Here is a 144,179-nt window from a genome sequence, read left to right as displayed (position 1 = left end):
TCTACACAGATATGTCATAAACATGCGTTGAGAATCTCACCGACTAATTCTTTTTGTCTCGCAGGAAAACCCAACCTGATAGAGACCTGCCCGGCATTAATGCATGAGACAAGAAAACAAAGACGGGAAGATTTCATGTACTTTACAAACAACAGAAGAAGAAGTGAAGTAATGATAGGTGCCATGGGAAAGGGCAAACACTTTAACACTCCGTAGGGGACTGGCTGACTTTGGCCTGACCCAAACCTCTGAACGGTTTCAGTCAGTGGACAGCGATTCTTTGTGCAGCCTCTCGTGACAGCACCGTCCTCTCCTCAAGCTTCTAGCTGACCTGGTTGATACGTGACTGCAGACAGGAGATTAGCAGAAGTTGTTTTTGTTACTTTGTCTGCTTTTACAGGGTAATCCTCATGTCTGTGGTTTACAGGCTAAAGCCATTGTTGTTACTTTCTAACTTTACACTTGATTTATGAAAAAAAATCATAAAGACACAACAAAGGTTTGCCTTTCACATTTGAATGTTACACAGGCGTGAGGACCTAGTTCATTTTGGTTTTTGTTACTAACTTTTTATTATTACTGCACTGTGGCAGCTCTACTAACTTATGTCTATGACAAAATATCTTATTAATGTAACACCAAATATGACAACTTTACCATGTGGACTATTTAAAGGGCAATATATACTAAACCTACACATAACCAACCTTAATTTAAAGTATGCTAATTTGTGTTGGTATTTATTGGGTTTAAAAGCCGTACCGTGACTAAATGAGAAATGTTGTAAAAATGAAAAACATAATTGGACGTTTTAGCCAGTTTTGTTCTCAAGCACTTTTTTAGGAAAAGTTTTGAAGCTCTGCTAGTGTCACTGACCACTTAGGGGACCTTAAAATGAGATCCCTCTTTAAAGTACCTGTAATAATAGCCGACATGTATGATATGGTTGCTAGACACAAAACTGATTGATGTAACTCATTTTTGTATTTATGACCAAATTAATGATTACAGGACGCAAGCTGTTCAAACGACAATTTATTTGAAGTATCTTCGAATTTTTGAAGGCGATGCATGTTTGTTTTTATATTATGTTTTTCACTGTACATTCTTGTAAATACATGTTACTTCTTTCTCTTTGTGTTTTATAAAAAACTTTGACTTGGAAAGCAGCTGTATGTCTCTTTTACTCACCAAATGAATGTTTTTCCCTTTTTCCTGGTGTAATTATCTCATACAGTAAAACTATGAACACTGAGAAAACCTGTTTTTTCTTTATTGACTAAGCCTATCACAGTTACATATAACACCTGGCTACTATATTTAGGGAGTTTAAGAATATAATATGTTCCATTAAAAAAAAGCCCTGCATGGAAATGACTGCGTTTCCACAGCTCACTGAGCGCCATGTTCAAATTTAATGTAAATGTATAAAAAGAATGATGACATGTCTCCGCTTCCTCCCACTTTATAAAAATGAAGCCAAAAGCTTCTACAGTCACTGAACACAACATTTATTTAGCAGTTTTTAATTCCAGATCAACCAAGTATTGACTCCAGTTGTGCTGAATGGATTTCTGACTTAAATCCTTCAAGTAAGCAAGATGTACTATGTACTATAACTCACATGACTACAGCATTAAAAACCTTATTGTTCAGTCGTGGTATGCTGAGCTAATGTTGGTATTTTGATATCCAAGCAACTTTTTTGATACCAACTTTTTATCTTTCTCGAAATCCAGCTGTGTATAAACAGAGTTAAACTGTAGTCTCAGTTGCTTTCTTCATGTTTGGATGTTTAGGATGTGATAAACTCCAGTCACGTAAACATCTGTTGACTTCTGAAGAAAACATCAGGACTAGAAAACAAAGAAAAAAGTCTGTCTGCAGATGCACTGCTGTGTAATAGTGAGTGTGATCAGCATGAGTATGATGTGGCTGCTAATCTGAATTTCTTCTTTCATGTAATATAAAATGAGATTGACCACAGTTATGACTGATGGCAGTTTTTTCTGTACAATGTGAGAATGGCCCATCATGTCTAAAATTACACACCACCTGACAGGCAGGCCACAGTGCTTTGTTTTATATAGCGGTGAGCGGCTATGCTGTCTCTATTCCTGTTCACCTCATACACCTCAAACTGTCAGTACAGCTCTGCACTAACTCAGTGAAAGCTTCTGCTTCTGAAAGTGAAAAAGCACTGAAAACTCATACTTTTACAGAGGGACTATTGAGAGCGTCCTGAGCAGCTGCATCACTGTCTGGTCTGATGATAACTGCACTGTATCGGATCGCAACACACACAACAGATAGTGAGAACAGATGAGAACATCACTGGAGCCTCTCTTTCCTCCATCACAGACACTTATCGCACCAGCTACATCCGCAAAGCCACAGGCATTTTGGAGAAACCCTCACGGACACTATTCGCCCGGCTGCCTTCTGACAAGAGGTACCGGAGCATTCGGGCCCTCACTGTCAGACTGACAAACAGTTTCTTCCCCCAGGCTGTTAGACTCCTGAACACTCAGTGACTGGACTGACACACACACACACCCATACCCTCATACACGTCACTACCAAGCACTTATCTGCACAATTTCATACACACACAGACAGCACACCTTCATACACCAAGTTACTTTTTGCACAATGCTCACTCATTTCTATTGCAGTTGTGTCTGCACTGTCTTGGGTCTGTAACTTTCTGTTCTGTCTTTGTTTTGTTTTTGCATTTTTTGCACATTGCACTTTATGTAGTCCTGCGTTGATTGTGTGTTATATGTCATATGTCATTTTTTTAGCTCCTTTGTTTTACTTTATTTCATTTATATCTAAATAATTTAACTATTTTCTTTTGAGCATTTTTTTAAAGCTATCTTATTTATGTAACTTTTTTATAGATTGTGTTTTGGCTGATTGAGCACAATAATTTCTTACTTTCAGGAACAATTAACATATATTTTATCCTTTATATAGTAGAACTGTCCATCCATCCATCCATTTTCTTCCACTTATCCAGGGCCGGGTCGCGGGGGCAGCAGCCCAAGCAGAGAAGCCCAGACCTCCCTCTCCCCAGCCACCTCCTCCAGCTTGTCCGGTGGAACACCAAGACGTTTCCAGGCCAGCCGAGAGATATAATCTCTCCAGCGTGTCCTGGGTCTGCCCCAGGGCCTCCTCCCAGTGGGACATGCCCGGAAAACCTCACCCAGGAGGTGCCCAGGAGGCATCCTTGTCAGATGCCCGAACCACCTCAACTGGCTCCTTTCGATGTGGAGGAGCAGCTGCTCTACTCCCAGCCCCTTCCAAATGGCCGAACTTCTCACCCTATCTCTAAGGGAGAGGCCAGCCACCCTTCGGACGAAGCTCATTTCTGCCGCTTGTATTCGCGATCTCGTTCTTTCGGTCACTACCCACAGCTCGTGGCCATAGGTGAGGGTAGGGACGTAGATTCACCGGTAAATTGAGAGCTTCACTTTTACACTCAGCTCTCTCCTCACCACAACAGACCAGTACAGCGTCCGCATCACTGTGTCCGCTGCACCAATCCATCTGTCAATCTCCGGCTCCTTTCTCCCGTCACTCGGGAACAAGACCCTGAGATACTTAAACTCCTCCACTTTGGGGCAGGAACTCATCCCCGACCCGCAGTGGGTACTCCCCCCTTTTCCAGCTGAGGACCATAGCCTCAGATTTGGAGGTGCTGATTCTCATTCCCACCACTTCAGGGGTACTGCCCCTGATCTCCACGCAACATTGTAGAGGTGTGTCAACCAAGACAGCCCTACAACATCCAGAGCCTTCAGGAACTCGGGGCGGACCCCGTCCACCCCAGGGGCTCTGCCACCAAGGAGTTGTTTAACTGCCTCAGTGACCTCGCCCCCAGAGATTGGCGGGTTATCCCCTTCGTCCCCAGATTCTGCTTCCACCACAGAAGACGTGCCAGTGGGATTGAGGAGGTCCTCGAAGTATTCCTTCCACTGCCTGGCAATTTTCTCAGTCGAAGTCAGCAGCACTCCACCCACACTGTACACAGTGCAGGTAGAGCACCGCTTTCCCCTCCTGAGTCGCCTGACGGTTTGCCAGAATCTCTTTGGGGAAGTCCGAAAGTCTGCACTGTTAATAAGAAGTTTATCAGTCCCATAGATGCTGGCCTGTTGTTGTGTGTGTGTGTGCAGCGGACGTTGTTATCTATCTGGGTAGATCTGATATGTTTACAATGTGTGAGAGTGTGGTGAAGAAAATTGGTTTAGCAAATGTGTTTATTTGTTAAGTCCCCTGTTTTCCTTTCATCATCTCCCCAAGGCGGCTGCCAAACAAAAGAAAGAACTTCTGTCAATAGTAGAGGCCGAGATAAGACCCAAAAATACTCCAACAAACAACTTACGGTAATGCTACATGATGTTACGTGCCAGTTTGCAAACTCTGCATTTCTTTGACTAATTTCCTCCATTTAAATTTAACTAATGAGATTGTAACAATCTAAATGAGTTGACTTTTGACTAAAACCTCCCGAGTCGCCATCAGTAAACTCCACTGTATAAAAATACATTCTTTAAAACAGACACTTTTTTCCCTTCTCTGAGATGTTTTTTTGACAAACAACCACTGATATCTGCTGCTGGCAAAACAGTGTTATATAATGACAACCAAAATAAAAATTAAGTCAAAATAAACAGGACTCAATTCTGGTAAATTTCATAATTGTTCGGTTAGGATGGAATAAAAAATGTCTGCAGATGTTTATGTTATTTCTCTATCTACAGGTAAACTTTTTGTTTTTCATAAAATGGAAAACAAGTATAACCATGTCAGAACAATAATGTGGGTCAATATCATTTACACCACATGTAATGGAAAAAGAAAAGCACCATCCATTCGCTTCCGCTCATCCTTTTCAGGGTCGCGGGGGGCGCTGGAGCCTATCCCAGCTGTCATAGGGCGAGAGGCAGGGTACACCCTGGACAGGTCGCCAGTCTGTCGCAGGGCCAACACACAGGGACAGACAACCATTCACACTCACATTTACTCACACATTCACACCTAGAGGCAATTTGGATTATCCAATTAACCTATCCCCACAAGCTGCATGTCTTTGGGAGGAAGCCGGAGTACCCGGAGAGAACCCACGCAAACACGGGGAGAACATGCAAACTCCACACAGAAAGACCCTGGCCTGATGTTGGAATTGAACTCAGGACCTTCTTGCTGTGCGGCAACAGTGCTAATCACCGTGCCACCGTGCAGATAAACCTATCTAATTAATCACACAGTTCATTCTTTTCTTTTTAGTTAGCTAACATATATGCATGCTTGCCATGAAAAGTAACTTTACCTGAGGGACAATTTAAAATCAGCAACCAAACTGGGTCACATTAAGTTGTTCTGTCAGTGTTTTTTCAGCCTTACTCAGAAATTATTTACATGGAACAATTTTTATGTAACCACCTTAATAATATAATATTTATTTGTATATTGCTTACCCAGGCCTGTTCAGTTTAACCCCTCCCGACATCACTTCAACTCAGACAGCAGCCAGATGACTACACAGTCTGTTGTCAGGAAGAACTTTGGGGAGTACGTCTGCACGGCTACCAACAAGATTGCTGAGAGCAGTGCTACCATCATGCTTCAAGTCTTTGGTTGGTTTGATTGTGTTTCATTTCGAAAGCAGCTGTGCTTTAGTCAGATTTCAGACCAGAAAAACACCTTCTGTCTTTTTCTCTCTGTCAGAGTTCAACTTCAGGCCGCGTGCGAGTGGTGGATAATGTGTTGATGATTGATGAGGTGGTGCCCTCTGATGGTGGATTGTATTCCTGCATGGCCATCAGTTCTTCTGGAAATGCATCAAGAGATGTCGCCGTATACAGTAAGACGTTGTCTCTGTCATATACGGTTAAATGGAGAAAGTGCCTTTATACTTTATTTATAACACCAGTGCATGTTCTGTTTCTTTTAAATTAATTTGTGTTTTGCTGTTGCTTCTCACTGAAAACCACACCTGTGAGTTTTGTCCAGCAGTGGAAACAAAAACCAATCACTGACAAAAAGTCATCATTTACACTTTCAACTGCTCACAGGGGCGTAATTTCCAGGGGGTTAGGGGGGTTACAGTGTCACGCCAAATTGTCATACATCCAACTGCTCTAAGTAAAAAATTCAATCAATTCACATGCACATCAACAGGCTCCCATATCCCAACACTTCCAGTGAGACGGCAAACAACGCAAACAGAACAGACAAACAACAAAACAAAACAAAAAAAGAAATCCAAAAGAAAAGGCAAAGCAGCAGTGTAGCCCGGAGAAGCAGTGGCGCCCAAGCTATAAAAGTTATCAGCCACCCACTGAGGCCCACACTTCCGATCAAACAGCGTCGCTCAATTTGTTAACAAAGTAGCCCATATGAGGCTTCTGCAGCTATAACCTATAAACAGTGTTGGGGAGTAACGGCATGTACCACCGTTACGTATTTAAAATACAAAATATGAGTAACTGTCCCTGTACTAACGCTCGGAGCCGCGGACCTGTTTTATATACACGCGGAATAGTTTTCTATACGAGATCGCTGCAAAAAGTGCAGCCTTACCTAATGTCCACCCTACTGTTACTCATTTATTTTATATTAAAATTTAAGAATCTAGTTGGTATTGGTATGGCGAGTATCCTTCAGTAATAGTAATAAATCACACAGCAATAGTACTTTCATGTAGTTGTAAAAAGCATGAAAAAATATTAAGTAATCCAAAGTAATCAGAACACATTACTCTCACTGAGTAACGTAAAGGAATACGTTACAAAATACATTTTAGGGCATGTATTCTGTAATCTGTAGTGGAATACAGTTTAAAAGTAACCTTCCCAACACTGCCCATAAACACACTTATTTACCACCGAGTAAAATAATAAGTGACACAAAATAAACACATACCAGCAGCGATCGGAGGCTTCAGGAAGATAATCCGCAGGTGATAACATGAGTAACACCAATCAACAAAAGTACAGCCAATTCAGGCTGAGGAAGGCAGGATGGCAGCTACTATTTATAGCAGAGCCATCTAATATGATTGGTTAGTAGTTGGATTACAAACAAAAGTACTGCATACAGTATTCATTCTGCTACACAGAGAAGTAATGCTGAAGAGCATGTCCACTCTGGAAAGTATGCAACAGGTGGAGGTTCCCACACTCGCTTATGAGGTCGGTCAGTTCACAGAGATGAATATGAAAACTGTTTAATATGCTGTAGGCTACAAACAACAAAAGAAGAGAGAGGTCAAATATACTAAAACGGTCTGATTTGGGGGTGAACCAGAGCTCTGCATTTTTGCAGTGAGAGGACGGTGGTTCTGAATGTAGCCTCTTTGTCTTTGACAGCAATGTCCACTCCTCAGGCTTCTACCCGACAACAGGGTGACTACAGGGAGGAAATTCTGCTGAATGTTTTGTTGTTTATTCAATTTGTTCACTGCAGGGGAGTAAACGAGATGAATCAATGCTGCACAGTGAGACCAGCAATTTATTTCATATCAGCAAGTTTTCTAATTATATGTCTTGGTATAAGATACACTGCTGTAATATGCAGACTCTACTTCATCATGGTACAGCAAGCTTATGTTAGTCTTTTGAAATGTAAGCAGTGAACTTCCTCAGGAAATAACTGATGTCCAAGTCTCTTTTGTCCCAAATTTGTGTGTATAAACAGAGTAAACAGCAGTTCTGGTTCCTTTCTTCATGCTTAAACAGTGATAAAAATGATAAAGTCCAGTTCTGTAAACAGTTGCAGACTGCTGAGCAGAACGTCACAACCAGAAAACGACAAGTGAAACATGCATACCTTACTCTTCAGAGAAGCAAACCTGAGAAAATGTCTTTTTCACCACCTAGTGCTGATCTTTTTTTTTTTCTTCCAGTATATTGAATAAAATGCAAGGTTTTCCCCCACCCTAGTTCTATTTTTCTTAAATGAAGCTTATGGGAAGGTTCAATGTCTGCTCGCTCCCATATGCTGCCAAATAAATCTAAGCTTTATCCACTTTCCCACGCTGTCAAGCTGCTTGTGTCATCGCTGGGCTAGTCCAGTCATCTTCTCTCTGCCTTTTCCCGGCCAATCAACATTCGTGTCACGTACTTAAAATCTCACTGCGCATCTGTCTTTCTCCTTCGCAGACTCCTTTGTGGAGTGAAGGGCTATTGTAAAATTGCTAAAATCAATGTCAAATATAGATTCGATTCTTTCATTGCTTGCTCAAAATTTGCCCAAAACTTTTATTTGAGGCAATTTAATATTTCATTTTTCATGTTTTATTAAAAAGAAACTGGCAGGCACAAATTCACTATATGGGACTCAAACACAGAGTTTGTATACTTGATGTTTTGTGCTGATTAATAAAGTGTCTTGCATGCAAATGCTCCAAATTAAAGAGATGGTCCTCACCTGCATCCATCAGTTAGAGGAAGAGAGGGAATCAAGATTACCGCATCCATTACTGATGAACATTTTCACTGTAGCTCTCTTTTATAATGATCATATATGTATTTAAATGACTTCTGAATATATGTTTAGTTTTGACCAATACAATCTGTTGATTGTTTCTTCACTTTCTGTGTATAACTTCAGTTACCTAAAAGTATTAAGACAGTAATTTGGTTTAGATTTTCACAGGTCAGATTCGGGTTGCCTGCATTATACACTGGGCTGCCATGGCAAACTATATGCTGCAGTGACATTTTTCCTCCTTCAGTGATTGGTCGCCAACAGCTTTGAAAGTCAAAGCTGCAAAGCATTTATTAAAGATTAATTAAGATTATTTAAATCAAGCATTTTTTTTAACCTGGACAACAGTGTGTGGCTTGCTCTTTGTCCTGCAAAAGAATGCTAAAAATCCCAATTTGGGGCATTAAAAATGTAAAAAGAATCTTTAATGCAACATCTATAATCTCTCCTTAGCACCAAGACAGATACAGTCGACTGTTTTTTCTTTTTCTGATTTCCTCTCATAACAAGTTCAACACAGGACCTACAAAAAATGCTTAAAGGTGCAACAAATGTCAAATGTTGAACTATATTTGTTAATAATTAGGCATGTTCTATGCTTTCTATTGTTAGCTAGTTCATTTACATATCTTTGGACTCCAGTCACAACTCTATCTGTGAACACTTGGTCATTATTATAGTTCATGGTTAGACCAACGAAGAAAACTAAAAACAAAGAGAAAAAACTGAATCTGCACAGAACTCTTAAGCACTATAGTTAATATGTAATGAAAACTATCATCACAGAGAGAAGTGAACAAATAACGACAGAGGTGAAACTACTTCCCATGCGACAATGTTAAGGTGGATCATTAGATGGCAGTATTTCCCCACGATTTTAACTATTGCTCCAAGAGACATGACAAATATTCTTTTGGGCTTTTAAGTAAACATTTCAATCTGTAAAGTCTTTATATTCTTTTGGAGATGACATTTCCTGCACACATTTAATTTGTGTAGAATTAGAGCACAGTAACCAAGTCAAGATTGGAATTTGTACTTTTATTGTTTGATGAAATAATGTGGTCTTTTCCCCAGTAACCCTTGTTAAAGTCCTAAAAGACATAAATATTAAATCTATAGTTAGAAAAAACATCTACTTTATCAATCAATCAATGATTCAATCAATCAATGAATCAATCTTTATTGACAGACTTTTCGTCTATAAAAGGATCATACCCTTTTTTTTAAATTCATAACCACAACTCCATTACAGTATGGAGATTTGTTCTATTAGTATTGTTAGTATGTTAAAATTGCGTTTGTGCTCCATTTACACTCACACTTACGCTTCAATGTTTTTCTTTGACTAAATCACATCAAACACCCACATCCACTTTATCTTTTTTTAGCCGTTTTTACTTTTTTTTTTTAAAATAATGAATTATGATGAGGTACCCAGTTTACCCAACAGAAATAAATACTAATTTGATGACGCACTTGAGCAAGTCAAAGTCTCGATACCTCTCGGTAGCAGTGAAAGTGGCAGCTCTATGTGTTTCAGGTCTGCACGCTAGCCACGCCCCCTGCCTGATGCGTTCCTGCTGACTGAAAGCACATGACCAAGCGTGTTTACACCTGCAGTCTTTAGTCAGGCGCTAACGTCAACTGTGACACGGATACGCAAGCCTGTTTTTTAAACCAAGATAAGACTTGACCGTGGGGTGAGAGATTATTGTTTGGCAGACCCTCGGCTGGTAAGTTAGCCATATTAGAAAGGCCGCTGTTTTGCTTCAATAAGAAGGCTAGTAGCTCTTCCGTAGCAGCAGCTGCTGCTAGGTTAGCACACTAATGACTCTTGAGTAGGTTGCGACAGCAGCATCACCACCAAAGCAGGTAAAAGCTAAAGGTTTAACAGTTCACTCATGTATAAGTGGCTTCACTTCAGGCACTCTACTTAGCTTAGCCCACACGGTGTGTTTGCTTGCAATGTCATTGTTTTTTATGGTAGAATCAACGTAAAATTACAATAAATGACTAAACGAGCTAGCAACGATTCAGTTGTTGGTTATGTTAACCCTTTAGCACAGCGGGTGTGGCGGACTGATAAAAAGTTAAGTCCTATTGACCGGATAGTGGCAGTTTTTGGTTGAATACAGCCTTAAACTCATTAATAGGTGTTAGCGTGTCTCAGTGTGAACTCACAGAGGTCACAATCAACTGTCTGCTCTCAGGTAGCTTCCCGCAGGTTCCCTGTGTCTACATGAGTTGTTGTAATCAGAGGTTAAACTGAGATTTGGCAGGTGAAGGCACAAAGATTGGCTGCAGCAGGGCCAAATAATTACTGTGAGTTAGAAGTAAGTTACATAAAAATGTGTTCTGTGATGTCCAGTAGATGTTTCTTTGTCTGCAGATTGTGATCAGCTGAACTGCCATGCTACTCCGATATTCCCTGCTCTTTATGGATTTAACCACCTGAATTCAACAAGATATAAGCAGATGTTAAGACAGTAAAAGGTAGACTTCGGTGAATGAGTCTAATCAGCATCAACTTAATCACCTTAAATATAAACTCATGTAACCCATTAGCAGTACCCAAGATATATTCAGTTCAACTAATTCTCTGTAAACTTGTTAACAATACTGCAAACTAACCAGTGTAGCATGCAGTAAACTGCCTACTGCCATATTTTCATGTAAGCATTTGCAAAATATTAGGCAAAAACATAATTCAGCAACACATCATGCATAATCCAGTATCTGATTTAAAACTCAGAGACTGCTCAGCATGTGAAAATCCCATTCTTTAAAAATAAATAACTCATCTTTCTGGCGTCTTTCTCCATATGTCAGTGATGCATGTTAACATTTTTTTTCCTCTCCCTGGGAAAAAAAAAGCAACTGAGCATTTAGCTCACGGATGTATTTTGCAACACACTGCACGGATATAGTTTGTGCATTTGTTGATATTTGTTGAGCTGTTTTAAAGTTACTTTTTACAATACTTCCCCATTAAAAATCATTTCTTACCTCTTCTGTGGCACTAACTAGATGCAGACTACCGTGAAACCTTATTTAAATCAGCACCATTAATTGCATCACAGGGATGAAAAGGAAAAAGGGATGTGTTTAAGGTGTAAATGAACCATGGGATGTCATTGGTTTCTTATTATTGAGCAAGTGTCTCCATGCCATCACTGGAAGCAAGCACAACTCACTCAATAGTAAGATGCACTAACCTCTCTATCAGATGTAATTAATCATTAACTGAAGGCGGTGGGATGCTATTTCAGATTGTTCCAACCCACTTTAACCCCTGGTTGTCATGTTTTTGCATACATTACTGCACATATTTGATAAAGGAACATCCATACTGGCATGGTAGTATGAACATTTTAAATGATTTTGGTTGCTCCCAAGTCAAAACAGCAGTTTATTTCCAATGAAAAAATGGCAATATTAAGAACAGTATTAACTGTAAATACTGTATACTGTCTTCGGTAGCTCTAGCCCATCTGTATCCCAGGAGAAACAACCCCTCTTTGGCCTCTGGCTCCAGGAAGCCAGAGCTCCTTGCTGTCCAACATGGATGAGACGGATGTTGAACGTGAGTCTCTTCCCTTCCCTACTGAAGGCTAAGCCACATGTATTTGACATTGATCAATTCAGCTTTCTGAAATGTTGTCCATCCACTTATGTTTACTTTTTTTCTGCTCCGATATGCTTCTGAGGTTGTGTTTTCCTTTCAGAGGTGACCCTGGCTCTTCTTGATGCAGCCACCGATAAAGACTCAGAAGTCCAGGAACAAGTCAGGAAGTCTATTTTGACTCTGGGAAAACAGCAGCCAGACCGAGTGTTGGCCATGTGTCAGGACTACCTCCTGAAACACCCTAAGGTAACAACCCAGAATAGTGAGAGTCCTTAGGAAGACGAAAGTCAGCCATAATTACGTAACTAAGAAAACAACTGCAAAGTCGTTTAATGTTTAAAAGCAATATGGACTGTTAAATCTATTTTGAGCCTGTTTTTCTGCATTTTTTTCCCGCACACAGATGCAGAGACTTTTGATACCGTTGTAGCCACTGACTTCATTCAGTTCATTAGTTGGCTTTTTTAAATTTAGATGGTGTAAAATGTTCTTGGTGATATATTCTTTGCTCATCTAAAGGCAGTCCCTGACATTCAGCAGAAAACAGAGTCATGCTGTTATGTTTCAGATTAACTGCTCCTGTAGCATTTTAATTTCCTGTTTTACTCCATTGTGTTCCTGTTCTCCTTTATGTTAATGACCTTGTCAGTGAAGCTGATACTGTTTTCATCTTATTAATCCGTCGGTATCATCATGCTAAAATGTGCTTAGGGAGACATATACTATAACAGAAACTACCACAAAGGCTATTTTGGAAGCTCTGCCTTTCTATGGACAGATTTTGACAACAAGGTAACACAGCTTTGGGAGATGCAGTCATCAGATTTTACGCTTGTACTGACATCAAAATGAAGGCTGATTTCTGTGTGGTCGGAGAGCTTATTGGCATAGTGACTGATGTTATTCCATCGCAGACCAGCCTGTGGTCCTTTTTTTTTTTTTTTTTTTTTTCCATGCTTATATATCGCCTCTTCATATCTTCCTCTTCTTCATCTCATCTTTCTTCTGTAGCTGGTGGTGAGCCACAGAGTTGTGATTCTTCGGACTATTGAGCTGATTGTTAGCTGCAGGATAGAGGAGATCAGTCCTTCCAGGATAAAGAGTATTATCTCCCTGGCCTCAGATGAAATGACTCGATCAAAGGTAAATTATTTATGTTTGTGAAGGTTCTCAGTCGCCCAGGTCATCGTAGTCTAAGGAGCTTGGAAAGAAAAGCATCTGGACTTCTTTAAGTGGACCTTTCACCTCTCATCCGAGAAGCTTCTTCAGTTCTTCTTCTTTAGAGCTAAAGAAGCTGAGAGCTGTAACGTCTTCAAGAAACTTAAAGAAGTCCAGATGTTTTTCTTTCTAAGCTCCTTTGACAAAGGTAGAAACTTTCAATCATTGATTTTTGTGTTTTTTAAGAGTGTGGACATTACATGATTGAGTTTTGATTAAGATATCTTAAAAGCCTTAGTCATACAGTTTCGTGTGGCCCCTTTCTTACATCCTCTTCATTGTTGTTCTGCCATCATGGTTGATTCAGGAGGTCATCCCAGACTGGCAGCAGGCAGCCAGTAATATCTTGGTCGCGGTGGGTAATAAGCACATCAATGACATCATGGAGGAGATACTAAGCAAGTTCCAGCCAGGGGTCCTGCCTCACTTCTTTGTAGTTCAAACACTGGCCAACCTCTCTGATTCAAATGGTAAGGACATTTTTACTGGCGTACATGAAAGGAAAAATGTGCAGTCTGTCTTTAAGGAAGCCCACATGCAGGCCAGGTTAGGATTTTGGCTGAGAAGAAAGGAATTGAGCGGTTGCTGAGAAAAGCTGAACCTGTTAAACCTGTCCAGTAAGAGCACTTGCAGGTCAAAGATTTTGCACAACACCAGGATTTTTTTCTTTCTCTCTGTTTTTTAGGAGCACTCTGTGATTACGAATGATTAGGGCTCATTTTTTCCACTAAGTATGGAGTCATACTGGCAGCAGTAAGATATTTTTCAAAACTTCTGAGCTGATGTGTACTTTTCTAATGGATTAGTAAAACTTATTTAGAGCCCTGAACTTCAGTGTCTGTGCTCAGAGTAGCATGTCAGGTAGTTAAACAGAGTTTGTCAGTCTTTAAAGGGCCTTTAAAGTGCGGCTGACGTTACTAATCCTACATTTGAATTTGAGCATGTGTTTTACGGCATGAATGAAGTTGTTGTTGTTGTTTTTTCTCCCCAAACTCCATAAAATGAAATCTGGAATAACTTAAAAGAAAAATAATCAGAGTTGTCTGAACTACTCATGTCTGAGTGTCACTTATTGTGGTAACAGCCAAATAACTGATAGACAAATCCATTTGAATTATTGTATAAAAATTAGTCTCATAGTGCAAAAATAATGCCAATGTATGTCTCACTGCTGTTATAGAGGAAGAGGGAAATGTAAGCGTGCCATAAATGTGTAATCTGTTCTGTTCTCTAGTTTATGGCATGGTGCCGTTTCTGAATGCTATTCTGGGAACCATGTTACCCATGCTGAGCATGGCAAAACAGGACAACATAAAGTGGGTCTTCTCTTCTGGTAAGAACCACCTGACCTGTTTTCCAGTGGTTTCTTAGATTTTGACTGAACAAACCAAACAAAAAGTGCAGCTTCACGATGTTCACGTGTTTGCTTTGCCTGCTCTTTACAGTCACACGGCTTTTCTGTTTCCTGTTTTGTTGTTTTTTCTCTCCCTGCAGCTCTGTCTCATTTCAGCGACAGTATCTTGGAGTACCTGGCCAACTTAGACAAGGCTCCAGATCCTTCAGTTAGAAAAGACACGTTCTCCAGTGACATCTATGCTGCTTTTGAAATCCTCTTCAATAACTGGTTACAAAGCAGAGAGCCCAAGGTAGGTTGATCGTGCAAGATGATATGAAATGCAGTGGACTATACAACTGCAAAACCACCTACATTTTGCAAGAAGTCATGGGTTGAGGCATTGTTGAAGGAAGCTGAATCATTAAGGAAGCAGAAGTAAGCCATCCAAAGCTGCAATGACAAATAAAAAAATAAATGATAAAAGCTAAATTAATTTTCTCACAGAGAGAACACTTGGTGTAATTTACTCTCCTATCCTGGAGAGTCACTGTTTTATTGGGAAATTCCAAAAAAAATGTTTTTTGAGTTTTCTGGAAGGTGCAATCTGTTTTAGTCAACAAAAGAGTCACAAAACTCAACTAGAAGAGGGTGACATCTTTACTTTTTGTACTGACTCTATATTAATCTGTGTTACTGAGCCAAACAATTAAACCATTTGTTGCACAATTGGGAAGATACAACTGTTTATTAGAAGAGTATTTAGTTAAATTATCTCAGAAAGAGGCTTTTTCTGGGAACGAATATTTATTCAATCACAGGTTATTGATGTGAAGGTCATTCTTATTACACATAATATTTCCAAGTACTCACCTAATCTCTGTCATCTCTATCACCTCATATTCTGACTTTTCTTTGTATCTGTTTGGCTTCCAGTTGAGGCTGACAGTGGCTGAGGCGGTGGGATCAATGTGTCATCTGATGGCCAGCGATAAACTGGAGGAACAGATTCCCAGACTTGTTCCTGCCATCCTGTCCCTGTACAAGAAAAACAACGAGCACTATATCATTAGCAAGGTGGGCACAGTGTGATGCATCAGTGTAGGGATTGTTTATTATGGGTTTTTGTAGAAAGTATAATTTATGTAAGGAAATGGAGGACCATCACTCTCTGAGCATCTCTAAACTCTGTCCTGGCTTTAAGTAGAAGTGCATCTTAAACTGAGTCTGAGCCTTTGCGTGAGTGTACCTGTTTTGGTTTTCTAAACAGAGTCTGTGCCAAGTCCTAGATGCATCTGTCAACATGGGCAGCAGGGTGCTGGAGGCACAACTGGAAGCTCTGCTCTTTGCACTGCACCAACAGGTACACTTTAAGTGCATTTCTTTGCTTCTTTGCATGGTAATAAATTGGTATTATTGATTGTGTAGTGTATTGATGAGAAACAAATGGTTAGAAGAATTGTTTCTCAGTATTTCTGTTTGGTGCTGAACTACTTATGGTATTGAAAGCACAAATCTGTGAATGAATGGACTGGGTTAATTCTTGCGAATTGCTCACCTGTGCTGCTTTTCTTAGTTGATGAATCAAATGACCGTAACTGTTACTGAGGTCACACATTTTCACATCCTTGTGACTCAGCTGACACTTGGCCTGATGCCTGCGTGTTGCAAAATTTCACCTCAACTACGTAATGTGATGTGATGGCATAATGTTACAGCAGCAGTGTCTGTTACAGTTCCTTTTGTAATTTTTTTCCCCTCCATTTTATATATGCAATATTTAACGGTGCTTAAAAGCGCACGTTGCTGTTAAGAATGTGTTCCTACAACATTTTCAGTTCTTATTTTCAGCTGAGAAGTGTACCCGAAGTGGGAAAGTGGTGGCACATGAAGCTTTTCAAAAACAATAAACACATGTGACTTTGTGCTGTAAAAACAGACCATGTGTCATTAGCTCAGACTGTTAATTTTTTTATTATGGTTTTTAAAAATACACTGGTCCATGCAAAAATGAACTCTTGTTAATATTCTCCCATTCTTCAGCAGCAGGAGAACACCATCATCCCTATATATGATACAGCTGCAGGAGAGCGTTTATACAAATGTTTTATTGCCTTTAGCTGCTTGATTTGCACACTGACTTGTAGATTATGAGCAGAGTCCTTGTTATGTAAAATTATATCAGTCCCATTTTTAATATACAAATGCAGTGATTCGTATTAGGTAGATATACATTTCCTGGCTGTCACTGATCCAAACACACATCTGCACCCATGACACCCGAAGCCACAGAAACCAAATTAGAAAACTGTGTTTTATCCATGCTGAATAACACATACGCTGTTATTATCACAGCTGTTTTAATACAAGGGATAAAGGGAATGGTAAAAATATTATTTAGAATAATGCGACATGTAGCACAATTGTGTTATAGTGAGCCATTTTTAATGACATCTAAAATAATCTAATCTACCGTGACCATTATTTTCCTGATGTAACTAAAAGTCACCAGAATAGACACCATGATGCTCTTCCCTTGTTTCTACCAGGTGTCTGCCCCTGTTGACTACAGTAACCCTCCTACTGTCAAGAACCACAATGAGGTCCTGCGCTGCTTCAGTTTGATTGGTACTAATTTTACTTTAATTTTTCTTCTTATGTTGATGTTGAGTGCACAGTGACAGCTGAATGTTGTCCGGTCAAGCTTTTCTATCTGGTTTAGCTCTGGAGAGTCACAAGAGCAGTAATGAGATGTGCATTAGCGTGTTAGACCCAGTTTCCACCACAGGATAATTGCATTAACTGTGGCAGTTTGTGGACTGCTCTTATCCTCTGTCTTGCTTTGCTTGCCTTTTTTTGGCCTGATTATTACATCTGTGTCAATTTATGCATTTCACATTTTAATTTTTTTGTTGTTGTTTTTTAACTTCTAATTCTCTCCCTTTAGCGAACTCTTTCCCAGATCGCCTGGTTATGTTTGTTCTTCAGAGGTTGGAGAACAGTAATGAGAGAAGCAGGATGGGCTCCTTGGCTGTCCTCCGTCACCTCATCAACTCCTCCAGTAAGGAAATACAATAACAGCTCCAAGCATGACACACACTATTCCCTGATCACACACTTGCCTGTTTTACGGCACACAGACATTTCAAGACAAGTAAGAAGCAAATTGTTCATTTTACCTAAATCACGTGATAGTATTTATGTATCTATGTGTGCATATAAGTGTTGATTCATTTGATTATTTAAGACTTTGCCTTTATTAGTACCTGTGCATTACAGCTTCTACTATGGAGAGCAAGAAGCTGCTGATTCTGGCCAGCATCAGACAGCCGATGGCTGACCACAGCAACAAGGTAACACACGTGTGTGTGTACACACACACACACACACACACACACACACCTTTTTATTTTATTTTTTTTGACTATCATGCTGTTAGATGGATGAACATATTCTTCTTGTGTTTTACTCTTTTCCTTAAGCTTTTAGTTGTTTAGACAATGATGTCATTATTTCCCAGGTGAAGAAGCGTGTGGTCCAAGTGATCAGTGCCATGGCTCATCACGGCTACTTGGAGTTAGAGGGAGGAGAGTTACTGGTTCGATTCATAGTTCAACATTGTGCTTTACCTGACACGTATCAGGTACAACTCCTTTTGTGTTCATTTCCCCCTTTTTTTTCCTGATTTGTATGGAAGTTCTCTGTTAGCTGCATTTTCAGTGCTGTATGTGTGTGTTAGTATGGTGGCTTTTTGTTGTATATATGTACACCATGTACAAAATGGTAACAGTAAAAACAAATATCATTTTCTATTTTCTATGTGATTAAAATCTAAGGTGCAAACATGAATGATGACATGCAAACAAGCCCATTAATTCCCAGACATTCATAATCATTCACAATTCATAATTCACAAATGAGCTTTAATACTTTATCTTAAAGTCTATAAGATTAATGAACTATATGGAGCTGAAAATGACAGATTCTGCAGATGTGAAACATCAGTCCTCTCACAGATAACCTGAGGACTTTAGCACCCCAGATTAAGGAAGAACTGTACAGAAGGCCCAGCGAAGATGTTTTTAAGTAAAATATGTATTACTACCTGTGCCCTTTTCTGTGTGTCTTCAGCGGAGTCAGAGGCCCACAGATCCAGAGGAGGTAACTAACGAGTCACTCAGGTCAATGTGTGACAACACCCTTCATCTCCTCACTACCACTGTTGGACGACTAGCCGATGTATGTACCCTTTCTACAAAATATTGTGTAAATATATTAACATGTGTTGTTCAGGAAACGGTGTTAGCAGCAGGTGTTTCTTATGTCTTTATTTTATGCTGTGCATGTGTGAAACTTCCCTGACTAGTAGTGTAGGTCAGTTAAATTTGATTTGTACTACTAGTCAGTTAAAAGTGTTACGTTTAAGAACTTTGCTGTGATATTTAACATGTGTGTTTTCTTGTTTGAAGGTACTGTGGCCAAAGTTGCTGTATTATCTGACCCCTTCACAGTACAGCAATGCCACTACTCCTCTTTGTAAAAGTCTCATAGTGCTGGGCAACAAGAAGAAAAATAACCAAGAGCCCAGCTTCAAAATCGACTTTACACGGGAAGGTACATGGCTATAGACACTTCTTTATGTAACGTGTGGAAAGCAGTGTGCTGTAAGGGGTCTATGTTGAAATGTTGTGTGTGGAAGTGGAAAAAATAATATTATAAATAACTTTATAAGCATTGAAATTTGTTCTTATGTCTCTTGTTCTTGTTCTGAATGATCAGTTTAACCTAAACATGTCTCATCTCTGTCCTTTAGTCAATCTACCATCTCCACAAGCACTGATGATCAGACTGCTGGTAAGCAAATATAGAAGCATCGGCTAAACCTAATTCCCTTTTTGCATCTTCAGTATTCAAATAAAGGCTTGCCAAGCATCCCATCTAATAATTGGCTGGAGCAACATTTTTGTAATAAAATTTAAAAAAAGAAAATTAAACAAAAAGAAAAAAGGACTGCATGGATTTATTATGCTAATTTAATCCCCGTGTGTGTGTGTGTGTGTGTGTGTGTGTCTCTGTGTGTGTGTGTGTGTGTGTGTGTGTGTGTGTGTGTGTGTGATCTGCATACTGTGAGTGAAAGTTAAGTCTGTATGTGTGTTTTTTGTGTGCATGCGTTTGTTTCACTCTCTATGGCTTTTAATCCCAAATTCTTTGTAGTTGCATTTTTTTCTCTAGCTCCTCCTACCATGGAGCAATAACCAAGTTATACAGATTTACTGCAATTGTTTGTCTTTTATGTGATCTGTGATATAAATGATACGTATCTGTTTTTGTAGGTGAATGCAGCTTTTCCATTCAATAACAGAGATCATGGCGCTCCGTCCCTCTCTCTCCTCCAAATCCTCAGTATTAACATTCACCCCAATGCTGAAGCAGTCTGGGACAACGAAATAGCTCCACTGCTTACAGTACTAGAGGGTATGAAAATATGTGCACATACAGTAATCATTTTATGCATTTATTTGCAATATACTATATATGTGCTTTGCTGTAGTTACACAAACTGGCACTTTTGCCCTTCAGGGGTTCTCATGCTTGGTTTTGTTTTGTTTTTTTCTTGTAAAGATGATCGTCACCTTGAGTGTCATCCTCATGCACAGTATTTTTCACTATGCTGCTGCCAGAGCTTTCTGACTGGTTTTTGGTTTTAACAGAGTCCGCTGCAGAGAGTCTGGATAAGAAGGAGTGGGACAAGAGGTTACTGGAGGTGTGTGGGTTTATTTTTAATATTCCCTCTTCAAATGCATTAGTGATTTTCAGCTGACTAAAACAAAAATATCGTCCCACTTATTTGGGAAGAGAGTGAATGATGGTTGTCATCATTATTAGATTATTTATATAGTTAGACTGTTATGATCCCTGCTTCGTCAAAAAACATTTAAGTCAATTAATTTGATCAAAGTCATCCTAACGGTGCTAAAACTGTCCACAGCTCTTGTCTAAAACCCTGACAGCACTTGATGATGATAAGTGGGTATGTCAGTTGGCAGCTGAATCAACCAGATACCTCCCTACATATAACAACGCCTTAGAGGAGAAGGTAGGTTCCTTTTTAACAGTAAAGGTTTATTAAATCAGTTCAGAGCTGCTAAGACTTCAAAGCAAACTTAATTTAGAAGTGAAAAATATGGAGCAGGTAGAGGGTGGTAATAAATCTAAGAAAAACGTCAGAATTTCTGACAGGGAAATTGTCAATTTCCAAGAGAAGAAAACTGCAATATTCTAAGATTTCCATCACAAATATGAGACCACAGTTCACACAGCACACATTAGCACTAAAATGATGCCCATGGTACTCCTTGTGCATATTTTGGCAAGACTGTGCAATGAGAGCTGATGCCAAAAGTTCATCATCTCACCCAAATCACCATTTTCTTCTAAATGGGTCCATTTTTTTCATGCTAATATTATGAATCATATTTAAAATCACAAGTATTTCTTCATTCTTAAATCCAATTGCAAGGTATAATTTGATTTGGTCATCTGCTGCAGACATAATGAATGCTTAGCAGAACACATAAAATTTATATTTATTTATTTATATATATTTTTTGATTGCATACAGAAAGTTGAAAAGTTACACCTGACCAAGGGTGTAGCTTGAAAATAAACAAAACTTAACTAGTAAATTTTGTATAGTATAATTGATATCACAGATGTTCCTCTTATAGGAGAGAAAGATATGAAAATGCTGCTTAGATATTTATATAATGAGCCTTTTTTTCCCCTTTTTTTTAGAGCTTCCTGTATCGATGTATAGGAGTGACTCTCCAACACTGTTTCAATAAAGACCTGGTCAAAAAACAGCTGCATGAAGTTCTCCTCGCAGCTCGGCACAGTGATGCAGTCGAAAGAGAGGTACCTGGAACTGTCACCTGACAATATTCCTTCGTACAAAACTCATGTCACTTTCGATGTTGTTGCACAGGTTTATAGTCTGACTCTAAATTCCCATCATCTGCATCTCTCAGGGAGTGGCGATGGGCGTCGGTCTGTGTGCAAATAGCCACTTGGAGGGAACTCTGGCCAAGCTGGATGAGTTTGGAAAATCGGATGCCTTCAAGAAGTCACCGAGCATCTTTAACCTGCTGAAAGTACGATGGAAAATGTGCAAATAACAAGTTTCCTTATGTTTATTTCATGTAGAGCAGTGTTCATTTAGACGTCAAATTTTGATTTGTTCACAATCTTTTGACCAAAATCTCATTCTAAAAAAAAATCTAAATTCTTGTAGTTTTAGCTAAATATCAAAAGATATGAGACCAAATCTGACGTTGGCTACATTATAAAGTGTGAAAGAGTGTCAAGTTTTGTTGGTGACAGTTTCTCAACACTGTTTATTTTCCTTGACATGAAATATCAAATGTGTCCATATGTCTACTCTTCTCTTCCTCTCATATGTTAATTTAAGATCAGAGATTACTTCTGACTGGATCACTTCCATATTCCCACCCGTCTATACACCTGTCTCTTAGATAGTTCTTATTGGATCTTGTCTCTGCAGAATATTTTCAATATTTTTTTTTCGTTGACAAAAAATGGCAACACATCCCGTCCTCGTTTTTGTCCACGAGCATTATTTTTTATTTGCTTGTCAGCTTGTTTTTATTAGGAAAAAGTGTGACAAAAATTATTGGTTAACAAAATGAATACTGATTGTACAGTTTTTAAAAAAAAAAACAAAACAGCTGGTTATTCCTTTCTTGTCTAACCTCAGGAGCGTAATGATGTCGAGGTGGAGAAGGTGAAAAGCACATTAATCCTGTGCTACGGTCAGGTGGCTGCGAACGCCCCTCCAGAAAAGATTCTGAACCGCATTGATCAGGACATCCTCCGCTGCATCAGTAAACATTTCAACACCAAGGTATGGAAACGCAGAGAAACAGTCCTGTGATTTAGTAGTTTGCCATTGTTTGAGATGGTGTTGCTGGGTGTCACAGACTCCTGCATCACTTAGGTCAGCGGTCCCCAACCCCCGGGCCAGGGACCGGTCTGTGAGTCGTCTGGTCCAGGCCGCGAGAGTTGAGGCTCAGGTGTACATATTTGAAAGAAATATTTACGCATTACCATAGCGACCAGAGAGCATTAAGGGGCAGAGAGGAGGATGTTACTCTCAATGCTGTCGGCGCATTTCAGGAGGACGCTGCTAATAAAGTTACACAATTACACAGTGAATTTGCCTTTATTATTATATTGGTCGTATCATTTTATTTTGTTGTATTTATCCGCAACACCTTAAAGGCCAGTCTGTGAAAATATTGTCTGACATTAAACGGGTCTGTGGTGCTAAAAAGGTTGGGGACTGCTGACTTAGGTGATCAGACAGTTCATGAGAAGAAAGAAAAAACAGCAAACTGAGCTAAGATCCAGGTCTGATGCTACAGGCAGTGAACAAGGAAACTCTTAATTTTAACAGCTTATTGATGAACATTTTATTTGACTGAATCCTGCAGGAATCAGGGCTGTGTTTGTATGTGAGCTCATTCCTTATCACCTTTTCTTTATGCAGGTTCTGGGGATTAAAGTAGAGACAAAGGTATCGTCACAGGAATCCAGGAGCTTTGTCTTTAATCCTTGCTAGTTAACATTTCCTCTTTCTTCAGTTTGATCTCACCCTCCTTTCTTAATATATTTCTGCATAAAATCTGCATACTTTTGGTGATATTGTCACTAAAATCATACATGAAAGTCTTCAATTTGAGAGCGCTGTGCAGTAAAACAGCCTTTTCATTATGCTTCAACCCAGCTTCACTGCATACATGTGAAGTTTCACGGTGCAAGAGCACCAGACTTTACTGTCCTCTGAAGGCATTCATGTATGATCGATCACTAACATGTTTCCAGTGTGGTGGTGGAGTTTATGTTGGTTTTTAAAATGCAATTTAAAACTTTTTTACAATCACGTAATAGCAATGAGACTAAAATATATCCCAGCTAAATTTGGTTGTTGAACCATCGGAAACCATATTGAGCATCACTTCCTATTGCAATAAGGGACCGTGGTGTACTTCTGGGAAATGTAGCTTCAAAGTGATGCATCACTGAAAATATCTCACACACTCACTTCGGGAAAGCTTGAAAGATGTTTTTATCTTTTGTTGTCGGCTCTCAGCTACAAAGAGCAGATGATAAGAAACTAGCAGACCACCTTTCTTACATTAGTCCTTACTAAGTAATATTCAGGTTTACGACAATATTGTATTATGTGCGTGCTGTTAACATTTTGTCTTGTGATTATAATCATTTGGGGCAAAGAAACAGCTGTGTTTACGGCATTGTTCTAGTCAGGGTGACATTCATAAATAACGCCTTCAGGTCCGTCTCTCTCTGTTCTTCACGATAAGCTCTACTCTTTCTTTCTTTTTGCCTTATTTGCTTAAAGGTTGATTGCTGTTACATTACTCACTGGTGACTCGCACGCTGTGTGAACGCCTTTTATGTCTTACTGATCAGAGCTTGCAGATGTTGTGTTGTTCTACTGATCACCTCACATTTCTTTCCATCCATAGGCATGGAGGATCAATCTGCAATATACATGTTGGATTGATTTAATTAATTAGCTGATTTATTATTATATGTATTTTATTGTTTATTTTTACTAAGCTTTGTGTAGAGTTGTCTGCTAAAACAGGTTTGCAGAGCATCTTGTTCATTCTTGATAACGGAGACTGCCTCTTGACCCGAATCATTTTCTCTCTTTGTTTTTTTTTTTTGTTGTTTTTTTTATGTCTTTTGTCTTTATTTTGTGCACCGTCATCTCTGCATTTTCCCAATACAGGACCTGACTATGAAGCTCAGTTTGATCCAGAGTGTTGGCCTCATAGCCAGAGCCATCAGTGAGTGTGTGAAGAAACAGGGCTACATCTTCTCTCGCAAGCAGGAGCTCATTACTGTTATGCTGGTCAGTGGAAATTAAGGGCCAGCTTCTTGTTACACAGTAATTGCAGACAGTAAGAACAGCAGACATGTTCTTGTCTTTATTTTTTTCACTGGTCAGGACTTCATTAAGGCAGAGCAAGCTGATGCACTGAGGACTCCAGTACGCCAGCTTGTGATGAGCACGTGTGCCAACCTTATGTATCCTTCACTTCAGTGAAGAAACTGAACTTTGCAAAGTAATATGACACAAATTAAGTCCCTTAATAATAGAGACTAACAGCTACTGAATATATGTACAGAGCTCTTACTAATAAATGAGTGTTTGTAGTAGTTAATCTTACTGTTTGCACTGAATGAACTGTAAAACTTTGATTTGGGGTGACTTCCTTTTGCAGACTTAAATGATAACCACAGAACTCAAAGTCAACAGAAGACAAATACGAGGCAGCACTTTGCTGACGTGAAATGAATCATCAGTGACTGAAGCTCTGTCATCTCCCAGTGTTTTATCTTTGACCTTAATGCCTCAGTCCACTGGACCCTCCGATGAGCGAGAATGAGAACTTTGACTTGCTAAAGGTGTGTATCAACAGTGTGTTCTGTCTGCCAGCTGAGACGAACACTCCAGAGAAAACTAAAGAAGAGGAGCCGCTCGACCCCAAGCAGAGAAAGGTGAAGTGAGGTAGACTGAGATCTGCTGTAGTTTGTTTGTACCACCTCTGATCTTTATAGCAAACTTTGTCTGTCATTGTAGCCAAGTATTTTAAATGCTGTCATGCTGTCAGTCCAATATATTCTGGTGGATCTCTACAGGCGCTGTACAAAGACACGCTGGCTGCTCTGCAGGAGCTGCTGAAGAGCGTATTGGCTAAAGATCCAACACCCGACGGTTTACAGAATGTCTTTAAGGTGAAGCCTGCCGCTTCAGCAAATGCTCTTGTTTTCACTTGGCTATTCAATATGTTATTTATTTAATTTTTTAAAAAATGAGGTCATTTTGTCATAAGATTAAGGGGCTGATGAAAATCTTTACTACTAGTTTTGGTCGAGCAGTAGAAGAGTGGTGAATAAAATCAATACAGAATTGTATCACAGTGTTTTACATGGTGATAATAGATCGATACATGGAAACAAAATATCAATATTCTATTAAATAAATAATACTTATATTAGAAAAATAATTGAAATACTCTCTTACCATCATCCTGACATAATGTTGACTCAGTTTAATGCAAGTGAGAAACTGTCCAACACTGGACACACTTAGCTCGACTAAAGCTAGCTCCTACTTCAAAGCACGCGGATGGCTCAGTCACAGCAGCCTCCTCACACTCCAGCATTGACAGCAGGTTTTAGTGAAGGGTCTAAAGCAGGATCTGCTTAACAATCTCATTTAAAGCACAAAAAATAAAGGCAATAACTTTATCTTATAGAGTAAAACAAATACTGAAATAGTTTAACTTTGAAGACAAATCACCTTTATAAACCGAAAAATAAATTCCAAAATATGCTTTTGAATATATTCAGCATATGTTAAAAGTACAATAATATTATATTGTGAGTGAAGTATAGCGACAATATTGTATCATTAGGTATCTGGTGATTCTAGCACTAGTAAAAATCCAGCTATGAGAAGTATTTATGTCTGGTTTTAAGCGCATGATACAAATTGCTCTTTCTCTGCTTTTAATTTTAGTTTCTGTCAGTCCTGCTCACGACTCCAGTTCCACAAATAACTTTATAAAAATCTTTAAGTATTGTAGACTGCCATACAGTAATGATTGACTTTAACATGCCAGTATCATATCGTAGTGTACGTGTAAAGTTCTTGTAAAGGACAAAGTAAAGCACTATACAAATACAGGCCATTTACCATAGTGTATGTAACCTGCGTTTTCTGATGTGACTTCCTTGTGCAGCACATTGAATCATGGTTGAGTTCTGGACAGGACCACGAGAGGGAGCGAGCTATCACAGCCACAGCTCACATACTGGCTTACTACCTGGATAACCTGACTGTCAAGGTACACACACAAACATAGGGCAGATATATTGGTGACAAAATGTTTTTATAATTCAATGGATAATCGTGTAATTACCATTTAACAACTCAAAACTTTGTGTAGAACATGGTGTCTTTCCACAACCTTGGAGCTCTGCTGGGCCGCCTGTCTCCACGCTGTTCGGACCCTGTCCCTGCCGTGCGCGCTGCTGCCGTCGAGTGCATACACACACTCCTTTATATACAACTTCGATATGAAGGTACAGTCATGTAACGCTTTGACATTTTATACATTGTTTTAAGGAAGTACCATGTCATAAAGTGGGGAAAGGTAAGGAGGCAATGATGAGACCCTGTCTGTTGTTTTGTAATTAGTTTATAAAAGGAGCAGGGGTTGGATAATCTGGAGTTGAACTGTGAATAATTATTGTCATTGTAAAACTTATTTAAATATTTCTATCCCTGTTCCTAGGATTCTCTTTGGATTATAAGGATGAATCTGTGGACTCTCTGCTGTTGTTAAAGGATCGGCTGGAGAACCCTGACCACTCAGTTCTGTACAAGACCTGCTCAGACCTTACCAAGGTACGCGCAGGAGAGCTGCAAACTGCTTTATTGCTCGTGCTCAATACTTGTTTTCTTGCCAGTGTGGATTTTTATCTTTTAGTATGACACTCAACAATATGTTTGTGCAGTTATCTGTTGTAATGCGTATAGTCTGTCACACTCTGTCCACCATAATGTAGATGCACAGTGTGTGTGTAACTGCATCTTTCCCTGCATGAAATCAGGTGATGAGTAAGCGTCTGCCTCAGCAGCAGCTGACGACATTGGTGTTCATGCTGTTTGAAGGGCTCGTCGACAGCCAGACAAACTGCTGCCGAGCTTCAACTGTCATTCTGAATACTCTGCTCAAGAACAGAGGAGGCGGACTACAAGATATGGTAACACACGGACTGCCTTTAGTTGCATTTTCTTATGCCTGTACAGTCATTGCATATGATATAAAGTTGCAAAAGAGAAATCTCTGGAATCTCTGACATTTCCTTATAAATAAATGTATACAACATTTGCCTACTCACAAATTTGGGGGATAGCTTTCACAGAACCTTAAGAAGAGGCATTTGAGCGATCCGCCAAGCAGGGAAAAGCAACAACAAAGCAACAAGCACTTCTAAAGATCTGGATGTTATTCAGCCCGCGAAAAGAACTAATTGTCTACAAGTGAATAAAATTTAAGACTACTGCTACTCTCCTGGGAGTAGGCGTCCTTCAAACATCAAAAGGAATAACACTCAGTCTTGGGAGTTGAAGAAGACCAAAGGGCCGCAAAAAACAGCAAAACAGCACTGCAAATCTTTAAACCTTGTTAAAGTCTTTGTTCACGTATTCATAAAAAACACCGATGGGGAAAATTCCTAATGAAGGGGAAAGTTTTTTTGTTTGTTTTTTTTTTTAAAAAAGACCACTCAGATGTTTCAAACTACATAAAATAAAAAAAAAGAAATAAAAAAAAAAGAAAAAGGGAAACGCGCCCAAAAAAAGATTGGCTGCTTTGCAACCCAAGAACCAAGAAATCTTTGAATCAATGAGTGAGCAATAAATTCAGAACAGAATTAAACAGCAAAGTGGTTTACAAAAAAAAAGACAAAGAAAGGAGGAAATTCCACCTTTTTGAGCCTCTTAGCTCTGACCTGATTCACATGATCTGGTGTGACCTGTAGAGGCCTGTTAGGTCAAGACATCCCAGAAATGTTGATGAAATATTTCTGAGAATTAAGCAGGACATGGAAAGTATAGCTGTTACTGGTTTAGTTAGATTCTGTTTGTCTAAAATGATCTTGATGGTCGTACAGATGACATCAAATCAAAAGTCCTGCTAAATGTAACCAGCTTCACAGACATGGTTTTGCAACTGTAACAGTGAAGTGCTTTACCTGCTGCTGTCCTGCTGGATCACCAAACACAGCGATTGTTTGTTTCTGTGTTGTTTGGTGTGTATGTAGGTCCCAGAGATGCTGGAGGTGCTGCATGTGCGTCTGCAGAGCGTCACAGAGGACCAGGTAAAGACAAACATGAATGCACAATTCATATATCACACACTTACATTATTCAGATATTCAGCGTTATCAGCATTTACAATTTAAAGGATTTCTTATTATCCCCATGTTAAAATAACAAAGAGCAAATTAGAAGAATACCTTTGAGCCCTATTTTGCAATGATGAGCCGTTTACTTCACAACTCTCTTACTTTGTGTTCTTGCAGGTACTTAATGAACTCACTCGCTTTGCTAAGAAAAACTGTTTTATTGTATTATGTTCAGGTGAGAGTGGCAGTGGGACAAACAGTACTTATCCTGGCTTCTCAGCATCTACAGACTGTTATCAATACACTAGTCAACCAACCACTTCCTTATGACAAGTAAGTATAAAGAACCTTTAAATCCTCTTCCTCAGCATGACCACATGCCAGCTGTTTTTTGTCTTAATATAAGAAAGAATTGCTCATATTTTAGCTGTACCAGATGTTTTCTGGGACATGTGTGAACATGAAGCGTATTTGTTCGTGCAGCTGGATCAGTGAGATGTGGATGGCTTTGGGAGCAGACCCCATTGTAGCTAATCAGATCATGGAGATGGTGATGGAGAAACTTAGCATCATGGCACCCTACATAGACAAGAAGGAGTCATTGATGAGAGGAGGAACAACAAAGGTGGCTACTAATCAGCCACTGGCTGTAAGTTACAAAGTTACTCACTACATGTAAATTGAGATGCAATTGTTGTGCACAGGACACACGCATATCATGAAAGTCTGTTGTACAGACTTGTACATGGGTACAAAGAAATTGGCTTGTGTTTAGTTTCTGGTGCTGTTTTTAAACTTGGTAAATTTACTATAGATAATTGATGGGTGTGAATGTTGTGTGACTTTTGTCATTCAGATGACATGCGGTCTCAAGGAGCTGTTATTAAACGGTCAGAGTCAGGAGCCAGCGGTCAGTCTGTTCCCTCGGCTATTCTCCTGCCTCACTGTGCGACTGGGAGCGAGCGTCGGAGTCTCAGCACCAAAGGACAGCAACTCAAAACACACTGCCTCCATCCACGTCGCAGGGTACTCATCTTTTTTTATGTATAAAATAAATAAATAAAATCTCTGTCAAGTTGTTTCTGTCAGGTGTTTCTGTGGGTGAACTTTTGGATCCAATCCTTTCTTCTCTTCCAGGGTAGCAGCTGAAGCGCTGAGAATTTTGTTAGCACGAGCCCAGTTAGATGAGGTGATGAAAAAACTGGATGAGGATAACGCCTGGGATGCAGTGAAGGAAGCCAGTACACATGTTAAAGGAGTGACACTGCTAGCAAGGTACAGATATCTTCATGTTGCACACCAGTAAAGCTGTAAATCTCTTTTAAAACAGTACACTGGAAACACTATGCCCTTGTTTTGCATTTTATCCAAACCCTGTCTTATTAGGAGTTAAAATGTTAATTTAAATGTGCTCTAAATGTACTATGGTGTCTTTGTAAACAAGCGTTTGTTTGCCTTGTCCTTAGGGCGATGGCTAAGCATGCTGGTCCCAGATTGCCTGCAATCGTGGAGTGTCTGTGTCCATTACTGAACAATATCTATGAATGCCAGCGAATCACTGTCACTGCTTTCTTTTCTGAGGTGATAAACCCAGTGATTACATGCCTCCAATTCTTATCGTTATATCTAAATTGCAAATGACTAAATGAGTATCTTTAGCAGCTTCATTGGCCAGCAGCAGGAGAACAGCAATAAAATAATGTTTTTTATTTATTTTATGTCTTTTGTCACGGTCTTATCTTGTGACTCCAGCTGTTGAACCATCATGTGGTGACAGAGCTGATGTTAGTAGATGTGTTAATGAACAACATGATGGAGAGGATATCAGATCCATGCTGCACGGTCCGCATGTTGTCTGTGCGAGGGCTGGGGAACATAGCCGTGGGCTCACCTGAAAAGGTACGCACACTCACAGCACTCGCACTCAGCCACACCAACTGTTACGACACTCACTCACATGTAACTTTCATATCAGGTGAATAAATATGCCAAGGAGCTGCTGGCAGCCATGAGTTCAGGAATGGAGGAGAAGGATGATCCAGGTAAGTCAACAGCAGATTAAAAGTGAAAAAAGGCAACGCTAATAACCATTTGTATCTAATTCACTGCAGTGTTTCTTAAAGCGTACATGGTACAGTCATTAATCAGATCTCTCTCTTTTTTCTATATAAAACTGAAACAGGTAAACTGATCACACTTGAGGCCATGTCAGGCTTGTCTAAAGTTCTTGTCCACCTTGACAAGAAAAACGTTCACCTACTCGCGGTCTACATCTTCATGAAGATTAAACCTTTCTTGGAAAGTGTAAGTTTGGTCTTTATATATATGTCCTGTATCATGTTATTAATCAAATGTTAATCTAAATAAAGTAGCATTTTGTTGTATTTTATATCAATATTTCTTAAAAGTTCATTCACATCTGAGGTCAGTTAGATTCCTCAAGCTTTGTTCAGTCCTGTGAGAAGATGACTTTTTAAATATTCAGACGCAAGGAGGCTTTATGAGACACACCTGTATGTTTGTGGCTTTTCAGCAGGTGTGCCTACTAACAGGGCCCTTTTTGTAGGCACACCTGTGTACCTGCCTACACCTCTGTGCCTCATAAAGTGAAATTTCCCAATTCCAACCTACATGAGACGATGAAACAGGCAATACACTTTCTCTAGTTGTCTAGATAAAATGCTAAGTGCAGCTTCTGACTCTCAACCAGGAGAACGATGACATCCGCTGTACTTCCATCCATCTCATGGGTAACCTGTCCACGTTTGGCTCAGGAGAGCAAGTGTTCAAAGACCAGATCCACAATGTTCTGGTCAGCCTGCTGTTACACCTGGTTGATCCAAACCCGGAGGTGGTTAAGGTAAAGTTGGAAAGCACACACAAACTGTGACAGCAGCTCTTATTGCAGATACACTTTAGTACTAGAGGGTGAGCTGTTACATGCTGTCATGCAAAAGTGGATTTGTTTGTTTGTTTAGGCGTGTAAGTATGCGATGCGAGTGTGTGCTCCTGTAGTGGGATCAGAACAGATCACAGCCATGTTTCAGAACCACCTACATGAAGATAAGAGCTTGCACTACGGAGAATTCATCAACGACCTCACAAAATACCTGGTGAGCTGAGAGACCGTCTGAGTTAAGCTTATTTAAATGTGGGGAGATAAATTCAAACCGTTAGTTTTAGATTTTGTCAGCTTTCTGTCCTGATGTTTGCTTTTCTCACCGCAAAGTTACAATAAATCATAATATAGATGCTCGTTTGTGATGCTTATTGTGTGTTTTGTGGGTTGTAGATTCAGGACTTTCCTGGCATGCTGAACTTCTACCACATTTCAGTCATCCAATTCTTCAAGAGTAACTGGCCTGAGGTCAGAGCAGGAGCTGCCATGTTTATAGGTATCACTGCACTTTAAAAGATCACTCCATATTATAAACTGAAGTTCTAGCAATAAGCACGAAGTGTCAAATGAAAACCAGCCTCTGTGTCAGTTAGGTTACAGTATGATAGTTTACAGATGACATGTGATGATGATGATGTATCCATCATCAGGGTTCATGCTGGGAAATCTTCAAGAGGAGCATCACTCCCACCTCAACATGGGCACCATCACTAAAGGTAAAGTGAAAAAATCCCTTCATTTCCTCTCTGATCTCATTCTGTTTGTTTGCTGGTTTTAATATTTGTCTGCGTTCGTTTACAGGTTTGGTGATGCTGCTTCAAGATCCAGATCCTGTTGTGAGAGTGAAGGCTGCTGAAGCCATGGGACACTTCCACTGACACACACACATACAAATACTAGTAATTCCTTTACACATCAGTGGTCGATCAATATAGATAGTAATTTAATTGTTTTTTAAATATTCAGCACTCTGTGTTCCAGTGTGCAGTCATTCTCAAATTATCCAAATAAACTAACTGCAGACTTTCAATAAGACCAGAACAGGGACCAAAGAGGAAGAAGTGAGGAGTACGAAACCAAACGGTCACATGATCATGCCAATGAAAACTAAAAACACTGTCACACACACATGCAGATGCATTTAGCTCTAGTCTTAATTTAGCCCCTCTCACCTTTTACTCTGGTACTTGAAGGAAGAGTTGATTCTTAACGGTATTTTAGTGACCCAGGACTGTGCTGCTCTTTACAGATAGACCTCATCTGTAGCATCCTGTCAGTGTGACAGCGACAACGAGATACACTGTGTTCTCTCGATCAATATATTATACGTGAAGTTTCTAATGCGAACATGAAAATACATTTAAACTTGAGTAAAACTTTTTTAGAATAAATATAGTTTCTTTGAATACAGATATATATATATATATATATGAGCAAGTGAAAGTTGCACATTTGAAGTACATGACTAGTTCACGTGAGCGTGGTTGGTAGCTTGTGTGTGTGTGTGTGTGTGTGTGTGGGGGGGGTCATGGCAGCATTTTGTGACCATGTCAGTGAATGTGGAGTTTAGTTCCAGAAAGTCTCCGTTACAGGTAGTTGCAGTTTAGTGAGCTTGGTTTTGGTGTACTAAAGACCCCACCCTCCCCCTCACCTTTTGAATCTTTAGCCACTGCTGAGCTGTTTCCCTGCCCTCAGTGAAGACCCTGTGAAACGTGCTTAGATCGATTAGATTTGTGGTTCCACGTGGATGTCTTAAAGTGAAGCATAAAATAAAAATAAATGCACGAGAGCTGGAGCAGATCAGATTTGAAGGGTTGACAGTGTGTCTGGAGGATGTGAGTAATTAATCCATATCATTTAGCCACTAAATCAGCCACCAGTAACCAGCCAGTAGCTGTTAGTGTTTCTATAACCAGCAGGACTCAAGCTCAGTAATGGGAACTGGGTAAGAGTTTGCCTATTGACTAATGCCAGGCTCACTATCACTGTTTAATGATGCTGTTTATAAATCACTACCATCTCTACAGCTGTAACAGTCATGTCTTCAGCCGAGGCTTTTAAAACTGCTTTGATTGTCTTGTTTTATCAGCATATGGTTAATTTTGTTTTTTAATTTCACGTGAACTTCACATTAATCTCACGCGTACACGTTAATCGCCTGGAAAAAAAAATCTTTGCCAAACCTCCTGTGTTAACCCTCATAAACACACCAGCCAAAATCCTATCAATCCATAACGCTGAGGTGTCACATTATTTAGAAAACGAACTCTATTCCAATTAATAATTGTCAAAAAGACAATTGTAGCCAATAAAAGGTTACTAACCTAGTGTTGCTTTGTCAAACAGTCCAGTTAAACGTGATGAAACCAATGCCAAATATCTACAGCCTCATTATATTGTAGCAATGCCGTTAATGATTTTCCTTTATTCTAGCTTCGAAAGCACTTGATCCTTGTTTAGTTTTACAGTTGTTGCCTCTATTTGTGTGCTTTTAGGTACTGATGTGGGTGTGCGTGTAAATATGTGTGTGAGCAGTGTCTTATACGAGAATGACTTGAACACAGGACCTTAGTATTTATGTCTCCAATCAATGTGCTCAAAGACAAGTAGAAAATAATATGTTGTGCATCCACATTCAAATCCATTTTGGGGCAGAAACTTCCAGAAACTCTGATTAAGGTGATAGCGATGCATCGTTTGTTGTAAAGTTTACCTCTGATATTTCCGTTGCACTTTTAAGCCCTGCTGTGCGGTTCCTGTTTGGGGAACTGGCCGGCAAACCTCTGCTAATTTTCTTCCAAAGTTCAGCATCACAAGTCTTCTTTATTTTTCCCTGTTTACTTTTGCACTTGAACAATTGAGACACATTTGTCTCTTAATACTCACATTCACACTATAAATGTATTAATCGCATACATAAGCTGCTCCTGGATCTGTTTTTGCTAGCCCTACAAACAGGGACTCGTGGCCTCCTGCACTTTCTAACACTATGGCTCGGTTTAGGGTAGTTGGTATTGTTCTGTTGTTGTAAACTTTGTACAACTGATATTGATTGTTTCATGTCTTCCTGGTTTTTAACATGTTCTGAATGTCAGATGGTGATTATTTCAAATGTGTCTGCGTGTTGGAGCGTGAATGTGTGCATGTCTGTTTTCAATAGAGTGTGTGAGGACGATGGTAATCAGTGCATCTAAAACGAATAAATAAACAGACCCATTATAACATAACTAGTCATTTTGTTGTTGTTTTTAAAATACCTTTTTCAAAATGACTTATACTCTTACTACAGCAGATCAACTGAGTTCAGGACTTTGAACGAGACTGGATGGATAAATCTGAGCTAAGAGACCAGCAGATACCCACCTGTCTATATAAAGAGACATTTTCATCCTGTGTGCAGATAACACATGCCACCATTTTTTAATAAAGAGAAATTTTAGCTGAAATTCTTATTTCATATGTGTGACATAGGTGTACTCACCGTAATCATGCAGAAAACTTAGAATAGAAAGTGAAAAACTTCAGATGACTCCAGCAGAGAGCTACAATATTCTTGTGTATTCGATGAGCCTCCAACCAGGAAGCATGTTAAGTTTCATTCATACTGTCCTCAAGTGCAGCTCAATGACGATCTCTCTTTATCCAACAACAGATGAAACTGCGCTGAAAAATCAGTCAAGCAATGCCACCAAGTAGTATTTCACTCATTACATTAAATTCATTGAGTTGTCTGATCATTCAACATGTTTTCAATGTAAACAGAGGGTTACCAAATTATTACTTAAGGTAATATAACCATGTTGTGTTCTATTACATTGGTCCTTCTTGTGTTCTGCACACGAAAACATAGAGTGGTGACAGTTCTGTGACGGCACATCAAAGTCAGTCACTTGAATATGAATGAATGTTGTGAATGTTAGCACGTAATAGAGCAGGCAACATTATGAGCTGTATTTGTGTATAAAGGCAAAAATGAAAAGTATCTTTCATTACAAGTTTGTGAAAATTCAACTCCAAGCGTGTGTGAGTCTTCTTTTTCCTGCTGTTCCCACAGAAGCCCCACAATTCATCTCTCACACATCTTTGCACTTTTTAACAAATCAATGAGGTAATTACTGCACACAACAGTCTGTGGAGGTCATTAAGGTATCCAGTAATCGACTGTTCATATACTGCAATACCACTTTTTTTTTTTTATTTAAATGTGTGTCCGTAAGTCTGTAAATTAGTAATGTAATTACACTGCCTGGCCAAAAAAAGGTAACCACCTGGATTTAACTAAGCAAATAGGTACAAGCCCTCCTATTGGATAATTACTGCATAGGTGATTGTCTTTCAGCTGGCAACAAGTTGTTTAACCCCAACTGGTGCAATGAGTTGCTTCTCATTTCACAAACAACCATGTCGAAAGACTCATCTCGTGGTCGTGGAAAAGATGATAGTGTTTGGAAAGGGTCAAATCATTGGCATGCATCGATAAAAGAAAACATCTAAGGAGATGCAGAAACTACTAAAATTGGATTAAGAACTGTCCAACGCATTATTAAAAAGTGGAAGGGTTGTGGGTACCCAATCGTCTTCGAGGAAGAAACGTGGCCGGAAAAAATTGATTGTGATCGGATATCACTTAAACATTTGGTGAAATCTAATTTTAAAAAACAACAACAACCGTAGAACTCAGGGCTATGTTTAATAGTGAAAATAAGAACATTTCCACACACGCAATGCAAAAGGAACTCAACAGATTGGGACTGAATAGATGTGGAGCCCAAAAAAAAAACACTGATCAGTGAGGCAAACCGAAAAAAAAAGGCTTCAATTTGCTAGGGAGCATAAAGATTGGACTGTGGAGCAATGAAAGAAGGTCATGTGGTCTGATGAGTCCAGATTTACCTTGTTCCAGAGTGATGGGCGCAACAGGGTACGAAGAGAGGCAGATGAAGTGATGCACCCATCATGCCTACTGTACAAGTCTGTGGGGGCAGTGCTGTGATCTGGGGTTGGGGTCTGTGTGTGTTTCAGGTACTGCCCTCTCAAAGACTGAATGAACCAGCATTGCAGCCATGGGTCATTGTGAGCATCACAGGGAAGGTTGAAGCCGCCCACTGCAGCTGTAAGGCCGGAGTCGTGGAGACCTGCACCCACGTCGCTGCTCTTCTGTTTAATGTAGAAGCAACAGTGTTGATCTGTGGCACAAGGACTGTTACAGATGAACCTGCATACTGGGTTTTGCTGGGTAATGTGACCAAGATACAGCCAGAGGTTGGACATAAGATAGACTTCTCCTCTTCAGCTGCCCAAAAAAAGGCTCTTGATCAAAACAGAAAACAGACCATCCGTATTGAAAGGTAAAAGAAAAAACACTACCATCATCAGTACAAGATGTTGGTAAAAAAATGTATCCAACACTGAATGGAAATAAATCTTGTGACATTGCAGAAGCTTTTTGAAACAATGCCACAGCGAATGCCTGCTGTAATCAAAGCTAAGCCAGGTAGTGTATATTAGTAATTGTGAGACTTCTTCTTCAAAATGGTTCACTTATCTCATGGCCTCACTGGTCCAACTTCCAGTAGATTTGAATGAATCACAAGTAAGCCTGCAATCTGGGACAGAAGTACTCTATTGTGATAATATTTTAGTGTAAGGTCTTTAAGCTATGATGGGATTTTTCATTGTCATAACATCATAACCAATATTGGTAAGTTAATATCACAGTAAGTTGATAAATCTATGAATGATTATCTGTCTCTCTGCATTGGTCCTGTAACAGGCGACCTGTTCGGGGTGTCTCCTCTCGCTCTATGGCAGCTGGGGTCAGTTCCAGCCTCCCCGTCACTTTAAATTGGATAAACGGAAGAGAATTCCTTTCCACATGTTCATCAAAGAGCACCTATCAGTATATTTATATCACTTTTGCCAGTTTCGCACACAAAGACTTCAAGTACAAATTTAATTAGAAACAGAGCCAGAGTTTAATTTGTCTTTCTGTTTTCATATTTGTGAGGAAGATAATTTTTTATTTTGCCCCTCATCAGCATTTAGTTCATTTCACCAGGAGATTTGTTTTTATTATTTTAGGGCTTTTTATTTTATTCACAGTACTCATCCTAACTTCATTGCATTAGGACTAACAGATCATTAACATAATCCACTTTAATTAATCCCCAGGCATGAACACAAACACTTTTAAAGGCAAAATGAGCTCTTTGAGACTTAAGTCTGATTTAAATTATAACCTTTTCTAGCTACCAGCTCCTTTGTCCCAATGCTAATCCCGGGAAAGCTATTTTACTTATAGTGGGCACAAATGAAAATGTTTTGGCTTTCATTTGCTGAAATCCCACACTGGGTTGCACTAAAGGTTTGTAAAAAAAAGAGACATCCATTCTTTCTCTTCTGCAGTGATCAAATCTAACACTATATAGAGAACTGCCCCACCACCTGTGCCCTGAAACCATAAGATCATGAGACTGAAAAGAAAGCGTTTGCATTTCTTGCTGACGTTGGAGGAAAACAAAGCTTTATTTGGAGTTTCACTGAATCTGTAGAAACAAATGATTTAATACAGAGAGTTAACCTTTATATATAATAAAGGCCGTTAAAAAAAAGAAAAGAAAAGAAAACATTTCTAATCTGTAGATTTAATATCTGCAGCATCCTGATATTATTGTGTCTGCCACTGAAGTCCATTATGCAAAGTCAGGGAGACTCCCAGGTATCAAACAGACAACACTTTGTGCTTGTCAAAACCTGTTTTGCCCTTTTCACACTGCACACTGCAGCAGCCTGCCATGTTAGCCACTTTTCACCCAGTTCTCCCAGTTTCTAGCACGATCAAAGATTTTTGAATGATGTGTCACATTCAGTGTTGAGCATGGTGTGATATGAAACAACATGCTTTTTATTGTTGTGTCGTTTTTGTTTTTTTATTGTGTAATTTTTATGAAGATTAGTTTGCAGAGGACACCTTAAGGGCACATTAAAAGTCTACAGATACATTCATACAGTAACGCTCAGTAAAATTAAGCATTTTAACAGTACTTTAAAATACGAATGTCTAAATCCTAAGACACTGATTTTTCTCACTGGAAATATATTTAAAGGGTGTTATGTTTAACAGCTTTTTGTAAGTTTTGCTTTTTAACAGTTGAAGTTGTTGGACTTACAGTGCTAAACAAATTAATTAGATCTCCACCCAGTGTAAGTTTAATGTCACAGAAGCCCTAAATTAACAATACTGGTAACTGCCAAAATCATTTTTAATGTTTCTGTAATGGGTTAATCCAGCAGCATATTAATCGAAATGATGTTTTTAGTGCAGTTCTCAGAGCACTGGCTTAAATTTAGTCATATAAACATGATAAATGATCTTTTTTCGTTTTAAACAAGTTTTGACTCATTGCTAAAATATTTGTGATTTCTTAGTTAAGCTCTGTATATCCACTGAAACGGAAATGTGGCATTTCCCATTGTTATACCAGACCTACTGTTTCTTCACTGATCTGTTAACACCAAAAAGCTAACATTGCATTTGTCAAAGACAACTTAACTAACAATGAATTTATGCTAACAAGCATCTGCTGTGCAATGTCTAATAGCATTAGCAGATCGTGAGCTACTCATGTAACTTTAAGTAAGAAAGTACTGCCAAACAAATTAAAAACTCTATGCTGGTTAGAAAATTACAATGACCCCATATTTTTAGAAATCAAAACACATTTTTTCCATGAAACAACTTTTTTTGTGACTCATTTTTAGTGATTACCATCCAAACCACAGAGAGAGTGAGGGACTAAGAAAGCACTGCGGGATGGACAAGCATTGCTACCTTTGGTCTTAACAGCAACACAGATATACAATAATGTGCCGTAAGTTTTGGATTGAAGTTTGTGGTTCGTAGATTGAAGGATATGTGCTGAGATATACTTCTCACTAAGTCAGCTCTGGTGGGCTGAGAGTGCAGTGTGAAAAGGGCTCCAGGTTTTTTAAAATAAAAACTTTAACTGGTGATGTTGGAGGTTTTGGGCTCAGCGTTCGAAGAAACAAAGCCGTGCCTTCAGGACTAGTATTCGTACTCCTCTGCACTACGCCGTCCGAAGTCCATCCAGCCGAGATAATCTCTGTCCTTTATCCTGTGGTTGGGGGGGAGACCACTGGCTCTGCTGCTGAGGGAGGATCTGGTGTGGTAGGCAGAGCCTAGAGGAGACATGGTTGAAACAAACTAAGCAAAAGAAAACATTCACTGCATTTCATAAAACTTATGTTGTTATTCTTTTTTTTTTTTTAAACTACCCATACTGTATGATAATAATATACGGTCTATCTTCCAAATGGCACTGTTGATCTAACTCATGCTGACTCGCTGTGTTTCTATTTCTGTCCATGAGCTCAGCAGGTCTCGTAGTCACACAGCGTTTACTTGAAAGAAAAAAAACGATGCGCGGTGACAGAGGAAGCAGAGAGTGAGGTCAGGAGGTAGGCAGACGACTATGATAGAGGGCGCAGGCAGAAATGTTAGGGGAGTAGCAAGCGTGGAAAGATGAAGAGAGGAGGCCAGAGGGAGGTGGGAAATGCCAGATGGTGGGACTGAAACACAGCATGAATGAACGCAGGCTGCAGAAGGATGGATGTGAGGAAGAGGGAAATATGAGCATGTAATGAGATGACAAGTTAAGGGAAAAGGGAAAGACGGTCATTTCATTTTCTCTTCCCATCCTTTGTTCTCTTATTCTGTATCGGCAGTCATACGTCTGATCACACCTTTCCTAGAGATGAGTCTGGCCAGAAGCTGGTTCAGGCTGTCTGGAGTGTCTGCGTCCTCTTGGTGCTGGCTGTAGTTGATAAGATGCCCTGAGAGGGGCGCTGGAGCGGAGCGAGCCTGCCGTTTCAGGCTGGGAGAAGGGAGAGATCCGCTGCCTGAGAGAAGAGCCGTACTTTCAGCTGTCTGTGGAGAAAATGACACATTTATGAAATAACACATTTAAAAAGTAATAAAAACAAAAAAAAAATTTCAAATGAAAAAAAATATTTATCCTCCAGTGGAAAATTGAATCCAATTGTACCACGTGGAGGCAATTTAGACATTAAAGTTTGTAATCAGGGTCCTACTCCACTTCCCTTAATTGGCAATGTACGTGCTGTTTAGCTCTGCATAATGTGTGTGTGTGTGTGTGTGTGTGTGTGTGTGTGTGTGTGTGTGTGTGTGTGTGTGTGTGTGTGTGTGTGTGTGTCTTACAATTGATTGTGAAGGCAGACTCAGGGAACCACTGGACAAAGCAGCCAGGATAACACAAACACAGATGCCTACATTCATGGCTGGATGGAGAGACAGGGAGAGAATAACAGTTAAACAAACTCAATAGCACATTTCCAGTTAGTCTTTATTTGCTCTTTACTGCCTCTCATCTGCCCTCTTCTCTCTTTCTGTCTCACCTCAGCTTGCTAAGGGAAAACAAACCAATGCAGGCAATATTGGCTTTGCAAAAAGCAGCAATAAATCAATTTAAGGTCATTTAAACACATCGGGTGAGAAAGAGATGACTCTTTAATGGTTCTGCCTCGAACTACAGCAAACATTATTTCATGTTTCATAAATACTCTCCTGCTCTGCCTGTGACAGACACACAGACACATACATGTATATGTATGTGCTGTTTGGAGTTGCGGTCTCTATAGTCGAATGTTGATCTATGTGCTGTTTTTTGAACGGGGCTCACAGGACAGTCGGTGTCACACAGAATCAATACATGAAGTTTACTCACACTGAAAGCAGAGGCATGAAACCTTTTTAACCCCTCATGTAAATACATATAATATTATTAAACATAATAATAAATACATTTATAGATGTTTCTTATTAATTTGGTTAGAAGATCATTTTGATGATTTATTTATTTTATTTTGATCTTGAAGCCTGCCAAAGCAGCATATTATCTTTGATGAATGATGTTTTACTCCCGAAATTTATGTCCAAAGGAAAATGAGTTAAAGTGGATAATTAGATAAAAACCAACAGCAAAAGCTGCTCGGAGGCTTTCAGTCTCAGATAAATCAAAAACCCCACAGTGTTACAGCGCTCTGCTGCGTCTCTCTGTGTTAATATATTTACTAAGTCAAGGATGATCTTTTTACAGCCCATAAACACCAGAACATAGATGTGCAGGAGAGCATAACTTTGCCATGGTTTCTACCTTTGCAGAACAAATAAAAAAATAAGTGTTTTAGATTTTTCCTTTATTTTATGCACTGAGTCTTTGTTCTTAGTCTAGATCCTTTTGTACCGTTAACAGTCCAGAACGTCTTCTAGTCGTTGTTCACTGGTCAAATCATTACAGACGTGCAGGTGAAATCGCCCTCCTCTGCAGTTTTAAACCAACTGAAATGGAGAATTTCTTCTTGTGTGATTTTATCACCATAAGTCCAGTGAAACGTTTGGTTTGAATAATTTGTTTAAACGGACACAGCGGTGGTGTAAATAGCCATTCTGCTCATGCTAATATAATTCCTTTTAGCAGCTGGTCATTGTCTCTCAATCATTATGTAATAGGCTGGTAATGATGTGATAATGCAATGTATGTGACAGCTCTCCTCTCCTCTCCTCAGAAAACAAAATGAGAAAATAACACTTTTACCCATCACTACTTAGTTTATACACAGAGATGAAAAATAAAATAAAAATAGCTCCTATGAAATGTGATGAGGAATTTCTTTCCTACTTTCTTTTAACTCCAACTCTTGGAATGATAATTTTATCCACAACAAAGGTCAAATGATGCTCACAGAACCAGCAGCTTCTGTGAGCATTTAAACACAAACACAGAGTTTTCCTCCAGATAAAAGTTAGGGGCAAAATTAAATTTCTTATGTGGTCATTTGGACACTCAGACATAATTCTCTTTCAGCTCAGCTTTCAGCATGGATCTATTTTTACTCATCTGTTACTTTTTAAAGACTTTTAATCATAAATATTGTATAATCTTTTAATAATTCTGTTTGGCTCGTGTATGAATATAATTTTCTTTCATTAAAACCCACCACTCACTTAAATAAAGAGAAGAAAAGATCCACTGTAATAAACATTTCATTTGTGCTCTAAAAAGGCAAAAGAAGAAAACGACATATAGATGGATAACTATCTATATAAATACCAGTCCAGTCTTTACTTGTCTACAGTATTCTCATTTTCAGTGTATAAATAACTGAAAATGAGGGGACAGGACACCTCAAAGCATTAGTGAGTGTGTGTAACCATCCCCCTGTGACAGGAAAACAGAGAAATAAAATGAAGTTTTAAAATGAAACAAACTGCAGAGAATATTTTAAACCTTACCTGCAGCTGTTGAAGTAAACCAGGAGAGGCTGATTTGAAGATAGTGAGCTTTGCTCCACTGATGAGGCTGTGACTGAGTATGAGATTGAGAGAAGACCATACTTTATACTGACAGAGAGGAAGGGGGAGGAGCCTCGGCCTGTGGGAGGAGCCTGGTGCTGGTGCAGAAAGTGACAGCGCTGACGCCAGTGAAGACGCAAACATGCATGTAAACTTAGAAAGCATAATGAACGCACACACACACTTCCACATGTACCCACGCCAATCTACGAGAGAGAGGATTGGGACAAAGGTGGCAGCTTTAAATACACCTGTGACTGAAAATGAGGGGTTAGTATTTTGAATCCAGTAAAGAGACGCTTTGGGGATCTTTAACTGGTTTGCTGTAGATGATAACAAACTTGCAGGTCAGTGCCTTCGCCAGCTGCAGCGAGGCTCTAACAGCTTTAGCTGATCAAAAGCAGGGACACTGTTCATGTCTGACGGCCTGAAAATCATCCTGGGACTATCTTTTCTTTTTTTCCACTGATGATCTCTGATGAAATTATGACAGAATGAGTCTGAAGTGGAGAAGAATGAAACTCTGAGACTTCTAACGAAGCCTTTTGGTGTCATGCACATGGATCCACTGTAATCTCGTGGATGTGTCATGCAATCAAACAGACGTGAGTGTTAAAGATCAGAAACATACGGTACTTGCTTATATTATCTCCTGTCTGAGTGTGTACCTTCATCAGCGATGAATGTGTATGAGCTCTGTGTACAACAGCTTTTCTTTAAACAGTAAAAACATCCCCAGTGTCTTCTTCTTTAAATTGTTTAATTAAATAGAAGTGGGATCATTTTGTCAATCTATGAAGTACTTAATTAAAGAAAAAAATCCTAATCACAGCTTGTGGGTACAGCACTTATACACGAAACAGTGATGCACTGGCTATGAGTATGAATATGTAGGGTTTATACAACACATGTGGAAGTTTTGAAATAAAATTCTGCTTTTTAATGTTTGATTAAAAATAAATAAAGTAAAATAACATAAAAATTCAGTGTCTCTGAAGGCCAGAATGAAAGTAACAGCATGAGGATCCCTTTCATATATATTTTACAGATTCGAACGCTGGAATAATAACACCCTGAAGTGCAAACTGTGCTTTTAAAAGTTCATTAAAACCTAATGATCTGTTTTAGCTATCATCAAATTGTCTGAGTCAAAGGATTCATTTTACAACGTTGTTGTTTGCTGGAGCTGAAACATACAGGACTCAGGTACATTACACCTGTTGGGTAGATATAAATGGCTGTTTGCTTGCAGCATTTTTGTGAATCCTGTTAAATTCTTCAGTAGTTCAGGTACCGCTGAGTTTACAGAAAGGTATTAAAGTACTTTTGAAACATATTTTCACTCTCTGGCTCTTCCTTGAAAATCTAACTCCCCTGCGGATGTATCCTGGACCTTTAAACATATAAAGTTCTTTATTGCAGCTCCCTTTTGTTATGAAATGTTGCTTAATGTCAGTAAAGCCAGTGGACCTGCACAAATTAAAATAAACTAATATTTGCACAATACTGTGCACCAATCATTCACTTGCTGTATATGAACAATGGATTTTAGCCATTCTCTGTCATTCTCTGTTGCGCTGGTCTTCATTTCTCATTCAGTAAATGTGTCAGACTGTTCTTTTTCCATTTATTTTCCTATTCAGACTTTTTATTTTATTTTATGTGAGCTGTGACCTGGCACCGGGAGGATATTTAAAGTAATTTTTTTTTTTTACCCAGCAGCGCAGTCCCACCTCTGAAATGAGGAAAACGTATCTTTCAATTCAAACCTGCAAAAAAGAAATCAAAGATGTGTCAGAAAGTTGAGAGAGGATTGTGAGCTAGCTCCCTTTCACTCAAATTACACCAAGGTCTGACACTGTCAGATGTGGGAGGCTGCCAGTGGACAGTCTGAGTCTGTCCTGGGTGTGATTTAGCTCTTCATCACTATGTTAATGAGGCTGCCATATGTCTGTCTCATAACACTGCCATGAACTTTTTGATCAGGCACGCACCTGTAGGCTGATACTCGTGCCCCTCTGCCCTCTGTCAAAGACAAACACCGCACTCACTTTGTGTTTTAAATAAGAATTCATAGATTTTGAGGTATCAAGTGGGCAGATGTCAAGAGACAACTGGAAACTCACTAATCCACTACCCTCTCACAGGATTTCAATACAAAAGTCAGCCTGTAAGCCTCATCAGACAGGTTCTCTCTGTCATTGGGGAGGAAAAAAATGAATGTGAATTAAAAGCCAGAAAACAGAAAGAAAGTTTTTATGGCTTTTCTTCTCAAATATAGGAAAACAAACAGGGACTGCAAATTTTTAAGCTAACACTGACTTTTCAGACCATGTCAACATTTAGCAGCTGTGCAACACAAACCAGAATAACTGATTTCCACAAAGTAGAAGAAGATTATATATGTGTTTGTGATGTAATTAAAAATGACAGTCAACGGAAATAGTGAGGGTGAGGCCGAGGTCAGGAAGTGTTAAGAAAAAACATTAGGGCAACTCAAAATGCACCGTTTGACTGCAAAACATATTTCAGGAGCTCTAGCAGCCTTCTTGACAGCCACACTTCACCTGAGACCATTTCTGATGAGGCTTCAGTAGATGGATCAACAGAATGGCCAGATGCATCTCTGAGGTCCTGTGTCAATATTTGTTTTCTGCACAGCATGCCAGAATATAAAAGTCATAGGCCAACAGCACTTTGAGAATCACGTGTTAGTGCAAAAATGCTATTTTATGTATTTTTCTGCTACCTTTGGCTTTTATCGTAGATTCAGTCAAAGAAATAGGAAAAATCTAACAGTGGGAAATTAAGTGGTTCTTTGCTGAGTTTTCTGTTATGTGTGGACACAACGATGAATGTTAGGTGATCCCTTGAGTTAGGTGTGTCATGTGTCATGCTTGAGTGATTCATAGATCAGCGTCAAGTGATTCAAGCAACAATAAAAAAAAAAATCTATGAAAATGATGAGGTAAAATGAGAAACGACTGCTCACCCGCCCACCTCTTAATGTGAAAACTGCAAATGCTACAACTAACTTTAGACCAAACTGTGGAAGTGGGTTTGTGTAATGAAGTGTTGTATTACCTCTTGTGCATCAGTCACACACAAAGTTAGAAATCGGGGTATTTTTCTGCCCATGCAACACCAGGCCCAACCTAAAGGACCGCTCCGCCGCGACGGCTGAATCGCTTCACCAACTAAAGTTTGCCTGTTGGTTTGAAGTTTGAACTCTTTCAGTTGCTTGCATGTTGGTGCCTGTGCTGCTCTGTGTCAGTCTGAGTGAAGGCATTTGCTCTCTGCTAACTAGCTGCTACTTTGTATCTGCCATCTGCCTAAGCCATGTGCAAATTTTCCATTTCTTCTGGTTCCCACTCTGCATGCTCATTATGGTGATTTATGCTGTGGTAAAATATAACCAGGCTGAAATGAACCCCGAGGGGTTCTTGCCTGCTTTGGCTGAATGGATGAGTGCAAACTTTGGTTAAGGGGTTATATTATGTGTTGGGCTTTAGTGATGTAAACGTAACATTAGTTTTTCATTACTCCCATCGTCATGTTTATGTATTTTTGGATTAGTCAATCAAACATTTCTCATAGAAAAACCTGCAGCTTAGAAGTCGACAACATCAGTCAGGCATAGTTAGAGTCAGATTGACATATTATTCTTCATCTAATTTCCAACAAACAGCTCAGCTCCAGTTCTGTGGTTGATGCTGTCGTCACTCTCTCTGCCATTCTGAGCTTAAACACATGCATTCATGAGTCTGGCTCTATGAACCATTTGATAATAAGAGATTCTTTGCAGACTGTTTGAAATTCATACCTAGCATACCTGCTTCTGCATATTGGATGAGCTGTAATCTCATTGCAGTAGACAGACAGTGGATATTCTTCCCCGTGGTATTAAGTTCACAGGAAGGGGATGGCTACATAATGTCTTCATGGTTTTGGATTCTGCTTTGGTTATGATTGTATTTTTGTGGATCTCTGATGCCGTAAACTTGAGTTGATCCTGGACTTTAAATGCCAGCTCTTTATGGAACTTGGAGCATAATAATTACCACAGGAAAGACAAGAAAAAGCGATTATAACAGCATAAATATTGCAAAAAGCAGCATCCAATACCAGTTTTGGTACTGAACACAGATTTGTCCTGATGCCAAGTTCACTAAGAATCACTTACAACATGTTGCGTTAATCTTCAGTGATTATTCTGCCTTTTTAAAAAATAAAATACCCAAACAAGGTGTTCCACACAGGCCTGTGGCTCATAATGACATCACTTCTGGCATCAAAGGAAACATACATGCACACAGATTTTTAAGGAATGTATTCATATTTATTCTCTCTGTCTCTCCTCCTGCCAGCGGGTACTTGATTTAATTGCACTCTTGTGGTGTATGGGTCACAAACCTCTTCAGTAGATGGACCCTCCATTCTTTAATTAACTGGTGAGTTTTCTATTGTTGGACATGAAGGGAAGGTTGGGTGCAGAGATGAGCACAGAGGTGGGGAGTGAGAGGGGGCAAAAATGATGATGATTATTAAGCATTAACTACATACACTTAAAAACATGCTGATTGCTGATGGAAACAGTTAGATGCTTCTTTTTTTTTTTACTGGTAAAGGTTTTATTTGCAGCCATGTGAAGACAAAGGCAAAAATAATGAAATAAAAAACTGGGAGCTCGAGGAATGAGCAAGAATTTCATCTTCTTCAGCATCTGGATAGTTTCAGTGGCTTTTTTAAACCTCCAAAGTCTTCTTCAAATGTACAGAAGTTTCTCCTTTTCTAAGCTTTTAGCCAACTATGACCGAGGGTGTCATGATGAAGTATCTTTTATCTGAAGTTTAAACACATGTAATCCTGGAAGCCACTGGTATTGCAGCTGGGACAACATGAGCAAAAGCTTCCAGGCAGACCCAGCAAAATCATTTTTCACAGAAACAGGAAAGGAACAGGAAAAAACTTCAGAAAACTTTGGGACCATCAGGTGGGAACCCTGCAGCACACAACTGGAGATCGTTTGTCTGCTATTTCCTCACTACAGGAAACAATAAGTTTGATTTCAGGTGATAGAGCTGTCTGACTGGGACATGCAGGAGGTATAATTCGAGATACCGACTCGCTTGCTGTGGATTGTGGTACCAGAGCTGTTCTCTCATTGGTACAATCAGACCGATGGGGGCCATTCAAGTTAAAGGCCATTAAATGTGGAGGTGCAGACGTGCGCTCTGCACATTTATCTTAATCAGTTCTCACAAAGCTGAAATTCATGTGTGAAAATGTCTTTAGTCAGGATTTTTCTCAGTAGACATCCTTGAGGTTCTTCTACCCTTTGACAAGGACAACAGCGTTTGTACATGTATTATGAGAACTTCTTATTTCTGGTTAATGTAAAAAAACATGCAGTTACACCTTTCTCACTATAGGGTATTAAACAGAGTATTTTTCTTCTATTTCCTTGTTTTATAGTTTTCTTCTTTTAAAATCTTCTTTTATCTTATTCATCTTCTGATATCTTTTATAATCTGCTTCTTCTTCTGTCTTTTTCTTGTTGTCTCTTCTTCTTTTATTCCCAACCTCTATTTCTTCTTCTCCTTTCAATGTTCTCCCTCTCAGCCTGTTAACAAGCTCACATTTTCTCGTTAACCTGAAACATGAGGGAATTCTGAATGAATAGTAAAACCTGTATGGGCAGGCGTGATATAAAAACATGAACATGTTTTTTTGTTGTTGTTTTTTTATTTTATTTTTTTAAGGCAGAATTAATCTGCAGGAAAAAAGAAAGACATTTGCAGCTCCAAGATATGAGAAAGTGCAGTCCTGCCCTTCAGGCAAAGCCATAGTATTTTCCACCTACTGTAAGTTCTGTTCCCCAATACCAATGTTTTGCGACAGAACTGTGGGGGCATTGCGACAATAATGAACAGTAGTTGAGTTATTGTGCGCCTGTGCTGCTGTGTGATGTTATTTGTTCAAGACTGCTTTCTCAGAGGAAATAATCTTACTGAACTTTGCTGCTCTCTCTGATTTCCACATCGTGGCATCAAAGCTTTCTAGCAAACCTCTAAATCATATTTGTCATTTGCAGGATTGTCTTAATCTGGATAACATCTTGGAACATGGTGATTAAATTCTTTTTCCGATTTGGGGAATTATATGAAAAGCTGTAAGCTATTTGAATTCAAATGAACAATTTGTGAGTCCGGAGCTGCGAGGTCTTATTGAAGCATCTTAAAAATGAGTTTCTCAGGGGAAATAACGTGAGACTACATTCAGCTGCTTTTTTTTTCTCTAATAGGTCCTTTAATCAGTACTAATGCTCCTCTCTGGGCCATAAAAAACAGTGTGTGAGTGTGTAAGTGTGTGCATGTGTACTATCCTGCAGTATCAGTTACATGTGTCGCCCTGTCTGTGCCACTGTGTGTGTAACAGTAATGGTAGAAAGTTCTGCAGCAAGTTAAACAGGGGAAAACTGTGCCCTGTTGATGGCAGAAATATTCATTCGGAAATGTTATTAGATTTTTTTGGGATGTGGGAAATATGTTTAAGTGTTTGAAATTACAGTATTAGCAGACAGGAAGTGCAAAATGCTGTCCTGGGGTGGACTCATTTTGTCTTACATAACCAGCAATAAAACATTTTTAAAAGATGACTGTGTGCTAAACATCACAATCAGGGATTTAGGGAAATATTTCAACCAATGTCTTATCTTATGATGTCACTAAGTTTGAGCAAAATCCTCAAGGCATGAAGCCATTATGTAGCCACCTGCTGTTTGTGTTCTATTATGGGGTCCAGCCAAAACTGAGCTTTGTGGTTTGTTTGCTCTTCTCCAGAGCTCAAACTGGTTCAAGTCAGATTTGTTATCCAGTTAATTTCCTTGATCTGCCTTTATGGTAAAAGCAGGATAGTAACTTCCTTGTGGAAAAATAGGAATTAGGAAAAATTAGGAAAAATAAGTGGTTGTCTGGTGATTACATTACATTTTGTTCTATTCAGGAACCAACTGGTCAACCAGAGGCTGAGCATGCAGCACCCTCGACCTCTGGGCAAACACTTTTGTTCACAAGAAGATTGCACAGTCATCTGTTGGGAGACTACCTGTCTCCAAACAACTCACTGCAATCACTCTCTGACAGACTGCTGAAGGTTTTCAAAGAACTGCCTTCTAATTACAGTTTTTTCTGAATGCTTAAACCCTAACTGTGATTCCTGTAGCACAATACCTAAAACTATTCAGACTTATAGCAAAACCACTCACTGAGTTTGCAAAACTAAAAGCACAAAAACTGCTTTGCACTCAGTTTGCAATTTTGTAACACACACTTTGCAAAACTGTAGGCACAATTCACTGCACAACACTCAATTACCAAATTTCCAACACACTCCTAGCAAAAGTATACACATGTATGGCTATCATTAACACTAATTTGCCAACTGTCTGGCACACTTTCACATGTGAAAACTTTTTTAGATAATTAGTTCACTTTGCAATCAGCCTAAGCACTATAATACAGGTAAGCTGTGTGTGCGGAGTACAATGGAGGGAGCAGAAAGAGTGAGAAGTAGAGGAGGCCGAGGAAGAGGACGTGGAGGTGAAGAAGTAGGATGAAGAGGACGACAAGGACAAGGAGGAGCAAGAGGAAGACGAGGAGGGGGGAGAGGAAGGGTAGGAAGAGTAAGAAATAGAATTGCTGATGACATCAGAGCTACAATAGTGGACCATGTAATCAACCGTGGAATGACCCTGAGGGTAGCTGGCCAACGGGTCCAGCCTAACTCGAGCCGCTACACTGTAGCAAGTACCATAAGGACATCTTGAAATGAGAATCGGTTAGTACAGTCACTTCGCACAAAGATTTGTAGCACTGCCATATGCCAATGAGAAACACACCAATACCATTGATGTAAAAATACTGAAATTGTTACTTTACAGAATTGCTAGATGACCAGATGCTGGGGGCAGAGGAAGCATGTTCACTGCAGACCAAGTAACCCATATAGTCATTATGGCGATTGCAAATAATCCTATACTTGGAAATAAACACTTGTGTTTGTTTTGATGTGTTTGAATAAACACCAGTACTTGAAGTTTGGATCCCTCTATGCTTATGGATCTATGACAGAAGTATGAGCTCAAACTGACATAGCCTACCTTGTGCACAGAGAAAGCAAAAGCCAGATGTGTTTTGTATTCATACCATCAGTGTGCAGTTGGCGCATTGTGTGCTTAGTAGATGATGGCTTGTGTGTACTGTTTGATACGGAAACACCATTTTTACGAAGGTGTGAAGAGTTAATCTAGCTGTGTTTGCTTTTGCAAGAGAACTACAATGTTTTGATTATTGGGTGACAGGTTTTCTTATTTGTGTGAAGAGTTTTGCAAAATTAGCCAATAGTTACAAAAAATGTGCTTAAGCAATCAGAAAAAACTGTAATAAACAGACAGATAACATGACAACATGTTGCAGTCAGTCTGAGTCAGTCTGCACCAGTCTGGGGCGATCGTGGCTCAAGAGTTGGGCGTTCGCCTTGTAATCGGAAGGTTGCCAGTTTCGAGCCCCAGCTTGGACAGTCTCGGTTGTTGTGTCCTTGGGCAAGACACTTCACCCGTTGCCTACTGGTGGTGGTCAGAGGGCCCGGTGGCGCCAGTGTCCGGCAGCCTCGCCTCTGTCAGTGCGCCCCAGGGTGGCTGTGGCTACAATGTAGCTTGCCATCACCAGTGTGTGAATGTGTGGATGACTGGATATGTAAAGCGCTTTGGGGTCCTTAGGGACGAGTAAAAGCGCTATATAAATACAGGCCATTTACCATTTCACCAGTGAGTGCAACTTGTCTGCAATGTGTCTCCTTGCAATAGGAGTTGACTCAACTGGTTGCCAACTGATTCTTTTCTGGTTGTACTGCTATATAAAATCAAGATTACTGCATATTTGCCCAGTTTTGAAATGAATTTGCCATCCTCCAGCAACTACATTACTATGCGTGGAAGAATTTCTAACTTCCAGTTTGTAGTTGTACAACAATGTCACTGGGAAATTTCTGTGTTTGTAGATTTGTGATTTTTGACAGTTTATTACAGTTAATCCATATTGTCACAAACAGATTACATGTAATCGGCAGCTTGACCCCAGCCAATTACAAAATGATGAGCTGATTGCAAACTGATAGCAGATTGAGATGATTGCTGTCACGGCTGGGGCAGCAGTCGTGTAGTGGAGTTAAATGAGGACCCAAGATGCAAGAAACGGCTAGATGCAGGTGAGCGTTTTATTTACAAAGGTTGAAATATATACAGAAATGAGGGTGGCGAGGACTGCACAAAGACACGAACCTAAACTGGGACTGTTTTACAACACAAAACTCGAGGACCCGAACAGAGCACAGAGGACAGACACAGGTAGGGCTGATACAACACTCAAGCACTAAACACAAGAACCAAATCCTAAAAACTAAAACCAGAATAAACACAAAACACAAGGTGAAACCAAAAGGAAACACAAAACGCTGGGTCAAAATGACCCAGGATCATGACAATTGCCTTTTTATTGATGCACTAAAGTTTCACTGAATATGAGAACGGACACCGAGTGGTCGTAGAAATAGTTCCTATCTTCAAAACAACCATTTCAAAGGCAATGAGCTTGGAAATTTATTGCACATTTTGATTAAATGTGCTTGTATCACAGTCTCCAACCACTGTTTTCTCTAATGTGACTGTTCTTCTGGAGTTATTAAATGCCTCCACCCTCCAAGGACAGGAGAGGTGATAATGGTGCAGCCAGCCCAGCCACCTTTTCAGTCTTAGGAGGTCTACCACAAAGCTGCTCTGCATGTAATGGCAACTGTGAGAGAGAATATGATGGTGGTGTTGGGTGCTGGGATAGATTTAAAATCACTTAGAAGCCTCACTCTGTTTGTAATGTTTATTCTGAATCAGCAAGGTAGAGAGAAAGGATCTCATTCCTCTATTCCAAACACACCCTCCTCATCGCACCCTCTTCTCTTCTATTTTAGACAATTGTATTGCCAGCCTGAGGCGGTCTGTCACTGGCAGGAAATTGAGAGTTTAGCTGGCTGAATGGAGAAAATGTGTTGAGAGAATTGTGGCAAGCCGCACACACACAAACAGCTGCAAATACTGAGAGAAATGCGGCGTTAACAAGACTGATAAACTGCAGAATACGTCCACATTTACACTATGTGAGGCACCGATATGCTGTAATGTGGAATTTATTATATTGTATTCGTGCTCGCATGTTAAGCTATGCTTAATGTCTCCATGTGTGAGGGTGCGCTTGGGTGACGTCCCTTTTTGTCATCAGAGGGTGAACGCGAGGCTTTCCTGTTGACATCCGTGTTTCCCTTCAGATAACTGCGACAGCCCACACCAATAAAAACATGACAGACAATTTGAGCAATGACTGAAATGGGGCATCACACCTGTAGATGCCAACCAGTCATGCTTCAGTCCCCCTCACTGTTGCCACATCAGCTGCTCGGTCACTAGATTTAGATTAAAACATAAATAAATCCATGACTCTGATGTTTCTCGCTGGGCAGACGCAGCTCTTGCTCTGAGTCTGAGAGGAGCGGCTGTGCAGTATGTGGGTGGACGAGGTGAGGTGGGGTCAAAACGCATCCTATTGCTTCTCTCTGAGTGATCCACTGTTGTTAACTTTCTAACTTATGTGCATGTGTTGATGTAAGAGACCTGGAGCTTCACCAGCAGCTTTAGTGAAATGCAAAAGTAGCTACAATTTATTAGCTATGAGTTATCTCTGATATATGAAAAGAACAATACAGTGAATATGTAGCCGGCATTGGGCTGGTGGATTCCCACAGGCATATCTCCAAAACATGATGTTCACTGTCGTGGCTCATGTTTGTTAGTTGTGTTGCATCAGTTTTGAGCTGGCTAAATGGGCAAAGACAGTGTGATGAAGAGCTGAAAGACTTTAAAGCAGCAAAACACAGTCAGCCAAATTCATATTTTTGGAAACATCTGTGTTTCACACTCAGTGCATCCTTAAAACATAAAGCTACTGTACAAGGCTTATTCTATTCTGAACAGCTGAATATTTTTCTAGGATGTCCTATTTAAGAAGCTGAAAAACGTTCACGTTCCACACCCCAATTTGTTTCCCATTTTATTTTATAGCAATGAAAAAATGATCCATGCTAACATTGGCCTAAATAAATCTGTTTTTCCCTTCATATCTTTTGCCTGGTTGTGCTCAGCCCACCTGCTGTGAGCCCGCAGCCCTGCCCAACAGTTAGAGACACTGCTGTAAGGAAAATGAAACATTGTAAAAAATTGTATCTTACTCTTGATGCCATCATTCCCATAGAGGTTTCATTCCAAAGATGCTTTCTCTTTAGTGAAGATCATCCCAAACATTACTGAAATCTTTCTACTGGTTTTTCATTTGAAGTCAGTCTGCTATTTTCTTCTTTTTTCGACCTTTAGCTTGTTGTAGGATGAACCCTCGATCAGCCAAGGCATCGTTTAATATCACTTCTCATCATTCTTGCAAAAAGAATAGCCGAGGCTTTTCATTGGGATCTCAGTGACAATTTGGATCTTTGCCCCATGTTTCTTTGTCATAGGCAAATGTTAATGGGACTCAAATTAAAAACATGTCATTTGTTGGCATTGTTAGAACACAGTACAAATGCTACCTGTTAAGATGTTAGTAACACTGCAGGACTGACTGATCTCTGTGGGCTGGCTCAGTAGGTGAGCCATCATCAGCTGGATAATGAAATAACAGCATGGACACATCACTAACTCGCACACACACAAACACAGTGTTGCTGCCTTCTATTTGTTCTTACAGCTCAACATGTGTGTAAAATCGATATGAGTCCCAGCACCACCATAAGGTTCAGGAGGGAGTGACTTTAGAAAGATCACACCATTCTGTGATTAACCTGCAGGGGACGGCTATATTGTCCACCCCTACAGTGTGTGTGACGCGCTGCTGTGTGTGGGTGATTCTGTATTTTGCGCCACGGTCTTTGTCTGTGTGTCCGTGTGGTCCTCCAGGCAGCACGGCACCAATAAAAAGGTGACAGAGACAGACCGTTTAAAAGATGGATTGAAAAGGGGAAATGACGGCATCGCACCTGTGTGCGCCGGCCGAGGGAAGAAAGGGAACGACAGACATGCGATATTACAAAGTGCGTGAAGACAAGCGTATCACTGTTATTGCCGCACTTTCTTAGAAATGTTGGGTTATACACTCTTTTGTTTCTTATTTTCCAATAACTGTGGTGAGCTGGGGCAAATAGAGATGAGGCTGAAAGCGCATCTCTCTTATAAGCTGGTGTAATTAAAGTTCATGGCTGGTGGTTTTCCCCCCAGAGTTCTTCCTCAGCGTGTAGCACTTTCTTAATGCCCAGAATTTGATGCTCCAAACTTTGCTGATGGAGCCACAGACAATGATGACATCCAGATGAAATCTGAAATTTCATCATTGTTTCAAACTGCCACATGCAATAATGTAGTTAGACAGTTGGTGCTTTTTAAAAAGATTTGCTCGTTTTTTTTAGATCGCGCTGGAACACTCGACGTTCAGTGTTCAACAGATTTATTTGTTTTAAGAATGATGAGCATTTGAGGTTTGCATGTTTGTGACTTTTCCTGTGATGCTTTGGAGGAAGTCAGAGGAAGCTTAACACAGACTGTGCTGTTTTTATTCAGAGCCCTGAAACACAACAAGTCCTCCAACCTGAATTACCATAGAGGCTGCCCCTACATTCCCATGTCAAAGTCTAATGTCGCTTTAAGTCTCCTGATTACAATAGTAACAGATTACTGTATTTCACTGTAATACACAAAAGCTCACTCTATTTGTTTCTTTGTCCATCAGCTCATCCTACACCATCAGGAGCTGAACAACCAAAGTTGGCACACAAGTCCATGAAGGTTCATATTTGTATCAGATACCATGATGTTACCAGGCGGCCTTTCATTCACCCATCAACAGACTTTAAAAAATCACTTATACAGCTATAACATATTAGAAAAGCATTGTAACAACTTTATCCATTAATAATAACACCCCATCCTTATAAACAAAAACTGAATTATGTATGATATGTTATGAAACCATCGCCTAGTAAAAATCACCTGTTGTTTTTTGTTTTCCTGCATTTTTAGGCTTTATTGGACAGCAACAGTAGAGTAGACAGGAAAAGCAGGGAGAGCGTGAGGGAGACTGACGTGCAAGCAATGTCCTTTTTTCAAGCCGAGGCCCCTGCAGTCTTTTGGCATATGGGTCTGCTGCTCAACCAAGTGGGCGCTGCTAAACAAAAAAAAAAAAGGCACCTATTTTTAGTATAAATCATGCTTATCTAACAACCACCTAGCAATGCACTAAAATGACCATTTTAAGCATATAAACAACATCTACCAACCTTATTTAACCTCCTGGCATCCATGTATGTAGACATCATATTTTGGGATGTCTAGAGCAAAATAATACATTTTGCTCTACAAGGGACTGATATCCAGATATGAGGACATTATACTGCCACTGTTCTATCAACATTTAAAACAAATGTCCTTATATGTGGATCTCATTTCTCTCAGAAACAAAAATCAGGTAAAAAAAAAAAAAAAGTCTGGAAATTCTTTGTTTTTACATTCATCAGGTCCCAACATGCCCAAATATCAAAGAGAAATTAAAAATGCATGCTGTGGAAGAGTTCAGGTCTTAGGAGGTTAAATATGTCAGTTTGCCAGCTGCACAACCAGGCAAAGCAATACAAAGAAAAACATACCGGTACTAGTATTTAAAAAGGCATCTCCAACTGACATTTTTGAAGTGGTCAAACTGGCATTCTTATAATAAAAAAACATATACACTTAATATATACATGTGTAACAACAGTTAAACCCACTTCTTTAGGCTGTGGAGAGGTTCTGCAAAAAGGATTTAAAGCAGAACGTTTTGTTACTATATTCAAATTATAGCACATAGTGTTGCATTTATAGTCCTGTCGGTCTTATGCAACACTGTACACTGGTACTGTGTTGTTATTGAGTAGCTTTGGCCGTATTCTTAGGACAGTGTACACAATCAGGGTTTCTCTCCCTTTAGCTTAACCACAGGCGTGAGATATGTTTGTAAAAGTACTGCAGGCAGGAGGCACTTCATACTTTTATTTTATGTTCACACACAAAAAATCTAACAGTGCTGTCACCAGTGTTGGTTTAGTGATCAGTCTTCATAATGCAGACGACCCTTGCGTGTAAATCAGTGGATCAACAGGCTATTGTTACTCTGGTCTCTATGTAATTTGATACAGAGCAGCTGGATCAGTAGTGCAAATATTCCTCAATGATCCCGCTCTCTTATGATGTATTGGTTTTAGTAATAGGGTCAGTGGTTTCTCATTTACCATTTAACCTCTATATTTTATCTCTGGGTATCCCTTCTTTTTCACTGCAGTGCTATATTTAGTCAACAGTTTGGGCAGCAGATTTTAAATGTAGTAATCTATTTTTAACAACTCTTCGTTATCAGCTTTAGTAGAAGTAGAGTGTTTGGCATTTTTGGAACTTTTGCATTCTAACTAAGGGTTGGATAAAAATATGGATGTTGCACATGGCTGCATGCATAATAGGAATTTGATGGTCCTCGAACTAAATGTTGATATTGTTTTTACTTTTACTTGTTTTTACTTTTCTACTCTGAAACGACCAGCGTTCCTTAAAATTCCAAGTCAGAAAAGCAAAGTTGCAAAGATTTAAAGTCAAAACAAAGTAGATGCATTTAGAGAAGCCGATCAAAAATTATGAATGCAATACGAATTGCAACAATTCATTATGGGACAACTGCACAAGTACAAATTGGCACCAAATTGCCACTGTAGTCATACACTGGACACTGGATGGCATTATAGTGGCAGGCAATTGCAATTTAGCAAATATACTTTGTTAGGCAACTTCATTTATGAGTTTTTTCACAAGTTGTAGCCATTTGAAGTTGAATAGTGAATCTAAATTAGTCTTATATATGTCTTTGGCATTTCGTGTTTTTTTCTGATCAAACATCAAATAAAATCTTTTACATTTCACATAATATTTGTACATCTATTGAATGTTGCTACAAGTATCATAGGTTAGGTATAAATGACAGCATTTCTACACATTTTACCATTATTAAAATTGCCAGTGGAGTAAGGTAGAAGTGACAAAAAAGATGGTACGTCCAGTCTTTAAGTAAATGCACAGTAAAGACATATAAAGATAAAGTAAGGTGGGTGACTTTCTCCATAAGTTACTACTATAAGTAACATACTGCAAACTTTTAAGCAAACTAAACAGTAAAGTGTACATTACTTTTTTGTATAATAATGCTAACTCTGGTGTTCGGTGAATGTTAAAGTGCAGGAACCTGTGAAGAGCTAATAAAAGACAAGGACAGTTCACTTTTTAACAGAATCTAAATCAGTCCAGCTTTTATATGAGACTAAAGACATATCTTTTATGTTTGGGACCCCAGGAATCAAAGCCTTCCAAAGATGACTGCCGTATAATTGAAATAAAGAATAAATAAAGAATAAATGCTGTTTTTAAGCAGCAGGTATTTCATAGGCAAAACAGTTGAAGCTGATCAAAAATAATAGGTTGAACTAACTCAAATGAAAGAAAATGTTAGATGAACTCAAGATATTTCACTTATTTGGACTGTTAAAAAAAGATTACTGAATTTATTTAATTACTTGGATTTACTTGTATAACTCCATAGGCAGGCGGAGGTAACGCAGACATCAGTGGATCATTTGTCATCATGCAAACTGTTGTTTCAGACAGTTTCGTAATTGATCCACACTCGGGAGCTGACTCCTGACGTCAGCTTATATTAAGAAGACTTTTTTAAAAAGTAAAAATTAAAGAGCTGGGACTTTGAATCTTGATCGCTGTGGGCTAAATTGACAGCATCTGGCTTTTTCTCTGATCAAAACAGATTTACATATTTGTGTCACGACTGGGAATGCTTAATCTCCAGACACGGATGGGCATCAGGTACTCAGCTGGTATGTGCCTCAAACTCTATATGCTGCTCATTCTCACAGTTAACCAAAGGCTAATCAAACCACTAATGCAGTTTTTAATAAGCCAAAATACTCTGTTTTTCTCACACATTTGTGAAAGAGGGTCAAAGAGGGGAGATTGCAGTTAAAGCGCACGTCTGAGGTCGTGATTGGAGAGACAATTGGTTGGGGAAGGCTTGAAGAATAAAGGCACTGTTAGATGGTGAGAGGCTTAATTGGGTCTGAGTCACTCTGCAGAGTCATTTGTGTTTCACCGAGATCAAAGAAATGCTCATCTGACATACACCATGACAGTGATACTCATTTATAAGACAAACACTCTCCAGTGTAATGGCTGTGCTGCCACATTCAGTTGGAGTGTTGTGTGTTGACCTTGTCTGTCTTCCAGTCTTGCTAACAATCTCTGGGATTGTTTAGGCGGTTTGTAAGAGAATTACCCTTGAGCTCCCAGAAGGGGTAAAAGTTGTCAGATTTGGTTTTCAGCATTTTGGGTCAGATTCCGTTTTCATTCAAATCATCCGTGACTGATGAGCTGATTCAGTGGATACAAACAGAGCAGCAGGAAGGGTGTGAGTAATGAGGAAAATAGGAGGCTCACTGTCAAGAACACAACAGAAGTGACCAAAAATAATCAAAAAAGTACAATAAAAACAATGGAGTAATAAAAAAAAAACATGTTCATCTTGAAAAAAGTCAAAATTTCAAGATTAAAATCTAAATACTATTTTGAGAATAAAGTTGAAATGTGTAGATTACAGTTGTTCTTTCGAATCCAACAACTTCTACAGCTGCTGTACCCTCTGCGAAAGCCTTGTGTGGATGAGTTAGTGAAACAACCTGATCAGCTGTCCTATGATGCACGGGGGTGTTACCATCAAAATCCTTGCATCGGCGTATTAATTTTACACAAATCTGGCCAACTCTTTTAACTTTGTGTTTTTTCCTTCTGACCAAATGCATCTTTCTGCACCATCTCTTCAACATCCTTATACAAATCACCTGACTGTGTTTATCTGCTAAAAGAGAAACCACTTCCTTGCTAATAAAACCGATTTTGAAGTGCGATTTCACGAACTCATCTACACAATGCATTCTGTAGATTATTATCGGGGAGGGAAGGAACGCATCTTAAAAAAGAATTTAAAAAAATATTTTGATCTGATGTTGTCGGCACAAAACAAACTGCCAATCCATGTAATAAGTTTTTGCAAATGTCATTGTGCATCAGAGGACTTCACTGATGGCAGAGTAAATGTACTGGCATGACACACAAAATGAAAAGACGTGTCAGTATCATAGCAACTTAAATGCACCACAGGAATTTTAACAATGTTAATGTTAGGGTTAACAAATGAAGACCGTTAGGGGGTTTTTCTCATCAGTACAGTAAGGTTAGAAAAGAATATTTGGATATAGGTGCCACTGATGAATTTGTGTGCGGTCCACACTTCAGCCACCATCTTAAAGAACAAAGACACTGAGTGTGACAGATTTACAAAGATTGTGGGCCCCAGGCTCTGAAATACATTTCAGCTGCTATTCAGGGAAGTATGTATACACAAGCATCAAACTCCTGAAGAGGACATGGAGGAAAATCAGATGTGTTTGAGTTCCCAGAGCAAATCCGAGGAAACAGCGTTTTAGTGGAACCCACTGTTACAATACAAAAATTGAAAACTCAAAAATCTCCAGTATCACAGGTAAAGGAATGATCAATATTTAAAAGGCTAATTTTATTAAGATTACAAAAATGCAAACAATATCATTAATAACAACGCTATTTTAAATAAAAAAATATAGAACATAAATGTAAGGTACATGGCAAATATTTTAGGCTTTCTTAAATAGTGGGAAAAAAGACAATATTTTAAGTTTTCTTAGTTAGTGCTGTGATTGATTTTTTTTTGTCACAACTGTGCTCTAATTATAGGAGAATCCATCATTTAATGATTCTTAGTTTAACAATTTGTGTTCTTTTCTTTCTCAAGGAAACCAAACAGTTGTCATCCACCAGGAAACTGCAAATAATTAGCCTTCCATTAGGTTTTTACATGTTTTAAATCCAGTGACATATTGTGACTTGCCATTAGCAGCTTGACTGACTGCCTGTGTTGTGTTCGCAGAGAAATTGTGAAAGGGGGCCATCCACTTAGAAAGCGGTCAAAATGATCTCGGAGAGGAAAACATTTCCAGTTAAATTGTGACTTGTAAACATTTTTGCACAAATAAGCTGGAGCACAGATCAAAAGTAACCTTAACCTCTGTAATAGGAGTGGCTCAAACAGTATTGATAGTAATGTTCTGTAATGTACAATACAATTAATATATATATATATATCACTACGGCTGTCTTCTTAGACAAACAGAAGAAGACGGCCGTAGTGATCGATGTAGCGGTTCCGAATGACAGCAATATCAGGAAGAAGGAACACGAGAAGCTGGAGAAATACCAAGGGCTCAGAGAAGAGCTCGAGAGGATGTGGAGGGTGAAGGTAACGGTGGTCCCCGTGGTAATCGGAGCACTAGGTGCGGTGACTCCCAAGCTAGGCGAGTGGCTCCAGCAGATCCCGGGAATAACATCGGAGATCTCTGTCCAGAAGAGCGCAGTCCTGGGAACAGCTAAGATACTGCGCAGGACCCTCAAGCTCCCAGGCCTCTGGTAGAGGACCCGAGCTTGAAGGATAAACCGCCCGCAGGGGCGTGCTGGGTGTTTTTTTTTTTATATATATATATATATATATATTATATATATATATATATATATATATATACATATTTTTATTAATATATATTTATATATATATATATGTATATATATATACATATATATATATATATGTATATATAATTTAAAACATTTATATTTTTGGATTTTTTTGTAATATTTTATAATATTATTTTCTTCTACTCAGCTGTTATAAATCTGAAGCTAAATACTCATTACCCGTGAGTAAAGAGTCCTGCCAGTGTTTCTTTAAATAGATTTACTCTATTAATCCATCTGTGTGGAACTAATCTTTAGGGCAGTTATCATCATCATCAGTATACCCATTTGTGCATGTTTTTACTATATTAATCATCTGTGCATCCATTTATAGCTTCCGTCTTAGCAAAGCCCCATAAAGCACATCCAAAAATCCAACACGAAAGTACATAGACTGAAATGATGCCGGTTAAAGCAGCCAAAAAGTGCTGTTCACTCCCCTCAGTGGACATGTCTAATGAAATCATTTTTCTTATTTAAGCCAAAAGGAGACAAACACTGATCCTTAAATTCTGCTGCATTATACTGAAGTTTACCCAAAACTCTTTGGGTAAACTCATAAACTCACTGGCAGAAGAAATAATGAATCGGAACAAACATTTGTTAAGCATAGATAAGTTGAAAAGTTTCTAAAATATGAAAAAGAAGATCTGATGTGAAAAGATAATTTTTTAGTTTCAGTTCTTCTACTGGCTGCTGTCAGCTCAGATTTCAATTTCAGCCCAACATAAAAGAAACTTGTTTCACTTACATCTTTGACCTGAGAGTGGAGCCACTGCTTTAGTCCATCAGACACCTCTGCCTTTGCTAGCAGCTTCGGACACATTTAGACACCATGACTGCCAGTATAGGTTTGCTCTGCATGTTCAGCTGTGTCTTTGATGTGGCCTCAAGATTTTTATTTTGTTTTCAAAAATGGAGGAGTGAATCAAACTCTGTGGGGACGGAGAGGTCATAAAGAAAGTAAAATCAAAACACAAGAAAAGACAAACTCCAGAAACATCATGAATTTGTATAACTTGTATGAAATCTAACCTTCAGGAAGACAAGGAGATGTCACTTCACAGAGCAAACAGTTAGTGGTATCTGTTAAGGCCTTTATCTATAAGTTATGAGATGCATCGGGATCTGTGCAGCATAACACCTCTGCCTAGAAGTCCTTGAAAATGTCGTTGAACTTCTCAGGCTCAGAAAAGTTCAAATTCTGTCAGCCTAATCATTTCAGTATCCCACACAGAGACAAGTTTCAGGGTGTTGAATCAATATGCAGTTTTTAGTTTTTTCCTAAATAACAACCCAAATTTAAAAATAACAACTGTTCAAAACAGCCAAAGTATATTAATTTGACATCATCTGAAGATGTGGGAAACACTGACATCTAAATGTTAAAGCATTATTTAGACAAAACACTAAGCCAGCATAAACACTGTTTTCTATGATTTAAAAACTTCTGTACTGAACAAAAGTGACTTCAGAGTAAGTAACAGAGTAGGAAGCAGAGCCAGGTAGAGTCATTGGCACATTTGCCGTGAGTTTCTAATCAACCTCATCCTCCGCCAGACACACTGAGACTCACAGCTGATAGGCTGTGCAGCAAATTAGGAACACAATCTTCCCGAGTTGCTGTGGAGCACACGTGCTTTCAATTGTTATCAAGTGTGTGTGTGTTTGTGCACGTGTGTGGATGTGTAAGTGTATGTGTACCATGTTTATATATTTGTGGGGACCAAAGATTGGAAGTTTACTATACTTGTGGGGACCAACAGTCCATATGGGGACAAAATCCCCGTCCCCACGAGTTTGAAGGCATTTTTGAGACTTAAAATGCAGTTTTAGTGTCAGGGTTACAATTGGGTTTAGGGTTAGACATTTATTTTTGATGGTTAGGGTAAGGGTAAGGGGCTAGGGAAAACATTATGTCAATTAGATGTCTCCACAAAAATATGAAAACAATATGTCTGTGTGTGCTCAACCTGTCTGGTCTGAGAAGAGCTCTCAGGTTTAAGAAGTCTCTGCTATGGATGCCACTGAAACCACTAGCAAACTTAACTGATGCAGCCTTTGTATTAAAAAAACAAACCCGCTGCTCAAGCCCAGTAGGGGGTCAACTTAGGTGAGGTTTGTCCTATCAGGGCCAACTGGTTGCAGCAGATGACTTCCCTTCCCTGACCCTGGTTCTGCTGGAGATTTCTTCCTGTTAAAAGGGAGTTTTTCCTTCCCACTGTCACCAAGTGCTTGTTCATACTCGGGTCATCTGACTGTTGGGGTTTTTTCTCTTCTTTCTTGTTGGGTCTTTAGCATAAAATCTAAAGAACCTTTTTGCAATTAGTGCTATATAAATTAAATTAAATTAAATTAAATTAAATTAAATTAAATTAAATTAAATTAAATTAAATTAAATTTAATTTAATTTAATTTAATTTAATTTAATTTAATTTAATTTAATTTAATTTAATTTAATTTAAATGCAACCCTGGCAGAAATGATGGGTTTATGTATCTCAAGAATAAATTAAGTTAAAGTCTTGCAGCAGCAGCTCCAGCACAGGTTGGGCTCTAATGATTGATATCTCATCTGCTGGTAAGCAAATATAACTGAAAGCCTGCAGCAGAGAACACGCTATCATTCACTAAACCGATTTTTTTCTTTAATCTTTGATCCTTTTGATGGGTATGGTTATGAGCTCCCATTAATAATCACAAGCACTGCCCTGCTGACAAGAACAAACCCGCTGATCGATCGGGGAGCCGCATGATGGGGTAGGGTTATTAGTGGCACAGGTGAGTCGTAGATCACATTATTGATGTTGAAGATTAATGATAATTGTGCAGAAAAAAAACAACTCCAGCATGAGTGTTCAGCTCATGTAGCTGTATATCTGACAAAGATATCCACTTTGCTTTGACTAAATGAGGTGCCAAGATTTCAAAAAAGGCTTTTGCATGCACATCATGGTGACTGTTGTGTTTATTATAGGGTGTATTTTGTTTGAATTTTAGGTATAAAGAGTAAAAAATATATATCCACTTGCTACCAAAAAACAGGTCTCTCTATCACATGTCAGATGTTAAAGTTTCACTTCATACAGTCATGCTTGTAATTAATATAGTGAGTTTTGACTCTTTGAGTCTGACGCTTCAGTGGTGTGTCTTTTAATGATTAATTTCCAAATGATATTAAAATTCAAACACTCTTCACTGATCTGAAGTATTTGGATACTTCTGATTTAAGGGCAGCTCCCCCAAGAATAACACTAATGAACATGTTTGATTAAACCATGAGTGAAAAATATGCAGCTTCATAATTTGCAGAAGTACAAGAAATTCTGCTCACCAGTGCACAGAAAGAAACAATAACACTCTCCGGGTCATACAAAGTGAAGCCGTGCAGTGTAGCAGAGACATAATGGGAGAGCCTAATGCAGATGTGGTTTTTGACCCACCCTGTTTTGCAGTGACAGATGGAGATGAAGAGTCCACTCATGATCCGAGCAGTCCTGATTAGCAAAATGGCGTGCCTTTGCATACTAACCACTGTCATGAGCTCAAAGTCAAGTGGTCGTACTGAAGAGTGAAAGCAGCACAGGCACACAGAAGTTTGTATTTCTTGTGACTCACTTTCTTTTCCATGAGCGTATTATTTTATAAATGTATGAATTTGCTAATCTGTGTATATACGAATGTATCCTTTTGCGATGCCTGCGTGAGTGTGCTGACGTCTGGTCCTTATGAATTGCGTAGCAGATGATGTCATGTGTGCTGTGACGAGGACACACGTTTAAATAAGGGCCTGAGTTTTTTCTTCGCTCTTGTAGTTTTGAGGATTTCTGACTAAATGAAAGTGGAAACATTTTTTTAATGGTCGGATACACACATATTTGCACAATCTCTTTAAAAGAGGAGGAGGTATTTCTCTTAGGGGGAGGCCTTAAATTGATTAGGCCTCCCGCTGCTCAGTAGTTACTCTTTGGATGTTTTTTATTCGATATGTCGCTTTAAATTAGATTCCAGTGTCCTGAAAATGCAAATCACAATGCCACAATGCATCAGGCAAATACCGCAACAAGGGCTGCAGAGCCCAAGAATTAATATAGATGTATAGGTCTTGGAGCTATTGCCTTATGCAAAGAAAAAAACTAAGCCTCATATCACAAAATGCAGAATAGTGTGTGTTTCTGGCGTAGCAATATATAAGATGTCAACAGACTCTTATTAAAGTGAATGGAAAGGTTGCATTTGGAAATTTCAAAGAATTTTTTGTGTTTTGCTATTAGCTCATTAAAATCAGTGCAATGTTAAAAGCAGCATTATTCAACATTTGTAAAATTAAAAAGTAGCACTCTATAGAAAATAGATTAGCAGTGTGTGTGTATTTTAGGCACACAATCTCGTCTTCCTTCCATCGGGCTTTCCTTTTGTTTTTTTGTGCGTTGGCTATTGAAAGTGGCCATAAAGACATTAGTCAGCAACTGCAGAAGGTGGGAATCATAAAACATCAGTTCAAATGAGTAAGATGTGGCCCCAGTGTGTGTAAAGTACACAGATCAGCCGGGCCCTTTTGATATCCAGCTGGCCATAAAGGTGAACAGATAAGAAAGCCAACAAGCTTCATTCATAAATGTGACATACAGATGGTTGATATGAAAATCTGTGTGAGACGGTAGAGTAATAATAAAACTATCACTTTGTCATTGTTGATTTGTTATATTAGGCACTATGCTGGCCTCGCTGCGAGGTAAAAGGAAAGCTCATGTAGTAGTGTGCTAATTATGTTTACTTTAGTCAGCAAGCCGAAAATACATTTTCCATTAAGAGTGATTTCTGATAAATCTTAATAAATATGCACTACCAGTCAAAAGGTTGGACACACCTTCTCATTTCATACTTTTTCTCTATTTTTACTACTTTCTATATTCTAGATACACACTGAAGACATTAAATATATGAAGCATAATATATGGAATTATGCAGCAAAGAAAAAATTGATAAATAAATATGTCATATAATTTAGATTCCTCAAAGTAGCCACCTGTTGCTTCATAGACAGTGCTGCAAACCCTTGGCCTTGTCTCAGTGAGCTTCATGATGTAGTCACCTGAAATGGTTTTCACTTCACAAGTGTGCCTGGTCAGGGTTTGTTTCTGGAATTTCTTGTCTTCTTGATGGGATTGGGACCATCAGTCATGTTGTGCAGAGGTCAGGCACACAGCTGACAGTCCTAATGGACAACTGTTAGAATTCATTTCATGGCAAGAACCAATCAACTAAATAAAGACAAACGACAGTCCATCGTTACATGAATTGAAGGTCAGTCAGTCCAGAAAATTGCTAAAACTCTAAATGTGTCCTCAAGTGCAGTCGCAAAAACCATCAAGCACTACTATGAAACTGGCTCACATGAGGACGGCCCCAGGAAAAAAGAGCCCAAGCGTCACCTCTGCTGCTGAGGATACATTCACCAGCCTCAGAAATCGCAAGTTAACAACATACCACAGAGCAGAGCCCAGATAAATGCAACACAGAGTTCCAGTAGCAGACACATCTCCACATCAACTGTTCAGAGGAGACTGTGAATCAGGTCTTTGTGGTCAAATAGCTGCTAAGAAACTACTAAGAAAAAGCAACAAGCAGAAGAGATTTGTTTAGGATTAAGAAACAGACGGAATGGGCATTAGACCAGTGGAAATCTGTGCTTTGGTCTGATGAGTCCAAATTTGAGATCTTTGTTTCCACTCCCTGTGTCTTTGTACAATGTAGAAAAGATGAATGCATGGTCTCTACATGCATGGTTCCCACCGTGAAGCATGGAGGAGGAGGTTTGATGGTGTGGAGGTGCTTTGCTGGTGACACGGTTGGAGATTTATTCAGAATTGAAGGCACACTGAACCGGCATGGTTACCACAGCATCATGCTATCCCATCCAGTTTGCATTTAGTTGGACCATCATTTATTTTTCAACAAGACAATGAGTCCAAACACACCTCCAGGCTTGTAAGGACTATTTGACCAAGAAGGAAAGTGATGGAGTGCTGCGCAAGTTGGCCTGGCCTCCACAGTCACCTGACCTAAATCCTATCAAGATGGTTTGGGATGAGCTGGACCACAGAGTGAAGGCAAAAGGACCAACACGTGCTCAGCATCTCTGGGAACTCCTTCAACACTGTTGGAAAACCATTTCAGGTACCTTGTGAAGCTCATCGAGAGAATGCCAAGAGTGTGCCCAGCTGTAATCAAAGCAAAGTGTGGCTATTTTTAAGGATCTAAGATATAAAACCCGTTTTGATTTCACACTTTGTTGTTTGTTGCATGTTGGTGCTGATAAAATGATTAAAAAAAAATACCATTAAGCTCTTGTTAAGTCCATTTGTGATGTACAGTTTAGATCAATGTGAAAAACATTATGCACTGGGAAACAATGACAGCTTGTGAAAGCTCAGAAACTAGCAGGTTTGCCTATATCAAGTAACTGCTGGATACCTTCGAGTTTATGTTTTGAGCAACATACAGCCGACTTTGATCTCTCAGTTTAGTTTTATTTATATAGCGCCATATCACAATGGTTGGCTCAAGGCGCACCCAGTGAAACTCCTTTTCCTGTCAGTCTAAAGAAGCTCAACTACAAACTGTAGTAGTTACATTGAGATTTCTTAATATAAGGAATAGAAGATCAATTTCAATCATACATCCCAGTTTTTCTACATGATAAAGAAATGCTGCTGTAGTAAGTGAAAGAAATCGGTCAGAATTACTCAGTGGGGTTAGGTTGAAAGAAATATTGCAGGAATACTGCCGGCAGCTCAATGCTCAGATTGTCTGTAAATATAAAATGAATTTTTCTTAATTCCCAGCAGTGTTTTTCTTACTGAAAACGTTTTCTGTCATTTCATTATGTTTCTGTTACTTAATCAAGTTGCATAATATGACTGTAGCAACATTTCAGAAAATGCAGTTAAAAGGCTAAAATTTGCGCCCTCCTTCATAAAGCGATTCAGTGGGGTGGATTGGAGTCTTTGCTGGTCAATTCTGGCCCCCCAGCCTTATGTTTGACACCCCTCATTTAAATGATCAATATCCTGACTTTAACAGATTTCCGTATAAATGCATTACATTCTGTAATGTCTCGTTCTGTGTGAAAACAGAAAAACTAATGATCATGTACAATCTTACAGGAGAATATGGTCATTTTTATATCTGATCCTGTAAGTTCCCACTACTTTATTTTGCGCACAGCAACGTAAAGTAATCTTTAAAAAATACAGCAAGAAACTGTAACAAAAATCCTGAGGTTTAATTTCAAAGGCATGAAACTTGTTTTACTCTGATTTGAGTCAGTCCTGCAGACTTGTGTGCAGCATCTATAGTGTTTATTTTCTTTTTTGTCATATTAGACTTGTGTAGCTGCTGCCAAGGGACATCAATGTGACCTGGCAGTCTTGTCATCATACTGTAACAGCAGACGCTAATGTGTGACCTTGGCTGGGTTATTGTGGGACATTTGCATGAGAGCCATAGAGACAAATCTTGATGGTTTTTACCAAAGGGGGGGGAAAAAACTCCTTCTGAGACTATTTAATATTAAAAGTTTATGTCTTCATGTGTACTTGAAAAAATGCAAAGCACATAAACCCATAAAACTACGTCGCAATGATTAACAAGTGTTCAAGTGTAAAAAGGAAAGAAAAGACAAGTTAATGTGTTTCACTTACTCTAAATGTGACTGCTTGCATATTGCTGCAAATACACTTATGTTTATATAATGCTGGTACTGATGCCTTTCTCATAACTGTTCTGTCAGATTCACTTAAGATGCAATATCTTATTTTTGCATGCTTCCTCCACACAATACATATTTATTTTTTTAGGCACGGGCAAAAAGCTTCTTGCATTAACAGACCAAAACTGAATTTCATTTTTCAACCTTTCGTCTGTATCCCACTTTAAGTAGTACTGTATGTAATAAATGTCTAAATCATTCTGACAAACATAATCCTCTTCACTCACGCACAGAGATGCACACAAATAAATAACAGTGCCATCTCCTTTTTCATGTCATGTCATCTTGTTCTACATCCTTCTGATGACGCAGGTGATACGAGCAGGGTCTGCTAAATATAGCTTTGCACTGGAAATGTCACCACTGTCACATTCCTAGATTAAAAACCTCATCAAGTTTTCAAACATAAACCAGTTACATCCTGGTGGCCCAAAGTAAACTCGTGAAATCAGCTTACATCCTCGCTGTACATCAGCATGAATCATCTTTCCGTTTCTTACAATTGCCACCCGCGGTGTGTTTTGCTGAATAACGCCTGCAATACAAATTCAAATTCAAATTCAAATTTTATTTGTCACATACACAGTCATACACAGTACGATATGCAGTGAAATGCTTGGACAACTGCTCGTGACCTAAAGAAAACAAAAAGGAAAGCTATGAATAAGATAGGAAATAAATATGAAAAATTAAAAAGGGTAAATTTAACTAGGGAGGAATAAAATATAAATTAAGGTTAAAAATGAAATAACTGTACAACACAAATTAGAATGAAGGGTAAATTTAACTGTGAAAGAATAAGAAAATATATAAATTAAAGTTGAAAATAAAATAACTGTACAACAAAATACACAATATAGAACTATATAAGAATGTATGAAGAAATATAAATAAATATATACACAATAACAGCAGCTGTACAAGTATTAACTGGAAATGAAGAATATAATGTCCAGTGTTGTGCAATCCACATTATGTCTACAAAGTTTGCATACGTGAGTGCATGTAAATGACAGATGTCAAACAAGCCATGGGTAATCATGACTCAAGGGAAATGTAACATCAGTTAACAAGTAAAGCAAAGAATCAGTGCTGTGATAAAGCTAAAAAAAAAAAAAAGATCTGACCTTCTGACGCAATTTATTAAAGGTCACAGATAATGAGTAATATTTGTTGAACATAAATAGTTATGGGCAATCTTTATGAGCATTTGTTTGCTACTGAATCAACATTAAAATAGTTTTTTTTTCTGACACATCTCTTACAATTATCAAAATCAGTCAAAATAAGCAAATTTTTGGCTCCTGTTCTCTCTTTGCAACTGTTAGATATTTTAGACGTTTAGGGACATTACTTAAACATGCATAAACCTAAATATTAATAACTGATAACTAGCCATTATTTTTTATTTAATCTGTAAAGTCTCCTAAGCAGTCGGCTTTGGAGACTTGTGTCAGTCGGCTCTTTAATGTGTTATGGACACATAAGCATACTCTGTTTGGACAGAAGTACCGGGACACCCACACATTAAACCTACAGGAGCTGCTCAGGTGTGTGTATGTTGCTTACCTGGGAATCAACAACAGGATGCACTATGAGAAGAAAGCATGCCGGGGATGCATGTGGGCAATGTTCAGCTGGTAAACCTTGGGTCACATGTTAAATGCACCTTGGGTACTTTTAACATGTGAAATACACATTTGATTGTTGCAGACCACGCACACCCTTACGGTATCTGTAATGTCCGTGGCCTCTTTCAGTAGGATAATGTCCCCTGACACAAAGTAGAAATGGATCAGTAATGGTTTGAGGAGCACAACTGTCACGGACCCGGCTCTGGAGGACTCGGGGGTCCGTGAGCAGTTTTGACTGTTGTTGTTGTTATTATTATTATTATTATTTGGTGATGTGTGTGTTTTTCTGCACAATGCTGTGTTAGTCTGTGTCCCACTCGTATGTATAGGCAGGGTGTGGGTGTGTACGTGTGTATGTCTGCGGGTGTGGCTGGAGGATGGGGCACAGCCACCTGCAGGCCTGATGAGTGTGGCCCTGCGGAAGGACTGGCCACGCCTGAAGTTCCTGCCACACCTGTTGGTGATCAGGGCTCGTCGGGGGAGCTACTTAGGAGAGTGTTGGAGCTCCCACTGGTGTGGGATTATTGAGTTATTGTACCAAGTTAGTGTGTCAGTGTATGTCTGTGCTGTTTGTATATGCCCGCTGAGGGTTAGTGTTGACGGCTGCTTCTATGGTTTCCCTGCAGGAGGAAGAGTGGTCCAGAAAGGCAGCACGCACGGGGTGTGCGGAAACACAACAGCGGGGAGCACGAGCACGAGCACGGGGTTCAAGGGAGCAACGGGGAGTTATTGTGTTTACAGCCTTTCACTGTAAATAAAGAGCACTGTTGGCATCGCAGAGTCTGCGTTTTGGGTCCTCCTTTCCCCACATCCCCACAGTCTGCCAGCCAGACCGTGACAACAACAGAGAGTTTGAGTTGTTGACTTGGCCTCCAAATTCCCCAAATTTCAATCCAATCGAGCATCTGTGGGATGTGCTGGACAAACAAGTCCAATCCATGGAGGCCCCAAGTTGCAACTTGCAAGACTTAAAGAATCCCTTGCTAAAATCCTGGTGCCAGGAGTCTAGTGGAGCCCATGCCTCAACGGGTCAGGGTTGTTTTGGCAGCAAAACAGGGTCCAGCATATATAGGTGGCGACAACAAGACTTAAATCACTAAAATAGTTTCAGATTGAGTAAATAAAAGTTGGAGATCTTTGTAAATTTCCACTTTATTCCCTTGCTTTCTGACTTTGTAGGTTTGACAAAATCAGATTTTTGCAAATTATGTTTAAAGATTTAGCCTTTTTTTTTTATCAATGCTGAGAAATGTAGGCCGATTGCATCCAGGAATAGAGGCTTCAGCATGACACGGACGGTGGCACTCTATCATGCTTTTGTTTAGGTGTTGTGTCGCTATTTAATTGTGATTCAGTCTTTGTGAAATCATTTTTGTTGTGCAAGCATTCAAAGGGTGTCAGGAGTAAATGTCAGCTAACGTTTGTGTCCCAAGCAGACTGAGAGAAATGCAATTCTATTTCATTTGAGTTGATTCAATTTGCTGTCTGGCAAATTTTAATAATATGATTTAAATGTTGTTAAAGTTAAAAATGTCACAGTGAAACTGTAATAACTGGTGCAAGCAAGGAAGAAGACCTGCCTCACACAGAAGAGGAAGACATTAACCCTCATTTTGTTGTTGCCTCTGGATCAGCTGCTAATCACATGAAGGATGCTGCTGGTGAACAAACGGAGGGAAGATATTTTGTGGTCATATTCTCTCAAACAATACGAATATTACAGTGATTACATAACAGTGTGGAAATACTCTAAAAAGATACAGCAGTATGATTGTTATGATTATTAATATAGCAGTTATTGCATACATAACGTTATCAACCTAAATAAATGAAGCTAATGTCTCAGCATGTGTCGGACAGAGCTACTATTACAAAGACTCTACATAACCTTGACCGGGGTTATCACGAAACTAGAATTCCAGACTACTGATAATGCAGGAAAATACTTTTCAACACCACAGTGGGGAAAATGACAAATTTAAGAGGCTTTTATTTAAAAAATTAAGTTCTTTAGTATCTCCAGATTTGTAGTCTTTAGGTTCTGGTTAAGTGCCTTCACTGTGTTCCCTGTTATGTCTGTGCCTGTTTCCGTGTCCCACAGTTCTTGTCTCTATGTCTCAGTGTCAAGTCCATGTCTCTGTGTTATGCTTCTTGTTCGACTTTGACAGTCTGTATTTTTTATCATTGTGTTCTGCTTTGCTTCCTTTGTCTCGTTAAGTCTGATTAGTCCCAGCTGTGTTTCCCTCCTGTTTCTCACTCCCTCGTTACTGCCTGTGTATTTAAGCCCTGTCTTTTCTTCTGTTTGTTGCTGGTCTGTCTGTGTTTCGTCTGCTTGTTATCCCTCTATGTTTCATTCATATTCCAGGCTCTAGGTTCCTTGTTGTCTGTCTTTAGGTTCTGTATTCTATATCTCAGGTTTTTGTTCCTCTGAGTCCTTTTATTTTCTCCTAGTTTAGGTTTCTGCTTTAGTCTAGTCATTGCTATGTTCTGCTTGTGTTTGTTTCTCATTTCCTTACTGTAAATAAAGGTTCACTCGCAATAAGTCCTTTGTCGGTGCCTGCACTTGGGTCCTTTCTCTCACCTCTCTCCACGACTGCTGTTGAAGCCGTGACCCGTTTATGTCATGTGCTTTTTAAACTTGGTGCCACATTTCATTACCTTATCTTAGGAATTGGTAAGGTAGGCTTCAGTGCAGTACTTTAAGAGAAACATAACACATTCAAACACAAAAAATCTGTTATTCTGCTAATTTAACACTTCCTAGTAATACAGATGGGCAGGAACCACATTAACCTCATCATTCTGACACTGTTTGTTTGTGTCAGTGCTGTTCCAAACTATTATCTAATCTAATGGTATTTTTGAGTAATGATTAGTAACCTAATATGAGACTTTTTATATTACTAGCATATGTACTTAGCGTACATATGCTGCCTACAGTACCTACTGTAAACAAGCAAGTAGCAGAATTTTGGTAACTCACAGGAAGAAGATCTGGCAAGCTGGAGTCATTTTGACAGGTTCACTGTCAGTCCAAATAGATGCATATTAGGTTCATTTGTCAACAACATGTCATAACTGATGGGACCATGAAGGACAATTTCCTGCCATCACTTCACAACTTAAAGCTAAAGCACGCTTGGGTTATTGGCAGGAGCACAATAACCCAAAACACACAGCAGGGCGACTTCTGAATGGCTAAAAAAAAGGGGGTTGAAGTGAGGTAGTCAAAGTGGGGACAAACCATAAATGAGCTTCAAAACTTGCCACACCAGGTAGGTTACTACTGTTTCTGTCTAGTTGCTGTTATACTTTTCTCAGCTTCAATCTGGAACTTTAAGACAAACACATACACAAAGATTTGTGTATAAATTTCTTTCCCAGTAACTGTGAAAGACTCGTTGCCAGTTATCACAAATGCTTGATTGCAGTTCTTGCTTCCAACTCATCACTGTGTTAATGAGAGAGAGAGAGGAAAGCACCAGACAATTAGCAGCCTGTAAGTGCCTGCATGTAAACACAGTCAACGGAAGTGGGTCACATTCCTGCTGCTGGTGACTTAACAGGTGCCTGGAGGGCCTTATTTTTCAAACAGGAAACACAAAGTTTTAAAGAGAAAGAAACTGGAACAAGGGATATGTGGAGTGTAAAATTAGTGTTACAGTGCAGACAATACAACCCTGCACCTGTACAGATGTGGTGATCAGACTAAGTCGTAACAGGAAAGACATTAAGATCATACAGCAAATAGTTGCTGGAGGGGGAAAATCAGCAAATTAGTTTAAGGAGTATATTTCTGCAGCATATTTACAGAATTAGAAGCATTACACTTTTGTGTCCACACTCTGCAGATATGAATATGAATGAGGGACCAGTTTTGTCTCAGGTTAATTAACATGAGTCATGAGGGGAAACTACTGTGGAAAATGTGGCGTGAAACAAAATGAATTTGAGAAGAGTTTTTAAAAGAAAACTTGGCTGACTGGTGTCATAGAGTCAGTTGTTGCATTCTGTGATTCTGGCTCAAAGTACCCAAAGTCAGTGATAAACATTTAGTCAGGCAACAGAGAGATTAACTTGTATATGTGTCTTCTTTAGAGTGTTTGAAGGTCTTTGACTGAGGTACTCAGTTTACTGTCTAAGCTTTGCTGCAAGGTGCTATGTTGATGAGCCCAACTTACTTTCTTTCAATGAGGAACTCTTGCTCAAATAGTTCTGCAGGCTTTCTGAAGGTCTCTCAAAGTTTTTCTTTTCACATTGTTTTTCACACATTTTCAGTCCATGCCTTGTATTTGATCATTTTCAGTAGTTGCTTTTTTTTCTTTGCCTGCTTGTTTAAGTCATATAACAGTGGCCTATGAATGAATCAATCATTAAAAGTGCACCTAACTCATGGGATGAACCAGTGTTGTGTCTGCAAACGACTTAACAAAGAACCAAGTATCTTTAGACACTTTGTTACTAGCAGCTTTTGAGAAAAATACATAATTAGTTCCAATTTCTTAATAAAAAAGCATAAAAGAGTATTTTTATAGCAACAAGATAATTCCAAAAGAGTAAGTAAAAAGAAACCAAGCGTGCTTGGTTTCCTCGAAAATTTGAGTAAAGTGTAGGGCCAAAAAAGGGGAAGGCCTGAAAAGCTATCCACAGCAGATGAAAGTCTCAGTCATTTCTTTAAGAAACAGGAAAACAGCTAGTAAGGACCTGAGAGTCTGAAGCCTCATCAGAAACTGTCTCAGTTGGAGGTTGGCTGGAAGCAAAGGGATAAAGTGAGTGATGAAACCAAATTTGAAATTTTTGCTGGTAACTGTCATGATTTCCGCTGCATTTCAGACAGTGGTGTTTGGATCATATCAACACTGATGGAATGATGAAAGCAGAATAGTACGATTTTGAACCACCATGCAATACCTGGATAGAAAAACACAATTCCCCACATTCCTATAAAAACTGTATATAAAATGAATGGTGGCACAAGACCTTTGCCCAGTACTGTATATCATATCCTATATGATATAGTTACAGTTAAGCCTTTTGTGACAAATGTGATGTTGAATGTGCTGTAAACATTTATGTTAAATGATATATTTTTACAGCAATGCCTCTGCACCCCAAGGGCATACACTACACTTGTGGAAAAGGTGCATGCTTGTACAAATTCCCAGCCAGTGAAAGTGTGAGCTAAAAGTCAGTAACTCAACACCTCTTGGATTCATTTTCTTCCAAATTTAATTTGGTAGGGAAACAGATGAAGCTAAGTAAGTGGCCCGTATCATTTTCATCACAAATCACACAAAAAAAGCTTTATCTGATTTTGTAGTGTTTGTTTGAGGTTTCTGGAAGAGGCCTGAGTACTCTGCTTTCTGTCACAGTGGAAAAGATTGGAGTATTCACCCCATCAGGATTCGCCTCTTGGAGCTAACCGATCACATGAACTGTTGCTGAAGTCGAGGTTCTTACAGAGCTGTTGTTAATTACACCGTGATTGAGTTGGAGATGTGGCGCTACTTTACATCAGGACAGATTCACCAAGTCAGTTTGAAGCCTGGGTTTTTAGGAGGTGTTTTGCTTTCTCCATCATTTCCACTAAGTTTGCAGTAACTTTGATCTTCCTCCACAGATGATGAACTGTAACCAACTATTGTTAATCTAAACTCAAATATAATCACGACACAAGCTTTTCTTATCTTTACTTTTCCATCTGTTCATGTTCTGGCTGACTCAGATCTGCAGAATGCTCTCATATCCTCTGTGGGAGCGCGCACACAAACACACACCGGCCATTGCTTCTCCAAGCATTAAAGCCCACCTCACAACTAACCGGTGCTCCCCATCCATCTGTGCTCTCTTTTCATTCAGTGAGCAGGATTGCTCTGTCTCGGCTGAGATCCCTCCACCATGATCTTTAAGAAATCATTATGTTAACATAGTCACATTTTCCATCTCAGTTTGGATCATCATATATACTGCAGGACACCCGAACACGTTCCTTTGGCTGCTCTAACATTAGTTTATAACTGACGGTGTAACTTATTATGCTGGTGTGTCTGAGCATCACTGAAGCAGCCTTAAAGAAAGAAGCCTGGGAGAGATCTGCTGACCTTTATCGAGGCCAAGAGGAGCACATGTGGGTTTACTAGACCTTCACTTAATCTTTGATTGCTGGTTTACTTTCTTTCTGAAGGCTTATTGGCTTGGCTGTGGTTTGTGTTTATGCCAGCTGTCCATTCTGGGTCTGAGAGACAGCGCCTCCCTGTGGAATACAACTGTAAGTAGAACCAAAGCAGTAGAAACTCAGTGCCATCTACTGTTCTTTGGTGTTCATTTATGGGGAGAAATGCCCGCAGTAATACTTAAATTAGTAAACAGGTGGATTGCTTAAAAAGTAGTTACAATGAAAGGGCTCCACCCCGTTGACTAGACGATCTCTAAGGTGTTACACGTTTCGTGGCAATATGCTCGCTCATTTGTATAAAGAAGAAAACGAGGCAGCAGAGTCAAAGGAGTGCAGCTGTTATTTTTTGAGTGAAGGGTCTGGCAACTTAGGTGTCGAGAGAGGCCTGGACCAGCTGCTGAGCTCTGGCAGCAGATGCAGAAAACTGTTGTAGTCCAAGCAGGGGGTGAATAATTCTGCATAATTTAGTGGGTTTCGGTGAGATTGTGTCCCATTTGTTTTGTAGTTATACTAAAGTTAAGTAAAGTTATGTGTTGAATTGAGCTTTTTACTCCCAGCCTGCTGGCTTATGGTTCTTAGGGTATTTAAAAGTAAAATGGGAGGCAGAGGCCTCAGCTTTTTTTTTTTAAAACCAACTCCCAGTTTGGATTTGGGCTTAAAACGTTTATTTTTGACAAAGTTTGTAGTTAGGGCTGGATCAGGTGACCCTAAACCCACCCTTAGTTATGCATGTAGTATTTATTACTAATTTCTGATGCCTTTGTCTCGCCTCCCCTCCCCCAACCAGTCCCCAAACCACTAACACTCAATATATGAAAATATGAAAGGTGATTTTTGTTATATTAAGTAAAATGTGGCCATTAAAATGTGTTCAGAATTTGCAAATTGATGATCTCATAAATGATAACGCGTTACTCTCCCCTACACCGCATCCATCAGCCTTTATAGGTAACATTAAGTATTAGTATCGGTAATATTGGCTCTGTATGTACTTGGTATTTGCAGGATTTGCAGAATCACACAGCATTACTCTTCACCTTAGAACGTCGAGCAGCTTGAAGTGACTTATTGTGATTCGACACATAAAAAAAAGTGTACTTTTAATGTAATGAAGCAAAACAAAGTCTTTATTTATTTATTTATTTATTTATTTGACAGTACAGTCAGTTCTGTAGAATAGAACTCATCAGTTTTTCTCTCTTTACCCAAAAATAAACAACTCAAATCCCTCTTCGTTTTTTTCAAGTTAGCATGACTATCTGTGTTGCATACATTTACAATGCAATAATAGTTCCCTTTCATGAGGTTAACACAAACGGAACTTAAATCAACATACTGTACACAAATGTATGGCCCTACAGCAGATTACTGTTTGTCATAAATTACATTCAGATGAATTGACACACACACACACACACACAAAAAAGCAAAGCATACACGCACAAACACACATACACCATCTCCTTGTTTCTTCAGTCTTATCATTTGTTTTTTTAAATACTGAAAATGGTCTGATTTTGACAAACACCTTGCTCTGCCATGAAGCATTGAGCAGCATCAGTGTACTGTCGGGTTTTTACCCACTGTTAGAAATGGAAATGTTTTTAAGATTTTACTATAAGTGCCAAAAAAACTGATTAATATAATGAATGAAAGGATTCCAAATGTGAGATTTCAAAATAAATAAAATCCTCAAAATTCCTTCATTTAAACAGCTGTCATTACAGATGTGCTTACTTTTTACAATCCACGTACTTCAATGATTGCTAAGTATCCGTTTCCCCCCCTCCACCAAAAAAAACCTTTGCTTGTTTAGTCATTTAATCATCAAGAACCACAGCAGGTCAGCATCCATTCATCCCACTAAACACTCACTGGTCCAGGTGCAATGCCCAAACTCGAACTCTAATGGAAACAATGTGCACAACAAAATGTCAGAGTGGCAATGAACAAAAGAAAGTCTGTTTGACAAATCGGATGTGCTTAAAAATCCCCCGCTTCATAAGCGAGCATCAAAGTGTGAGTTCAAACGGCAGCAACTGGACCCGCTTCAGTGACACCAAACCATCAGCAGGAAACTGTTGCAGACGAAACAACAAGCTGTTAAAACCAGCGTGAATATTTCAAGTCGCTCCATTTTTTAAAAAATCCTTTTTTTTTTTCTTTTTTTTTTAAGTTACATTCAGAAATCAAGTCTTGTTTAATATTGCTTTAATCCTTTTTTACTCCCGCGCATGCTTGACAGAATAAATAACAAAAGGTGTCAGCATGTATGCAAATTATTCTGCTACAAGGGGCACATGCAATATGAGCAAAAAAAAAAAAAAAAAAAAAAAAAAAAAAAGGAAATGAAGGAAACTAACTTCAAGCCTGCACGACAATGGTCCCTCCCAGTATTCACCAGCATATAACTTTGGTTTACGGTGAAAGCTCAGCGGTTAGCATGTTGCAGAGGTTTTTGCAATGTGGCAGCTTCCATTAAAATGTTATCGACCACTTCATGCATCGAAATCTCAATCAAATCACCCAACATTCATTGTTGTCCTCCAGCTGACTAGACAAATACAAAAACAGAGGTGAGCCAAAATTGGGGGGGGGGGGTACTCGTGTTCTCTGCAGGTCTGTAGTCACAGTGCTTTAGCAGATGTCTGTATCTAGACCTGGTCTGTATCCCCCTTCACATGTGCACCAAACGCCCCCCAATTTTTTTAAATGACAAAAACAGAGCCACAAACACTTTAAATTGGCATAGGTACATTTATGTACCCTCTCTACTGCATACCGTACAATAATAATAATAATAATAATAATAATAATAATAATAATAATAAAGGCAACATAAAATATGAAGTAATCAACTAAAACAAACGCAGATCCATATTCCACAGACATACAGTATGTTCGTTTTTAGGCACATAAGAAAATTCAGTCACAGCAAGAGGACATAAAGCCCCAATCTGGATTCTCTCTGAAAGTATAAATTACAAAGAGGGGAGGGGTTGCTGGCAGAAAATAATCTCGATCTCTAGAGCCATGGCCACTGCTACGTAGCATAGCTTTCAGCTAACTCCACTGCATTGCAACACACACATAATGCAGGAGTAGCATTCATAAAATGCAGTCTGGACTACATCTGTCACAATTAGAGACAAGCACGATCTGAAAGGTTTTAATAAAGACATTAATAGGACCACTATTTGTATGTTAGTTTAGTCAGATTGCCTTTGTCTCCAACCGCGACTTAAATATCGAGCAGATCACATTTAATGAGTCGTCACTGCAGAAATCACAGTCATTCAAAACTTTTTTCTTCCAGTTCCTAAACTGAAGCTCTTCTAGTTTCGCTTTGGCTGACGGTCTTTGGCAACACTGGACTGGACACGACAAACACTCCTTGGCTGCACATCGAGTTAAAAGTTAGAAAGCAAAGCCAAAAACTGGAGGAGTATCTTGTTTGTAGTATCAGCAGGTTTACATAGGACATACACATTACATCTGGTGTATGGCCATGTGTAATCTTAAAAGTAAAGATTACATCCGGTGGTGTGAATGCACCGACTGTGTAGTCCAACAGTACAGTGTAGAACCCCAGTTTCTGCATAAATCAAGAAGAATTTGTTACATTTTTCTGCAAAAACAGGTAACGTGGGCGACACGTGCACCAGATCGGGCCTTTAATATTATACTATATGACACAGTATACTGTATGTCCAATATACTGGGCAGTTACAACAGACAAGAAGGCAACATCATTAGTCTGGCCTGACAGAATATGAGTATAACACAGTGTAACAGTTCTTAGCCAGTATTTCCATCCCACCTCACTTATCATGACTGTTTAGAAAGATGAATAATTGTAGTTGGACTGTGTCACTCGTCTGTTTTTTAACCTTTTTCGTCCGGGAGAGATGACTGCGGTGTAGTTGCTTATGCTGTTTTGTTTTGTAAATGAGTGTGTGTGGGTGTGCACGTGTGGTCGTGTCATAAGTACTGTACTGCTCTGTAAAATACGCGAGACTGTGTGTTGTAATATGATGTAATACGCTTAATGCTTCCATTATGTCCCGGTTTCTTCATCGTTGTGTTGGTCGTGTGTGGTCGAATCCCCCACCTCGCCTTTTGGCCTGGTGTGTCTCTGTATTATCGTCTGCGATGTGACCATTTCCAGTGCATTTAGAGTCTGTGGTACGTGCACGCCTTTTGTGACCAGTGTCTTCTTTTTTGTTTGCACTTTGCCCGTTTCCTGTGTGTGCGCTGTGAGTTGTTGTGTATGTGAGGTTTGCATCGTATGCGGTATGAGTATCTCTGTGCTGGGGGGGCCTCCTGGGTCTTTCATCACCATGCTGGCCCCCACCATGGCGGGATAGCTTCGATTCCTCCTCAGTCCTGGAAGCCCCCCACCCAGTGCGCTGTTCCCCAGTCCAGCAGAACCAAAGGGGCCTAACAGAGTACTTCCAGATGAAGCTGAAGCAGAATGTGGGGAAAGGGTGCGAAAACTCTTCAGTTTGTCCACAAGCCGCAGATTGATCATCTCTGTTTGGTTGTCATCGTCCACCTGGCCCTCCTTCTCCCTTTCTGCCTCCCCCAGCACTTCCCTCAAAATTGTACGAGCCGGCTTAGACGCGAGGAAGGTATCGTAGAACGGCGGGTCGTCATCGGAAGGGCTGAACTGAAACATGGGGCCTGTAGCGATCGAGGAAGCCGATTTGGAGTGAGGTGAGCTGGGTGGGCTGGATGGCTGAAGGAGGAGGAGGGTGTCTGGACGTTTTCCCAGGTGCTTGACTCCACCCTGCTCCGGTCTCTCTGTGCACCTCTGTGCTTGAACCCCTCCCAACACTGCCGAAGCATCCAGCCCTCGGTCCCAGCTGCGTGGGTTGTACACTGAGGCAGAAATTCCATTCTCCAGCAGGAGGCGCACCAGGCCTAGAGAGGTGCTGGTGGTTTTAGTGGAGTCCCTAAGGTTGGTGGAGGACTCGGCGAGGGAGAGGGAGAGGGAAAGGCGGCGAGGTGTGCAGCAGGGTGTGTAGGAAGGCGTGGGTGGGGCTGAGAAGGGTACAGGGGAGGCAGTAAGGGAAGGCGTGCCCAGGCAGGTACTGCTCTGACACGCAGCCATGGCTGGGCTGGAGAGGAATGGAAGGACATAATACAGAAAAATGATGAGTAAGCATAACCAAAATTATACAGACACCACCAGCCTTTAATATGACTATTAAATCTTATCCTGTTCTGGAAGACTGAGCCGTGCACACAAGTTTAAGCTCAAATCTGCACATTGATTTGTACTTTTAAAACTCAGAAACATCAAGTCTGATTGACACATTGTTCACACATTAAACAATTTAATCACACAGAAAGTTAGTTCATCAAGCCCCGTATACATGGTGAAGAAACATTAAGCACAGCAGTCCAATTTGTAGCCCTTAACCGCTCTGCAGGGAGTACACCGTCACGTGACATTTATCTAATGGGAAAAGTGCCAGAAAAACTGAGACTGTAAACTAACTGACTCCAAGATGAAAGCTGACTCAAGCATTAAAAGTGAGTGATCTCCTTTCAGCCAATGCTCAGAACACTTTGTTCAATCAATCAAAAAAAAAAAAAAAAAAAAATGGACCTCTTTGCTTAGTTTATTTCCACCGAGTATAACACAGTTGGATTTAATCAGATTGGATCAGTGATTGGATTCCTGGATGTCAGGTTTGTTAGTTACAAAGCGGCTTCTAAACAGGGAAACTTATGAGGCAAATAAGAAGCACACTGTCCAGTGACTAACTAGAGGACACAGCTTTTAAAAATGACATGTTTGTGTTGCAGAGCTTTTTCACAGTTTAGTGCTTGTGAAATTTGCCTCACGCAGCTGCCCACAAGTCGCTGCCCACTAAGTTTGACCAGACAAAAGAGAGACGGTGCAAATTCCCCAAAGTTATTCTGCTTCACACCAGCAAATCTTTAGAAATGCACTACCATGCATTTCCTCACCCATGCGCACACTAGTAGGTGCACTCAATGGGTCTGCTCTACTTCGGCCATAACAACCATGTGATACAACTCCAGTTCTTCTTCCTCGTCACATGACCTGTTAAGCCAATCAAGACATTGAGTGTTATGCGCCAGGCCTACGGCAACACAGAAGCCCTGTCTGGAATGAAAATCAGAGAAAACCTGGCTCGTTCAATTACCTACTACTTCAAGTCTGCCATTTAGTACAGATATAAAACAATATGTCTGACTGCCAGCTGTTGTTTATCATTACACAAATCAGGTTAAAGACAAAGGTTTATCAATGAAGTATTTAAGTGTTGATGTGTTTATTTATTCTTTACCTGGGGGATGCAGTAGTCAGCTGATCAGAGGGGTGGAGAATCCTGCAGGTGGTGAAGGTATATGTGGAGCTAGTGTGGGACATACACTTCCCTGGGAAAAGAACTGGAGGAGAAAGGAAGGGAAGGAAAAAAAGAAGAGAGGGGAAGATTTTTAGTGTTGACACATAATAGACCAAACACAACGAGGCAAAAAAAATGTTAACAACAACGTGGAGAAAATAGACCGTGGGCATAGTACAGGACCCGAGCAAAAGCCCCAGCTAACATTAGCCCCCCCAGTATACTTGTTTCTGTTAGAGAAACTCGAAGTCTATCCCAGCTAATAGCCTTGGTTGTGAAAATGGAGCTGCTAAGGGTGAGCCTCGACAACAAGAAGCAGCAGCTGAATCAGTCACACACTCATCTGATGTGACTGAATATTCAGTTTGTATACCTAAAGCATAAAGATGCGTTTATTCCACTTTGATCTTTTATAAATTATGAAACACTTAAATGAGGTAGAAGAGTTAAGTTATGAGGCAGATTTTTCATTGCAGTGGTATTAAAGTTACAACCAAGGCCACACGGGGCTGATTCACTGCAACACTTTAACTTTTTAGTGTTAATAAAGAGATCCATGCCTCTCAAGTTGTGCTCTGCTTTTACATTCATATTAATTACAGTTATAGCACCACAATGTTTACACCCTTTCTAGGGTTAAGTTCACTTGAATTTCTTGCATTAATTTGTTTTATTATTCTCTGTGTTTCCCTGTACTGGGAACACTTACAAAGGTTTATTCTAGTCTGCGCCTCTTCTCCATTTTAAATGGTACCATGTTGACTTAATAAAAATAAAGCTTTGGGTTTTAAATTCTCTCTCTCATTTTTGGCTCGTAGCCGTAAAGTTAAAGCCACCCACTCCCACAAGATTTGTACTCTGGGACAAGAGAATATCAATGGCACGGCAGTCATCCACACCAAAGCTGCTCAGTAGGCTCCAATATTAGCTAGCCGCAAGCGCTACGAGTTCATGTGACTCGAACAGCTGCCCCAACAGCACTTGACCTGCCAAATTTCTTTCTGTATCTGCGTGCTTGTGTGCTACAAAACAGTATAGCTTAGCATGAAATATTAAACCCTCCTGCTCCTAAATAGTGTCTAAAATGTTTTATAGAATATACCTAAAGATACTAAAGACTTTGCAAAAGATGAAAAACTTTGAGTGTAAGCGTAATTGGCTGAAATAAAGGAAAAAAAGTGGCAGCAAAAGAAAGTGTGAACTGAGAAGAAAGGCTGCAGATGGAAAATGACGGAAATGAAAGAACAAAAATAAAAACATGTACTCTGTCTCGTTGCCGTTCGCTGGCTGCATACACGGGGACAGCTCCTGGGGTGGGTGCGTGTGCAGGTGTGTACACATGAGCGTGATCATGCAGGATGGGATGTCACGTGTCCAATGAATCCTTTCTCCTGCCCCTAAACCCGCCACCCCTCCTGTTCACCCTCGTCCCCTTTATCCCCATGCTCCAGGGCAAACATGAAGGTGTTGTGGTTTGATGCAGTGCTGTAACCCCAGCTAAGAGGCTCCCTCACCAGGCATGCGGTCCACAGTGTTTGGCTGTAAGGTTTGGCGCTCTTTGGGGTCCACATGCCCGTTGATGTCGGGAGAAAAAGGCAGCGGAGAGGAAGGGGACGTGTTGGAGAGAGGAAAGGGCATGCTCGCAACATGTCCATCATTTCCCTGAACTGCTTCTGCCACCGCGCAGATCGTTCCATTCAGTGTGTCTGACTGGCTGATTTCTTCAATGTTGCCATTTTTGTTGTGGCAGACTGCGGGAGTAGAGGTAGAGCGAGGCAGATCCGTGGGAGCAGGGCTCTCCCCTAGCACGGCTCTAAATGAGTCACATGATACTTCATCCTCCTCTGGTTGGTCCAGCTGCCAGCTGTCCTCCTGTTCCTGTTCCTGTTCGTGGGCTAAAGTGCGGAAGCCCTTTGTGACCACACCGGGCCGATGATCCAGCAGAGCACCCATGTGAGGCTGAGCCAGCTGCTGCCATGCGTGGAGCGTAGCAGAGCCTAGGAAAAAACACATCTTCAAGTTACACGAAAATCAACAGCAGCTTCAGCTATTTTTAACAAGTTCGTGACCTCCTTTAAACACGCATACAGAAAAAGTACCACAAAATCTGTGATTGTCGATTACAGATATGTTCTTATCAAGTTTTCAATGATCACAGGTTAAACAAACTACATCTGTTTAAACTCTAAAAGCACCTGATTATTGCAGGTGAACACGAAGACGTCACTTATGTTCAGTAGGTGTTGTTTATGTGTTGAAATGTGCTTGAAAACTAGAAAATTATTGTTAGTACGTTATATATACACATATATAAACTAGGCTAAGCTCCAAAGTAGAGACGAGAACACATACATATACAACAAATGCACATTCTTAGATTATAACACTGTCACAGCATTTCTTTATGCAGCACACAGAGACTCTCGCACACAGCACTGAGGGTGGATGTCACGACAAAGGAGAAATGTCTATAGGCCAAAGTGTCTTCGCACACCGGACTGCTTGAATTTCAAGTCTAGAAAAATGGTTTTCTACTAGAGATGCATTTTGAGAGATGCCACTGCAAAAGAACAAACGCAGAAGAAATGAGAGAAAAGGAAAGTGGAAAATGATGAAGACTTTATTCAAGACATCATCAAAGAAAGCAAACAAGGAGAATAGAACAAGAGTAAAGTGCAAAGACCAAAGTGAACTGAAAGGCCAACAAATGACGAGTGGAAGAGGTGGACAGTACATACAGCATCATGACACTGATGAAAGGCTCAGAAACTTATGAACACAGATGAACATTTAAGAAATAATCACCTGAGATTGTTTCTACATTACTTCTTATTTCTGCACCGCTGTTAGACTTGAAATGAAACATTTCCATCTTTTTTTGTTTTTTACATTTTCATAAGTTCACGTGCTTGGAGAACACATTTTTGTCCTATGACGCAAATGGTTGCAACTTCAAGTTTGGACACTAGGTGGTGCCATCGTACAAGATGTAAGGAAGCTTTCAGTTCCACTGGACAATACTGAGAGTGGATGGATGATTGAAGAGGTCACAAGTACACGTTAACAAAAAACAGGTTTCCGAGATCCTCTGCATTAGAAATATTTGCTGTTATTATAAATATAGTGATAACTGCTCTGTATCAACAATCCAACACTAAGAATTCAATAAATAATAAATAAAGCTCCTCTATTAGAACAAGGCATCAGAAACATGTTCAGCATGTGTTCAAAAATACAGAAAGTGCATTTCAAATACCATACAGGAAATCACTCACTGCAAATGTGTCAGTGAGCATGTGTTGTTATGTGCTAGGTAGGCTTTTTAACACATTATGGCTGTGCACAACTTTATAGTTTGAGACACGCTCCAATATCCAAGTACAACACTTGAATAAAATATTAGGAAAAGAAATCATTAAATCTACTTTGTATAAGTTACTGTGTGCAGAACGTTCTTTGAACTATTCTCATTCTTAAACTGCAGCCTTCGAACCAGTGCACTGCTCCACACACAGCAGGCTAACCTATATTTCAAAGCTGCAGCGCAACTGCGTATGTCTAAAATAAAAGGAGTGCTGCAGATTTAAACTACCATCCTGTTGCACCAACCTCTCCAGCAGACCTGTGGCTACAGCCAGCGGAGGCTGTGAGCTTGAGAAACTGCTCAGCTCCATCAAACTGGAGCTCCTTCGCAGCTTGTTAGGATCTGGTGAGGCGCTCAGAAAGATCTTGGACTGATTGCATTTGTGAAAAATCAGGTATTGATTCTCATTCTGAGTTGCTTGACTTTGGGTTTCACAGCCCTGGCTGCATGCTGTGGGAGGAGTGAGGCTGGAATTTTGCACCTGGTTCTGATTTTCATTGTGTTTTTTCTTCAAAATCTCATTTTCATTGCGAAAGGCTTTTTCACTGCTGAAATTCTGATTTACTTTTTCATCATGTGGAAGATTCGAGGACTTGTGACTCTGAGAGGAATAATCACCTTCTAGCGGCTTTACAATCTGCAGCTTCTCTGGCAGGTAGGATCTGGGTGTGAATGAGTACCCCGACCAGATGCTTCCAACTGAGGTATGTGAGGAAAGCGAGAACAAGCTTTCCGTTGGGGTTCCTGGTCCTCCTTTTTCCTCCTCTTTGGCCAGGTAAGCCAGCTTTCGCTCCCTCTCCTCCTCGAAGAATCGTTTTTCTGAGAGGTAGTTGTCCCGGCGGAGCGACAAGCGACGCAATGCTGCCTCCAAGTCCCTGCTGCCCGGAGTCCCAGGGGTACCAGGGGGGCGCTTGTTGGAGTCCTCTGACCTGAAGAGGGAGACAGACAGCGGTACAGTTTTTTGCAAAGTTAATCTCTATTTTGAGATAATAAAATGATCGTTTAATTTAATTCACTATCAAAAGGGGAAAAAATAAGAAGAAACCTTAAATAATTGTGTTATTTCACTCTTAAGTGTATAAAAAACCCTCACAAGTCATTTGGAAAAATAATCCAAACGTTTGAATCAGAGAAGAAACTAAGTTTTTCAACTTACTGTCATATATGACAAATAAACACAGGGAATTGTTTGTGAAACTGGAACTACAAGGTGTTTGCCAAACTTTGAAATGAGAACCTTAATCAAATTTCAAAACAGCTGCAAATGAGCACTCTGTTAATTACCTAACTGGGATGCTTCTAAATTAAATACATTTCATCAGGTCATTATGCTTCATCATTCAAATCTACGGTCCGTAGCGGGAGCGATGTCCATACCCGTCATCAGGCGTCTCCAGGATACTGCTAGTCCTGTTGTCTAGGATGATCCCACTTCCTGTTTCACTACCATAAATGGAGTTGGAGCGTGGCGTGCCCACCCTGCTGGAACGCCCTGAGGTGAAGCATGAAGTCTGATTGGAGCCTGGGATGTTGAGAGGAGAGGGGGCTAGAGATGAACGCTGCTGACGCATCAGATTGAGGTTTCTCACTGTTTGGAAAACTCGCTTCGGATGCAGTCTGCAGACACACAAACATGGAGTTGATGGATGACTTTTAGATTATTACAAATGATTAACATCTGAATCAGATCATACTGTGGAGGAAAAAAAGGATATGTACCTCTGCTCTTCTACGTCTGGATCATCCATTTGGAGTTCCTTCCTCATGGTGCCCTCTATTTCTGCTGCCAGTGAGTCCTGGAGAAGAAACAAATTGCTACTTGGGAACTGAAGATGTTGTGATGCAGACAGACAGTCTCTCTTCTAACTACGTACATTTCTTTTGCATTGTAAAAACCCTTAAAAATTTAACTCCATCACTCACCATCGGGAACAGGCCCAGGGAATGGAAACGCCTCGCCGTGCTGAGCGGGAGAGTTTTATTTCTCAGGTTCTTCAGTTCCTCCTGAGCTTCATGCAGCATCTCCATACACTCTGCATACTTGTCTTGCAACTCCTGCAACTAAAAGTGAAGAAAGGAGGAAGAGCTTTACAGAGAAGAAAATGAAACGCACTGAAGCAGAGTGTTTCACCTCCAGCCTGGAGGTCATTTGTCTCCTGTTTATCTCTCAGTTACATTTAAACAGTGACAGGACTGATTTTCATACAATTTGCTTCTTGGAGAGACTGAGCTTTGCATGCTAAATTTGGTGATATAATAATATGTGAAGACAGGAGAAGCCATCAGCAGCATCTCTACTGGACCAATAACATGTGTTGATGGAAGCATGTGGAAGATGATTACTTTATAATTAGCATCTTAATAATAAAGTAATCATTTTTAAATCATAAAATCTAACAAAAAATACAAATCTGATGGCAGGAATATATATGTCATACTACAAATTTGCCTCATCTGGCAGCAGCTGGCAATGCAGAAAACACAGTGCTGTTGCCATGGTGACCAGGCCCTGGACTGCCCTACCTCAGCAGTGAGTTGTCGCTGGGCGTCTTTGGCTGCACCCAAGTGCTGAGTCAGCTCCTCATTTTCCAAAGCATACTGACAACACGGCAGACAAAACAGGACAACAGGTGTGAAACCGACTGCATTCAAAGTATTTTTAGCGTTTAATGTAATCTGAGACAAAGATCGGGACTTTCGTACAAGCTTGGCCTTCTTCTGGAGGTCGACTATCTGGGAGAGGAGGTGTGTGATCTCCTCCTGCTGTCTGGAGGCGTCCTCAGTCTTCCTAGCCAGTTCTTCAGCCAGAGAGGAAATCTGCAGGTTGGCATCGCCTGGGAATGAGAACAGGTGTTCAGCAAAATACAGCTTATGGCCACACTGCTTCTAAAGAGTGACTGTGATTGTGTGTGTGTGTGTGTGGGGGAAACAAATAAACAAAAAAAGCCACTCACGTATTTCTTTGACACAGTCATTGACAAGTTGCTGCTCTTTTTCCTCATAGGAGATCGTTTCTGTCTCCAAATGACTCGCCTGGAGGGAAAATGAAAATAACTTCACATCACAGCAAAGATAAGATCATGCTTATAATTCATATAAGACTTTCTTATATGAATGTTTTTTATAGGGAATCTATAAGATGGTAGTGAGACCTGCTATGATGTATGGTTTGGAGACACTGACAAAAAGACTGGGGGCCAGTTAGAAGATTTTCAATGGAAGTGACCAGAATGGACAAAGTCAGAAATGGTTTTTGGCTCAGTGGGCTTGAGGGGCAGTGTCAGGGAGGCTGAGGTCCAGGTGAAGGGAATTAGGCTGATGAACTCTCTTTTCCCTTTTAGTGATGTCGGGGACCGGCAATGTGAGCGTGGAGCCAGCTGGAAAACTGGCCATGGCTGAACTAGCAGTGCCAATCTAAACACATTGGGTGTGTGACATATAAATAAAAGTGACTAAACAGTTACCGAACGCCGTGTGGGTCTGAGTCATTCACTGAGTACTTCAGACTGACAGCTCAGCTCAAGTTGAATATTTTGGAGACAAAGTTAAAGAGGCAAGGCTGGACATGAGCAGAGGAGGGACAGTGGATATACTGGACAAAGGATGCTGAAGACGGAGCCGTCAGGCAGGAGGAAAAGAGGAAGACGACAGTGGAAATTCATGGATATAGTGAAGGAGGACATACTGAGTAGTCAAAAGAAGAAGAAAAGTAGTTTTCTAGTGCATGCGCGTTAGACTATCATGCAAAAAAAAAAAAATACCTCAGATCGCAATGATTTATTCTCTTCCTCCAAATCCTTGAGTTTCTTCTGCAACGACTCCAGGGGGAAAAAGTTTGGCGATGACACACTTGGTTCACTGGGACGGACGCTGTGAACACACAGGAAAGAGTTGCGCTTGTTAGTTTAAGTAATTCAACAGACTTTATATATTTTCATTAAAAAAAACCTGTTAAAACCCAAAGAACCTTAAGTTAAAATGTGATATTATTAGAATTAATTTTTTGTTTTGGTTTTTTTGGAACAATGAGGAAATACACTGAGCAGCAAGGAAAGGAGGTAATAAAAGGAGACTTACGGTGTAGAGGTAATCGACTCGCCGTCGCTTTCTTCGGCTGCATTGGTGTAGAACTGTAACAGCTCATCTTTCATGGACAGGTCGTGGCGCAGCTGAGACACCTATAAGGAGACGATTGACGTCAGAAGAAGATGGGGGGGGGCATGCAGGACGTTCAGCTCATCACAGACATACATTATAGTTCCCACCACCAAATACTGAAGCACTGACGAGCACACATTCGTTGTTTACCTCCTCTCGTATGTGCTCCACTTGCTCCTCCAGCAGTTCATTCCTTTCACTGAGGGCTTTGTTTTTCTTCAGCAGTGACTGTCCGATGCGAGCCGCTAACTCCAAGTCACGCTCTTTCTGCAGAGACAGAGCTGCGTTTAGCAAAATGAATTTCAATAGTTTAAACATTTGCAAAGACCAGTGTTAGTAATTTTCCCTGTTTCAGGTCTACGTAAACTAAACCCCTCAACCATTAGCCTAGTTTAATATATAGATGCTTGTTTCAGCTGCTCCTTTATTAGAAAAATGGGTTTGAAGGATCTGTATATTTGATTTAACACAGAGTTTTTATACCAGACAACCCTTCTTAGCGTGTATCAGAATTACTCAAACCAGCTTTAAATGTTGGGTAAATTCAAATACATCAGTAAAGAAAAGGACAAAACAAAAGAGAGCGGCAAAAGCAACACAATATCCACTAATCACTAAATATGAACCTCAAAAGGAAACCTTTGTACATCAGCCGCACTGGAAAACACCCGTCAGTCAACATGAGGCAATAATTAAAAGCTTATTGTTAACTAGCCACTCCTGTTTCTATCACTACATCAACAGGACTATTTATTGTACTATTAAAAGCTACCAGCAAAGCAAATACTGCAATAGTTTCATGTGCTACAAGAAATAAAAATAACTGACATGTTCAGAAATATACAGATCTGACATTAATTGCGCTCGCAGTAATGGAAGTCATGTGTTTGGTGATGGTGCTGTTTGTCTAAGCCATGCTTTCACAATGCTGTCCGGTTGCTCGGGTTCATACTTTAACAGTGACGTCACCCTGTTTTCCTCCCTGCTTTACATTCTGTTGGTCAGCGCAGTCAGCTGAGGAGGATAAAGTTACATTTGAATATTGGCCGATGGAAACGGCTTTTATGACGTTGCTTTCTTTGTCGCAACCCTGATAAATCCGCCCGCGTTTTGACTATGACATAACACCATGTGACCGAATGGCCTTGCAGACCCTCTGACAGTGTCCTGGGTTCCTGGTTATTCTACTTTATTGGATTTTACCTCTTCCAGCAGTCGAGTGACAGCGTCAATGTCGCTGTAGGTCTTCGTCATCTGGCCCACTCTGTCAGCGCACAACACTGCAGACACAGAAACAGTGAAAGCAACTGAGTGCTGAACATTTCCAGAAGAAGCTTTAACAGTTCTTTTTTTTGACTCTATAATATAAATCATGTTATTAAATCATAATCTAGGCTGATTTCATGTATGCTTTCATATCACTCAAGCCAGAAAAAAGCACTATGGGCAACTTTTTGGGCAATTTATTGCCTCTTTAAAGATTTTCCATTTTTGTCATACATGCAGATACCGCCAAAGAAAATTAAATATAACATTTAATATAATAGAAAGAGGATGGATGCTTTAAGGAGTTAGTTTCTATTTTTATACCTGACAAACATGACCTGTATAAAAGTAAATACTTATAAACATGTCCAGTTTTGGGATTTACTTACCTGGATGATTGAGCATGCATTAAGACATTTGTACAATAATGTGTTGGAAGAAAAGGCCTCATATACGGCTCATAGTTATAACGGGTGTGGGCTGTGGATGTGGAGTGCATTAGCTTTATTTATCTACATGCATATGCCCGGTTTTACAGCCCTGTGCAGCACACAGCGCAGACAGCACTAAAGTCATGAAAGCATAAATACGCCAACAATGACCCTCTGCATAGCTCAGGGTTTTTGTTCCTAGCAAATGACTCAGAAAAGATAAGTTATTGAATAGTGACACAGAGGTCAAAGTGAAGGGCCACGCCTCAGCCATGCTGCTTATTATTAACTCCCTCAGTCCTCAAACAGAGGAGTTTACATCTGTATGACTTCATAGTTTAATTTGGAAACGATTCATAGACCGATAACCTGCATAAAACAACAAAACCAGCTTGTCTGTTCCTTGATACCAACTTGTTTCATTCAAATTTATTAAAAAAAAAATTATAGCAACCTTTTTAGAAAGTATCTTCACTTGTGAGTGCAGTTTTTTGTTTTTTTTTTTAAGTTTCTACTGCATGAAAAGTGAGACTTTCATAAATGAACACTGCTATAAATTCCTGTGGAAATGCACATTAACAGCAGAAACTCGGGGGCAGGGAAGAATGCTTTCACACCAAGTTTCAGCCTGAAAGGACTGCAGTTCACCCCCATACCCCTGCTCAGGCCCAGGGGAGCCTTTAAAATGTAAATGTTGTGAGCTATACAAATGCAAATCATAGTAGTATGGAGCCATCAAGCTCCACTAGTTACACACATTTCTAAAAAGGTACCAACTCCATTTTAAGATCATCTCTTTTTGATCAGGCTTATTTTAGTTGTAATCCCATAAATTGTCACTGATAGATTTGCAATATGTCGGTAAGCTCACCAAGATAAATTATGTTATTTGTAACCAATAATAAATTGTTAATAAGTAATTTCATCAACATGCTAAACTGTGTGACGTTCTGGCAGAATGCAAAAGAGAGCCGGCCAATGTAAACAACAGATTTTCATGTCCTTGTGTGGTGCAGACCTCATATGGCTGCTGGAAACAAGGAAAAGGATGCTTGATGGAAATAAAAGTTAATAATGGATTAAATCCTTAACTAAGTAAGCTAACAAAGGTAGGAAACGTTGAAGCCCTACCAAGGCACTTTATTTGATTAAATAAGGGCACCTTGGCTTGTTTGCCCTTTACTTTTTGCCAAAAGTTTCACGGGCAATTTCAAATCAGGTCTTCACCTAAACCCTGCATCTTATTTCTATTTATTTTTTATTTATTTATTTTTACTGTTTTTGTCGTTTGTGCCTTTTGTGTCATTTTTTACAGAGACAATGATAAGTGGATAAGTTCAGTACATATAATGTTAGGACTATTACCAAACCCACATTTGTCTGCTAGCACTACAAGTTTATTATAAGTTAATTAAACATGGGCTCTCTAAAGTCAGGAAGTGTTGTTCTCTCACGATCCGGATTGCTGGGGTCACGTTTCAGCATAAAACAAGTTGTTGAGTTACAGATATGGACTGAAACCTCAACTGGCCTTTTTGTGTGAAAACGAGCCGGTTGAGAAGGTTCAGGAATGTTATGCTTCCTTCTGGATGCCTCATTTTGGAGGTTTTCCAGGCATGCACATGTGGAATCATGCACCTGCTGCATCTCATCTCTATTGAGAGGAGTCTTGGGATCTCTCTGGAGGAACTGGAAAGTGTAGGGAGAAGAACGTCGAATATCCGGCTTTGCCTGCTGTGAGCTGACTTGCATAAGTGGAGGATGGATGGATGGCACTAGTGCACTGACATGCCAATATTCAAGCTACCTTGATAGTAATACTAAAAATAAATGGAAAAAAAGAAAACACAGTCCCACTTCAAAGAGGTTGATCACAAAAGGCTAACTATCTGTCAGACACAAGTGTGTCTCACACACACACACAAAGAGAAACATCCATGCTCAGTCTTTTCTCATGTTTGCGTTGCTGAACCACAAACCTACTGGAATAATTTGGTATGAGGAAACCTGTGTACGTGCACTCACGCACAGACAGAGACACAACACCCACAAGACATTTATTTACTTGATATCTGGCCTAATAGAGGACTCTGCTGCGGATAGTGAGCGTGCGGCCTGTTTACCTCCAATCTATCAAACTCTCCATGCTGACTTGGTTCCATGGTAACACTCCACCCAGGTCAAACGGCTAAGCTGAAAAAAGTGAGGATGGTTTGACTAACAAAAGCTGATCTGACTACAGAAAGTCTGTCTATTACTGACTGACTTTAATAAGCCAGTCGGGTGAGAAACAGGCATTAAAGACAAACAGCACAGGTTAGAGAAGGTGACTGTAACCTGGATTATCAAAGAGGAAGCGTAACCTAATTCTGAGAGGTGAGCAGGATGTTTTCTTGATATATTATCCAAAGTCTGGGTAACTTAAGACACGCACACACCATCTCTTTCTATTTATTTTGCTCCAAGACGATGACAAAGGAAAGGGGACATCAGACAAGTGGTCCTATTCAGCAGCTGTGAAAACTATGTGGGTTTTGGAGATATGTAGGACTAAAGACAATCACCTTAAACACAGATATCTGATTTGGTGACTCTGTATTTAGAGCCATAATGTAATCAAACCTCCACGTGAGCACACCCTCGTGGCCTTTGGTTTTGTGTGTGCAGCAGAAGTAGTGGGTGCGCTTGAAGTCTGGAGTTACAGACATTATAATAACCTTAATTGTAGCACACAGGTTCATAGAAAAGAAAAGAAAAGAAAACAGAAAGGAAGCCCTGTTATTCACATTAATACCCCAAGCACAGCCTGTGTAGACCATTAAATACCACGTCTTTAGCTGGAGCAGCACGTATTTATCTTAACAGCCACTGCAAAACATATCCATGTAACAGCAGCCGACGTAAACGCGCTGACCAAACACTTCACACATTATCGAACATTTAATGCGAAGAGACTTTTTTTTCTTGCTTAACAAATTGGCATTAGAGTGTACGTGCAAATCCCTCATGATGCACATCCTTCTCCCTCATCTCTTTTTAAGGATCCCTGAAACAAACCCTAGAAGGATTAAACACAGAACGAGCGCGTTTGCAGTTCAAACTGCAGCCTGCTGGCTCTTCATATCAAAAACAACAGTCACAGCTGAGATGAAAAGCCAAGCCCATATTTGAACTTGTCAGCCCAGCAGTCAGGTGAACCGTGCTGTGTTGAAGCCAAACACACAAATAATCAACATCAGGGAGAGTACCCGCTGGATGAAACCACAGCCACAGGAGATATGATAGCCTACAGATGCCTACAGGAAGGTTAAATGGCGTCTGTTATTTTTATATAGTTCCAAATCGTATAAACAGGTGTCTTACTGCACTGAGTGATAAGGATTAACAAAAGTAACATCAAGAGATTTAGTCACATCTCACTGCTACCTTCACACAGAACTTGCTGCTCTTCATCCATTTCTTCATCCCCTTCGGACCTTCCATCACTGGGAAAACTGGTATATTCTTCCTCCTTCTCCTTTTCTTCTTCTTCCTGCTCTGTGCTGTCATGTTTTGGCAAACAAAAATATTCTTTATCCTCGTTCTGCAAATCCAGATTGTCCTCATCGCCATACAAGAAGAGTGCCATCCTCTCCCCTGATGCTTCAGCTAACCGGATACAACGCCATGGTTTCTACCTGTGTGTGTTTTAATCTCCTAGTCTGTGTGTGTGTATGTGTGAAAGTATGCAAACAATGCCTGACTGACTGAGTTTCTCCCTAAATGTCATGTGCCTCTCTGTGCACTCCATGGTACATGTCTGGTAAAGCCTGTGTGCGTGGACCTGCTTGTAATTGAATTTCTAAGCGTGTGTGTCATTTCTATGGCAGCTCAGTGAGACAACCAAACTCCTCCCCTTTTTCTCTGTGGCCAGTCAGTGAATGGCCTTCTCCACTCTGCCACAAACATCGGGTAAACTGGCACACTCCCTCAGGTCAACAATGTAACAAACAATTTAACAAAAAAATAGGTTAAAACAGATTTAATCAAGCAGATGAGGGCATTGAAAATGCATAATATTTATGCCTTTAATTCTCATCTGTGTTATCCATCCAGTGGTTTGTGTGGTCGCTGTGGTTCAGACCAACAACAACAGAGACAACCAAAAGAGAATTCTCCTTGAACAATTCCCAACAAACACCAGTCACTTTACAATCGCCCCCCCACCCTTAAAATAACTTGGTACAGTCCTGCTCAGCTCTATGGTAACAATAGGGCAGGGCATAAAATAACACACAACCTGTTTCCAGGGCTGGGCCAGACACACAAACACACACCTTCACAGGTGAATGTTTTTGCATACTATAGTTAACGTGCAGACAGTGTTATCAAGAGAGTCAAGAGATAAGCAAGGGCACTTTGAGCTGAGCTGCTTAGAGATTTTCCATGAAGTCAATCAGAAGAAATACTGAAGAATAAACTCGTTTCATGAGACAGTGCATGAGACCTACTTGTACAGCCATACAAATTGACCCTACAAAACACAAGGCACTGTGAACCCTAATCTTGCATGAACTGCATTTACAAGGCGAGCTATAATAAAGCTACTTTGGGTTGTTCCCCTATTCCCCAGGGGTCGCTACTGCGGGTAGCTTCTCATGTTTGATTTGGCAGATTTTATACACCAGATGCCCTTCCTGATGCAACCCCAAAGGCATCTGTGTCTCCTTCTGGCTTGTTAGCCCAGTGTGTGATGCAAAAGCAAAAATATTTCTTTTCATTGAATGGGGACATACAGGAAGTGGATGACTAAGACACAACGACAAAAGAGTTTGCAAAGAGTGGACAGGCAGAGTTTCAGTTTGGCATCAAATCTCATGCCTCAAGTTCCTGAGCAACAAGACAACCGCTGACATGAAACAAGCCGTTCAAAAACAAAACAAAAAAATTCCAGCAAAGCTTCACAACATTTCAAGAGTTTAATAAAGCCCAATAAACAGTTTGATGGCTTAAATTAAACCACAAATTAACCAGTAAATTTGTGACATCAGCTTAATGGTAAATTTATAACCTTTATCGCAACATTTAAATAGTTGCGGTGGAAGAGGTGAGGTAAAAACATAAACATAAACATTTGAAAGAAGATATTACCATAAGACACCATAATATTCATTGCATGTTAACAAAAAAGATTAAATATATATGATCTATGTCAGTGCCACATGTCTGTCTGAGCTGAGCTGTTGAGAGGGGCCAGTCTTCAAAAATGACACATGAAAGAAGCTCCGTCTTCTGCTCATTCGTCCGCGATCAACTGTTATAATTATAGTAATTGGTCTAGAACACTGATGACAGCTCAGTACTGTCCTGCATGCCTGAGTAACTCCGCTCAATGTTCCTATGGATGCTTCACAGCAGGCAACAAAAGAGCTCTGGACAAACACCACTCAGTGTCTCCAGGCAGCGTTTACCTCCCCCATTGTTTTATGGTCGTGTTGACTCTTAATGCTCCAATAGTTCTCACACTTTAGCTCTCATGGAAACATAATATATTGTTTTGCAATAAGCTCTGAGTCTTTTATTCAAAAACCAAAAAACTTTTTGTTTCGGAAAATGTTGAGTTTTGTTGTTAATCCACTTAAATGGTGCATCAAATGCACATTTTATATCAAATTAAGTTAAGAAAAAGCTTCCCGAGGAATTGATAATCATCAATAAGCAAACGTAAGACTTTCAAACAAACTGAAATATGTAAGCTGAAAATTTTCAGCTTACATATTTCAGCTAGGGACCGTAGACAAATGGTAAATGGCCTGCATTTGTATAGCGCTTTTCTAGTCCCTAAGGACCCCAAAGCGCTTCACACTACATTCAGTCATTCACCCATTCACACACACATTCACACACTGGCGATGGCAAGCTACATTGTAGCCACAGCTGCCCTGGGGCGCACTGACAGAGGTGAGGCTGCTGGACACTGGCGCCACCGGGCCCTCTGACCACCACCAGTAGGCAAACATGGGGTTAGTATCTAGTATTTGGCATGCAGCCAGGAGGCAGCCTGGGATCGAACCACTGACCTTCAGATTAGTGGCTGACCTGCTCTGCTACCTGAGCTACAGGTACATGGACGTAGCTACTGTGATATGAGAATGGGCGGGCTTGACCATTTCGTACCACGGATAATCCTCCTGTTTGAAACACCAACATTTAGAAAATAGACTTAATTTTTTATTCAATATGACCAAAAATGACTGACTGAGCTCATGAACTCAGCAGGAAAGTTCATGAAGTCACTGAGAGTTACAAACTGTCTGAATTCTTTCACCTTCAATAAAATAATCTGTGTGGCTACCAGGTGTAACAAATTTCCATCTAAAGATGATATACCAGGTTCTGACTGAGGGATTTGTGAAATAATTAAAACGTACAGCTCTGCTATCACTTCTGACATAAATGAAGACAGAAAACTAAACAGTAGTGACGTTTGTATGGTTACTGAAGTTGGGCTAGCTGGTATATAATGATGTGCTACGTCATAGGTGTCAAACTCTGGCCCGCCGGCCGAATTTGGCCCGCAGCCTAATTACATTTGGCCCGCAAAGCCATACCAAATTACTATTAGAGCTGGCCTACTGGTATTATACAGCTAATATATATATTGTTTAGTATTAAGCTTTGCTTGTTCCATATTCAGTTTTCCAGCAAAACTTATTTGAGTCCATAAGAAAAGATTCATTCTTATATCTGGAGGAAGAATTTTTTTTCAATAAATATTAATGTTATTTTGTTCCAGTTTTGAATTTTGGCCCACTGCGTATTTGAGTTTGACACCCCTGTGCTACGTGGTGGCTAGCTACACAGCTATGTTAGCATGTTAGCATAATATAAACATACTGAAGCTGGAGGGGGAGCGCTAACTTTTTTCCACTCGATAAAAGTTAATGGAAGGTTCCCAATGATTAGGGACAAAGGTGTCTGCATGGCAGGATGCTGTAAACGGACCAAACTTCAGTCAGGAGAACAACTGAAATAATCCATCTACAATACGAGGTTAGTCATTAATATACTGCTGCATGGGCTGGGCTGTAGTTACATCGTAAGGTTTTAAAAACTGAGCTTTAAAATAGTGGTAGAATAGTGGTAATAAAAATTGAGAGAGGCCGACAGTGATCACCACCTTTTTTTTTTATTTAGGGGCTTGTTCAGATTAAATAGGACAAGATACAAAGCATTAAGAAACATTGAAAACCCAACAACCTTAATAAACGCAGAGTAATTTGGACCCGGAAGCAGGGTTTATCACGTTATCACTTAAAGATTGGATTGGCTTCATCTTTTTCTGTCATCTGCGGCAGGCACACAGGCCCTCTGAAGTAGCTGACGTTCACAACATTGAATATCACTTTATGGACCTGCAATTTGTCAAAGCTCCAATTTGAATAACACTGAGGTATTAAACAAACATCGACGTTATAGTTTGCATTGTTTCTTTTTGTCTCTCCCCCCACACACACAAAAAAAATGGTATCCAATATCAAGTATTTTTCTGGGATTTGCTGTCGAGCTTGAAATTCAAATATTGTTAGAACCATCTCTTACATTCCCAATCGAAAAACAGGGCCCTTTTATTTAGCCCCAGCCCCAGTCTGAGCCCAGCTGTCCTGGTTGTCCTCTGTCCATGAAGCCATTTGTTTGAAGGCCTCTGGAAGTGCCAAAAAGTCGTTGTCAGGTTGATATCAACAAGACTGGCTTGGAGGAGCATGCAAATCATTGGGCTAAATATAAGCCAACCTACTTCCTCATCCCTCCCCAACATAAAACCAGCTGCGTATCTATTTCTGCCTCGACACTCCATGAAAAGCTTTATCAAAGAAGCAGTGTGTCCCTTCTCATCCAGCATTTAAACATTTTAACACAGTAAACCTACCGTCAGTGTCTACCAGGCAATATCAGTTCCTAAAAAAAGACTGGAAATAAAAGCTATACCAGCTGGCCACATGTGAATAACATTTAAGCTGCGCAGCTCGAACTGGGAATCCATCTCAAACTGTTATGTAAGAATGCATAATATAGGACAATGAACTCATTTCTCCTCCAACATCCATATTAAGTGTGCAGTTTAATGATGTCAAAATACAAAAAGTGCACAAATATGTGCATGCGAACGACCAAAAGCAAAGCAATTACTATAGGTGAGAACTACACGTATAGCATGAAATCACTTACATCCCACTTTAAATAAAGGGACCATAAGCAGGTGCATCATAATTAGGGAGCAAAAAGGACCAAGACGAGAGTAGAAAGACGGACATGTTTGTGAAGAAAGAGTAGGAGCTAAAAAGCACTAAAGGGTAACAAGCGAGCCACTACTGCACCCTGCTGATAGTGACACCTGTCACATGACCATGTGGATCAATCTGGTATTTAATCATTTCAAGTCACACACTAAAGCTACTTTGAGACAATACCACAGGATGTTGTAACACACTGGAATTCAATACATAAAGGATCATTTTATAACGTTGCATTAGTTTAAGCCTGTTTTGTTTTTAGGTCTCCAACAGGGGCTGATATCAGCTAATATCAGCTCTTCATTAACGCTCCAGCAGCATTTTCTAATAAAACAAGTCAGCAACCTACAGTGAGGACACCGCTTGACTCCACAGCACCATCTGCACAGTGCACTGCTACATGTGCTACAGTGAGACCTCAACGTACAATAACGACCGAGTTGGCGCCGCTCTGCTGGACAAGCTACAGATAAAAGCTTTCATTTTTGTGCATATGAGCAGAAACATATACATGGATGCAAACTTAGCTAAGACAGGTCACAGATCGCAGCAAAGATCTAAACAGCACAGATCTAAACTCGAAACTTTATTTCTAAGCAATTACAGGTTTCTTCTAAAAAATCCTGCTCTTTGTCATGAGATCATTTACTGCAGTTATGTCATTGAGACTAGATTATTGTAATTTGTTACTTTGTCACCATCTCCACAACATAACCTTTATTCATTTTGTCGCTATGTGCTAACGCCAGCTACCCGCTGCATCAGCAGGAGGGAGCTGGAGTTAGCACAACAAGATCTCTAGTTGTTGTCCAGAAACACAGGAACCACCATAAAGTCCAGTCACACCGCCAACACCTAACACCCACAACTACTACTTGGCTCTATATTAGAAGCCACTGACTCACCTTCCAAACACCACCTATTACAGCACCTACTGTTTATAATGCTGCTCCTCTGTCCTTTCCACAACACCTACCTTCATGGTTTTGCTGAGAATGCCAAGCCACAAGGTGACATTCACATGATTTAAATAGGAAAGAAACTAGCATACATTCAAGCGGATCCCAAGAGTGAGTTACTTAAAAGACAGTAAATGTATATTCAGTGTGCACGACTTCCTCAAAGCACTTCAAATATGTGTGAAATTGAAGCCAAAGAATTCCCAGCTAACTTTCCAGGAAGTCCTCCATGCCCCTGCTTTGAATTGGTTTCTTTTTAGATAGATTGCAAACAATTTGACATGTTGACGTATGTAAAGTGCAGGAAGCGGCTCTCTTTCTCCATTGTAGTTGCTCTTATCCCATTTTCAGTCTCAACTGTTCTGTACTAATAATGTCTTACTTGGATACAATCCCCACAACAGCCGTCTAAGTAACAGTCTTCCACTTGAAATCAGCTATCCAATAGAAGCTACTTACTTGCTACATAAAGAAATTAGCCTCTTTCCAACTTCAGGAAAGTGTCTGGCTTTTCAGCTTGTACATGTTAATCCACACTGAAGTGCTCTCTTACCATCAGTGCACTCTTCATAGTACCAGTCCAGCTCGTAGTAGTCTGCCTTAACAAACCTCTGGCCTCTGGTCTGGCCTCGTCTCTTCATCCTCACTGCTCTGACAGACAGATGTGCCAATGTCCCAGCATACTTAACTGTAGCATCCCAGTATGGTCAGAAACAAGCATCTGTCACTTTAACTGGTTTCCAGTAGAGTCTGGTGGTCAATAGGTCAGCATCTCAATTCTTCTTTCTCAGCATGCTTAGCAGATACCAGAATGGACACGGTTACTTTAGGTAAGAATCTGGTTCTCATGATCAGATTTCTTTTCTGTTCCACACTGAGTAACACCAGCCCGTTGCTGTGCTATGCTTAATTTAATGCACTGCTGGTGCCATTTTTGGATGTCATCAGTCAGAACCATTATTTGCGTCATCAGCTGTCAGCTGGAAAAAACACCGAGTCACTTATTTGTATTTTAGTCCGTCAGGTAGTCTTTACCATTTTCAGCAAATTTTCCATCTTCTGCCAAATATGTCCCTCATCTTCCTTATTTTCTGTCGTCACATTTCCAGAGTCACTCCAAAACAAATCAGAGCAAATAATCAGGTCCATCCACTTATAGCTTCATGTCAGGCCACCTTCGGCTGCTGTCAGCTGTTACTCTGGCCATGTTCGCAAAATGACCTTTTCCTTCCCTTTTGTAACATTCTTTAGCTCAACACATGGACAACCGCATCTCCAGCAATGACTCAATAAACACAGAGATACAGAGAGCAAGGCAGCAGCAGCAGTCACGGGTTTTGCAGCAGAAATGATGAGAATGACGACACAGTGGGATGGGTGGGCTAAAAGGATGTCTGTAGCCAATGAGGGGGGGGGGGAATTTCACCAGCTTCTTCCCGCCCACCATTCACATGTCAGCATTTCGCCCTCCCTCCTCTCCTCTACTTTGTCCTTCTGCGTGGTTGTTATGGAAACAGCCTCAGACTCCAAAGCCTACGGCTGAGCAGCATGTAGATGCAGAGAAGGCAGTGTAGCGTTGGCAGGGGTGACGTGGCTAACTCAAAATGAATGAACCAAAATGGGGATTCTGGGATTTGTCATATAGGGAGTGATGAAGTGCATGCATGGGAGGCAGAAAGCACGTGAGAGGAACCAGTGAGAAGCACATTATGAAACTACAGCGTAAAGCAGCTACATGCTCACAGGATGGGCTAAGACAAGGCTAACAACATACTGTGAACCTGCTGCTTGCTAAAAACAGCCAGTGTTTCTTACAGTGTGAAAAAAAAGCAACTGCTGCTAACTAAGTGACATGCATGGTTTTATGCTAATGTGCCAGTAGAGTCATATAACTGCTTACTCATGTAATGCAGTAAGGTTGCATAAGACCCCATTACAGGATCAGTTAGAGCTGCTTGCCAAGTGAGCCTGCACATTAATACATGCATTATCATTGCATTTATACGTATCTGTGCGCTGCTATTTGATTTCAGGTATGCAGTTGAATCAAAAGATAAAATAATAGGAAACAACGCAATCCCGAACATACAGCTATTCTAATTAAAACCTCCTACATGTTATCTGTTACTCTGTTGACAAAATATCCATCACCAGCTGAGGCTGTGAAACAAATTTACCAATCAGACAGTCCAGTCTTTGTTACATGTGCATTTTATGTCATCACAGCATGGATTTGCCTTCGATCGGTCAGCTGCCTCATGTCACAACCTCCTCACACTCATCCTTCTCAGGCACCAGATCGAATCAATGTTTACTCGGATGATGCAACAGCGTGTACTATATCCCCCTCCCCCACAGCGCTCCTGATTAAGATGCAAGTTGGGCTGGACTTTTCATTATATAAATGCTTAAAAATGGTAACACGTCGGCACTTTGTGATGGTCTGTACAATCAGACACTCAAGATCAGTTGAGCTTTACCATTAAAGATCTTAGCTCATGTATCACTCCTGCTTAGGGTGCCGATACAGAGCCATCTCCTTGAAGCAGATGGGATAGCTAGTAAAAGTCCAAGTGGAGATACAGATGATGACAAATCACAGTGATGGTATTGACTGTACAGCAAAAAACTATTTTCATGATTTGTAATAATGGCTCTTCTGCCCCCTCGCTATCACCTGATAGGCTGGTTCTCTGTGATGAATGTCAATACTAAATTGAAGGTGCAGGCAATGGGGCACCGGGTGTATTTGCAGCTCTTGATTAAGCCTATTTATAAGATGCTTGGTTTATTTTTAGAACATGTTTTACCCTGAGTCACTATTCCAAGTCGACATGAGTTCGATATTAATAATTAATTGTGAAAAAAAAACAAAACACTTTACACTCCCTTGGTTTGCCATGTGCAGTGTTTGCACATGTTATCACGAGCCTGTGCATGTTTGTTTAATTCAAATTGTGTGTATGTGGGTCTGTATGTGCTCTAGCTGGCACAGATTGCAATCAAAAGCCACAGTTTGATAAGGCAAGTGCTGACGATGGTATAAAAAAAAAAACCACACAACATGCGCACTGAGTGCACGAAAAAGTAAAACATTAACCAGAGTGAGATAGACAGCAGTTATTAATTTTGTTTTGGCAACCACGGTCACTTGGTTCGCCCACACTAACGGAGACATCAGTGGAGTCAACACCCTCTCTCATTTCCACAACATTAACTTTGCCATAACACTCAGATCTCTCATTGTCACTCTCCAACAACAGGACACGCGTGTTATTATATTTTGAAAACGCAGCATAACGAACTTACAGAAGTATTTGAGGGTCTCCTCAATCTGTTCAGTAGTCAGGTCAACGGCAGCGTCAGGGCCCAAGAGGGGAGTGTGCAGCCAATCATCTTGGTCATAACCGAAGATGGTGTCAGCCCTCAGCTTGTACACCGGCAGTTGTTCTTCCAATAAGCTGATAATCTCGAGCTCCGGCAAATCAGTATTGTTACACACATCTGCACAAGGAGAGAAGACAAAGTGAAGAATAACTGCTGCTTTCTTTGGAAATATTTACTTTCACATTTTCATCAAGTTAGTGGACACAGGAAACACCAGAACTTCTGAGTTATTCAATTTAGTAATCAGGACAATATATTTCATTTAGTACACTCATGCAGTCTTCTGAACCGGAGGGTGTATGAGGCCCTCTAGTGGCCCACTGAGGAACTGGTTAGGTTTTAATTGCAGGAAAAAGAAAACCAAAAAGGAGACAAGCTAAAAGTTGAGTTGGTATCCCTAATTAACCGTAGCTTTGCGATTGTAAAGGCTTGAAATGAGCTAGATGTCAGACATTTCTAATCATTTTTATAAAATACTGGCTTGCCAAACAGTTTAAATTAAGTTTGAATCCAGTGTTGTAGCACATCCTTATCTAGGACAATAAATAAATTCTCCGCCATAATTAAGCCCATTATTACCCCGAAAGAGATAAAGATGCCATGCATACCAAACAAGATAAAACAAAATCAGGTGTCCAGTCTCTCTGCAGCCAACTGATACGAGATTAACCTGCTCAGACATAATAAATAAACAGATGTAAGTAGGTGTCGACTAGCTGCAGGGCTTCCCTAGTAACCTGAGATCAACCGTCTTAATTTTTTCCTATATTTTCCTGTGAAAAATAAAAATAAAAGATGTGAAATGTATACATCTCTTACATAGTTATAGCCCAAATTGGGATTGCTCTCTGTATGGCCTCTTTCTTTATCATTTTAATAATTACTGGGTGTTTTCAGCCCTTGTATGACAGCTGCAGTGATTAGAGATAGTAAAGGGAGATGGATGGATGACATTACACGCCACAAAAGTTCCAGTCAGCTGGGATTTAAGAGGGGACTGAAGGATCGAGGCACGTGAGCCCTAACCACCGAGCCACTCAGTTGTGCTCTCTTTTTTTTCCCCTGCACAAAATCAACAGCAGCCTTCCTCTGTGAACCACTGATTCACAATTGTGCTCTGCTGTGCAAACTTAAATAACCTTACCTAAGCTTTCAGCTATGCAGCTCTCTGTTCACACATCACTTTAGTGTGCTATTAAAAGCGTCATCCATTTTTGGCTCTATTAGAGAACACATTCTCTCTGCTTACACACAAATCAAGTTTTTTCTTTTTCCCCTCCTCCACAAATATAGAACAGAGAAGCTCTTGGACTGACAGAAGGAGACTAAACGTGGGAATTAACATACAGTAAAAATAAAGTTCTTTGTTTCTTTGTTCTGTCTCTCTATCTGCCCGTCTGTCTGTCTGTCTCCCCAACAATGCGCTCTTACAGTTTTTCTAATGCAGACTGAATGACTGACTGTGCTGAAAAGGGGAACACACACTCACAGCAGAGGCTGGGGAAACATTTAGCAAGCACAGCCAGAGAAATTTCAACACAGATGTAAGTGCTGAATACCCAGTTCCATCAGAACAAGTGACATTTCACAATTTTCTGGATTTTGCCACTTTGTGCTGCCTCTGGTTTGTGTAAAAGTTCTCTGAGTAAGATTATGATTGATTAGCACATCTCTGGCAGATCATTTGGTTTTTTACGCAAAGTATAGCAGCAAATAAAATTATATTGACACTGAAGTTTTGTAACTGAAGTGTATTAAAAGCTTTCCTGCAGAGCACAATCTGACATTATAGGAGCATGAATTCAATATACCTAAATGTACTGCAATATTTGGATTCTGATATGAAACATGAACAGTAAACTGGGTGATGTTTAAGAATGATAACACTGCAAATATCATCCAACAAGGTTTTGAGCTTTGTTTAAAGGCAAAAAGAAAGGCAGGATGAAATATGCGTGTGTGTTTTCTGATATTAACATATATAGAAAATGTATAAATGTTACAGCCATTGCTCCTCCTCTCTCTGCAGCTGTAGGTACCAACTGCCTGTGATTTGATACTACTGAGCATTTAGGCTCAGACTACTTTGTGTCTCCACGGTGTGGTGGTTTACACATTCGCCTAACAAGAGAAAGATCCAGGTTTGATCCTGGGAGGAGAAAAAGTCCCTTTCGGTTGCATCAGGAAGGGCGTCCAGTGTGAAAATTGAAACAAATGGGGCTCCCTCTTAGAATAGGTGAGCAACGAAAGCAGATCACCTGGACCTCTTGGGAAATGCAACAATTATACATATAAAAATATTTTTGAAATTATTTTTTCATGTGACAGAAAGAAGATCACACAACTGAACTTTACATTTACTATGGACCATTTAAAAAAAAAAAAAATCTGTATTTTTTTTGTATCGCACCGTCTCTTCATAAGAGAGTGGATAGTAAAACCTTTTGAAGTAAATACAGAGGAGGCGCAAAGCACACAAGCTGTGAGGACACCACAACAAGAAAGTTCAAGTTCAAATGTAAAAATAGGCCTGTCACACAGTCCGTCTGAGCGATAAACACACCGCCTAACACAGCGAGCAGACTACGAAGACACAGAGAGGGTTTTATCACATTAAAGGAAAGCTACTGACTGACTAGGATCAGCTGAAATGTTAGCAGTCACAAGTTGTTTGTGTCAGACCGTTCAATCTCCCAGACATGACTTTCAAATCTTTAACTTGAAAGCATAGATCTGAAATGCAACATGGCTGCCTCCTGTTGACCAAAACAATGCACTTCTGCCCCCTGAGGTCAAGGCTTGAAAAGCCAGGGTTTTTTCCCTTCTTCCTAAAACACACTCACTGGCAGGCTTTTAGCCGTTTAAACCTGAAAATCTTATCTTTTACTATAAAACTGAACCCACATGACGACATGTGACACTTTTGATTTTTCACAGATTGAAAGAATTCAAACAAAAACATTTCCTTTGCAAAGCCAGCTCTTTAACACCCATTTCAATATACAAGGTTAAAAAGACAAGAAAGCAACAGTCCCCGACAAACAGATAACAAAAGGGATAGCCAGAAGATACGGCGAGCAAGCTGTCCAGATGTTAGTCAGACTGCTCATAACTATCACTAGAGATGAGCTGAAACTGCTAGAAAACCATTCTCCACACAGCGTACTCACTCATGGTGCCCGAGCACGACAACCACTGCCCCCTCTTGCCCTCCAATTACATTTTCCAGCGATCCTGGAGAGGGCAAGGTCGCGGGAAATAACACAGAAAGAGAGAGAGGTGCCGGGAGGGTGGGAAATGGGAAGAGCAGAGTACTAAAAGTTTTAGAGGACAGTACAGAGTGCAGGAGACCAAAAGAGAGGCGGAAAAAGAGGGAGGGAGGAGCGGCCGGAGCCAACCAAACTGGTCCCATCATGCTTGACATGCCAATGACGAGAGATCACATGGACCGCCCCACTCTCTCACTTTTCCACACTCTGGCAGCCAACAAACCCAGCTGGGCTCTGCACACAAGCTGAAAGACACACACACACTATTTTCCCTATCCTGTATAAACCAACTGTGGCCACACCAGGTCTGATGCTGCTCAAGCTCCATTACTAAAACACTAATATCAAGAGATTGGGCCTTTCAAGATTTTAAAAGTGTCAGTGTGTGCGTGTGCTTCGAGGTGTGGTGAAAACACAGCCTGAGCCAAAAGTTAATAAACTCAACATAAAGGAGATTTTGCTATATTAGAGAGCAAGTGTTAAACTACCACAAAAACAGACCAGCGGAAAAGGTTTCTCCTCGTTACAGCAGTAATCACAGTGTGTGCGCGACAGGAGCAAAGCTCCAGCAGAAAACCTGCCAAAACACCACTCAAGATTTTTCCCTGTAATCCCACAGATCCCAGCTTTTGGCACCAAACAAAGCTCGATATGATTACATGTTATCCTAAGCTGATGCGTAATAGTCTTGGAAGCAGACTAATAGCTGCACTAATCAGTTTAGAATCACTAGTTACCAAACTTCACGGTAATGTGAGCGATTAGGGTGGTGCACAAAGTAACCGATCTTTGAGATGTTTCATTTTAGAAATGAGGTAATTTCAAGTAAAAGGAAGTACAGAAGTTGGTGGGTGGTTTGATGCAAACTATAATCCACTAACACTTAGAAAATTGCCTCCATTTAAGTTGTAGTGCTGCTCCGTGGAGTTGCAGCAGAGTGTTATCCAGATTTAGATTGCAGCACAAGCAGCTGCTGGTCACAGAGGGTGCACTCGTGAAATAAAGCGCAGTAGTACGTCAGTGTTATCAAATGTCACCGGCAGCTCACACATCTACACGTGGGTGGCGAACCAGGGTTTTCAAATGTCACTAACCCTGTGAATCTGCGCCTAGTGTGTTTGCTAAGGTGTTATTTTCTTTGTAAATAAAAAGTTTATTACTAATAAAATAAAATCCCTCAAGTCCTACCTGACAGGTTGAAAGTAAACATCTTGAATGACAAACGTAACATGGGATTGGTTGTTGGATTTCCCAATAAATCATTATAATTTCCATCAAAGAAGGATTTAACTGTGGATTATAAATCACAAATATTTGGTCAAGTGACTCTCACTCTTCCAGGACAAAAACCATGCAAAATTCCACACAGCAATGCTTCTCGTTTGGTTTGTGCAGTTAGTACAAAGTGATTTTTTTTTCATGTGCATACATTTTCTGTGGTTGCCTACTATACTTCTGATAACCTGAATCACAGAGCAAAACCAACTTCCTTTGTGTAGAGCTCAATCGTGCCTACTGGTCAAGGGATGTTTGCACGAGATCTGCGGTTCTGCTGTGGGGTCTGGCACCGGATCATTTGAGTCCTGCGGGATGAAAGATAGTGGTCTCTATCGAAGGGGCTTGTTCCGGGGCAAGCTGAAGATGTTGCATCAGATTGGGATCAGCGCTTTGGTGTCTTGGTTTCTGAAGCTGTTTGTGAACTCTCCAGCCGGTGGAGGAAGCAGCTGTCGGGGAGTGCCGGTGATGTGTGTCTAAGTAACATCCACGAATGTTGAAGTTACACCAATCTGTTCTCAGTAATAGTGCGCTTAAAAGTAAGAATCCACATAATACAAATCTGTTTACTTGGATACAAATGTGAGCTGGCGATTTTGATTAGTTGGACATCCTGTGGAATGACACGGTAACGCTGCATCACACCGCCAGCGACATGGCAACCAGAGACCACAGAGAGTCAATCCCGTTCGGTGACTTCAAGCGACTATGGGCAAAATATCCGCTGACGAGACAAAGTAGCTGTGACTGGAGATATTTTTTCAACTTATATATCTATACAAATACAGATGCAGGCAACAGGAGTCTGGAACGTTCACAAGTGACCAGCCGTCGGCTACAAAGCGATGCACGATGAGCCAATCGTTTCCAGTGTGGACGCAGCTTAAAGGACAGCTTTAACAGACAAGAAATGAAGGGCAAAGGAATACTTCTTTAGACATTAAAATACATAAAATATGTAAACGCTTAACCCTAACCCTTAATATCATCAGCCAGAATAGTAAAGAGGCATCAGCTTCACAGAACATCAGATACAGTATGTAAATATCTGAAATCACTTATTTGTGTTCCATTTGTTTCCAGATGAGATCATCTGTCTACATCTGGCACAAACTCACAGTGCATATTTTATAAATGTTAAATTCAGATTCAACTCAATGTTAAATATTTTTCAAGTCCACAGAATTGATAAAATCCAAACGAATGAGGTTCAGTTTGTTCTGTAAAGTGTGCAGTCAGCCAGTTGTTCTTGCTGGATTATTCATAGTTTTTTTTATGTACAAAAACATTGTAGCCATAGCAACCCTCAGTTTATGTGTATAGCAGCCCCTCCCCCCCTGTCAAAATTTTCCACTCCATGATTACACTCCCTCAAACAGTGACTGCACTGGTCAGACTGACTAGCTCACAGAGGCTAATCTCCACACACAGTGTTTTGAGTGCTTTACTGAGGCTCTGGTGGGTCAGCACAGGTCCAAACTCGTCTTTGTGAAAACACAAGAAGAACCCTGCACTACTTTGAGAAAAAACAAAAAAAAGCAGCACAGTGGATGTTTCTGCATGCTGTGACTGGATGAGAGCCAGGGGACCATACCCATCAGATCAGATTCAAACTCCGTTTTTCCACTTGCCATAACTTTGCCAGCCGCTTACCAAAGTTATCCGTCCTCTGCCACTTTTCTATGTGTCTGTTTGCTCCCAATCGTCCTCTCCACATCAGACATCCCATAATTTCACTGTTACTCAACTCTTTACATCATCGGAGGCTGGTAACCACGGAGAATTAATCTCACACCCAGAAACTGCCGCATGGCAATGAGCTGCTCTATTCAGCTCATTGTGTTCATTCATTCGCCCGTACCCACTCCCACACCAGCTCTCTCTTTCTGTGAGAGACTCAAAGAGAGAGTTGGAGAAGCAGAATGACAGACGGAAGGCTGAGAGAGGGAAACATGAGGACACAAACAAAACAACTGCAAATTGAACACAAACCAGCAGATGGCAGCACTGTCCTGAACACCTCAGCCAACTTTAAAACTGGGCTGCTGTAGATCCTACCACAGCTTTGATTCTGTTAAAGAATGAGCCTGTCAGCCTGAAATCAAGAACTGGGTTTCACGTATATGTTAAAGAAAAAAGAAAAAGAAAAACACCGTCCTTTGATTCAAACAGCATGCATTAATTATGCATTAAAGCCAACAGTTAAAGGAAAATTAAGTTAAGTTAATAAAGAGCAATAATATTATAGATTTATAGGGCTGTTTAGGGTATAACAGACTACCTACAAAAGTCGGACACTGACTTTTAGCGAATAAGCTGTCATATGAATGTACACAGCACTGTGGGGTTTCAGTCTTCTAAAAGTCCGTACCAGAGAATCACCGATAGAGGAATTGGTGATTTAAACATCTGATATATCGGCAGATATTTTCTACTTTAGACACACAAAGCATAAACATAATCCTTCACTTTTATTATGTGAAGTAATTTATTAGTCCTCACTAAGATCGCATTACAGTGCAGTTTAAAATTAATCTTTCTTTAATTATACAAGTCAGGGATTACTCGTTTACACTTACGAGCTGCCGGCAGGGAAGTGGTAGAGTGCCCTACATAACACTCATGACATGGTTAAAGGGCGTTTCTCCCATCTCTCTCTCTTTTTTTAATTTATAGGTGATTGTAAATGCTGATACTGATATATCAATAAATGGCTGCTATTGACCCCCATTGACATCGGTCGGGCTCTAACAGTAAATATAACACTTTTCAGACATGCAGTTCTTTCCATTAATTCTTCTTTAAGCACTTCGGCCTGTTTTCCATGAAAGTTTAGATTTCGCAACATTTATGTTTCACTTTCAAAATGATTGCATGTTTTTCATGGGATTTGCTCAGCTCTCTTAAAAACATGATTGTTGAGCAGAATACACTAAACACCAATATCGTCAAATTCATAACAATTCACAACTTTCCATTCGGTTCATTCAGTTTGTAGTGGATCTCTAAAGGAACAAAAACTATCATCCCTGCTGTAGACCAAGAATGGCCCTGTTCTCTAGGATGGATAATATGAATCGCCATTTATATTGGGTGGGTGTTAATTTACTTTGGTGGCCTGCCCAAGTAAATTCTATATATGGGGAAACCCTACACTGCACCAGCTACAGTACATGTGTGTACCTGGTCACCAATAAGCCATAAGCGCAAACCTTTGATTTGGTCATGCTGAACGAGCAGAGGTGCTCTGGCTGGTGAGCTGGCAGTCGATTTGACTCTAAAAGTGTAACTAAATCTGAATATGAGTATGACTTTCCTACATGACCTTTTTGGTAACATAAAAATAAGCGAGACCTTGCTGTTCAAAATAATACAAGGAACTGAGATCATGCCCAAGGGTGGAAAAAGAATGTCTTTGGGAGGGTCTTTTCCTGTTGCTCCTGTGAGTATGAACGTTACACAGTATTGTGCTGTATAAGTGCTTGGCAACATTTATGAAGTGCTGAAGTAGCTTTTTAGCCAGGTTCTACTTAGCTCCCTCTCCCTCCCTTAATGATCCGCAGAATCCCAACCTCCTCTAATCTAGACTTCTGCATGATTAGCATAGCAAAAAGAAGGAAAGAAAAATAATCAATACTCATTAATTTTGTATGTAATACCAACTCAATTAAAAGTGTCTGGTGGGTGTTCTTCCCAGACTGTAAAGAGAAAGGAGAAGGGCCAGTGCACAGCAACATTTTGGACACTAGTGTCATCCTGCTCTATTGAGGAAACAGTCCACTGAGAGCTCTTCTCTCTTTCGCATGCTGGCTCACACACAGCTGAAGTCCCCTGGAGCTGCTTCACTGACAGGATGTTACATTAGAGAAGGGTCACAGAAAAGGGACAGTTTCTCACAGCTCCAAAGGCCTCACTCTCATCCAAACCACCTCCATCAGCCTGCAGTCTTCCTAACACCTTACTCCAAAACCATTAGAGACTGGGAGCTGGCATTACTGTAAACTTTTAATTGGGCTAAATTGTGCTGTACTGTGTAACTTCTATAATACATTAATGCAGCCAAATGGACTTGTAAAGGACCAAAGGAGATCATTTCTGACAGATGAATTATACACATGTCTGCACACAGTGCTGATACAACAGCGCCAAATGGGTTCCAGTAAGTTTTGTCTGCCAACAGTTATAACATATGCATGCAGCAATTACCAGTAATGGTCTCAGCATCTGTGTAGGTGGCCGTGAACTTCTGAAGTGCAGCCTCACTGACATACTCCTCCTCTTCCTCCTCCTCACGGGCCAATCGGCGCGCTTGGCTACGGAGCTGGGATGCGTGTATGTGTTCGGAAAGCTGTTTAGGGGGCGGGGCGGAGGAGCAGGAACAGGTGGGGGGAGTCTGAGCCCTCGGGTCCAGCTTGGCGCTGAGTGATTACCGATTAAAAACAGGACCGGCCATGGACCAAACTTGGACCCGCCGAAGCAGAAACTGAATTAGAAGTGTCCTGAGCGCATTTATTTGACAGGGGAGGACGGAAATGGTCAGGTTGTCTCACCAGCAAGGCACAGACGGGGCAGCAGCCAAACCAGACTCCTGTGAGCGTGCAGAGACAACGTCTGAAAGACAGGACAAAGAATTACATTTAGCAACGCTTATGTTAAAATCGCAGCGTTTAAAAAGCAAAATCATGTAAAACAAAGCACAACATCTCACCAGCTCAAGGTAAAACTGTGTGTTTTTAAATATTATTTAGTTTGCCGTGTGAAAACACATTTAGATCCTCTCTTTTTCTCAATCACACAAGGGCAAGCTGTAGTATTTATGGACATGGTATCACACTTCTCTGCACGATGGATGATTGGCTAAGAAGCAGTACTTTAACAGGTTGTGACTCGTGGGTAGATAAATAAATACATGGATTAAATGAAATACTAGAAAACCCTCTCAATATACTGTCAACGCCATCCAGAGCATCACCTCAAAAAAATGCTTCTAAATCACATACTCCAGTATAAGGAAAACCAATGTGCCAATGTGACGCAGTGGATAACTACCATTAAGTCACTGTTTAATTAAACTACAACAATTCAGCCACAGCATCTATGATAAAAGGAAACCTGGGAAACAAGCTAAAAGGCGGACACAAGTCACATCACTCTCCAGGCTGCCAAAGCAAGAGGAACTCATCTACGTTTCTCTTTAAGCCATTCAAACACACTCACTCCTGCTCATCATTAATTAAAAAAAACAAAAAGAAACATGGAGGTGTGGTTTTAAAACTCCCTTTCCCTCCCCTGTATTTCCCCACACTCCTCCTTCTCTTTCTCACCATCTGTCTTTTTTTCCACCAAGGCCTCCTCTCAGAAGTACTGAGTAAGATCTCATTGTGGGAAGCAGAATTTAGGTCACAGAGTTTCCATTATTTAAGGGCAAATGTACATCATAAAAGGCCTAAATATTGTTGCTAATGACAACAGTCTCTGCAAAACATACACCAAGCCACAGTTTGTACTGCAAGTCAAAACCTAAATGTTTTAATTTAGTTATCACAACTTCTAAAATTGTTGTAAATCAATGCAAACACTGCAGATTGCGTCATGCATCTTTATTATTAGCAGCTGATACCAGGTGATGCCAATATTGATATTTTTATTATCTTTGTTTTGCTTTTGATGCCATTTATTCCTCTTTTTTTCGGTTTTATGTCCTGGACCAATACTTAAATGGCACTTTTCTGTTCTTATTAATCACTCAAAACCTTTTTTTACGTTTTTTCCCCCCTTTTAATGCCTCGTCACACTGTCCTAGAACCACTAACCAGATCAACACTGATGCGGCACAAAAAATAAACGCCTGTCATTCTATAAATGTCATTCTATTTGCCGATATCAGTCAACAAAAGCAGAAAAACAAAGCAACGCTGTTATTAAATAGTTTCATTCAAGTGTTTTCCTTTTGAGATAATTGAACTGTGTCACATTTAGCAACCTGAATGAAGGATGTGTCATTGCTATACGGGTGTAATGCTGACCGAGCACTACTGTACTTTGAAGTTAAGTTTCAGTAATAACTAGGTCAGCAACACAAGGATCAACTATGTTATGGCCACAAAATTCCACATGGTGGGAACAACATACTGTATCATCGTGCTGTGGAGCCAGGGCTCAAGGACAAGGTGTAGTTTCCACCAACTTCATTGTTTTCATTATGTCACAGGTTTTGCAACAATGATACAGTAAGGTCAAGAAGTTTTTGGACGACATCGCTTTCGTATTTTGTTTCTTTACATCCCCTCATAGGATCTTAAATCAATCAAACAAACATGAAATTGAAAGGCAGACTTTCAGCTTTAATTCAAGGGGTTTAAGAAATGATTGCATTAACTGTTTCAGAGTGACAGTCATTTTTATATGTAGTCCCCCATTTTCAGATGCTTAAAAGTAAATGGACAAACTAATATGGGTGGATAACAAGGGTGTTGACATGTTAGAATATTTTAAGCATGTTCTCTAGTTGTAGTAGACAGTGGTTTAAGGAGGTACAAAAAACTACAAATACCTGGACAGGATTGATAATGCATAATATTATATATAATAATATAATAGCCATAACAATGCTGTCATTAAAACCTGTCCTAAGTCGGAGTCAGTCTGCCATCGTCTGCGATTGAATGGGATCAAGTTGGGAGTAGGGCTGGGCCATATCATACCGTTCACGGTAATACCGGTATAATTTTGGGCAACGATAGAAAAATGAAATATCGCGATAGAATATGGGTAAAACGCGCATGCGCAGTGCCTTTGTTTTCATACGCACACGTCGGAAAAAGCATGGCAGCGAAAGCAAATCGTTGAATGAAACGCAGCTTCAGTGGTGTGGAACTGGTTTAGCTTTCGTCTGTCAGATACACAACAAAGCACTAGTTTTGGTAGCGCATGCTAGCGGGCCGTCGTTATTACCGTGTTTTTTGGAAAATATGGCACACTAAAAATCAATCCTTTGATTTTTCTGAAAATCGACAGTGCCCCTTATAATCCCGTGTGCCTTATGTATGAATTCTGGTTGTGTTTACTGACCTCGAAACGATTTTATGTGGTACACGGCGCTCGAAAATCTGTCAAATGTTTTAGTACCACTTTGCTAAGCCACGAACCTGGACTGCTTGATGGATTATCGGAGCATTACTACTATCGTAGTCAGGAGCCTGGCGGAGTGATACGTACTGTGCTTCAACATAATATGACCGTATTGTGTGTGTATGACCTCTTTTTAAGTTTTGTGGATATTATGCATGGTTATGCTGAGGATATGTCGGCTAATTTCCACTGGAAATGCCTTTTGGTTAAACTGTGTTGAGAATAGATTCCTTAATATACATCAGAGTTAAAGAGAATATAGTTTGTGATTGCTTGCAACATTATAATATTGCGGTTAATGGGTGTAAGAATACAAAATAGAAAATAGGCTTGGAATGGGAACAAAGAACTGAGGTACAGGGCAGGAGGACAATCAACCCCCACCCCCAGGACAGTAGCAAGAGTTACTGAGGGTGAGGAGCAGACAAAGGGCAAACGGGCACTATCATAAAAGGAGATGGGGGTCAGGGTGTCAGCACCCTTGGCCACTGTACTAGTGTATTTCCATTTGTGGGGATGTTTACTGTAGGGGGGAGGAGACCAGAGGTTATAACTGTAACTGTTGTGTGGAGTTCTAGAGATCAGCCTTTAGCATAGGACTGCAGTGTGCTGATCTCCAGATGCATCTGTAAGAATAATTGGTAATAAAAGGATTGTGTAAAACATGGAAACATCTCAGCGTGATCTCTACCAGGACCAAAAGAATCGCAGAGACCGGCGTTGTCTCAACAATTGTCAGCAAGGAATTTGAATTTGCACTGTTAAATTTTTATATAACTTTAATTCACATAAAACACCTGCTTGTTTAAGTGAAAATGCATTGATGGGTTGTTGGTTTTTTTTGCACTAATAAAGTTGTGAAGTTGTAAAGTATTTTGTCTAGTGTCAATTATATCGTCAGTTATATCGTTATTGCAAATTTTCAAATGTATATCGTGATAAATATTTTTGGTCATATCGCCCTGCTCTAGTTGGGAGTTACATGCAATCGGTTTCTCATAACTCACCAATTAATTGTGATAAACAGTCAGGACTACATAGACAGAAATTCACATTTAATATTTACGTTTGTGCTCAGCAATTCCTGTTCCATATGAAAATAACCAGCTGGCAGTCAGTTGAGTCGAGTCCACTCAAAGTGTTGAGACTGATTCAGACTGCTGCAAACATGTTTATGGCAACATTATAAATGGGAATGTTTTAAATTAGATTTAATTATTTGCAAACCTTTGAGAATCTCTGAGAGTAATTGCAGTCTCTCCTAGTCAGTCTGTTTGCAGAAAGGTGCCTCCTATCAGGTGACCTGTGCAATCACCAGGCAGGTTGTTTTATTAATTTATTTATTTATTTATTTTAGTATATCCAAGGTGGTTGCTGTCCTACCTTTACTCGTGTGACTAAACCATTAGCTTACTTCGAATTAGCAGGTATCTTTGTCAAGCTGAGTGTGTCCAGTTTTGGATTGTTTTTCAGTTGAGGTCATTTAATAAGTTTGCTCAACTAACATTATCTCAGGATGGTAGTGCATGAGAGAGGCCATTTTATTACTGGTATTTTAATTTCTTTAATAAAATACTGATATTTGGTGTCCCAGTATGGATGCAATATCACATTGCAAAACAGCATGACTTCACACTGTGTTGACTTTTTCCCCTCCTATCCTTCTCTTCCATTGTGTTTTAGTGTGACTGAGCTGGTCAGTGTATTCGTTGCTTTTAAGAGGCAAAAGTACAAGAATTGTTCCACTGTATCACATATAAGATGACTGCGATAAATACATGCAAACACACATCTTCATCACTGATTGTATTTGGTTAATAACAGTAAGTGTAAAGGTGGGTTTACTATGAGATTACAGATGTGTTAAGTGGACATTGTAAATCATTTACATCAGCTGTCTGGAAGGCTTTACGTGTGGATCCCTAGGACTTGAGTTAGCAAGTCTTTAGATAAAACTTGCGACACCCCAAAAAGATTTTGTAATCTTACGCAGAGATAAGAACTATTCAATCTTAGCCCTGACAGTCTGGAAAAAGACAAACAGCTGATTTGTCAGTGCAGTCTGTTAATCAGTTACTATTGACTGGGCTTGAAAATGCAACAACATGGACATTACAACACAGACCACAAATATTCAACAGCTGCTTTAAGAAACCAGAGCTGCACCACCCAAACCTTTTAGTAATGCTAAAAACGTCTTCCTTCAAGACTGAGTCAAGGCCAGCTCAGTGGCCTAACCCTTCCTTTGTTCCAACTTAACCTTAACAACTCTTAGATAATAGGCAACAACAGAAAAACCACGTATACCACGCGCCAAGAGAACAACAGAAATGTGTCGATTCGAGTGAATCCCGATAGCATTACACTTCACACACTTTTAATGCATGGGAACTCACAGGAGACACCAAAATATGTTTATTGTTTTCTGACACATGTGGTGTAACCTCACAGTGTTCCAAGGTGAGTAAGCTCTTTCCTGACATCCAACTGAGGACAAGGCTCCTTTAATGTTCGACTACTTGGAAAAGAATAGCAGTGCTTTAATCCAACGCTGACTGACAACAACTGATTCTTACTACATTCAAATGTGCGCGCGTGCGCACACACACACACACACACACAAAATTCTAACCTACCACCTTTTGATCGAGACAACTGTGAATCAAAATAAGCTACGCTGAACAACCAAGTTGGCGAAACAAGACATCCAACTGCGCTATTTGCTAAATATCAGCTACCTGACGGAGATTTAATACCGCAGTTTTCAAGTACTGTGAGAGTTAGAATTGGGATACACAACACAACCTATTAGCCATACCATTAGCATGTCTGCTGTTAAGCACACCACAGTCAATACATCAATTCACAATACATGCTTTTTGCAGCACTTTTTAGCAGCTGAGTGTTCACTTTTGTCCTAGCTAGAGGGGATTTCCTTACTTTTAGCAGCAGACCACGTAAAGCACTTAGACTTGGAGCTGTGCAGTTTTCAGTGTTTTGCTATGTGCAGCATGTGTGTGTTCTGGATAATGGAATATACAAAGATATCCTGACAGACATTTGGTGGTCATCAGTCTAGTAGCAGGAGAGAGTGCAAAACAAGCTGTGATCATGAATTAGAGCGTAAACGCAGGAAACGTTGTGTCCACCATAAACTACTTCCTATCAGTGTTTTTTGACTCAAGGGACCAATTGAGCTGAACTTAAATCAGCTCTAAGACATATTTCAAAACCTCTTTTTTGGCTATGCTCACAAACATGTAAGAGCCTCAGTAGCAAATGGGTGAGGTGTCCTGAACCAGACATAAATGTGTAAAAACTGGTACCATAACATCTCTCAGGACTGCAGGCCGACATGTTAAATCCCTGAATAAATAATAATGACATGAAGGTGACAGAAATCAGGCAGCCATTGGTTTTGACTAAAAACCAAAACGCCCACATAATCGTGTTATTACACAACAAATGCACAAAGGGATCAAGCACTGTTGAATACAAAGGGTAATGCTAATTCTTAAGCTGTGTTTAACTGGTCAGAAGCTTACCTAACAGGTTCAGTCAAGTCTCAGATGCGTCTTTAATTCCCTCTTGCTTACCCCTTACTCTTTTTCCTGCAAATGAGATTATGTGAAACCTTTCATTTTTCCCCAGCATCATCTTCTCTAGGTTTCAGATATCAGCAATGTCAAATATTGGGCACAAACAAAAATGTCCTTGTGGGTCCCAATCAACCCCCTGGTTGATTGGGACCCACACCCATTTTCACACCTTGGCTCAGGGGATTAGAGGATTTCAGGGGGTCCTTTTGTCCCTCTTTGGGGGGTCACTCCCACTGGGTTTAAATCTGGGACTCTCCACCATTTGACCTTAGAACTGAAGAAGCTTCTCGGATGAGAGGTGAAACGTCTTCAAGCAACTTAAAGAAGTCCAGACGCTTTTCTTTGCAAGCTCCTTTGACTACGATGACCTGGATGACTGAGAACCTTCACAGACAACTAACCCTGTGCACACTGCTTTTGTAGAGATTTAGTAGTTTGATGGTAAAATATGACTGCTTATATCTTACAAATGTATGAAAAAGGAGAACTAGAGAATCTTGCACCCCAGTGGCTTTTCAGACCACACCCATCTTCAAACTCTGCCTGATCTCTAGGACACACCTGTAAAGTTTCATGGCTGTAACTTACACTGTTGCAATCACTCACACTCCATGGTGTGACAGACATATAAATGCCTGCCAGAGAGTACTCAAAACTGTCTTTTCTGTGCTCTAAATGCAGTATCTTTAGTACCCACACACTGTTACAGTTGGTGTTTTTTGAAACACAGCAGCTCCACGCAGGATCTCATTTGACTAACAAATGAAATCACCTTTGTAGATGCAGGGACTTTGATTTAGCATTCTGCCTGCTCGGTTCAGTTTTATATTATTATGAGTACTGAATTTACAGAACCCTGTCCTACAGAGGTGGTCGTATCACTACAGCATTTTTAAGTCCCCGTGCTTCACTGGTACGATTTGTTAACGATGAACAGATCAGGACTTGCATAAAACGAACACAAATAAAGGAGAGAATCTCTTCTGGCCTTTCATCTCTCTTCACTGTATCCTTCTCTGACGTACTTCCTACAATGCGAGCGCCTTTCAGTGACACATAGCAACCAGTCCTTTGTGTTCCTACAGACTCAAATCATGTTGTCAGATAACAGAGATCTGATACCATTACTCATATGGACACACACAGTCTCAATTCAACCGTCTTCACAGGGAGGAAAGAGGAAGAGGAAGACAAAGAGAGAAGTTGAGGAAAAATGTCACATGACTGGCTGAAGAGGGTTAAGACAGCTTTTTCAAAAACCTTTCCCTTCACTTATCAGAGTTGAATACCTCCTGGTTGTAGTGCGGACAGGAAGGGAAGGGATGCTGCTTTGCAAGAGCAAACAAGAAAAAGGAGTTGACAGATTCTCATAAAGATGACGATACAGCCACATTTAAAAATAAGCATCAATGGAGAGAAGCTCTTCCATCCCAGCCATCGGCTGGAAAGACCAGACCACATCCAGAGAAAGAATGAGAAGGAGAACATGGTGGAAGAAGGATTAGTTCTTATTCCATCTCTTAAAGTGATTTATCATTGTTATTATTCTATAGACAAGAGAAAGACAGTGTTATAGCAACAAAACCATGGCCAAGAATGTCATGCATACAGTTAAGCTGTTTACAGTAGGTGACTCGCATTGGGATAGCCCACAGTTGGAATGGAAAACAGATCTTTCAAAAAAGAAAAAAGAAAAGAAAGCCATCCATGTCGACACTTTGTACTGATTGCACTGTACTGTAAATCCCTCCCACGGCCAATCTGACAGTCTGAAGTGATACTGCAAACTGTGACAGCAAACCAGAGCAGAGTACACAAGGCCTGGTATTTGCACACTTTTTAGTATTTGTAAAACAAGAAGAACTTCTTAGTGCAAAGAGCACTGCGGGGAGTATCTAATCCAGCAAGCCTTTATCTTCTTTGTCCAATAAAAACAAACTATTAGTTTTTTGGGTTGGAGTCTGGTACACACTTCAGCCCGATTCACAATAACCACCAGCACATATGCTTTGCAGAGACAGCTCAGCGAACTGTAACCCACTAAAAATAACTCTCTTCCTGTTTGCCATTAAAGGGTACCCTATTATGCTTTAGGCTTTCTGCTATCATATTTATACTCAGGCTTTTTTTCTACTCTAGGTTCTGTATGGTGTCAAAGTGAGCTGATATCCTCATTATGACCATCTCAGATACAGAGCTTGGGCTCTGAGGAAAAACACAGCCACACCCAATCGCTGTGCATAACTTTTGCTTGCTGGGGCTAGCCAATCAGGAAAAAAGTTAACCTAAAGAGATAGTAGCGAGCTAAAGCTGTATGTTTCAGACACTAAATGAATTAAATAAGATTAAGGATTATTTTAAACTGTGAATCATTCAAAGAATAAAAATACTGAGGTAGAAATTAGCATAATAATTCACATTAAATAGGCTTTTTTTTTTTTTTATCCATAGTTTATGTGCTTTTAACAGCAAATGTCACTATCAAGTAAAGTAGTCAGATATCACCCGTGATGTGAATCACTGTTTGTTTTTTAGACAACAGTATTAAACAGCAACACAGATCCTACAGGATGTGCTCGTCCTGCTTTTTTTGTTATTGTTGCACACTGTACGATATGAAATAGCCCACCAGCTGAAGGCTTTCAGTACATCAGCTTCATTTGTGCCAATACAGATAAGCTGAAGTTCACTTCAGCTGAACCTGCTGGGTGACACATGATTTGGATTTAACATTTTTTCCCTTTCTCCTGCGCTTCTGTTTTATCTCACAGAATCAACGCAAGACAAAAATGAAGGTCTCGAGGACAGAGTTAAGGTTGATGTGGCTCCTCTATTTTATATATTTATAGTTTTTTTTTAAAGTTTATATATTTTTTAGAATGGGATAAAGTTTACTCGGCACCAGAGTTATTCTTGTGACAGTGCCAGTGTTCAGGCAAACAAAGGCCAATGCCAAAGGCAAACAAGTGATAAAAATCACAATGACAAAGAGGAAAAGTGCCTATTTTTGTTTGTTTATTTGAAATCTGGAAATACTGTTACTATATTTATTTTTTAATAATATTATAATATTTATAATTTAAAACAAACACCAGACCATATATTCATATAAGTACAATCCCAGTGAAGTAAGAGATGTTTGAAGGTCCTTAACACTCAGAGTCTCATTCATAAAAGCAACCTTTGACTTATTCTGGATTTTTCAGAGCATTTGTAACCAGTGTTACATCAACATGGAGGTCTGGGTGCTGACTGATTATGAGTTGGAGAAATATTTCTTATCCAAAATAAATCAATGTACATTTTGCAGTCCTTAAGAAAGAGGCTCATTCTGGCTTATTGAGGGGCTTGGCTAATATCCTGCTACTAACAGCTCTTTGAGAAAAAAAAACAACAACCAGAGACACACCTCAGTCAATCTGTCAGTAACGCCGTGTGAACTTCCTTGGCAGACACAGCGTTAACAGTGTGTTCTGCTGTGTGTCTGAGCAGTGAGACAGTACGCAGACCATCCACAGATCATGTGCTGTTAGTTGGCAAACTAAGTGGAACCTTAATTTAGCTTCCTAGGAACGACAAAGAAACGTTGCGCCTGAAAACTATCCCTTCATAACAATAAGTGTGTTTGTATAGCACTTTTCAAGACACAGTTACGTAGCACGTCACAGTTAGGATAAAATGCACACTTTAAAGTATACATGTTCAAATACAGACATACAGACACGTAATCAGCCATGTGGTCAGACATGCATTCCAACGTGCATATTTCCATACATACAAAGAGCTGTAAACGACATCCCAAAATAAAGAGGAAAAGATTAAGAGAAAGCTAACCAATAAAAATGTGTTTTCAGCTGTTGTTTAAAACTAATAATGGAATCGGCTCAACCTGATAGGCTGAGGAAGGCTGTTCCACAGTTTGGGTGCCACAACCTCAAAGCATGAGCGCCTCTCATTTTAAAAGTAGAGCGAGGAATAGTTAGGAGACTCTGGTTAGAGGATCAGAGACACCGGCTGCAGTGATAAAGTTTAAAAGGCTCTGCTATATAAGCAGGGACCTGTCCATGTGGAGCCTTATATGCTAACAGGAAAGATTCCTAGCTTCACTGGAAGTCAGTGAAGGGATACTTACTATGTGTGAACAACTTGGTATAGCAGCCTACTCAAACATGGTATATATGATGCAAGAAGCCTCTAGAGAGTATATAAATGGAGCAAGATTTTAGTGTACTATGGATTGAATTTACAATACTGTGTTGCTGTGACTTCTCTGGTGGGCTCTTCCCTAATTGAGTGTATTGGCAGAGTGCCCCTTTTTCTGACTGGATTTTGAAGCTCAATTTGATACATTTTCTGCCAATTTGTTCCCAAAAAACTTTATATCCGGGTTGTATTCACAGAGGCAACGATCCAACTCTCTAAACTGAGAAATGATAATAATAACCTCATGTCACTTGACATTAAGGGCAAAAGTTGAGGTTGTGGTAATCTGTCAGCCCGCTCGTGAAGACCGAGGGACCCTCGGCTGCTTTTAATGAATGAAGACAGGTTTACTGTGATAAGATTAAATCAACCTAAATCTTACCTTAATCTTATTAAAAGTGCCCACCTCAAAGCAGCAGCGACAGGCAAGGACTAGAAACAGTGGCAATACATGAGACAGATGGCTCTCGTGCAAACACGGCTTCATTATTAGGCTGTCGATCTAGCTCAAGGGATTAGTTCGGTTACAAAAACGGTCACTTAAAACAAAATCGTATAAAGGAAATGCAGTGAAACATCGCACCGCATATTAACGCACAGAGGGTTCACGTCGTTTTTTTTAGGGTGACAGTTCAGGGGTACCAGTTTGTGGCAACCTGCACCTGCTCCACATGATCGGCAAACTTTCAAACCTGCACACACAGCACCGTGAAACACTTCTTACCGCTTCTGTGGCGCAAACTTCCCCGAAGAGTCCAAATGATTCCGGTTTCTGTTTTGGGGTGGGGGGCGAACACCAAAGGACAATTTAGCGGCTCCGTCGGACCCTGCTCACACTGTGGCGGTATAAAATGATCCGTGATGCTGCCGGTCACAGTACCAGCTCAACACGAGTCTGGAAATAAGACAAGCAAACCAGCGACGGGTGTAATCTGAATCAAAACCCCGTGTCTGTTCACAAAACTTGTGCCGCTTTCTTACTTCCTCGGCAAGAGTGAGCGAATGTGTGGCGCTTGAAACAAAGCTGCTGACCGAGCACAGCTGAATACAAGCGGGAAAAACTCACTACATACTTCCGGTCTGTGAGATTTCAAAATAAAATACTTAATGTCAGTATTCGTTGTCAAACTACATGAGGTGAACCTCCATTGACGAAATGTCGACTAGAACATGCAGTAAAATCAGTATAAATTTTATAAATGGCTCGTGTGTCGAAGATAAATTAGATCTAAATAAAAATAAATCAAATCTGAATTGAAATTAAATTTATCTGACAAACCATAGATTTATATTACACCGTCCTTCTTCACATTTCAGAGGACATAAAAAACTATAATTAACATAATACAACGGATAGTGAGAAAAATCATTTACCTAGACAATGTCTGATTTTTTTTTCTTTTTTTTCTTCCCCATTTTCATTTTCAGAGTAGGACTTTACTTATTTTCTTGTTTATATTACAGTGTATGGACACATACACATTTTTCATAAATTTAAGTGGCATTGCATAGGAGTTACTATTTCATTCCCAGATGAACAGAATCAACTTTTTGGGATTTACTTACATTGATGATTGAGCATGCGTCAAGACAATCTATTTCATTGAACCAGGAAAGCTGTCATTTTGTATTTACAAAGTTCAAGGGTCAAGGTTCTTTATTTGTCACATGCATAGTTATACAAGTATAACACACAGTGAAATGTAACCTGACACGCTCCTCGACATGTGCAAAAATAGGGGGGGGTAGAGGAAGAACATTATATATGTATATATATAGTATATACATTAGGTGAATGTGCAGTAGTAGCAGCAAGCAGGTGAATTCTGTACATTAATAAGAATAGACAATCTGACTATTTTACAGAATAGACAATATAAACATATTTAAAATTAAAGGAATTTGAAATGTACATTGTGCCTGGGTTTAGAGTGTTTGGAAGAGAGTCCTGTCTCAGTCAATTATAGATGATGTGAGAGGGCGGGTGTGTGTGTTTAGGGCCCGGATGGCTTGGGGATAGAAGCTTCTCTTGAGTCTCTCTGTCCTTGCTCAGATGATGCGGAACCTTCTACCAGATTGCAGAAGTTGGAACAGTTTGTTGCCAGGATGGGACGGGTCCTTCAGTATCTGCGCTGCTCTAGTCCGGCATCTCCTGGTTTAGGTGTCCTGAAGCGGGGGGAGAGCAATCCTGCAGCAGCGTTCTGCTGTACGGATCACTCTCTGGAGAGCTTTTTGGTCCTTAACACAGCTGTTCCCAAACCACGATGTGATGTTCTGTGAAAATGCTCTCCACAGCGCCTGTATAGAAAATCCTGAGGATCTTTGGAGAGACCCTGAACTTCCTCAGTTGACACAGTCGGGTTACACAGCCGGGTTAAGAAATGTAATGACTGTTGTCTTTACTTGAACTTTGCAATAACAAAAAACTATGGTAAATACATTGAAAGCATCACTGGCTTTTATTTTGTTGAATGAAATATGTTCTCCGGAATTCGTCCCTGGCATTTTTATGTAACCTAGCTAGTTGGGAAGTTTTAAATTTATGCAGATTTCCACCGTTCCCTACTCTTATATGGAGAGAAATTTGCCGCAAAAGACTGACATACTTCTATCCCTAGCTTATTAAGTTATTCGTAAGCCAGCTTCAAACATTTTTTAAAAACAATTTATTTATTCATTCTCATTTCCAGACAGTTTGATTAGAGTGAGGAAACAAAACCGTTTGGTTAGGTTTAGAAAAAGATTTCAGTTTCAATAAAGTCAATCACATTTTACGAAGCAACAATGGAAAACGTCTCACACATGACCACATTTCACACAGTTTTAACTTAATTCACCAGTGTCCCCGCTGCCCTGTGGGCTGGCAAACACTGTAAGGCCTTTTGTCTGCCAATATCATTTAATTAATGACGTCATTCTACACTCTCACATGGATTGTGTGTATGCCTGCATTTAGACCCCGAAGACCGGAGTATGACCAGAGTTAGAGCTTACCTCCGGAATATTCAGAAGTACTCTGAAAATTATTTTTATAACACAAATTTAAAACTGAGTTTTATAAATTTCTCTGTTATAGTTTATTATAAAACGCCATTACAGCCACTTAAATTTGGATTCCAAGCGCCCGCTGTCTGTTGTGTTCACTCTAGTATCCTAGCAACGTGGGAATATACCATTTGGAGGTGGATCAGGTTAAAACTAATACAGCGTTTTTCACAAAATCACAGTTTTGCTTATATCTTATTTAAACCGAAACATTTTATTAAATATAATTACTTATCTGTATGCACATATAATGACTATGACGAGAAGATACAGCCTTTATTTCATGCCAACATTTTCACTACCCCCCACTCTTCCATTTGGAACAATGCGACCCATCACTCTTCCGCTCACAAACAGCGGGTTGTTGAAGAGGTAGGTTTCAAGCTACTTTAATGTGAAGTGTAAAAAAATAACAAGCTCAGCATTAATCGCAAATGTTTTTTATGAGCCTGTGTACAGGCGTGTGCAGGTCTCTTATAATTACTTTCACTTCAACTGTTAACTTTTTTTGTTCAAAGAGTGCAAACTACCTGAGCTCCTGAACGTACAACAGACCATGAAGCCCCCGAGGTCAACCGTTATTTTAAAATTTACGTTAATGCCTCATAACATTATGTTTTTTCACACATAAAGGTTAATTATTTATTTTAAGCATAAAATACACACTTTGTTGTCTTGTCTTTCTGGGTGAATGTTAAGAGTTAGTTATAAAAGTGGTTGACTCTAATGAAGCTGCTGTAGTAAAACAGGTGTTCCGCTAATTAAAGGCGGATTGTTTTACAGGTGTGGCTCTCCAACAAATATAGTACCCCACCTTTAAATATATATATGTATTTGGATGTTGTTAAAACAGATTTATGACAAGATTCCCAGAGGTCCCATTTATCAAAACGCGTGCAAGAGCAGATAATATTCCATACGTACGTACAACTTGCATGGTATAGTTTGAATTACTGTAAGGCTTCTGTTTTTCACTGATGGGAAAAAAAAAGTTTGAAGTGAATAGATATAAATTAGGCCTTTTTTTTCTTCTCCACAGCAAATGGAAAACTTCATTCTGTACGAGGAGCTTGGGGCAGGCCACAACTCAGTTGTCTATAAAGGAAGAAGGAAGGGCAATCTCAACTATGTTGCCATCAAATGCACTGACAAAACCAAGAAATCCGAGATTACTAACCATGTAGGACAATGTTTGAACTTAGTAGTACATCTGCTAGTTGTATTAGTTTTATATACCAATAACAGAGTTGTTTTTAACAGTCCAAAGAAGGCCGTGATTAGTATTGATATATCTAACTGTCAATCTATTTTCCGCCTGTTAGGGGATGATCTCCCTTTCTGAGGCCACTGCTCCCAGTACACTAGCATATATACAGTGTGCTTTTCATATTGAATAAGATCATGTGAATGATTAGTGCATGATATTTTTAGGTGCAATTTGGCATTGAGCTTTGCCGTAAAAAGCCTGCTTTATAAAAGTGTTCTGATGATTCACTTTTGTATTAGGTACGCCTCACCCAGGATCTGGATCATCCAAATATAGCCAACTTCTACGAGTGGTATGAGACAAGTAACCACCTGTGGTTGGTGGTGGAGCTTTGTACAGGTCAGTCATTATTCCTGGCAGTTGTTATAAACAGTACCCGAATATCAAAGAATATATTTGATGAGAACCACAACTTATAGCAGCTTAAGGCTTAAATTACTTTAATATTTTAAGTTTTTAATAATAAATGTCCTTTCAGAATGTGTTTTTCCCCATTACTCATATATATTCAGTGTTGGTATAGTCTGTAACCACATTTTTTTAAGCAGTGCAAGGTGTGTCATTCTTTGTTCTCTTTGTTTTTACCTCATGTGCCAAGCTTGCATACAAACATGTGCTGTAAATTTCAGGGGGTTCCATGGAGACTGTAATTGCCCATGATGGAAGCCTGTCACAAGATGCGGTACGAAGGTTTGGATGGCACTTAGTCAAAGGACTGAAACACATCCATGAGTTAGGAATCATTTTCTCTGACCTGACTCCTGCTAAGGTTTGCACCTGCATTCATCTCTATGTAAGTGTATAACAGCAATGCTACCATCATATATGAATGTTGTAATATTTCTCTTTCTGTTGCTCATAGATCCTACTTGATGGCAGCGGCATTCTGAAGTTTGGTAACTTCTGTCTGTCTAAGGCAGAGGGAGACACGCTGCAGGATTTCCTTACCTTGTTCTCTGCATCTGAGGAGATAGAGGAAGGAGACAGCAATCAGAACACTGACAACTTAAAGAAAAGATTACAAGGTTAGTAATCATGCTGTTTCTGTATGCTATCATTTGTTGACTGTATAAAACCAGCTGATTAGAGATAAGAGAGGCTCTAAAGATATACAGCTGTTAGTAGCTGCTGTTGATCAGATGGAAATGTAAGCAAGGTCTTAATGTTGCATCCAGTGCTCTGGGTGTGCAACCTTAGGAGAGGTATTTCACTTAAGGCAATTACAAAAACAAGTCTTGTGTAGGGAATGTTGTTTTGAAATCTTGGTGAGATTAAAAAATAGCAGCATAAAAACTTTTAAAAAAATTAAAATATGTTAAGACTATACCATATTGTATACTTTATACTATCTGTTTTTTAAACTACTCTGTGTGCATTTATACATGTATATTTTCAGGTTCTACAGCTTACAGTGCTCCAGAGGTTTTGGAAGGATCAGAAACTAATATGAAGTCTGATCTCTGGTCTCTTGGTTGTATATTATACTACATGTACACCGGTACTGATATGCAAACAGACTCAAACTAATGAAAATACTAATTCTGGCCTGTAATATGTTACGGTACTGTTCTATATTGTTTTTGTTTCCCAGGTACACCCCCCTTCTTCTCTGACAACTACACTGAATTGAGAGAGATGATCTTGAATAAGGAACCACCACCTCCCAGGCAGACAGGTGACAAACACTTCCTCGCACACCCACATCATTATATACAGACACAGACTCGCACACAAAGATGTCACATTTCATATAGTGTTTGATATTTAGAAAAAAATAGTTTTAACAGATAATTGTTGATTTTATTCTTGTTGTTGTTTGTTTGGTTAATTTTCTTCTTTGTACAGTGGTTTCTGCAGGTCCTCCCTGCCAGGATTTCCAGAGTCTTCTGAAAGGGTTGCTCAACAAAAACCCTGAGAGGAGGTTAAGCTCATACACACACAACAAACACTTACAATTCTGATACAGTTGCTATAGTTTCATCATCTGGATGCTCAAATGCTTCTATAAATCGATGCACATGTTCAGAAGCATTGCTCAGACAGTGGGATTTAATAAATGAGTGATCAGTATGAATGAATGAATGCTCAGTGTGCTGAAAACAAAAAATCACCACACCACTACACCACCTGTCTGAACTGACACAAAGCAGTCTGGGTTCATGGAGTCATGCTAGTTATGCCAAAGTCTGACCTTGCCATCTGTGTGCCTTAGCAGAAATTAAAATTCATTATTCATAATCATTAATTTTTCCAGTATTGCGTTGTCCAGTTTTTGTGAGTCTGTTCCCATTGCTGCTTCAAATTTCTGTTCTTGGCTGATAGGAGAGAACACACATGGTCCTGTTTTGTTGTAGCCCATCTGCCTGGAAGTTGTAAATGTTTTGGATGCTCTTCTGCTCACCCCAGCGTGGTTATCAGAGCTCTTTTCGGCTTTAATGTCAGGTCAGCACACTCTGGCCATTCTCCCGAGACTTTTGTCATTATCAAGGTATTTCTCACGGGGTATTTTTGTTTCTCACTCCAGTTCGACAGAGCTGTGCAGACTGCAGTGAGGTCAGTAATTATAGAAATACCCAAACCAACTCGTGTGGCATCAACAGTCATGCCAGAATCATGGTTGGAAATACGGCCTGATCATATTTTTCCCAATTCTAATGACATTAACTGAAGCTTCTGAGTGCTTGCATGATGGATGTTCTATTATTTAACTGTCCTTTTATTTTGCCAATGCATTGCAAGAAGGACTCCCTTTCTAAATTACAAGAACAAATAAACTTGCAGGCCTGTGTAATGGAGCTAAGTCTGACTTGTAGTTTAGTGTAGTTTGATTTTCTACAAAATTACCAAGAAATTACACAGTACTTAAAAATACTTATGCAGTATTTAAAAATACAGTATAATACCAGGAATTTAGGCACTACCTAAATTTTTTTATACATGCTTAAATTTACCTACAGTTTAATTATGTCTCTCTCTTTTTTTTTTTTTTTTATAAAAAACGGACTTATTAACCCCTTATTCTTGGGATACTACTTGTAGGTAAATGTAACTACAATGTAATTTCAAATAAAATAATTAAAGTTCCATTTACAGGGGAGTTGCTGTAGTTCCTGGTTGTATTGTAAGGTGTTACTCATAATGCATTTAATTTTTTGATGTATCTTTAGGATGAACTGGCCACAACTGCTGGCTCACCCTTTCTGGAAACAGATTATAAAGGAGGAAGAGGATGCCGAAAAAGGTGAAGAGAAGAATGAAGAAAATGAAGAGGCAGAAAATGTCTGCAAGGAGGTTGTTTCTTGTAGTTTCAGGTAGGTTATGTTTTTTCATTTTTCTAATCTGTTTTGATTTTAAAAGTCCAACATAATTACCAGCATTTCTTTTCCTTGTTATTTTTGGCTGTCAGTGGGGATGTGAATCGTGTTTGACAAAGGTTGATATCAGAGAATTTAGCTAATAAAGAAACAGCTTGCAGAAAGGGTTCTGTATCGCCATTTTCACTCATGTGCTTCAGCATAGACCTTTTCTTGGCATTATCCGATGGAGCTACATACAAGAACACCGATGTTGGATTAAGTTGAATTGATCTTTAAATTTTCTTTTTTTGCCTGCAATATCTGTCTGGATCCATTCAAGAATAGTGCAGATGATAGCTGGGTGCATTCATGAGTAGACTTCATGTGTCCTGCTTTCTGCAGGAAGCACTTTCACTTACACCAACTGACCGAGTAAAACGAGTAGTAAGAACCCATCTGAACAGAAATACTTCCTTTTTCTCTGTTACACGTTAGAAAGGGTAACTTCAGCCAGTGCTCAGACCTGAAAAAGAAAGAAAATGACCATGAAGTCTTTTTAGTTCTCACTACCTCCACAGACACACAAACACATGTGACCTTTTCCATCCGTGGCAAGCAGCGAGCCTTGCCAACAGCCACTTAGCCCTCAGTCAGCTAGCTTATGGGATGTCTGAGAAACTAATATCATCTCTTACAACAACTGACAGGCCATGTGACAGAAGGACTGACAGCCAAAATTCTGTCAACCACACATCCTCTGGAGCCTTGAGCCAAAGCCAGACCCTGAATAGTGAAGTCGGAAGGGAGAGAAGAAGAGAAGGAGAACCTGACGATGACTCTAAGTTAACTGGGAGTCTGCAGATGTGCCGCACACTGCAGACCAATAAGTCATTCACACTAGGTAACAGATTCGTCAAAGTCTGTGTGGTTTAGATTAAGCAACAACATTTAATACTTAGCCACAGTAAGCTACTTAACTTTGAATTTTAATTTGTACTTTAACACTAGTCATTTTTGTATATATGAACATTGTGTGTGTGATAGATTCTGTTTTTTACAATATTTATCTTCAAACCATTAATTAATCATTAATCTGGTTTTATATTCCACTGTTTTGCTTTACCATTTTTTTGTACTAGAATTTGTTTGTGTTTGGTTTTTGGTTTGTTGTAGGTCTACATTATACTAGTAGTTTCTATTGTGCAGATCTGATTTCTGCTTATTATGATGTAAGGTTCATCTTTCACCATACCACAAATTTATGTGTCTTTAAGTACACACGTGCTTACTTCTCCAGATAATGTTTCAGACCTGAAGCCAAAGAGTGGTTTGGATGAGGACAGCACTGAGGCCATTTTTCTGCTCAGGTATTCTGTACTCACTCTTTCCTAGTTTCCCTTACAGAGTTTTGTTCCTGTTTTCAGTGCACAAGTTTACAGATAAATCATTCCAGAGGAAGAATGTGAATCTCGTGTCTCAAAAGTGATATGTAAGCTTTGGACTTACTCTTACAGTAGGAACACACCTAGAACGAGTGGTACTCAGATGTCTATAGTAAACCATACATTGCTCTCCATACTCTTCTCTTCCTGTTCTTGTAGCTCCCGTGCCAACTCAATCAGAAACTGCAGTTCATCTGACTGTCCAAATCAGAACATTGCACCTCAGGTTACTCTCACTACCAGTAACTGTACTGACACTACACCCTGTGTGAAGGATCTTCTCCACACTGAATTTGATCTCACTGTCACCCCAGTCCTCGACAACCCCAAGGTAAAGGCGTGTAATTATATGATATGATGGCTGTTTCATATTTCTTTTTTTTAATTCATTAAAATACATCTGTCAAACCTCTGTTAGTCTTTAAGTCTTCTTAGTGGGAAACTTTCTTGCTCCTTCTTACATAAGAATAAGACATTTATTAACAACCTTTACTAGCAATGTAGAAAAAATGGCTACAATTGACTATTTTGAGCTCTGTTTAACAGATTTTGAAGAACCCACCTGTGCGATATGATCCTAAAACCCTATGTGTACCTGCATATTCAGGTATGTTTTTTGAGCTGGCACAAAGTCAGTTTAGTGTCCTGAAAAAAAGCAAAAAAGTATCTCAGTGTATTGTCCCTGGTTTTTATCTTGAATCCTCTCTATTTTCCTGCAGGTGAGAAGCTACAGTCTCTGAGTGATGAAGAGTGGACTGTCTTTCTATCACAGCTTTGTTCATCCATTGAAGAACAGGGCCACTCCACTTCCACGGCCACTCGATCCAAACTCAACCTCCTGTGCTACCTCGGCTGTGTGGTTGGACATACAGTTATCGCTAACAGGCTGATTAACTCAAGACTGGTAGGAAAACATATTTGTTTTAGACTCCTGTTGAAATATGATCTGCTGGGTGGGTTTCTTGAGAACAGTTGCATAACTGTGCAGCTTAATAGAATGTATTTAATATCTCAACCCTACATGACAGCAAGGGATCCTTAGTGTTAGCTGAGGAAGATTATAGTTGGAAATCTTTCCACTGGCATGTCTACAATTGAATATTTATAATGAGCTATTGTTTTCCAGTTTGTTCATTTTCTACTGACCTTGTGCTGTCTTTTTTTGTCTGTTTGTTTGCCCTGTCAACAGAGAACTTCAGTAAGAGGATGTAGGTGTGTGGGTCATGCTTTTGCTCCCAGCTAGTCATTAGTCAAGTGGGAGTCATTAGTACCGCACAAGGATGCAGTTTCATAGAATTATTCAGGCTCAAATAAAGATACCTCTTTCAATATGATTTTGGGCACAGAGTTCCTGAAAAAAATGTAAGATTAAGATTAACAAAAGCACAGGAAAATTATATTTAGAATGTTTTTTATTTATGGTATTATTACTGATATAACCATACTTTTTCTATCTGTAATTAAATAAAGTAATGATAATTGTTTTTTATACGGCTCATCTTTTCCACTCAACAATTTGAATTTGAAAAAAGTTAATTTCTTTTTACTAAAACACCGAACACTCTCATTAACAATCCTTTTAGAAGTCACAATGAACTTAGATTCCATGCTTTGTGGCAATATATCATCATTTTCTACATATTTACATTGTTTGCTATCCTTTTCCTTCTTTCTGTCACTCTAATTTCCTCAATCCTTCATTCAGCTTCTAGTTTTGGTCCACCTGTTGCGACAAGCTCCTAACTGGGACATGTAAGTATACAATGTATGTTTGTTCTATAAACAGGGGACACTGTAACATTGCTTTTTTTAAAGTGCTAATTTCTGATGTGGCAAAACATTATGATTAAAGAAAAGCTACTGAATAATTAGAAGAAGCACAGTTCTACATCCTCTCCCAATTGCTTTTTTTTAACATTGTTTTATGAACTGCAGTTCCTATGATTATATCTAGAGTGGTTAAGCATGCTCTAAGAAATTTGATGTTTATACATTTTCTTTGCTTTGTGTTGTGTTTTTCTTCTAAGGATGCTGGAAAACTTAAACACCATGACCAGTTTTATAAAATCAGTAACTGAAAATGTTTTTAAAAAATCCCGAGATGATATCCAAGCTGAAAATTCACAATTAACATAATAAATAAAAATGAAAAATGCTTTGCAGACGGAGCAAGGTTCTCAGAGTGATGGGACTACTGGCTCTGCACTGTAGTGACCTTGGATTGGACAGTCCTGTTTCTGAGGTCAGGAATATACACACATACTAAATAAAGTTACGCTTATTTCCTTTAGATTTTTTTTATTTTCATGTATTCATTTATTTATTTAATTAGGGAGAACAGCTACTGCTCATTTGCTCATTTTTTTTAACCTTAACCTAACACAATTTTCAAATGTTAGTATAAAATTTATACTAGGGCTCCTAGCTAATTGTCACAATTGTAGGTGTGCCAACACAGATTTAAAACCCCAAGACATTATCAATGCAATTAAATAGATATTTTATTTATGGAATTTTATTTATTTATTACATATTAGAAATAAAAGTGTAACACTGGCAACTATAGAAAGAGCAAAACAGTCATTTTATTTCAGACAAGTTATTTAATGCGCTGAGTAACCAAAAAATTGAGAAGTCCTGTTTTCTTCAAAATGTTTCATGATCCTCAGACCTGCAGTACAAATTTACACCACAGTGTGGCAGTAAATACCAGAAAGAGCACATTTATTGATATAAAAATGTAAATTTATCCACAACAAAATACATAAAGGTTGATTTAGCATGTCTTGCTTAATTTTATTGTGCATGTGGCCATAATTAGTACTTTTGTTTAGAGGCATGCAAACAATAATAAAAGCTTTTAGCTGAGGAAGGAGGAAAAAAACTGTCCTGAAACAAGATGTAGAAATACTTCTTGTACCAGTATTTACCAGCTGGCGGCGTTAAAAAGCTACAAGACAACCATAGCCTGTGTACAGTAAATAGGAACTTTAGAGATATCTTGCGCTCTCTTGCTTCTGCTCACTCTCGCTCTCTCTCTCTCTCTCTCTCTCTCTCACTTTTGCTCTCATCAGTTCAGTTAAATTCAGAGTGGCTATATTGGCACGGTGCTTCTGAAAAAAATATTGCCAAAATAATTTGAGTGTACACAATAATAGTGGTATAAATATTTATACAATTTATTTAATCAAGTATAAAGATTAATATATAACTGTTATGTATCAGTCTATGATATATCATTTTCATGTTTGTGTCTGGATCAATCCATGTAATGTGTGTGTTTTGGTCATTCAGGGACCCTTGGGTGTGCCTCGCTCCTCGCCAAAGGAGTGTATATATAATATAAAGAGTTGAAGTACTTACTGTAAACATTGCTGTTTCATTAAACATTAGAAATTGTAGGAGGATGTGTATCTCTGACCACTCAACTCCTCTCTACACAAAGAGTGACCACTAATGTACTTAGTTAAGATTGTTATTGGTGTGCTTCTAACCGTGGAGTAGATATTCTGCCATAATTTCTTTTGAAATTGGCTAGCTCTACTTCGACTTTTTTTCTTTTCTTTCTAATGTTTGAAAATGGTTTCTTGACATAATTTGGGGAACTGATTGGTGCTTGGAAAGCAGTTTTGTTGTGATAATAGCCAGAAAATGTCTGAGAGGGAGCGGTTAATCTCAGCCCCAGCTCACACAAGGGACTCTTTTCTGGGCTCATCTTTTAGTTTTGGAGGGCTTTGGACTAGAGGGTGTCTGAGGGCTAGGTTTGAGGTGATTAATAAATTTGAGTGTTCAATTTTTAATTTAAATTTTCAATGGATGTCTGCCTCATTCTGCTCTGCATCCATTTGTGGCTGTTTTTCTGTGTACATGTGCAGTAAAGTGCATCTGCAGGACTATACATGTAAACAATTCAGTTTTTTCGCATAATTACTGTGGTGACTCAGTGGAGCCTTCACTTTACTGTCTTACAACAAAAATTGACTGGTTAACACTTTAGCTGAAATTTGGAACTCAAATGAGGAATCAAATTTGCTTTTAATTGCATTTACAGCTTAAGCTTTTTTCTTTTAGTGTATTTACTGCCACGTTGAAACTCCCTGATGTTGTAATGCTCATACCAAAACAGACTTCCCTCTAGTCACTAAGAGACTGGAATCATTGATTCTAAAAAATAAATACTTAATTTTCAGCCATGGCAATCATTTTTCATCAAGTTAAAAGGTTTGGTTTGTCAAAGTGAAATGAGCATATATATGTTCAATAGTACAGTGGTTTAGGTGGAAGATTTTAATTTATCATGGGTCATCCATAAACAATATTTAGTGACCTTTTTTATGAATGTGCCTATGCACATGCTGACATAGATGCCATGGTACTTACATGGTCATGTTTAGTGCCACAAATGAGAGAAATTAGCCTTATGATAAAATATTGATATTACCAGTGGCCATATTGGCAGGAATGTATTGATTGTCTTGTTTTTGTTTGTCTGATTTTTACTATATACTGATATGTGATTTGTCAGATAATGTAACTTTAAAGCCTTTGCAGATTTGTCATCACTGTCTAGGGCCCATCATAAGCATTGCAGTTTATCGGTTTCCCTTGTTGAGTCATTTCTCTAAAGAGTCCCCTCTGAACTTTCTGTTAACTATGTACAAGCAGAAGGGAGAGACGCATTACCAGTGATACTTACAAAACAAGTAGTTTCTGATTTGTAGTTTCATCATATCAGGCATCATTTTTTTGAGTCCTGGACATTGGCAGATTCTTGATGGAGTTTAAAAAATGGCTTCATCAAAGTAGAATCTACTGGGGGTGTATAAATGGCACAGAGATCTAGCTATGTGCTATTTGTCAGTGATGCCCACGGCTTATTCTTATTTACCATGGTTTACTGTCGACATCTTACGCCAGAGAACTGTTTTATACCACACCAGTTGTCTTCTGGCTCTTTGCTGCTACTGGGATGGCTGTAGCTCAGGCAGTAGAGCAGGTCATCTACTGATCATCTACTGATACTGGTGGTTTGATTCCTGGCTTCCCCTAGTCTGCATGCCTCTTGGTCAAGATACTAACCCCAAATTGCTCTCCGATGCATCCCTCGGAGTATGAATGTGTGTGTGAATGTTAGTTAGAAAGCACTAAGAAAATGTGCTTGTTTGAATGGGTGTAAAGTGCTTTGAGTGCTCAGAAGAGTAGAAAAGCGCTATATAAGAACCAGTCTATTTACCATTTACTGAGTCATCACAGCGATATACAAAATGGACGACTTTGGCATCGCAATTTCTCTTTAGTGAATTGTTAAAAACCAATGATGAGTGGAAAAAAATCAGCTACTAATGACAAGGATAACAAAAAGCATTATATAAATAATCTTTGTGTCCGTAGTCGTGTGTCCATCTATAGACGCAGCAGAGGTGTTTTGTGTGTTTCTGCAAGTGTGCTTTTTTTTTTTTAAACCATGTTTATGCGAGGACTCAGCAGGGGTCTCTTTTATGATATTTTGTGTGTGTGTGTGTGTGTGTTTTCCTTCTTTTGGTGCATCTGTGTTTGTGTTTGTCCTTATGTTATAGTGATGCTAACAGATGACCAATAAAAGATTTTTTTCTCTGGTGTGTGTGTGTGTGTGTGTGTTTTCTCAGCAGGGGTCCTCTCACTGATATTCTGCTAATCAGAGTTTTGGGGCTGGGCTTAGTTACCATGGTAGCTGTTATATGTTTTCATTACTCTTCAATAGACACACTCGTCTGTCTCTCTTCCTGTCTCACTGTTCTTTCTTCCTGTCCTGTTTGTTTCTCTTTTGTCTTTCTACAGTGAGTCTGTCATTGTCCTTCAGCCGTCAAATAGAATTAAATGAAAAATAAATGTTTTGTTTTAATGTTACTAATGCATGTTTCTTGCTTTCTTAATGTGAGATAGAGAAGCTGTGCTTTCAAAATCCACTACACATGATCTTCCCCAGATTTTCTGGGAGTTTTGCCACAAAAGCTTGAACTGTGAAGGGTTATAGGAAAGCAATGAATTTTAAAAGCTCACAGCAATCCTTAAGAAGACATATTCAGAGGGCAATGGCTCAACAAAGACATTTCTGGATTTCTAAATATCCTTTGTAAAAAAGAAAAAAAAAGTTTGGACCGACTGTGTTGTGTAATTATGTTAAGACTGATTTTGATTAAAGTTAAAACTGAAATCTACAGTGCCGTCTGGATACTCTTATGGGTAAACAATATAAAAGTCTTGTTTCCTAGAGATATTTGGTGAATGTGTTTTTAGATGCTGTGATAATCTGTGCCTCACATTGTTAGTATAAGATATGTGATCCATTAATATGAATTTAGCCGTGCAACAAACTGACAAACTATCCAGGTGTGCCCCCGCCTTTCACGCTATGACAGCTGGGATTGAAATCTGGTGTACTGATTTATAAGTCAGTCTCCTCTGTCACCGCTTTATGGGCTTGTATTATCTATTAATTCTGGCTGAGTCTTCAGTCTTCTATAAGGCTAATAGTCCACCGCAGTAACTGGTCATTGCACTGTTTATTGTGTGTGTGTGTGTGTGTGTGTGTGTGTCTGCGTTGTTGTTTATGTGTGTTAATTAAGTGCATGGGTTTGTATTTCCTTGTGTGCACTGATGTGCATAGTTTTCACCTGAAGTGCTGATGCTGAGATAATTGTAAGGTGTTCTCTGGGAATTATTTTTTATATGTCTTCATGTAGGCTTTTTTTTTCTCTACCTCTCCCCTCTCCCTGAGTACAGCTGCTTGACCAGTTTCTAACACACCCCAGCATATTAATTCCCAACCTTTTCCATTTAGAAATCGTTAGTGGTTTGATCTCACTAAGGGAGTGAGAGAGAAGATTGGAAAATGGCAAAATACAATCGCTTGAGTGTAACTGTAGTGAAACTTTCTGTGTGAGAGAACATGATAATCTGTCACACTACCTCACCCTAAAATGGACAGACAGAACAACATAGCTAACAGACAGGATTGGTGAGAGAGCTGTAATAGAATCACAGCAGGCAAATTTAAAATGGAAGAGAAGGAGAAAATATGTTCAACAATACAGAAATGATACAAAACTGGGAGAGAATGGAAACAATGGAAAAAATAAAGAAGAAAGCAGGAACAAAAGAGGAATGAGGCAGAACTTGCATCAGATCACAGAGGGGGAAAGCTGGCAGTAATGCTAATGTCAGGAAGCAGCCAGCCAGAAAGGCTGTGTTTGCATATAATTAAGTCTGTGTGTGTGTGTGTTTACATCTGAGTTCAATGGGATTTTTTATTTATTTTTTTTGTATTTAATGTATATCCCATCCATGCTTCTGTTTTCGTAACTCTGCCCCCCTGAACTGGATGAATAGAGGGCCTTGAGCATATCCATCCTCTAAGTCATGAAATACACCCTGGACATGTTTCCAGCCTTTCACAGGGCTATAGATATACCAATTATGTCTTATTCCAGCAGCTAATAATCTTGTCCTTACTTAAAAGGTAAACCATAATATTATATTTTAACTCCATACACAAAGTATTTTGTTACACATTTTTGCTGTTTGTTTGTTTGTTTTTTACATTATACAACTTATACAACAGTTTATTGCCCAAGGAGTATTTGATGTGAGAGCAGTGTCCCTACTGTAAAAACCAACCTCAGTGCTGTAAACCTGTTGATCTCATCACTCATTTTTTCTCAAAGTCAAGCTTTGACTGATGGATTTGTCTGGGAAGATCCAACCTGAGCATCACTCTGGGTCCTGCAGCCTTTCACTACTGGCTTTGTGTTAACCTCATAGAAGAAGTGACAATATTGCATTTGCAGGTTCTTTCAAAGAACATCAGTGGATAATTGTTCAGCTTTACTAAAACAAACAGTTGTTAAATGTTTTTCAGGTTAGCATGACATTGTTGCCGTTTTAGTCATCAAATTCTAAATAATATGCATGTCTTCGTTCCTCAAAAGTTGTAGACCAGGTTTTTGTTGACTACAACACAGGCAGCTCCTGGTAGATTTGGACTATAATCCTACACAGTGGGACAGCTTTGCAGGCTTTGAAATTATGATCTCTGTAATAGTGGCCTTAGTGACTTTGACAAAATCAATTTTCCTGTTTTTCCTTAATATTTTTAGTTGATTGCGTTCATAAATTAGATATTTGGTTTTAGCTAAGCTTTTTGTATTTGCTACCTCAACTTAAAAATAATGTTCGAATATAAGAGTTTTGAAGTTGAAATTTTTATGTGCTAGCAGAGCATTGCCAAGCTTCTGGTGATGTCTCTGGGTAATACAGATGCCCCTGGCTTGTATTAAAAAATAGAATATGTCCAGCCCTAGGGAAATATATAAATGTAAAATGAATTGTAATTTTATTGTGCAGATAGTTTTTTTTTTTAAATTATTATTATTATTATTATTATTATTTTTTTTTTTTTAATTTTCATGTGATTTAACTTTAATTGAAAATAGAAGTACTATTGAAAGTGTTTGTCATGCTCTTTGCAGGCTGTGTCCACACTAACAGACCTGCTGAGGGATAATCTAAGGAACAGTAAAATAAAACGGCTCCTGCTGCCACCACTCGCGGAGTTCCTCTACCTCATCTCCTCTCAGGTACACTTTGAATGTCAGAAGCCAACGTGAAGAGACATTTTTAAAGAGATAGATATGTTGCAGTTTATTGAAACATGATTATGTTTCCAAACACGTCTATAGAAGTCGGTCCACGTGCATACTTGCTTTAGGCATGAAAAGGGCACTCATTGCAGGAGGTTGCATAAGTGGCAAGAACATTACTCGTTTTTTTTAACACTCATTCTTTGTGAAGTAGATTTTTCCTTGATTAGAAGAGGTATAACAGAAGAGGAGCTGTTAATAGAAATGTTATTTGGCATTTTTGTCAAGAAGAAACCAGCAGATTGGGGCAGGTGCATTTCTTACTATTTGATTTTATTCTTTTTTTTACCGTTAACCTGCGATTAAAATCTGTTTTCCATACACCATTGTTAAGACTAATTCATGAAGGTCTTTAATTAGTCTCAGACAAATTCTCTTAATATTGTTCTACATACTAGACAGGGCAGTGGCATATTATGTCATTAAATGACCCGAACAATTATGTTAATACAAGCAGTAAGGAATACAATGAAAGAAATGATTCACTGGCTGCTCACCTTGCTGTTAACTTTAAGTGGCTGTGAATGTGTCATAATAGTTCAGCAGTGAAATTGATTTCTTCAGTTAATAAGTAAAAATGAACACAGAATTGATGTCACAAGTAAGACTGTTTGTTATTTCTTCAGTGGTAATGTTCAGCTTTAGGTGAAATGAATGAAAGTACTCTGTCAGCAGGTAATGGACTTTATATCTACACACTAACTAAATTCAGTTGAAATTTAATTGACCCCCAGCCCTGAGAATTAGAGCGAAGGGGGCCTTGTTTGACTTCATTACAAGGGGCACTACCAATTTATTGCCAGTTAACCTAATTTACCCAGGCAGGTCAATTAAGCATAAGATTTTTATTTACTCAACTGATGGATAACCTTTAAAAATCAATCCGCCCACCTGATTGCACACATTATTCTCTGAAACCTTAAACAATCTCATTGCTGTGTCGAAGCTCCTAATAAATTGACTCTTAAGCTCCTGCAGGAATTGTGTTTATCCACTGATGCAAATGTGTTCTAGCTCCCACAGAGATCATCTAACCAGCAATTTAAACGTATACATTTTCATTTAGTTATAGTAAAAAATTATCTTATATCATCTTACCATCCCTAAGATGCTCTGTAATGTAGTGTCTTTAGTGTTACTGAAATTTTAGTGCATATATATATATATATATATATTAGGGATGCAACGATACCGGACCCACGCTGGGTGGGTCCAGGATGGGCGTGAGGTTCTGGGGGCGCTCCTTCTCCCCGTCCCTCTTCTCAGCTGTTTCTCTTTCCCTCTTTCTTTCTCCCCTTCTTTCCCCCAGTCAAGTCTGTCCCGTATTCAGTAAGTGAAA

At 39.6% G+C, this 144,179-nt stretch overlaps 5 protein-coding genes across 17 annotated transcripts in view; 3 read left to right on the top strand and 2 right to left on the bottom strand.

The window, feature by feature from the left end:
- The window catches only part of ncam3 (neural cell adhesion molecule 3), a 6,412-nt gene extending 5,152 nt beyond the window's left edge, over window positions 1–1,260 (top strand). The window contains exon 17 of the mRNA XM_005943825.2: window positions 65–1,260. Coding sequence (XP_005943887.1) covers window positions 65–107 — 43 coding nt within the window. The 3' untranslated portion in view covers window positions 108–1,260. The remainder of the gene's footprint in view (window positions 1–64) is intronic.
- Window positions 1,261–10,071: 8,811 nt separating this feature from the next.
- On the top strand, window positions 10,072–34,829 carry mroh1 (maestro heat-like repeat family member 1). Of its 4 annotated transcripts, XM_005943827.3 has the most exons (46): window positions 10,072–10,232; window positions 10,889–10,992; window positions 11,980–12,082; window positions 12,225–12,370; window positions 13,136–13,267; window positions 13,650–13,812; window positions 14,577–14,675; window positions 14,837–14,988; window positions 15,612–15,752; window positions 15,946–16,038; window positions 17,225–17,303; window positions 17,623–17,736; window positions 17,955–18,028; window positions 18,196–18,318; window positions 18,807–18,914; window positions 19,145–19,289; window positions 19,489–19,529; window positions 20,009–20,150; window positions 20,387–20,439; window positions 20,665–20,772; window positions 21,471–21,590; window positions 21,704–21,826; window positions 22,450–22,596; window positions 23,242–23,268; window positions 24,511–24,633; window positions 24,730–24,809; window positions 25,142–25,283; window positions 25,425–25,520; window positions 26,531–26,635; window positions 26,738–26,873; window positions 27,086–27,198; window positions 27,405–27,557; window positions 28,620–28,676; window positions 28,939–29,036; window positions 29,187–29,352; window positions 29,560–29,729; window positions 29,841–29,978; window positions 30,170–30,284; window positions 30,456–30,602; window positions 30,679–30,745; window positions 30,886–31,007; window positions 31,414–31,563; window positions 31,682–31,816; window positions 31,996–32,098; window positions 32,253–32,318; window positions 32,404–34,829. In XM_005943827.3, the coding sequence occupies exons 3-46, from the start codon at window positions 12,061–12,063 to the stop codon at window positions 32,478–32,480; spliced, it is 4,911 nt and encodes a 1,636-aa protein (XP_005943889.1). In that variant the 5' UTR covers window positions 10,072–10,232; window positions 10,889–10,992; window positions 11,980–12,060; the 3' UTR covers window positions 32,481–34,829. The 4 variants fall into 4 exon arrangements, with proteins under 4 accessions (XP_005943889.1, XP_005943888.1, XP_005943891.1 ...); XM_005943826.3 differs by lacking the exon at window positions 10,889–10,992; XM_005943828.2 differs by lacking the exons at window positions 10,072–10,232; window positions 10,889–10,992 and adding an exon at window positions 10,239–10,371.
- Window positions 34,830–38,095: 3,266 nt separating this feature from the next.
- On the bottom strand, window positions 38,096–43,020 carry LOC102301793 (cholecystokinin). The gene is made up of 4 exons (XM_005943830.3): window positions 42,935–43,020; window positions 40,841–40,920; window positions 40,366–40,549; window positions 38,096–39,801 (listed from the first exon to the last, which is right to left on the bottom strand). The coding sequence occupies exons 2-4, from the start codon at window positions 40,916–40,918 to the stop codon at window positions 39,668–39,670; spliced, it is 396 nt and encodes a 131-aa protein (XP_005943892.1). The 5' UTR covers window positions 40,919–40,920; window positions 42,935–43,020; the 3' UTR covers window positions 38,096–39,667.
- A 35,520-nt stretch (window positions 43,021–78,540) lies between these two features.
- Window positions 78,541–125,900, bottom strand: trak1a (trafficking protein, kinesin binding 1a). 10 transcript variants are annotated; one of them, XM_042228984.1, is made up of 17 exons: window positions 125,837–125,900; window positions 114,730–114,790; window positions 105,558–105,752; window positions 92,523–92,599; window positions 91,470–91,586; window positions 91,239–91,339; window positions 90,923–91,031; window positions 90,116–90,194; window positions 89,865–89,995; window positions 89,685–89,759; window positions 89,085–89,222; window positions 88,881–88,957; window positions 88,539–88,778; window positions 87,780–88,090; window positions 85,312–85,794; window positions 83,738–83,840; window positions 78,541–82,534 (listed from the first exon to the last, which is right to left on the bottom strand). In XM_042228984.1, exons 4-17 carry the CDS (start codon window positions 92,571–92,573, stop codon window positions 81,472–81,474), a joined length of 3,078 nt encoding a protein of 1,025 aa, XP_042084918.1. In that variant the 5' UTR covers window positions 92,574–92,599; window positions 105,558–105,752; window positions 114,730–114,790; window positions 125,837–125,900; the 3' UTR covers window positions 78,541–81,471. The 10 variants fall into 10 exon arrangements, 9 of the variants coding, with proteins under 9 accessions (XP_042084918.1, XP_042084917.1, XP_005943893.1 ...); XM_042228983.1 differs by lacking the exons at window positions 114,730–114,790; window positions 125,837–125,900 and adding an exon at window positions 114,386–114,605; XM_005943831.3 differs by lacking the exons at window positions 114,730–114,790; window positions 125,837–125,900 and adding an exon at window positions 108,806–114,372.
- Window positions 125,901–128,499: 2,599 nt separating this feature from the next.
- On the top strand, window positions 128,500–142,777 carry LOC102303716 (serine/threonine-protein kinase ULK4; the record flags this gene model as incomplete). The annotated part of the gene is given in 17 exon segments (XM_005943836.3): window positions 128,500–128,529; window positions 129,197–129,337; window positions 129,664–129,763; window positions 130,054–130,193; window positions 130,287–130,449; window positions 130,821–130,922; window positions 131,016–131,099; window positions 131,270–131,345; window positions 132,592–132,735; window positions 133,428–133,621; window positions 134,018–134,087; window positions 134,322–134,493; window positions 134,709–134,769; window positions 134,882–135,066; window positions 135,868–135,914; window positions 136,326–136,404; window positions 142,670–142,777. Coding segments are annotated over 16 exon segments (1,863 nt in total), but the record flags the coding sequence as incomplete, so codon positions are not given.
- Window positions 142,778–144,179: the final 1,402 nt, after the last annotated feature.

This window comes from Haplochromis burtoni, unplaced genomic scaffold (assembly GCF_018398535.1).
Source record: "Haplochromis burtoni strain Fernald_Lab_line unplaced genomic scaffold, NCSU_Asbu1 Contig_373, whole genome shotgun sequence".
Lineage (NCBI taxonomy): Eukaryota > Metazoa > Chordata > Actinopteri > Cichliformes > Cichlidae > Haplochromis > Haplochromis burtoni.
The sequence above is the reverse complement of the archived record's forward strand: the minus strand, read 5'-3'. Positions and strand labels throughout refer to the sequence as shown.

Bases quoted from the DNA above. Each gene is read 5' to 3' on its own strand.
- mroh1 (XM_005943826.3), top strand. From the start codon at position 12,061: ATGGATGAGACGGATGTTGAAC. The intron at 13,268-13,649 runs GTAAATTATTTA...TGGTTGATTCAG, and splicing joins ATGAAATGACTCGATCAAAG to GAGGTCATCCCAGACTGGCA. The intron at 21,827-22,449 runs GTACGATGGAAA...GTCTAACCTCAG, and splicing joins GCATCTTTAACCTGCTGAAA to GAGCGTAATGATGTCGAGGT.
- LOC102301793 (XM_005943830.3), bottom strand. From the start codon at position 40,918: ATGAATGTAGGCATCTGTGTTTGTGTTATCCTGGCTGCTTTGTCCAGT. The intron at 40,550-40,840 runs GTAAGACACACA...TTTTCTCCACAG, and splicing joins GTCTGCCTTCACAATCAATT to ACAGCTGAAAGTACGGCTCT. The intron at 39,802-40,365 runs GTGTGATCAGAC...TGTCTCCTCTAG, and splicing joins CAGACTCATCTCTAGGAAAG to GCTCTGCCTACCACACCAGA.
- trak1a (XM_042228981.1), bottom strand. From the start codon at position 96,644: ATGGCACTCTTCTTGTATGGCGATGAGGACAATCTGGATTTGCAGAAC. The intron at 92,600-96,442 runs GTAGCAGTGAGA...CTGTGTCTGCAG, and splicing joins GCAGCAAGTTCTGTGTGAAG to TGTTGTGCGCTGACAGAGTG. The intron at 88,779-88,880 runs GTACATATCCTT...GTGTGTCTGCAG, and splicing joins CCAGACGTAGAAGAGCAGAG to ACTGCATCCGAAGCGAGTTT.